Source organism: Mytilus edulis, chromosome 9, assembly GCF_963676685.1.
Source record: "Mytilus edulis chromosome 9, xbMytEdul2.2, whole genome shotgun sequence".
In the NCBI taxonomy this organism is placed as follows: domain Eukaryota; kingdom Metazoa; phylum Mollusca; class Bivalvia; order Mytilida; family Mytilidae; genus Mytilus; species Mytilus edulis.
Genome location: NC_092352.1, coordinates 24614 through 168792, shown reverse-complemented (window position 1 = coordinate 168792; position 144179 = coordinate 24614). Strand labels below are relative to the sequence as shown.

Here is a 144179-nt window from a genome sequence, read left to right as displayed (position 1 = left end):
TGCTTTGCAAATTTACGGGGTGTGCAAGCCAGCAACCCTCCCCCGTCTGAATCAACCCCTGCATATATTCAAGTATAGGACAATATAATAAATAAAAAATGAAATATAGGGGGAGTCCCTGGAGTTGCCCCACCCCCTCCTGTTTGAGAACTTGGAAACGGTCGAGATCCACACCCCTTTACCATATATATTCATGTTTGTGACAATATGAAAAATCAAATGAAATATAGGAAGAATCGCTGGGATCACCCCACTCCTCCTGTTTTTAGAATTTAAAAATGGTCAAGATCCCCACTCCTAAACCATATATATTCATGTATGGGACAATATAACAAATCAGATGAAATATAGGGGAGTCCCTTGGGTCACCCCACCCCCTCTTGTTTGAGAATTTGAAACCCGTTGAGATCGCCACCCCTTAACCATATATATTCATGTACGGGACAATATAACAATTCAAATGAAAGATATGGGGAGTCCCTGAGGTCACTGTTCACCCTCCTGTTTCAGGACTTGGAAATGGTGAAGATCCTTACCCCTAAACCATATATACTCATGTATGGGACAATATAACAAATCAAATGAAATATAGGGGAAGTCCCTGTGGTCACCCCAACCCTCCTGTTTGAGAACTTGGAAACGGTCGAGATCCCCACACCAAAACAATATATATTCATGTATGGGCCAATATAACTAATTAAATGAAATATAGGTGGAGTCCCTGGGGTCACCCTACCCCTCCTGTTTGAGAACTTGGAAACCAATGAGATCCCCACCCCTTTTAAACCATATATATTCATGTACGGGACAATATAACAATTCAAATAAAAGATAGGGGGAGTCCCTGAGGTCACTGTTCACCCTCCTGTTTGAGAACTTGGAAATGGTCAAGATCCTTACCCCTAAACCATATAAACTCATGTATGGGACAATATAACAAATAAAATGAAATGTAGGGGAAGTTCCTAGGGTCACCCTACCCCCAGTGGCGGATCCAGAAATTTGCATAAGTGGGGCCCACTGACCGACCTAAGTGGGGCCCGCTCCAGTAATTCCCTATATAAGCAACCAATTTTTTTCCCAAAAGGGGGGGGGGGCGGTCCCCTGCCCCCTAAATCCTCTGCCTACCCCTACCTGTTTGAGAACTTGAAAACCGTTGAGATCCCATCCCCTAAATTATATATATTCATATGTATGGGACAAAATAACAAATCATTTACATTTACTATGGGCAGGTCAGTCAGACCTCACCTTTGATCCCTGTTGTAGTGAACATTTGTCTGATTTGTGTCTCATAACTTTTGTACTATAGAACACAAACTTAGTTTTCTTTTCAGGTAAACCAGTCCATTCATACTATTACATGTTCATACGAAGTCCAATTGAACTTCTAGCAGTCAAATAAAACCAAGGTTAACTACCAAGTAGAACAACTGCAATCAATGGGAACTTGTACCACTGCAGACTCACCATAAAAAAATATACATTGATATATGCATTGCTTTTGAAACCTTGACAACATATAAATTATTTGCCTTAATAAATAAATCATTAGATAAACATGAATGTACTATATATGAATGTTTAATGTTGAGGCAACATTGTCACAGTTTTCATAATTACGGTTGCCTTGGTTTTTGGTTAACTGCCCTCAGCGCTTACAGCGCTTTGATTTTTAAAAGGGATCCTCTTTGTCCCTTCGCCATCCATTAGCGCCTGGACTAGGTAGCATAAGAGTCAATTCAATGCTCGTCCCCCTAAACACCTACCCTAGTATATTGCACGTTTCACATGCTGGAAAAGACTAGACCAAGTTGAGGAAATTGCCTCAATTAGCCTTCCCTTTGTGCAAATAGTTATTTTCTTGCTTCGTTAACCATGTTAGCCCCATCTGATAAGTTTGTGCGATCTTACAGTAAAACCCCGGTGATTAAGGTTGATCAAATATCATTCTTTATGTTAAAGTCGCATCTTCAAATGCAATCTTTTTTCCTTTCAAGCAAAGAGAGAACTATATCACAACCGGTAAAGGCATGGATCACAATAAATGTGTGTGATCACTCATTGCCTAGTACATTTGAAAGGCCGTTGATAGATATTAATTCAAAGTTTTTTGCCTTCCCAAACACAATCCATAGTTCGTCTACCCCTATGTCACGGAATAGCGAAACAGTAATTACAGCATCATCAGTTACGACTGTTCGAATCATGACTCGTTTAAGTTTGTGTTTCAATGCATCAGACACATGCACCATGATTCTTGTGTCAGCCTCTTAATGTGAACATGGTGCTAAACTTGAAATACATCACGTGGTGGATAACACTGAACATCCTGAGCATTTTTTGCTACAACTACCATACTCATCAAAGATTTCATCCACTCTTGTTACAGTTTCAATGCATTTTATTAAGGTAAGGACATAATACCCAATCAGCATACTCGTTAGGAAACATCTTGAAACTGTAACAGTAGTGAATGTAGTCTCGGATGCGTACATAGACAATACTGGTAGTTTGAAGGCTGCTACAAGAAGCAAGAGCTACATTTTGGGGTAAGGGAATACACAGACAAATCCAGGGTCAAAACAAATTCCTTAAAATTGGCAAAGTTTTTTAAGAGATGCCGACAATAAGAAAGAACTTTTTAGTTTTCATTCACAGCAGCTTGCTCAATAAAATTTTGAGGAAAAGGTAGTTGTAGCAACAAATGCTCAGGATGTTCAATGTCATCCACCACTTGATGGTGTTTCAAGTTTAGCACTTTGTTTACATGAAGAGACTTACACTAGAATACAGATGGATGTGTCTGATGTAGTGAAACACAGACTTAACTGAGTTATGACTCGAACAGTCGATACTGATGTCATTGCTCTTTCGCTATTCTGTGACATAGGGCAGACGAACTTTGGTTTGAATTTGGAAGTGGGAAAAACTTTAGATATATATCCTTTCAAATGCACTAGGCATTGAGGGATTACACGTTTGCTGGAAGAGGAACTGCGTTGGTGACATGGATGACGTTTGAAGAGGGAGGTCTATGCCAAATTTCATGCTTGAAGCAGGATGTGCACAATTTTTCACAAAGCCGCCGTACTAATAGTGTTCATAATTATGATAAAGATACTATCATGCTGTTTGTTTTTATTTTGTTACATAAAAAATACTAACAAAAACTAAGAAATTCTAAGTAAATTAAAAAAAAAGGAAAAATCAATATTACCTGCCAAGATAAAACACTTGACTATATCAAACAACAAAAGGAACAGAAAATTGTGCATTTAACTTAGTTTTATATTTAACTAGACCTCACACTTGTATAACAATTGTTTTGATTTTTTTATAAAATATTTTCTACATGTCAGTTATTAAACTCATCATAGATACCAGGATTGAAATTTCATATTTACACCATACACGCGTTTCATCTACAAAAGACTTTATCAGTGATGCTGGAATAAAGAAATGTTAAAAAGGCCAAATAAAGTACGAAGTTGAAGACCAAAAATTACTAATAGTTTTGCCAATAACAGCTAAGGTAATCTATTCCTGATGTAGAAAAGCCTCAGTATTTTAATACAGTTAATTTATAATTATGAACATATCAATGATAACTCAAGTCAACACAAAAGTGCGTACGCTGGGCTGATAGTACCCTCGGGGAAAATAAATCTCAACCAGCAGTGGCATCGACCCAGTGGTTGTAAATAAACTCATCAAAGATACCAGGATTAAAATTCCAGACTCGCATTTCGTCTACAAAAGACTAATCGATGACACTCGATTAAATTCAGTTTTTCGCACAATATCAACATGCATTTAGTTTCCATGTGACATATGTTCTAATTCATGTTTATTCCCAACATCAACATGCTTTTAGTTTCCCTGTTTTGACATCTAATCTTATTCAGGCATTATACCTTAAATCAAAATAATTTTGATTCCCATGTTTATTCAGTTTTTGGTATCCAGTTTACTCCCAATATCATCAAGCTTTCTGTTCCTTTGTTGTTACATGATAATATTTTTCTTATTTTGACAATACGAATATATTTACTTGGTCTAAGATGAGGTGATCAGCACACTTCATATTTTTTGGAGAGTAAAAATGAAAATTTGTTTGTAACTACTGTAGCTCCTGTCCAAAACATCGAATTAACACGGAAGTAATCTGGCATCCTAAAAATATTTCTATGATACATTTGTCTTTCTTGTGTTAGAAGAAATGATATGAAATAATTGTTTGATACATAATTTATTTGACATAAAAAATTATAACAGAAATACAGAATTTCAAAATTTAATTCTTAAAGGGAAAGTTTTATGAGTAACCCAAACCGGCATACTAGATTAACGTGATTATAAGTGGGATGTTATATGTGTAACCCAAATCGGCATATTAGATTAACGTGATTATGAGTGGGAAGTTTTATGAGTAACCCAAACCGGCACAATAGGTTAACGTGATTATAAGTGGGATGTTTTATGAGTAACCCAAACCGGCACAATAGGCTAATGTGATTATAAGTGGGAAGTTTTATGAGTAACCCGAACCGGCACAATAGGTTAACGTGATTATAAGTGGGAAGTTTTAAGAGTAACCCAAACCGGCATACTAGGTTAACGTGATTATAATTGGGAAGTGTTATGAGTAACCCAATCCGGCACAATAGGTTAACGTGATTATAAGTGGGATGTTTTATGAGTAACCCAAACCGGCATACTAGGTTAACGTGATTATAAGTGGGATGTTTTATGAGTAACCCAAACCGGAATAATAGGTTAACGTGATTATAAGTGGGAAGTTTTATGAGTAACCTAAACCGGCATACTAGATTAACGTGATTATAAGTGGGATGTTTTATGAGTAACCCAAACCGGCACAATAGGTTAACGTGATTATAAGTGGGATGTTTTATGAGTAACCTAAACCGGCACAATAGGTTAACGTGATTATCAGTTGGATGTTTTATGAGTAACCCAAACCGGCATAATAGGTTAACGTGATTATAATAGAGATGTTTTATGAGTAACCCGAACCGGCACAATAGGTTAACGTGATTATAAGTGGGAAGTTTTATGAGTATCCCAAACCGGCACAATAGGTTAACGTGATTATAAGTGGGATGTTTTATGCAAAAAGAAATGAGAGACTTGAAACAAAACAATAAAGGTAGGAAGCAGGGTGGTGCCCCGCAGCCCTTTCCATTTAGGTGCTATGCTTGTGATGAGGTAGGCCACAGAGCTTTTGACTGTCCTACTTATCCAAACTTTCAATATAATTATCAGCAACCTAGGTATCAGACCAAACCTAAAACAAGGTATACTAACCAAAACTACTGTGGATTCATTATTATTCGTTGGATACCAATTTTCGTGGGTTTCGTGGGTACAGGTGAACCACGAATTCAAATGTTCAACGAATATCCTATTTTCAATAGGCTTTATATATAGAGATCTACAAAACCACGAAATCAAATATCCACGAATATGCAAGTTTTCAGCAATCCACGAAAATTGATACCCACGAAAATAAATGAATCCACAGTATGAAAATTTAGATTCAACACTGGGAAAAGTGGGGGTTCATAAACTATTTCCTGATGCAGGTATGTTTCTGAAAGCAAAAGTAAACGGAATTATCACAGATTTGTTGATAGATACTGGAGCTACAGTTACAGTTATCTCCACTAAAATGTTTAAGAAAATGTCAAATATGCCTTATTTAATTCCAACCGAAAGGGATATACTTACAGCTAGTGGACAAAACTGAACTTGAAATTGAAACTGACACGTTCAAATGTATAAGCGCTGCCATAGTTGCTGACATTAATGTAGATTGTATACTAGGGTTAGATTTCTTGAGAACACACGAAACTAACATAAATATATACAAGGGGACTTTAACTATTAAGGGACATGAAGTTAGATTATATGTCCAAGGTCACATAGGCTGTGATAGGGTTGCAGTATCAGAAACTATCAACACACACCCTAGACGTGAGATTGTTGTAAATGGAGTTATATTCAATGAAGTTCCTGACTCATTTAAAACAAAACTTGTTCAACCTAGAGATCACTATAAGAGAACTGAACAAGCAATAGTAGGTAGGGCTCTTGTTGCAAAAGGTAAAAATCATTTACTTCTCTGTGTAGAAGGAAAGTCTGAGATCAGATGTGAAGACTGTGAAAAAGATTTTAAGAAGCAGGAGTATCTAAAAAGACACACGAAAAACATTCACAGAGTGGAGACTATTAAAAGGAGTAACAGAGTTGTTGAAAAGAAGGTTGGTGTTACAGAAAGAGGACAAGAGGATTTTGATCAGTCTGATCCTGAAAACCTGATAGAAGATATTTCGGATGACATTAGCAGTGTAGATAATCCGGATGATGCATATAGCGATGGGCAGGATTCTAAACTGAAAGCATGCTATAGTGAACAAGGCACAGACGGATCAGTCAATGATAAGGATGAAGAGAAGGAAGCGGTTTATCATTGTATGGTATATTCTGAAGAAGACACGTCACAAAAGAAAGAAGCTAAGAAGGTATATCAAACGCCGAAAGAAGAAAGCAGTGGCCCTACAGTAAGGAAAAGGTGTGCCCCATTACTAGTGTTGGCACCAACAAAGAGAAAGTGTCAGTCCTTCATACGAAGGGACAATATTGAGAAAGAAGTAAGTGAAGGAGTGGAACATCCGAAAAGACAGAAATTTGTAACAAAACAACAAGCCACACAAACCAACGTAACAAAAGAAAGGAAAATGGTGAAGTTTGTAACAAAGTATGTTGAGAACGGTCACCCGATAGAAAAGGTTGAGGAGCATTTGACAGTTTGGATGGTTAAATATTAATATCTGATTATTGATGCAGGAAGCATCATATATATTAAAACTGTATCATAAAACATGTTTTTGATTTCTGTTGTTTATAAATGTATATGTCCGTCCGTCGGATGGGGACGTTAAATCCGAGGTCCCGTGTTCAGGGAGTACCACGTCCTGTGCACGTTAAAGAACCATTTACAACAACTCTTTGAGGGGTCCGTAAGTGGCCTGTTGTGAGGTAAAATTGTTTGAAACCGGTTTTTGGCAACACAATTTTCAAGTGGTATTCAAAATAGAGTATTTGAAATGGTTATCTGGTCAAAATTTGATTTAAGTTCAGTATTCAGTTGCTTGTACAAATGTGAATAAAAGTATGCTATTTGGAAAATAGAAATTTAGCTAACAAAACGGAAAGAACATGCTAGTCGAAAGAGGCTGACAGGAACCCCGGAACTGTGAGTTGGCTAAGGTACCCCTAGGTCTGACGCTTGTCGATAGATTGTTGTAGGAAAGCCATTAGTTGGTTATCATGGTATAACCCTCGGTGTACAAATAGTTGCTGGGAGAGGTATTCTGCGGAATGAGTGGAAAAATTGAGGTCAAAAGTAGGACCTTGGTATGGTGTCAGCTAGTGTAAACGAGAACGGTTTTGATTGTGTTTTGATTTATTAAGTACAAATTTGTAAACTCATGCGAGGACGCATGAAATCGGAGGCGTGGGTAGTGTTACGAATTTACAGTTTAAGAAGGTTATAATATTTCTACAGTTGTATATTTTTCGAAACCTCTTTGAATTTCCCGTTTGATCTCTTAATCATTGAAAACGGCATTAAAAATCATCCCTTTATCCCTGGTTGCTATCAGACGCTTTACCTGTACAGTTGTTGCTAGGGTGCTCTCTTCGAGGTCCGCGTTAGAAGTATAAATAGTGGGTAGCTATTCAGTGTAAATTGTCATTCTTATCGGAGACGTTGATAGAAGAAGACTAGAAAGGTAGGACCGTTAATATTTAAAGACGAGAAGCAGGATTTGTCAAACAAAGTGGAGTGTTTGAAACCTGTTGAGAAAATATAAATAGTTTCGGTTCCGTAGAAGTTGTATAAACAGGGTTAGTGCTAAGGTGTTGCGTTCCACATCTCTCACTATTGCAGTGAGTGTTTGCTGTTAAACCTAACTTAGTGCTACCCTGCTCCAACAGTTTTATAAATATATTTTAGTAAAGATTCATACGTCGAAAGTTTACAACAGTTTGAATAGTTTCCATACATTCGTTTTATTCAGGTTTCAGCCCGTTTGATACATTTCGGTTTCAAACAGTTCCAAACATTTCGGTTTCAGACCAGTTCCAAACATTTAGGTATCAGACTAGTTCCAAACATTTAGGTTTCAAACTAGTTCCAAACATTTCGGTTTCAGACCAGTTCCAAACATTTAGGTCTCAGACTAGTTCCAAACATTTCGGTTTCAAACTAGTTCCAAATATTTAGGTTTCAGACCCGTTCCATACATTTATGTTTCAGACCAGTTGCATACATTTATGTTTCAAACCAGTTCCATACATTTAGGTTTCAGACTATAGTTTCAAACAGTTGCTTTTAAACAGTATTGGACTGAAAGGGTTTTAAACAGTTTTCAATTCAACAAGTTCGGGTTAGGTTGATAGGTGTTGAAATTCGTTTTATGTAGTATAGTATTTGTTTCATATTTGATAGTGATAGTGTAAACTTTTTGTTGACTTTAGAACTTTGAATTGCTTTTCAAATCCCAGAAAAACTGGTACGAACCCGAGGATAAAAATATCTAAACGTCCCCGCCCGGTAACACGTTACAATAGGTTAACGTGATTATAAGTGGGATGTTTTATGAGTAACCCAAACCGGCATAATAAGTTAACGTGATTATAATAGGGATGTTTTATGAGTAACCCGAACCCGCACAATAGGTTAACGTGATTATAAGTGGGAAGTTTTATGAGTAACCCAAACCGGCATACTTGGTTAACGTGATTATAAGTGGGATGTTTTATAAGTAACCCAAACCGGCACAATAGGTTAACGTGATTATAAGCGGGAAGTTTTATGAGTAACCCAAACCGGCACAATAGGTTAACGTGATTATAAGTGGGATGTTTTATGAGTAACCCAAACCGGCACAATAGGTTAACGTGATTATAAGTGGGAAGTTTTATGAGTAACCCAAACCGGCACAATAGGTTAACGTGATTATAAGTGGGATGTTTTATGAGTAACCCAAACCGGCACAATAGGTTAACGTGATTATAAGTGGGAAGTTTTATGAGTAACCCAAACCGACATACTTGGTTAACGTGATTATAAGTGGGATGTTTTATGAGTAACCCAAACCGGCATAATAGGTTAACGTGATAATAAGTGGGATGTTTTCTGTTTTATTTGGAGAAGAAATATTGAAAACTTGTTTGTTGTGACTGTAGCTCTTCCAGAGTATGCGAATACAATTGGAATGGAAATATCGAATGTATCAAAGAGACAACAACCTGACAAATAGAGCAGAAAACAGCCGAATGCCACCAATGGGTCTTAAGTTCAGCGAGAAAATCCCGCACCCGGAGGCGTGCTTCAGTTGACCCCGAAACACAAACATGTACTAGTTAAGGGGGTTCGCGGGTCTAAATCATTTATATAGGATTTCTCTATATTTTTCTATAAATGAACTTTATCTTATAGTTAATAGAAAAATAAAATAAAAAAGTGGGGTCACCGTTCATTTGCGCTCACACTCTGCCTTCGAAAGAAGCATACATTTTGGTAAAGGTGTTTTTTTTCTGTTGAAGTAATAGGAGAAATAAAGGTAATATTGAAATAAAATAAAGAAATTTATTACAGAAATCGCTAAAATTTTACAATAATTTAGTTTAAGTACAGCTTATATGGAAATTATATTAAAAAAGAAAGGTCACCGATGATTTGAAAAAGATATTTCAATTTTAGAGCCAAAAAAAATGGCGTTTTTCTACCAAAGGGAGATAATTTGGAACTTTTTCAATGATGTATACATGTTGAAAGTCCTCTGGGGCCAACACGAATTGATTGTTTTGAATGATTTTTGTACCATATGATAAAGTAACAACTACAAAAGGAAATAAATAAAATTTGTAATGAAAAACAAATGTTTTATTTTTTCCTGAAATTTTTATACCCTCGAGCCTCCTTAATTGATAATCATACTAAACTCCTGAAAAAATATAAAAGAAACTAAAATATAAAATCATACAACACTAACAAAGTCCAAAGGCTCCTGACTTGGGACAGACGCAAAAATGTGGCGAGGTTCAACATGTCTTTAAAATATCAACCTTCCCCTATACATACCCCAACCCAATGAATGTACACTGAAATGTGACTTTTTCGAAAGACCAGGTTAAATCTTTGAAAGTCACACAGTTTTGATTATTTAAAATGTTTCTACGTTGGTATACATCACATGGTTTCATTTCATATGTAGAAATAGACATTTTATCATTTTCTTTGAATATAACTTATATGTCACGTTAAATTATTAATTAATTTTATTACACATTAAAGTTTAAAACATTCTTATTCCAGTGATATCTACTTGTATACATATATCTTTATTAACAATACCTCCACTAATGTCACCTAAAGTTGATCCTTAATGTGATGTCACACAAAACAATTCTAAAATAAATTCTATATTGATTTCCTAAAATCTTAAAATCAATTGAGAGTTAGAAATGAAAAGGAAAATATTTATTAGCCGTACAATATCTGAATACAAAGTACATTCTGCACCTTTATTACTATAACACAATTTTGTGGACATAAATGTTATGAGTTTTTGTGGACATAAAGGTTATGATTTTTTGTGGACATAAAGGTTATGAGTTTTTGTGGACATAAAGGTTATGAGTTTTTGTGGACATAAAGGTTATGAGTTTTTGTGGACATCAAGTTTATGAATTTTTGTGGACATAAAGGTTATGAGTTTTTGTGGACATAAAAGGTTATAAGCTCGAATTTTTGTGGACATAAAGGATAGGAGTTTTTTTGGACATAAAGGTTATAAGTTTTTGTGGACATAAAGGATAGGAGTTTTTTTGGACATAAAGGTTATGAGTTTTTGTGGACATAAAGGATAGGAGTTTTTTTGGACATAAAGGTTATGAGTTTTTCACGTTTTACAATGATCATCTTAACAATCATACTCTAAACAAAATCGTCATATCACAACCTCTCCTACAACCATACTCTAGACACCAACAAAATCGTCATATCACAACCTCTCCTACAACCATACTCTAGACACCAACAACATCGTCATATCACAACCTCTCCTACACACTCTAAACACCAACAAAATCGTCATATCACAACCTCTCCTACAACCATACTCTAGACACCAACAAAATCGTCATATCACAACCTCTCCTACAACCATACTCTAGACACCAACAGCATTGTCATATCACAACCTCTCCTACATACTCTAGACACCAATACAATCATCATATCACAACCTTTCCTACACACTCTAGACACCAACAAAATCGTCATATCACAACCTCTCCTACAACCATACTTTAGACACCAACAAAATCGTCATATCACAACCTCTTCTACAACCATACTTTAGACACCAACAACATCGCGATCGTCATATCACAACCTCTCCTACACACTCTAGACACCAACAAAATCGTCATATCACAACCTTTCCTACATACTCTAGACACCAACAAAATCGTCATATCACAACCTCTCCTACAACCATTCTCTAGACACCAAAAAAATCGTCATATCACAACCTCTCCTACATACTCTAGACACCAACAAAATCGTCATATCACAACCTCTTCTACAACCATACTCAAGACACCAACAAAATCGTCATATCACAACCTCTCCTACAACCATACTCTAGACACCCACAACATCGTCATATCACAACCTCTCCTACATACTCTAGACACCAACAAAATCGTCATATCACAACCTCTCCTACAACCATACTCTAGACACCTACAACATCGTCATATCACAACCTCTCCTACATAATCTACACACCAACAAAGTCGTCATATCACAACCTCTCCTACAACCATACTCTAGACACCTACAACATCGTCATATCACAACCTCTCCTACATACTCTAGACACCAACAAAATCGTTATATCACAACCTCTCCTACACACTGTAGACACCAACAAAATCGTCATATCACAACCTCTCCTACAACCATTCTCTAGACACCAACAAAATCGTCATATCACAACCTCTCCTACATACTCTAGACACCAACAAAATCGTCATATCACAACCTCTTCTACAACCATACTCAAGACACCAACAAAATCGTCAAATCACAACCTCTCCTACATACTCTAGACACCAACAAATTGTCATATCACAACCTCTCGTACAACCATACTCTAGACACCAACAAAATCGTCATATCACAACCTCTCCTACAACCATACTCTAGACACCAATAAAATCGTCATATCACAACCTCTCCTACAACCATACTCTAGACACCTACAACATCGTCATATCACAACCTCTCCTACATACTCTAGACACCAACAAAATCGTCATATCACAACCTCTCCTACAACCATACTCTAGACACAAACAAAATCCTTATATCACAACCTCTCCTACACACTCTAGACACATAACAAAATCGTCATATCACAACCTCTCCTACAACCATACGCTAGACACCAACACAATCGTTATATCACAACCTCTCCTACACACTCTAGACACCAACAAAATCGTCATATCACAATCTCTCCTACACACTCTAGACACCAACAAAATCGTCATATCACAACCTCTCCTACAACCATACTCTAGACACCAACACAATCGTTATATCACAATCTCTCCTTCACACTCTAGACACCAACAAAATCGTCATATCACAACCTTTCCTACATACTCTAGACACCAACAAAATCGTCATATCACAACTTTTCCTACATACTCTAAACACCAACAAAATCATCATATCACAACCATTCCTACATACTCTAGACACCAACAAAATCGTCATATCACAACCTCTCCTACAACCACACTCTAGACACCAACAAAATCGTGATATCACAACCTCCCCTACATACTCGAGACACCAACAAAATCGTCATATCACAACCTTTCCTACATACTCTAGACACCAACAAAATCGTCATATCACAACCTTTCCTACATACTTTAGACACCAACAAAATCGTCATATCACAACCTTTCCTACAACCATACTCTAGACAACAACAAAATCGTCATATCACAACCTTTCCTACAACCATACTCTAGACACCAACAAAATCGTCATATCACAACCTCTCCTACATACTCTAGACACCAACAAAATCGTCATATCCCAACTTCTCCTACATACTCTAGACACCAACACAATCGTTATATCACAACCTCCCCTACACACTCTAGACACCAACAAAATCGTCATATCACAACCTTTCCTACAACCATACTCTAGACACCTACAACATCGTCATATCACAACCTCTCCTACACACTCTAGACACATAACAAAATCGTCATATCACAACCTCTCCTACAACCATACGCTAGACACCAACACAATCGTTATATCACAACCTCTCCTACACACTCTAGACACCAACAAAATCGTCATATCACAATCTCTCCTACACACTCTAGACACCAACAAAATCGTCATATCACAACCTCTCCTACAACCATACTCTAGACACCAACACAATCGTTATATCACAATCTCTCCTTCACACTCTAGACACCAACAAAATCGTCATATCACAACCTTTCCTACATACTCTAGACACCAACAAAATCGTCATATCACAACTTTTCCTACATACTCTAAACATCAACAAAATCATCATATCACAACCTTTCCTACATACTCTAGACACCAACAAAATCGTCATATCACAACCTCTCCTACAACCATACTCTAGACACCAACAAAATCGTCATATCAGAACCTCTCCTACAACCATACTCTAGACACCAATAAAATCGTCATATCACAACCTCTCCTACAACCATACTCTAGACACCAACAAAATCGTCATATCACAACCTCTCCTAAAACCATACTCTAGACACCAATAAAATCGTCATATCACAACCTCTCCTACAACCATACTCTAGACACCCACAACATCGTCATATCACAACCTCTCCTACATAATCTAGACACCAACAAAATCGTCATAATACAACCTCTCCTACAACCATACTCTAGACACCCACAACATCGTCATATCACAACCTCTCCTACATACTCTAGACACCAACAAAATCGTCATATCACAACCTATCCTACAACCATACTCTAGACACCTACAACATCGTCATATCACAACCTCTCCTACATACTCTAGACACCAACAAAATCGTCATATCACAACCTCTCCTACAACCATACTCTAGACACCTACAACATCGTCATATCACAACCTCTCCTACATACTCTAGACACCAACAAAATCGTTATATCACATCCTCTCCTACACACTGTAGACACCAACAAAATCGTCATATCACAACCTCTCCTACAACCATACTCTAGACCTCAACACAATCGTTATATCACAACCTCTTCTACACACTCTAGACACCAACAAAAGTGTCATATCACAACCTCTCCTACACACTCTAGACACCAACAAAATCGTCATATCACAACCTCTCCTACAACCACACTCTAGACACCAACAAAATCGTCATATCACAACCTCCCCTACATACTCGAGACACCAACAAAATCGTCATATCACAACCTTTCCTACATACTCTAGACACCAACAAAATCGTCATATCACAAACTTTCCTACATACTTTAGACACCAACAAAATCGTCATATCACAACCTTTCCTACAACCATACTCTAGACACCAACAAAATCGTCATATCACTACCTTTCCTACAACCATACTCTAGACACCAACAAAATCGTCATATCACAACCTCTCCTACATACTCTAGACACCAACAAAATCGTCATATCCCAACTTCTCCTACATACTCTAGACACCAACACAATCGTTATATCACAACCTCTCCTACACACTCTAGACACCAACAAAATCGTCATATCACAACCTTTCCTACAACCATACTCTAGACACCTACAACATCGTCATATCACAACCTCTCCTACATACTCTAGACACCAACAAAATCGCCATATCACAATCTTTCCTACATACTCTAGACACCAACACAATCGTTATATCACAACCTCTCCTACACACTCTAGATACCAACAAAATCGTCATATCACAACCTTTCCTACAACCATACTCTAGACACCAACAACATCGTCATATCACAACCTCTCCTACATACTCTAGACACCAACAAAATCGTCATATCACAACCTTTCCTTCATACTCTAGATACCAACAAAATCGTCATATCACAACCTCTCCTACAACCATACTCTAGACACCAATAAAATCGTCATATCAAAACCTCTCCTACAACCATACTCTAGACACCAACAGCATCGTCATATCACAACCTCTCCTACATACTCTAGACACCAACAAAATGGTCATATCACAACCTCTCCTAATGAAGATATATTTATTATCCAACTGTTCTCTGCCTGATTTGAAGATACAAAATTTCATTTTCCGGAGAAAGTAAATGGTCGGAAAACGGAAAAAAATTGAAGAAATTTCAGAAATGAAATATTATAAATGGATCAATACAATTGAAACTGACTGATCATACAACGAAACAAATAACGTGGCTGAATGCCCATGAACAAAAAACTCCGTTAGTAAATTATTGATTATTGAATATCCCTACAGACAAAACTGACAAGTTAGACACCATAGTCTGCGAGTAGTATATAGAGTGAATCTGATAATAAACATTTTATAATTATACAGTGAAACCAATAAAAAAGTATGTCATCAGCAATTCTTAACATAGATTAATTATCAAAGATCTAAATAGTAATACTCCAAATTATAAAAAAGTTTCATATACCATTTGTGAATCTTCTGGTAAAATGTATCATCATTGAACTTCACGATGGAATAGTCCATCAACGAATATCACAATAGAATGGATCATCAACAAATCTCACGATAAAATTTATCATCAATGTTCTCACGATAGAATTGATCATCAATGTACTCACGATAGAATGGATCATCAACGAATCTCACGATAGAATGGATCATCAACAAATCTCCGATATAATGGATCATCAATGTACTCACGATAGAATAGATCAACAACGAATCTCACGATGGAATGGATCATCAACGAATCTCCTGATAGAATGGATTTTCAACGAATCTCACGATAGAATGGACCAACAATGGACTCACGATAGAATGGATCAACAACAAATATCCCGATAGAATGGATCAACAACGAATCTCACGATAGAATGGGTCATCAATGTACACACGATATAATGGATCATCAAAGAATCTCACGATAGAATGGATCATCAACAAATCTCCGATATAATTGATCATCAGTGTACTCACGATAGAATGGATCAACAACGAATCTCACGATAGAATGGATCACCAACGAATCTCCTGATAGAATGGATTTTCAACGAATCTCCTGATAGAATGGATTTTCAACGAATCTCACGATAGAATGGACCAACAATGGACTCACGATAGAATGGATCAACAACAAATATCCCGATAGAATGGATCAACAACGAATCTCACGATAGAATGGATCATCAATGTACACACGATATAATGGATCATCAAAGAATCTCACGATAGAATGAATCATCAACAAATCTCCGATATAATTGATCATCAGTGTACTCACGATAGAATGGATCAACAACGAATCTCACGATAGAATGGATCACCAACGAATCTCCTGATAGAATGGATTTTCAACGAATCTCACGATAGAATGGACCAACAATGGACTCACGATAGAATGGATCAACAACAAATATCACGATAGAATGGATCAACAACGAATCTCACGATAGAATGGATCATCAATGTACTCACGATATAATGGATCATCAACGAATCTCACGATATAATGGATCATCAACAAATCTCCGATAGAATGGATCATCAATGTACTCACAATAGAATGGATCAACAACGAATCTCACGAGAGAATGGACCAACAACAAATCTCCCGATAGAATTGATCAACAACGAATCTCACGATAGAATGGATCAACAACGAATATAACGACAAAAAGGATCATCAACAAATCTCCCGATATAATGGATCAACAACGAGTTGCACGATAGAATGGATCAACAACGAATCTCACGATAGAATGGATCATAAACAAATCTCCCGATATATTGCATTATCAGCGAATCTCATAATATAATGGATTAAGAAACATCACGATAGAATGGATTATCAACGAATCTCACGATAGAATGGATCAGCAATGAATCTCATGATATAATGGATCGTCAACGAATCTCACGATAGAATGGATCATCAACGAATCTCATGATACAATGGATCATCAACGAATCTCACATGAGAAGATCTTCAACGAATCTCACAGATGAAGATCATCGACGAATCTCACGATAAAATGGATCATCAACGAATCTCACATTGAAAGATCATCAACGAATCTCATGATATAATGGATCATCAACGAGTCTCACATGAGAAGATCATCAACGAATCTCACATGAGAAGATCATCAACGAATCTCACACGAGGAGATCATCAACGAATCTCATGATATAATGGATCATCAACGAATCTCACGATAGAATAGATCATTAACGAATCTCACATGAGAAGATCATCAACGAATCTCATGTTTGAATAGATCATCAACGAATCTCATGATAGAATGTATCGTAAATGAACCTTACGATAATTCAATGAATCTCATGATAGAATTGATCATCAATGAACCTCTCAATGAAATAGTTCATAAATAATTTTCACGATATAATGTATCTTGATTGAACATGACTATAGTTCAATAAATATCATGATAGAATGTATAATAAATGCATCCCTTTATGTTATGAACTGTCAATGAAAGAAGGGCAAAAAATACCAGAGGAACATTCAAACTCATTAATCGATAATAAACTGATAATGCTGCGGCTAAAAAAGAAAAAGAAAAACAGACAAACAAAAGTACACACAACACAATATTTTGCCATTTGAATAGGGACTTTCCGTTTAGAAGTTTTTTTGGAGTTCAGCATTTTTGTGATTTGACTTTTTAGAAGCCTTGCTTATGTATCTTTTTCTAAAACGTTTATTGCATTTCAAGGTTTCTATCGATCAGTCAATTTGTTGATGTCAATATACACGATGTTACAGTGCGTTGAATAACAAATTGAATATATTGATATACTGATAATTTCTGTTTATCATCTTATATAAAATGATGAAGACACACGACAGTATTTAACCCGAAACAATTGACCCTTCCTGAGTTCAACACCTGTTCAGTCAAAAAAAATTACTTCACAAATATACTAAATGCAATCATTATCCGGATTATTTAATACACATAAATGAGTGAAACCATAATTTCCGTTTCGTATCTAATTTGGCCTTCCAAATGATTTAATTCAACGCTACTGACGAATTATGTGTAGACTAGACGAGCGTCTGGTAAACACAATTAATAGCCTAGCATCTTTAATGAAAGTTTGTGTCAAGAATCAGACCTTTTTATCTGCATTTTAGGGAATGGCGTGGAAAAAGATAGAAATATGTTTTCTTTGATAATCCTTAATAGCATATAGACACTTATTAAACGTCTTTATGGAACTATTCTATAAAAAACTAGTAAACCATGCAAAACAAAACATACTATTGGATGATGAGCGAAAGAAATGACATTTTATCAAAACTAAAATCTACGACATGACAATTGAAATATCGAAAAATTAAATTATGTAATTGCTGATCCCCATATCTCAAAGAGAAGACAGAAAAGATTAAAAAAAAGGTAACAAATGAGATAAAATATTAAAAATATACAACAAAAGCACATTTATTATATTCCCAGCAAATATCTAGGGCCTGGTTGTTCATCTCTTGGAAGCATTATAACATATGCAGCAGATATCTAGGGCCTGGTTGTTCATCTCTTGGAATATTGGATAAAAAGAAACCCTAAGTTATTTTTTGTTCTTTAACCTGTGGTTAATTCATCCCTTTGTTAAATACTTGGTTAAATAATTCCGATTGTTAATAATTAGATTGGAATATCACTTAACTTAACTAAGCTACATAAGTGTCCTTACAACCAACGGTATATTGCTGGGTCTTCCAAGTACTCCACAAAACCTCTTTATAAATTATGAACATCTATTTTATCAGCAATCAAAGACGGGCTTCAGAGTTATTGTGAAACTGCCTATTTTAGAGGTGGCGTGAATCAGATGTGGATACTTAAAAAAATGCCAAAGATCTTTTAGAGGACATACAATTTAACTCTCTTTCATCTTGCAATAGTATTAAAACATTTGACTTTTCTACACTTTACACAAGTATTCCACATTTCCAAACTAAAAGACAAATTGAAAGAGTTGGTATTGCTTTGTTTCATAAAAAAGAATGGCCAACGAAGATACAAGTATCTTGTCTTAGGGAGGGATAAATCCTACTTTGTAAAGGATCACTCTGATTCAAACAAATTCTCTGAAACTGACATTATCAAGAAGCTTGATTTCTTGATTGACAACATATTTGTTACTTTCGGAGGACGTATTTTTTTCCAACAAACTGTCGGCATTCCAATGGGAACCAATTGTGCCCCTCTTCTTGCCAACTTGTTACTTTATCATTATGAGACTTCATACAGGAACGTCTTAGAAAGAAAGATAAGAAGTTAGCAATATCCTTTAACTCTACTTTCCGCTATATAGATGATGTTCTTTCACTAAATAATTCCAAATTTGGTGACTATGTTGAACGCATCTATCCCATCGAACTAGATATAAAGGATAAACAGAAACAGTTAGGTCGGCCTCATACCTTGACTTACATCTAGAAATTGACAATGAGGGTCGGTTGAAAACAAAACTTTACGACAAAAGATATGATTTCAGCTTTCCAATTGTGAACTTTCCATTTCTAAGTAGCAACATTCCAGCAGCACCTGCATACGTGGTATATTTCTCCCAATTGATACGATATTCCCGTGCTTGCATTTCCTATCATTATTGTCTTGATAGAGGGGTGCTGCTCACAAGGAAGCTATTAACCAAGAGTTCCAAATGGTGAAGTTGAAATCATCCATTCGTAAATTTTACGGACGCTATCACGAGTTCGTTGACCGTTATGGAATAACCGTTTCACAAATGATATCGGGTATGTTCCTTACGTCGTAACTACAATCCCATTCCCTTTCATGAATGTGACCTACCGAATTAGACTATTTACCGGATTTGTTATAACATGAGCAACATGACGGGTGCCACATGTGGAGCAGGATCTGCTTATCCTTCCGGCGAACCTGAGATCACACCTAGTGTTTGGTGGGGTTCGTGTTGCTTATTCTTTAGTTTTCTTTGTTGTGTCATGTGTACTATTGTTTAAAATTGAGAATGGAAATGGGGAATGTGTCAAAGAGACAACAACCCGACCAAATAAAAAACAACAGCAGAGGGTCACCAACAGGTCTTCAATGTAGCGAGAAATTCCCGCACCCGGAGGCGTCCTTCAGCTGGCCCCTAAACAAATATATACTAGTCCAGTGATAATGAACGCCATACTAATTTCCAAATTGTACACAAGAAACTAGAATTAAAATAATACAAGACTAACAAAGGCCAGAGGCTCCTGACTTGGGACAGGCGCAAAAATGTGGCGTGGTTAAAGATGTTTGTGAGATCTCAACCCTCCCCCTATACCTCTAACCAATATAGAAAAGTAAACGCATAACAATACGCACATTAAAATTCAGTTCAAGAGAAGTCCGAGTCTGATGTCAGAAGATGTAACCAAAGAAAATAAACAAAATGACAATAATACATAAATAACAACAGACTACTAGCAGTTAACTGACATGCCAGCTCCAGACTTCAATTAAACTGACTGAAAGATTATGATTTCATCATATGAACATCAGGCACAATCCTTCCCGTTAGGGGTTTAGTATCATACCATCATAACATATATGAGAAGAACATAACCCGTGTCATGCCAACAACTGTTTTTAGAATAAATGTGTTTAGTTCCGATGCAAAGACCTTATCAGTGACTCAATATTAACGCCAAAATATGCAATCTTTAATGACTTGACAACAGTATCGTAATTATATCCCTTCTTAATAAGTCTATTCAAAGGTTTTGTAAGTTTCTGAGGTGAATACTGACACCTTTGTGCTTTATAAAGAATATTTCCATAAAAAATAGGATTGGAAATACCTGACATCGCAGAAACATACAAAGACGAAAATGCGCGATGAACCTTGATGACGGTGGTTTCCTCCTCGAAGATATCACCAGCCCAGTAGTCACCACTTCTGTTTTAACATGAACTATAATTGATGTGGTCATAATTATAAATTAGCTGTTAACAAAACTTTGTCAAATTATTAACTGAAGGAGTTTTCTTCCCAATGTATAGATTTCACCAGCTGTATTTGGCACAATCCTGTTGTAAATGTTGTAATGATTTGCAATGCTTTTCAACTGTTTGTCTTTTTCATTTTTAGCCATGGCGTTGTCAGTTTATTTTCGATTTATAAGTTTGACTGTCCTTCTGGTATCTTTCGTCCCGCTTTTTTAACGTTTGATAAAACATCTTCTTTTTCTATGACCATCAGTGATCAAAATTATAAATTTTACAAGAATCACATGATGATGTCGTAGCCATATTCACGTCCTCTTATTTTCGATTGTAACACCACAAAATGAGACTTCTCATCCAATCTATACCTCCCATAAAGAACACGTCGAATGACACATGCAGTGAAATATTTGACTACCCTCCAGAACCTGCGATAAATTTAGATTTTTCATTGAGTTCGTATTACTCATTTTGTTTACTTTTCTATGAAGTAATATAAAGATTATAGTTACTCCTTTTGTCGGTGTCGTTTTTCTTAGCCATGGCGTTCAGAGTTTCTCTTTGACTTAAGAGTTTTTAAAGATATTGTGTATCTTCTATCATTTTCCATTATTTACATAAAGCTTGAATGACGACAGGTATTACACGCTGCAGTGGGTAATATAAATGACAACAGACGATGATTACGAAGATTTTAACTATAAGATTCAAATTTTCATCGCAGAAACATACAAAGACGAAAATGCGTGATGAACCTTAATGATGGTGGTTTCCTCTTCGAATATATCACCAGCCCAGTAGTCACCATTTCTGTTTTAACATGAACTATAATTGATGTGGTCATAATTATAAATTAACTGTTAACAAAACTTTGTCAAATTATTAACTGAAGGAGTTTTCTTCCCAATGTATAGATTTCACCAGCTGTATTTGGCACAATCCTGTTGTAAATGTTGTAATGATTTGCAATGCTTTTCAACATTATACTAAATTCGGCTTTTTTCATCTTTTGGATTCCAGCGTCCTTGATGAGTTTTTTTTAACACAAAACGTTCGTTTGGCGTATATAATTTCAACCCTGGTATCTATGATGAGATTATTGATACTTTTTGAGCGTCAGACTATACGGACTTTATTAGCAGGAGTGGGCTTCTTACATAAAATATAATAAGAATATTCATTTCTGCAAGTAAACTATTTTTAATTAAACCACTGAATTGAGTATTTTGAACATTAATAGTTTTCTACCTCTTGTTGCTTGAGCTATATCACTGTGTCTAAACCACACCGGCAAAATTTGCTCGGACTCGATGGTATCTAACATCCGGCACAATGACGGAACACCAATAGAAAAAAGAAAGGAAGGTTTCTCCTTATTTTTTTATTTTTTTTATGATATCGAAGAATATATATACATATACAACTATTTTCTATTGTGAGATGCAATATTTTCTACAACCGTTCTATATTAACGGAGAAATAAGTCAAAATGCATGTCAAAATGACGAATTGAGTGAACCTTGCCTCGAAATTGTTTAATTTCTCGTTAAATTGTTCACATTGTACGGAAAGAAAGGTACGGGAAGATAGATATTGACACGGAGATTGCAAATTTAGTTATTATGAGCATCTCCATAATTGTATCTCTGTGTATGGAACGAAAGAAATGGTTCATGTCAAAATGGAAATGGCCGGATTCGTCAATGTATACAACCCGGTTTCGTCATAGATTTCAAAATGCATAACCCGGTTTGGTCAAATAAAAAAAAAATCATAATCGCATTACATTATAATTGATTTTTTAACTTCAGCGTTCAAAAGGAGTTTTGTGGGTCGTTGGAAAACAATTTCGTTCACCGGACAACGTCTTATTATTTATATGAGTCTCAGATTCAAATAAATAATAAGCAAACACTTGAATTCGTACTCTTATAGAACACAAATATTTTAATTTACTTTGCATTCCGAAATTTTTTAACAGCATATTGAGATTAAAGCTCTCTAAATATGCGTTTTCTATATGAGTTATGGGAAAATATGTTGAACATGTTTAAACTTGAAATTAAAGTTTACGGTCTTAAAAATCGAAACACACAATTGATATGTGATTTTCTCGCACAAAAGGATGGACACCTTTATAAGTAATCTAATCATTCTATGTATGTAATCTTTTCTACAATCGTTAAGGGATAATTTTAACTATGATACAAGTTTTGGCACACATCGCGCATTTACTATACAGGCTCTGTCATCGGACGAGTTAAGGTTTTTTCATCATTTTTTATTATTTGTACTTTTGTTGTACTGTTTGTGTCAGCGACAACATTTTGACTCAGTCCATTCCCGAATCACACGCTTGTAATTTCATGGTTGTCTTTGGTTGCTTTATACCATATGCGTTTTCAAAATAAAATAGGCAGGTAGTTTTCTTGTTTGAATTGTTTTACATTTATAATTTAGGGCCCTGTTATAGCTTGCTTTCATGCAGTTTGTGTGTTTTTCTCATTGTTTAAGGCATACGCTGACCTAAACTTGATTAATTCAACATAATTTTTGTGTCTAAAAGAAAGTTGTCTCATTGTCAATGTTTATGGGATAAGTGGTTACCGTCACTTCTTCTTAATAAGACCTAGATATAAATGAAGGTCATGTTTTGCAAACCAACTTTTATTCACATTGAAAATACAAAACTGTCAGATATTGTTTTCGAAAGTTATCTTGAAGTTTCAATTGAATTTGAACTGTACAAAAAATGAATTTGAACTGTAAAAATAATGTGAAAAACATGCCTATGAAAATAAATGTGCCTACAAGAAACGGGGAGAAAGTTACAAATCTCACTGCTATGTTATGGATGCTTAAGTGTGAAAACTCGCTTTAGTGCGCAAGTAACACAGTATATATAGTACCAGAAAATCTGGCAGGACTACATGCATGATTAATTTGTGCAGAACAGTATAGACTATAGTCGGTTTGGGACTGTTCGTCAATGATTGAATGCATAAATGTATTAATAATTGATAGTAAATATTGTAAACTAAGTGTATATAATATAGTATAGTAAATTAAAATTATGGCACAATCAAAACACATCCTTTTATTTTTCATCTTTACATACTACTATTATAAACAAAGAAAATATAATAATGTTACAAAATAATTAGATACCAGTGTTTGCTATTCAGTATTTATATTCCATTTAAAATTAGTTTGAAGTTAAGTGAAATAAGGGATACGTCTTTCATTAGGAAAATGTGTATTATCATAATTAACTATGTCCAAAAGTGCCCGTTTAAAATAGATTTTAACACGCCAAGTTTACTTTACAATAAATATATATTTAAATTCTCGAAAGACAATGTTCAGATCCGTGCCAAAGTTTCTTTTCATAAATTGTTTGTTAAAAAGAAAAAAAAAACCGGGTGATATATATAGACGAAACCGGGTGATTGTGTAGTAACAACATTGACGAAACCGGTTTATTTTAATTTGACACGACCCTTTTCTTTCGTTCCATACACAGAAATACAATTATTGAGATGCTCATAATAACTAAATTTGCAATCTCCGTGTCAATATCTATCTTCGCGTACCTTTCTTTCCGTAAATGTGAACAATTTAACGAGAAATTAAACAATTTCGAGGCAAGGTTCACTCAATTCGTCATTTTGACATGCATTTTGACTTATTTCTCCGTTAATATAGAACGGTTGTAGAAAATATTGCATCTCACAATAGAAAATAGTTGTATATGTATATATATTCTTCGATATCATAAAAAAAATAAAAAAATAAGGAGAAATCTACCTTTCTTTTGTCTATTGGTGTTCCGTCATTGTGCCGGATGTTAGATACCATCGAGTCCGAGCAAATTTTGCCGGTGTGGTTTAGACACAGTGTATATTAGGTAGTTTTTTGAGATTTATTGTGTTAAATGCTTTTCAACTGTTTGCATGATTTTCATACTATTTTGATTCGAGCCACGTATGAGAAAGAACGAATTGGTTGACTGAAACGACATGTCGAAGTTTTCTCGATTGCTGATCCTTTCTTAACAAAAACTGCTCCAACAGATCTAGAGTGATGAAAAGGAACGAATGAAATGGATAATACATAAGTGTACTATCACCATCACGAATTGGTTGATTGATACGACATGTTGGTGTCGAAACTCTCTATCGACATGGTGTCGCAGTCTCTTAGATCAGTTTACTATCACCATCACGAATTGGTTGATTGATACGACATACCGGTTTCGAAATTGTCTATCGACTTGGTGTCGCAGTCTCTGTGATCAGTTTACTATCACTATCACGATTTGGTTGATTGATACGACATGTCGATGTGAAACTCTCTATCGACTTGGTGTCGCAGTCTCTGTGATCAGTTTACTATCACTGTCACGAATTGATTGATTGATACGACATGTCGGTGTGAAACTCTCTCTCGACTTGGTGTCGCAGTCTCTGTGATCAGTTTACTATCCCTGTCACGATCCAGATGCATTTTATAGATTTATACATATATTTATTCAGACAGATATGTATATAAATAATAGATTTGTGAAATTGTCGTCTTTGCACAAGACGCCTTTTTATTATTTTTATAATGAATCTTCTTTATTGTAACAAATAGACTAGCACAACATGTATGAACAAAGGTATACAGAACAGTTTTTTTCACACAAAGGAAGTATTAAATAATTAAACAACAATTGAATATATATGATGGTGCAATAATAGGTTGAAAATAAATAAATATCTTATACTAGTAACATTGAAATCTTATTTGTTCTAGCAATATACATAAGTGGTGTTTCAAACAAAATTTAACATTGATTATTTATTCTATGATAGGGGCCCAGGGACTCCAGTATTTGTTATATTCCTCTGCAGAGAGGTTTTTAAATGAAATGTATGCTAAGTTCAAGTGTTCCTTTAGATAGTTTTTTAAAGCATTTAAATTTGGCAAAATTTCTTGTAGTTTTGTTCAGTAAATATAGTATTTTGAAAGTAGAATAATCTTCTTTTTAACAAAATTCAATTTAACATTTTCGTAAACACCAAATAAAATAATCATAATATTCAAAGGCAGTTCAATATTTGTCATTTTCAAACATCCTGATGTTTAGTGCATGCAAGAGACTAGCTACCATCGGACACCGATCGGAAATAAATGTTATTTGGTCTCTGGTCCTTTTTTACAAAATGTACAAAATGTACATATGTTGTTACTATTTATTTTCATCTTGTTAAGTAGTGAAGTAGTTCCCGAAATTCTATGGATAATTCTATATTGGAACCAGCAAATGTAATATATTTTTTCATTCAATACTTTGTACATTTCCTTTGAACCTTTTTTTTTTATTCAAAAAGGATACTTATGTTAAAAGGTAGTATCGCATGAATTTTTTTCTCCTATTCTTCAATATTGAACGTGTTTAACCACTCATTAAGAGAGTGTGCTATTCCATAATAATGTAAAATATTTGGCCTAAATTGATATAATTGTTGGAAATTTTGAAATGACATAACTTTGCCTTGGTCATCTGACAAATCTTGCACTGTCCAAATTCCAGCATTTGCCCAGTTTTTATAGTAGATTATTGAACCACCAATTTTAAAATTTTCTACCTCCCATAAAGAATACGATAGAATTTCATCAAATACATCTTGGTTTTTTAATTTGATTAAGGGTTTTCCAAGCATCAAAAACCTCTTGCCAACATTTATTTGATGACCTTTTAATAAGCCCAATATAACTTATTTCAATAAAATTGATTTGCTACACAATAGAGACTAATCTCACCCACTTTGAATTCGAATTATACAGACGTCTTACCCATGTAAGTTTTAGTCCCTATATAAATGCTTTTAAATTTAGCATTTTTAATATAAACCACCCGTATAATAATCTTGACATAAAAGATCTCGCTTGACCTTATATGGTTTATCATCCCAGATAAAAGCATACATTTTATTTGTTAAATTGCGTAACATATTCTAATCTGGACTAGGGATAGATACGAACAGATGATTTAATTTAGCTATGACCAAAGTTTTTAAAATAGTAATCTTTCCAAAGGGGTTGAAATACTGTTTTGACCATTTTTTCAAAGTGTTGTCTATATTATCTAAAACTGGCCTATAATTCAAATTAATCATTCTATCTAGGTCGACTGAAAACGTAATTCCAAGCAGCTTAAATGTACTGGAGCCCCATTCCAATCCCCACTTTACACAAATTTGATCCTGGCTGTGTTTTTTGCTACCTATCCAAATAACACTTTTTTTTCTATATCAATCTCATGTCCCGAGATTTCAGCATACAATTTTAGAACATGAAGAGATGCATCAAGCGATTCTGGCGAGCCATCTAATATCAATGATGTATCATCTGCATATTGAGAAAGTACAAATTCTGTATCATCTATAGTAAAACCCTTTATCTCCTTACTATTTCTTACCAAAATGCCAAATATGTCTGCACATAGCAAGAAAATATAAGGGGATAAAGATCTCCCTGTCTACAGCCTCTCTCTATAGTGAAGAATTCTGACAGACAACAGTTTTGTGTCACCGCAGTTGTTATATTATTAAAGAAGGTTTTAACCCAGGATATAACGGATTCGCCAAAATTAAAATATCTTAATGTATCATAAAGAAATGATCAAGATATGGAATCGAATGCCTTCTCAAAATCAATCAGCATGAGAATTCCTGGAATATTATTTTCTACAGTAAAATGTAGAATATCACATATTAATCGACAATTTTCGCCTATATATCTACCTGGAACAAAACCAGTTTGATCAGAGCTTATTAATTTTGACAAAACAGATTTTATTCTCTCTGCTATACAGCTTGGTGCCAATTTATATGTAAAATTTAGTAGAGTAATAGGTCTCCAATTTTAAAGAAATTGTTTTGGTTTACCATCTTTTGGAATACATGTAATCACTCCCTGCCTCTGGGTGACAGACATTTGGCCCTTCCCATATCCAAAATTTATAGATCTAAGGACAAATTTACCAATATCAATCCAAAAAAAATTGAAAATTCTGCAGTGCAACCATCTAATCCCGGACTCTTGTTGTTATTTTTCATCCTCTTTAATGCTGCAGTTAATTCAGAAAAAATAATATTACCCTCCAATAACTGCTTTTGATCCTCGCTAAGCTTCGGTATCTCTTTTTATGGTTTGTTTTATACATAGTTTTACCATACGCTTTTATGTATATATTTACGTTTGGCCTAAGTTCACCTGTGTTAAAAAGCACACTGATTAGGCATGGCCTTATAATATACCTGTTGGCTATTTTAAATAGTGGTCACTCGAGTTCTTCGGATAGGTATGGCTATTTTCAAATAGTGGTGAGACGAGTTCTTCGGACAGGTTTGGCTTTTTTTAAAGAGTGGTTAGACGAATTCTTTTGGCAAGTTTACATTCCTATTCAGATAGATTTATTTCTGCTTTGGATATGGTGTGGAAGGATGCCAAACTCGTCAGATCATTTTATATTTGATATTTAAGTTTAACCTACAGTGGTTCTACTGTACTTTTGTATATAGTGCATCTAGTGCTTTTTATCAAATTTCTGAAACTTTCTGACTTCTACAGACAAATTTCCATCATGTAAATTGTATAATTCAGAATGCTTTGTAAACAGATTTAAAGATATTGTCACGTACCGGGGGTACGCAACTGCGTTACTCTGGGTTTCGTACCAGAGTCGTTTCTCTGGATACAGTCAAGGCTCAAGAATTGGTAGCGTTATTTTATCAACTGAGTATTCGGATTTTCTTTATATTAATGCTGGGCTTCCAAATTAAGAAGTCTTTGGGTAATAGACGATAAATGCCAAGGATGATAGTAGATATCTTGATATACTTTTGCTTAGCCAATGCTTTCTAAAAGCAACGTACTATTAATATACTGAGCCAGTGCTTTACTTGTAGCCACTGCTTTATATCTACTTTATTTGGGCCAGTGCGTGTGTTGGACTGTTTGGTCACTTCTTTGCTCTTATTCAATGCTTCTCTCTGCAGCCACTGCTTCTTCAGCAGCTATACTTATTTAATCACTTGGCTCCTTACTCAGGACCACTGGAAATACTTTATTTTGTATACCGCCAATGCTTCTTTCTGAAGCCACTGCTTCTTCAGCAGCAATTACTGAATTAATCAATTGGCTCCTTATTCAGGACCACTGCTTATAATTCTTATTCAGAACTATAGATTAATCTCACCTTTCTTCTTCTCTTGTATCCAACTGCTCGGCTTGAATTCTAAACCCAGAACAATGTGAACTGTGAAAACCTTGGTATATATAGTAAATTGTAGACTCGTCCATACAATAGACTATTCCAAAAACGACTTTATCACTAAAATGTTTTACAACACCTAAGCATATATGATATAACAAAGCACCATTGTGACGGTTATATACTTTGTAACAACTGATCATGATCGTGGGAATTCCGGATTTACAGGTCAATTACTGACCCCAAAACAATTACTACTCACCCAGTAAAATGTAAACAAATCGAAAGTGAAAGTAAAACAATGTGTAAATAAATGAAGGGAATGAATGATATTTCTTTCTGTTGGACTTTACAATCGGATTATAAAATAAGCAAGAACCAGGTAAGTTTGCAAATTCATCACATTATGAAAACATTGTTTTATATTCAGATATTTGCGTTTTTACTAGTGAACAAGAACACGATTGTTAACTATGGGTACCAAATGAATGTACGTGATATTTATGTATACAAGGTTCCGAATTTCCTTATGTACGTGAAACTATCATGCACAATATGATATTTATTACAGTATGACACATTTTGCTACATATAAAATGTAATTGCGTATTTATCTTCGTAAATTAATAGAATACATATGTTCATTGTATGGACGTGAGATATAGAGTTCATTTTTATGTTACATAAACGTGCAAGTAAAATGCATATCTAAATTGATAATCGTACTAAATAATTTGTACATTAGTTTTAGCCTTCACCAGAGTAAAACAATGCTGCGGTGTTAAGGAGTGGTCATACAGTTTGAACACCATGAATATCGTACAACAACATATCTACGTACAGCTATAGTAAGACTGTCGTGCATGATACCCATAAATAAAGGCAACAGTAGTATACCGCTGCTCGAAACTCATAAATCGATTGAGAAAAAAACAAATCCGGGTTACAAACAAAACTGAGGGAAACGCATCAAATATGAAAGGAGAACAACAACACAACAGAAACACAACATTTAAATGTAACAAACACAGAAACGAACTCTAATATAGCAATGGCCATTTTCCTGACTTGGTACATAACTAGCATAATGGACAAGCATATAGGAAAGTATATAATAACTCGATGTTTTTTTTCTAATTGTTTTTGTTTGTTTATTCAATAATTTATCTATTCTAATAGTTGATTCTTTGGTCATTATTGTAAAAGAGCACTGAGAGACTTATCCGTTCGTCCGTCCGTGACAATCACCATCACGAATTGGTTGATTGAAAAGACATGTCGGTGTCGAAACTCTCTATCGACATGGTGTCGCAGTCTCTGTGATCAGTTTCGCCAAAACATCTTACGACTTTATTTGAGTGTAAGTCATGAACAATGAAACAAATTAAAGAAGGTTTATATTTCATTCACATTGTCAGAGCTGCATCAATGAGTGACATATATTGCCTTCACATCCTTGTGTATATGGTAAAACAATTTAAGAGATGAGTACAGTACAAATTGGATATTATACTTAGCCGTGAAGAAAATCAATTGAACAATATATAAATAATAAATAAGATAGGTAATCAGTTATTCTACCTGTTACGCCATGAATGATGTGTTTAGTTGACTACTGATATTAATGATTTACCAGACTGGCATTAATTGAAAGCAATAGCCCATACTCAAGATTATCTTTTCATATTAGCATTAGTTTTAAACGTGTAATTTAATTATGTTATTCATTTCCCTCTCAGTATATGTAAATAGCAATAGCTGTCAAAATCCTTCCCATCGATTTGAATCAAATTATTATACTTGATTTAAAACATACCAAAACGTATATCAAAATTACAATAAGTCTAAAATCAACAGTTACCAAAGTAATGTGCTTGATAATAAACATTAGCATTTCCTGGTATTTTAGTCTAGGCAGCATCTAATTAACTATCTAGATGACCTATGAATACCTCAGATGATCACATAACCCGATATAAGCATAAGCATAAATAAAAATAGATCGAAACTTCGTGTAATTGGATTTTTATAGGTCTGTTTGATTTCATGTTATGGGTTGTCATAAATGAGTCTTACGTAGACTATACACGCTTCTGACTTTTAAAATATTAACATGGTATTTTTGATGGGTTTTTGACCGAATTCTTTATATATGATATATTGTATATCTATGGAACGCCTCAGCTGCCTTATGATAACATTAATCATATCATTAAGGGTAAAGATATATCATGAAGAAAATGTTCTATATATACTATAACGGCATTTGACTATAATACTCTGTCAATTTGCAATATCACTGATATAAATATATATACTTTAACGGCATTTGACTATAATACTCTGTCAATTTGCTATATCACTAAAACATAAATCTATATACTATAACGGCATTTGACTATAATACTCTGTCAATTTTCTATATCACTAAGATATATTTATATACAGTACTATAACGGCATTTGACTATAATACTCTGTCAATTTTCTATATCACTAAGATATATTCATATACAGTACTATAACGTCATATGACAATAATAATCTGTCAATTTGCTATGCTACTAAGGAAAATTTATATACTATAACGGCATTTGACTATAAAACTCTGTCAATTTGCTATGCTACTAACTCTATCTTAGTTACAGAGTATTATAGTCAAATGCCGTTATAGTATAGAACATTTTCTTTATGATATATCTCTACCCTTAATGATATGGTTATTGTTAACATAAGGCAGCTTTGGCGTTCCATATATATCAATATAATAGATATATCAATAATCTACAAAAGCAATCTACATAGGAAAAATAGTACATGCAAGAGCTTTCTTAATGTCATATATAATTAATGTCTTCGTCAGTCAGTACACATGCAATTTGTATAGATTATTACATGGCATTTTTCATATCAAACCCTTTATCGGCCCAAGGTTGTGATATCAGCCCAAGAGCCACAGGCTCGAGGGCTGATATCATGAACGAGGGCCGATAAAGGGTCTGATATGAAAAATGACATGTAATTATCTTTTTATCATATACTTCAGCAGAAGATATACAGACAAAAACTATTAAAATTTAATTTTGTTTGTCTTTGCACTTTCAGAAAATATTTACAGACAACCAAAACAAATTCTTTACTTTTTTTTTAATTGTTTTATTAATATAGTAAGCATTTAATATGTTTTGACACAACACCTATCATGTTCTTCAATAATATTGCCACCTCAATTATGTCTTTCAAAACATGTTAAACTTAATTAATTTTTGCTCCTCAACTATTTTGGGAAAAGTCTTATCACTTGCCGTTTTCCGCGTTCTGTTGTCGTTTTCAATCAAATTTCCGGAAATGCACGAAGTTGCATGTGATAAACGTCACGGAAATTAACGGAAAGGCATGTGATAACATTCCGGAAGCAGTCAATAAAGGTACCTTTATCAGCCCGCTATGGAAATTCTTAAGAATCTGGTCAATAAAGCTAGTAATCCTTTCATAGCCTTGTGATATTTTCAAATGTTATTGAACTGTAAAATTTTAGTAATATTTTATACAAGTATATGATAAACATGCATATATCTTTTTTTATTGACATTAACATAGTATTTCTTTTTTTATTCTGCACTAACAAAAAGTAAAATCACAAAAATACTGAACTCAGAGGAAAATCTAATCGGAAAGTTCCTAATTGTGGTAAAATCAAATGACAAAACACATCAAAAACGAATGGACAGCAACTGTCATATTCCTGACTTGGTACAGGAATTTTCAAATGTAGAAAATGGTGGATTAGACCTGGTTTTATAGCGCTAAACCTCTCACTTTGTACGACAGTGTCAACAAATTTTATAATACATCAATTTTTACATGAACACTCCAAGAAGATTTTGCTATCAATAACTCACATTATTAACAGCTGTTCGCCATAGTTACTTGGTTTGTTGTCTGTCAACATTTTTATCAGTATACGATTCCCGATATAAACTTATTTTATCACTGATTTGTATCAACCTTTTATCAGCACACACATGTGTCTAAAATGTCTTTGTTTATTCAAATAGATAAACATAAAACTCACCTTTTAACGGGTCAAATAGTCTGTCATTTAGACAGTAGTATTGGCCATCGCATTTGTAATGTCATAGGCACATCTCAGACATTATCAATGTTTCCGTAAGAAAAGCTGTCACTTTTACATATATAAAAGTCCAATTAAAATATAACTTGATTTTGTCAAAGAATTATATGGGGTATTTGAAAAAAGTGAAAATTATTCAAATCCAGGCTGCTAACGTTCTACCAAATGAATCAGATGTATAAGTTCTGAGTTTGCCTATTTAACTATTATCCTGGATTACGTAATTATACCTTATAAAATTAAAACATATACATTTGCTTATAAATGTTTTAAACAGTACAAAACGAAAAATGTTACAACTTCAGTTATATTCTCTTTTATGTTTTTGTGTTCTGTTAAATTGTTCCTTTTAAAATTGTTACACGATGATGACCGCTGTACCCATATTTTGACTCTTTTATTTATTATGTCTGTTTAGTTCACACATCATTGTAAATATAACGGAATTTGATGAGACTGTCATCAAAGTGAGAGGGTTACCGCTATAAAACCAGATTTAATCCACCATTTTCTACATTTGAAAATGCCTGTACCAAGTTAGGAATATGGCAGTTCTTGTCCATTCGTTTTTGATGTGTTTTGTTATTTGATTTTGACATGTGATTATGAACTTTCCGCTTAGATTTTCCTCTAAGTTCAGTATTTTTGTGATTTTACTTTTTTCTTATACAAATATAAAGTAAATGTTAATTAAAAAAGTTTAGCATTAGGCAATCATTCTATACATTCTGATGTAAGAAAACAAAATAAGAAAAACCTGTAAAAATCAGCTTAAAATTGCATAACCTGTAAGAACAGTATATATGAAGCACAAAACACAACAATGTGATAGTATCAATCAAAGAGTATTTGTAGAGAGAACTTTATTAGAAATTTGTCAATTATCAAAATTTCTTTCAGTGTGACACTAATTTCTATCCTAAAGACATATTACATCATGAAGGAGTACTATTCCGACGTCTTTGTCATGAAGTATTTACGGTGCCATGTGTAAAACTTATCTGCGTATAATGTGTTTGTCTTGAAAAACATTTAAGGATTGTTAAACGTCCAGTTATTTTCTATCCAAAACACGAATCTAACAAATTTACAACAGGGAGAACAATTAAAGGAAATGAATTTAGTATATATGGATTGAAAATAACGCTATAATTTTTTATCCTCCTAAACGCTTTTCTGAATTTACCTTTATCAGAAAAGCCAAGAGTCAATAATTCAAACTTTACAAATGTATTTATATAACTTCAAGAGTACAAAAAACAAACCTAAACTTTATAAAAAGACCCCAATGTAATTTCACTTTTTATTTATTCACCAAAAACAATGAAAACTTGTCTATATTTGGAGAGATGAGCTAACAATAGGATTTGTTCTATTTCTAAACAAGACTGCAAAAAATGAAACAATTAACAAAACAAGATAATAAAATTACGTAAACATGCTCGTTTTTCTGGACAGGTCTTGCAAACTAGTCAAAACTTTAGATTACCATGTTGTACAGTTTATCTTCTGTTGAAACCGTTTGATAGGATATGCATACATAAATATGTGATATGGTCTTTCGAGTCAAATTTTGCAGGATTATGTAAAAAAACATAATTCCTGCAAACTCGTTATTTCTGTCATAGTTCGGCTTCTCCACAAGAAAATGAAACTTATGGCAGATTTTTGTGTGTGCTTATAGATAAAGGCAACAGTAGTAAAAGAAGGCAACAGTAGTATACCGCTGTTCAAACTCATAAATTCCTGGACAAAAAAACAAAATCGGAGTAACAAACCAAAACAGAGGGAAACGCATTAAATATAAGAGGAGAACAACGACACAACACTACAATGTAACACACAGAGAAACGGACCAAGCATCAGACAAAATCTCACGAGAATAACAAATATAACATCAAAACCAAATACGTGAATTTGGGATAGACAAGTACCGTGACACGTCTTATCGCAATGTGAATTAACACTAAAAACTAAGAGAAAACAAACGACGCAACGTTAAAATGTAACACACACAGAAAAGAACTATAATATAACAATATTCCTGACTTTGTACAGGACATTTTTAAAGGAAAAATGGTGGGTTGAACCTGGTTTTGTGTTTTTGTGGCATGCCAAACCTCCTTCTTTTATAGCCATGTGAAATATAACATTAAAATGACAACTCAACACCACAGGACTACAATATAAATAAATAAGAGAACACAATTGACAAAGAAACACACGAACAACAGCCAACAAAAGGCAACAAGTTCAAAATTTTAATACGCCAGAAGTGCATTTAGTAAACCACTGTTTCAAAGTCATAAATCGATAGAGAGAAAAGAAACCAGGGTTACAAACTTAAACTGAGGAAAATATAGAATCATTTTAAAACGTTTAAAACTCATCATGATCGTTCATATTAGTACTAACATATATCAGTTTTATAAACAAAAATATCTGTTTTAAAAGAAGAGATGTGTACATTGCTAGAAAATATGTGTTCGATCGATAATAAGAGAACAACATTTGTCTGATCAGCAGTCTTAAAGTCCTAAGATGGCTTTCAACAATCATGACCATTCATTTGTACGGAATTACCCAATACGTTGTAAAAACTAAGATGGCTTTGAACAATCATGACCATTCGTGTGTACGGAATTACCCAATAGGTTGTAAAACTGGAACAGGTGTACTTTATCACTAATTGTATGCATGAAATGTTGTACTCAGCTATATAATTATTCACCATTTATTTTGTAAACGTGTACTCCCCACATGTTTTTATTTTTAAAATATTTTTACTTGAACGTCACTAATGAGTCTTATGTAGACGAAAAGCTCTTCTGGCGTATCAAATTATAAGCCTGGTACCTTTGATAACATTTCAAAACATTAAATTTCCTAAAGTGGAATAAGTTTTAGACAAAAAAAAAATAAGAATGTCCTTTCCCGATCATGATAATCTTTTTTTTTTAACAATTGTACAAAGTTCTATTGCACAGATGTTGCAATTTATATAGAATACATAGACAATAGCCGCAATACCAAATATCAATGATCATCCAGGTGTTATTTTTTTAACAAGGAAGCTATTAAACCAAGAGTTCCAAATGGTGAAGTTGAAATAATCCATTCGTAAATTTTACGGACACCATCACGAGTTGGTTGACCGTTATGGAATAACCGTATCACAAATGATATCGTATATGTTCCTTACGTCGTAACTACAATTCTCTAACCTTTCATGAATGTGACCTACCGAATTATACTATTTACCGGATTTGTTATCACATAAGCAACACGACGGGTGCCACATGTGGAGCAGGATCTGCTTACACTTCCGGAGCACCTGAGATCACCCCTAGTTTTTGGTGGGATTCTTGTTATTTATTCTTTAGTTTTCTATGTTGTGTCATGTGTACTATTGTTTGTCTGTTTGTCTTTTTCATTTTTAGCCATGGCGTTGTCAGTTTATTTTAGATTTATGAGTTTGACTGTCCCTTTGGTATCTTTCGTCCCTCTTTTAAGGATTGTGGCTAAATGCAAAATAGAAACAGAAAGGCTTAATCTCCTTACCCTTCCGTAGATCCTGATATCACCCCCCCCCAGTTTTCGGTGGGGTTCGTGTTGTGTATTATGTTCTATTATTTGTCTGTTTCTTTTTCTTTTTTAGCCATGGCGTTGTCAGTTTATTTTCGATCCACGAGTCTGACTGTCCCTCTTGAACTTTTGACCCTCTTTTATCATTATCTCAGCTTTTGTTTTTTTATTAATATGGTTAAAACTGAAATTGAGTTTTTACATTTCCATATGATATTTACATTTATAAAAACTATGAGGTGTGGTATGACTGCAAAAGAGACAACTATCTACCAAAGTTCAATTAAATTGGTTTTAAGCAATTAAAGGCAACATTTCGTCCTCCAACAATATTGTTTTTATTATTGCATGATAGCATGTTATCGAAGATTTATTATTCTGTTGACCGAAGTTTTTCTTCTTCTTTAAAACGAATAACCAACTCTATATTTTGAATGGTCCTTTTATAATAAATAACATAAGGTTATATCATATGTCAATATGCAATTAGGAAAGCTAACGTTTTATTTGTTTGTTTTAACGTAGACTGGCGAAACCAATTTCATTTTATTGTATTTATAACACTGTCAAAGATTTGTGGAGAATTATTATTGCAATAGAAACCGAAATTCATCCCAAATTGCATTATAGGGATATATGAGAACTGTAGTTCATCAACCATTGTAATATATAAAAAATAAATAACGAAACGGGCTATTTACCGTCACTTTGTACAGACAAGTAAACACTGTAGTTAACAAGTATAACCTCTTCTGACTATAATTCACAGTCCATCAATGTAGTTAACAAGTATAACCTCTTCTGACTAACATTCACAGTCCATCAATGTAGTTAACAAGTATAACCTTTTCTGACTAACATTCACAGTCCATCAATCAATACATAACCTCTTCTGACTAACATTCACAGTCCATCAATCGATACATAACCTCTTCTGACTAACATTCACAGTCCATCAATCAATACATAACCCCTTCTGACCAACATTCACAGTCCATCAATCAATAGAATAAGTAGATAAAAATATTGATCACAGTTAACAAACAGCAAAAGATTACGCAAGCAAAAAATATCTACGAATAAAATGAAATGATATCTTAATAAAACCCAAACAACTACGAACAACCAATAGCCCTTTTCAGTGTTCACATTTTGTATTGATTATATGATCCAATTTAAAGAAATAAAATCCCTTTTATAATTTTGTTTCCTGAACTTCAACAAAATCCAATAAAATGAAAAAAATGAAATTATAAATGCAAAACATTATTTACATTAAAAGATATCACTAGTCAACACATCTTCAAACATTATCAATTTATTCATCATTATCAATACATTAAAATGTTTAAATCATTAGTCAATGGGGGTTCATTAGTTATTGCACAAACGACATAAAGTGTCAATTACAACAGATCAAGGACCAAGTAGCAATAACATCCATCTTCAAGTATGTTCAATGCATGTGTGATGCTTTATCATTATATTTCTTAACTTTTTAACTCATTATATTATTTCTAGGAGTAATACCACCATTGTTTCAAACTATAAGTCTTTATCAAATTAGCACTTTTAAAAATTGTCCATAACTTATCTTAGATGTTTTAACATTTTCAAATAAAGAAAGAGAATGTTTTAACTTGTTCAGTACTCCAGACTAAACTTCACGTGACGTTGTATTGCATATAAATGATAATCATCACTGGAAGTTAACAAATGAAATTTGCTCTTTTTTCCTGTTTTCAAAAGTGTTTTGAAACTCCCAAGATATATGTTGATGATTAAAAGTAAACCTTCTTCAATGAAATGCAGGGGTAACTTCCTAAAAAAAAAAAAAAAAAAAAAATGGTATGGATTCAATCGGAGATTTTGCCAGGCAATGGGCTGAGCGCGAGAAGGAAGACGTAGACACTCTTTCCGAATGGATTGGATTAAGGTAGTGAGGTCGTTGATACAAATCAGAATTAAGAAACTGGGTCTATCAATGCCCATGCTACGTCAATCTTTAAAGACCCAAATGTTGCAAAACACTTATCCTACCTTCATGACAAATATGTTGATGTACCCGCAGATAAAGCCCCAAACAACATCGTTTTTGCGTCGTCTGTTTTCTCTTATTTTTGAGTGTAAATTGACATTGCGATAAGACGTGTCACGGTACTTGTCTATCCCAAATTCATGTATTTCGTTTTGATGTTATATTTGTTATTCTCGTGGGATTTTGTCTGATGCTTGGTCCGTTTCTGTGTGTGTTAGTTACATTGTAGTGTTGTGTCGTTGTTCTCCTCTTATATTTATGCGTTTCCGTCAGTTTTAGTTTGTTAACCCGATTTTGTTTTTTGTCCATGGATTTATGAGTTTGAACAGCGGTATACTACTGTTGCCTTTATTTGTGTGTAAAACTCATTACATTAACTGCTTGATAAACGAATTAGGTATTGAAAATGCACTTGGAAACTCAACATATACCCTCACGACACTTACCAAAGAGGAAATCCTGGATAGTCATAGGTCTGTTCTATGTTCCTTTGGAATTTCAACCGAGATGAAGAACTGTATCTTCCATCACTGTTTTGGATTCCTAAAGTACATAAGTTTTCTTACAAAAAACGGTATATTGCTGGGTCCTCCACGAAGCCTCTTTCTAAATTATTAACATGTATTTTATCTGCAATCAAAGACGGGCTTCAAAGTTATTGTGAAACTGCCTAATCTAGAGATGCCGTGAATCAGATGTGGATACTTAAAAAATCCAAAGATCTTTTAGAGTACATACAATCTAACTCTCTTTCATCTTGTAATAGTATTAAACCATTTGACTTTTCTACACTTTACACACGTATTCCACATTACAAACTAAAAGACAAATTGAAAGAGTTAGTATTGCTTTGTTTCGTAAAAAAGAATGGCCAACATAGAAACAAGTATCTTGTCTTAGGGAGGGATAAATCCTACTTTGTAAAGGATCACTCTGATTCAAACAAAAATTTCTCTGAAACTGACATTATCAAGATGCTTGATTTCTTGATTGACAACATATTTGTTACGTTCAGTGGACGTGTTTTTCAACAGACAATTTTTATTAGTGATCACACTGATTCCAGGATGAGGAGGGGCGAATAATTTTGATTAACATAGAAATTTCAGAGAGTATATATACTCTAGTTAATATTTATGCACCAAATCTTCCTTAAAATAGGAATGTTTTTTTTTCAAAAAAGTAAATGACATGATACAGAAAAACAGTTTAGGTATGGTCATAGTTGGGGGAGTTATGAATGATACATTATCTAATATTGACAGCAAAAGGAACAACAGAAATAATAAAAGAAAACAAAAACCAGTCAACAGTTTAAAGGGTTAATCAAAACACATAAATTGATAGATATTTGGAGAGATATACATAGAAACAATATACAATTTACATGGAGACGGAAAAATAAGATAAATGAAGCTTCACGCATAGACTTCTTTCTTGTTTGTCCAGAAATAAGGTCACATATATATTCAACAGATATAATTCCTGCACTTATTTCACAAAAAGATCACCAAGCTATATCTTTAAAGGTAAAAGGGAGATCACAATCAAAAAGGTTATTTTAAAATTAATAATAGTATCTTAGATAATATAGAGTATAAAAATATAATAAAAGGTCTTATCATGAAATATAAAAATAAAACAAAACTTTATAGGCCATCAATCGGATCTGTTCAAAATTGAAGTTCGAGAACATACTGTTGCATACTGTAAAAGAAATGCAAATAAAAATAAAAGTTAAATACACATATTGGAAAATAAGATTAAAAAATTAAATGAAAATATAAACAGAAACTGTAAAGATGATGTCATTAAACAATTTCAAGAAGAATTAATTTATAATGAATGTAAACTAAGAAAAATTTATGAAATAAAAAGTAAAGGAGCTCAAATAAGGTCAAGGATTAAATAGGTAGCAGAAGGAGAGAAAACTACTTAATTTTTTTGGGGGATTAGAAAAAGCTAGACAGACTAGAAAGACTATAACTGCTTTAAAAGATAATAAAGGAGTTATACATACAGAATCTTCTAAAAGTCCAAATGTAAAACCTATAGATAAATATATTAATGATACAAATATTGATCATAAATTAAATAAACAAGAAAGTGATATAACGGAAAGTACTTTAACCATTAAAGAATGAACTAATTCATTATTCAAGATGAAAATTAATAAATCACTTGGAATTGATGGACTTAGTGTTGAGGTCTATAGGACTTTTTGGGATGATTTATAAGAATTTGCTGTATCTACATTTAATTATTCGTATAAAAAAAGGGATTTAACAAGTTCTTAAAAACTAGGAGTTATTTCTCTTATAAATAAAGAGAATGATCCACTTTGCTTAAATAATTATAGACCCATAACTTTATTAAATATTGATAAAAAATTAATTGCATATTCATTGACTCAACGCGTTAAAAATATACTACCAAATATTATACATAAAGATCAAAATGACTATGTTAAAAATAGATATATAGGTTTTAATATTAGACAAATCCAAGATGTAATTGATTATGCAGAAAGATTTAACATAGAGGGGGCGATACTTTTTTTTTAGATTTCTCTAAAGCATTCGACTCTTAAGAATGGGATTTTATGTTTTCAGCTTTACAAAAATTTTGATTTCAAAATTCTATGCTTAAATAGATTAAAACTTTATAACAGATATGAAAAGCTCAGTAATAAATAATGGATGGATATCTGAACCCATAAACATTCAACGCGGAATACGACAAGGATGTCCGTGCAGTGCATTAATTTTTGTTATTGCAGTAGAGATATAAGCCTGTAACATAAGGCAAAACCATAACATTAAAGGCTTTGAAATTAAGATAGATGGGAAAACACATTCATTACAAATCAGCCAACATGCAGACGATACAACACTTTTTCTAAAAACACAAAAAGACATTTCAAAAGTTTTAAATATGATTGAAATCTTTGGCACATTATCAGGGCTTAAATTAAACAGATCAAAAACAGAAGGCATATGGTTAGGAAAACTCAAATATTGTAAAGAAAAATATGAAAACATCAACTTTACAAACAAACCAGTAAAATGTTTAGGAGTTTTTTTTTTGGTTGTAATAAAAATGATTGTCAAAAGCTCAATGCTGAAAAACAATTAGAAAAATCTGAGAAGATAATTAAAAACTGGGAGAAAAGAAATCTAAAATTTTCGGGAAAAATAACAGTTATCAAATCACTGATTCTACCCAATATTACTTTTTTAGCATCTGTTTCCCACAAAGAAAAAGAATATATTGATAAATTTAAAAACTTGTATTTCAATTCTTATTGAAAAGCAAAACAGAAAAGGTTAAAAGTAATGTATTAAGCTATACATTGCTAGATGGTGGTTTAAAAATGATTGACATAGATACATAGAATCTTTAAGAATTGGATGGATAAAAAGATTAATATATGGAGATTTTGCCAACTGGAAAGTAATACCATTATTTTATTTTAATAAATTTGACAAGAACTTCCTTATCTTTCATATGAACATTGATGGTTTTAACTCAACTCCTGGTTTAAATAAGCTGTCAGAATTTTATTTGAATGTAGTAAAAAGCATGGGTAAAAAACAAAAAAATTGAGCAACCAGAAGACTTTAGAACTATTCGACAACAAGTAGTTTGGGGAAATCAATTTATCAAGATTAAAAAAAAGCCTTTTATTTCAAAACTGGATAAATTGTAAAAACATATATGTAAATGACATTATAGATGAAAATGGTAACATATTGGAGAAATATATTTTACAAAAACTCAATATTAAATGTAATTGGTTGTCAGAATTTTCTCAATTGAAGAAAGCTTTGCCAAACGAAGGCTAAACATTTTAAGACAAGAAAATTCAAAGAAAACTCAAGTAAAAACAGATTATATTACGTGACTTATTCCCGATTGTGACTGTTTTGCTGAGTGTGAATTCGCATTACTATAAGACGTGTTACGGTACTTGTCTATCCCAAATTCATGTATTTAGTTTAAATGTTTAATGTTATATTTGTAATTCTCATCGGATTTTGTCAAATGTGTTGACGTCTTTTCTATTATATTTATGCGTTATGGTAAAGAAAAATAATCACCGCATTCATTTATTAGATTTGATTTTGTTCAACGTAATCAGTACGATATTTTACGTTTGAAGTTAGATTCAAAACAAACCGGACATAGCTTTATAATATAGTTAATTGCTACCTAAGTTTGCTACTAATAAGTATTAAAATGTGCATTGTTATTAAATGCAATATCAGCACTTAGTTCAAATATAATCTTAAATCAATCCTAATTCTATCTTATTCATTCAAATGTGACGTCATTTTTCATTTTTTAATGATCTGTTTTACAAATTCAAATGACGTAATTTTTTACAATTTCAAATATGACGTCACTTGGCGTTGAGGGTTAAACTAATTCGGATGTGTCTACATTTTGTGTTGCAAATGTCTGGTTATGTAATGTATTTCAGTTTTTTCCTGTAATTAGTTAATACTTCAGTTTCATCATGTAAATCTTTTGTATAGTAATTTTATAAATTTACTGTTTGCAAAAGTATAAATTATTCTAAATAATAGGGATGCTCTGGTAACTAACAGAAAACCCGTTGCCGTTTTTGGCACAACTTTTTTTTATCTTTTGGTCCTCGATGCTGTTCGACTTCGTGCTTGTTTCGGCTTTCAAATTTTTGCATCTGGGCGTCACTATTAGATCTTGTGTGGACAAAATGCACTTCTGGCGTATTAAAATTTTGAACTTGTTGCCTTTTGTTGGCTGTTGTTCGTGTGTTTCTTTGTCAATTGTGTTCTCCAATTTATTTATATTGTAGTCCTGTGGTGTTGAGTTGTCATTTTAATGTTATATTTCACATGGCTATAAAAGGGGAGGTTTGGCATGCCACAAAACCAGGTTCAACCCACCATTTTTTCCTTTAAAAATGTCCTGTACCAAGTCAGGGATATGGCCATTGTTATATATTATAGTTCGTTTCTGTGTGTGTTACAATTTAACGTTGCGTCGTTTGTTTTCTCTTATTTTTGAGTGTAAATTGACATTGCGATAAGACGTGTCACGGTACTTGTCTATCCCAAATTCATGTATTTGGTTTTGATGTTATATTTGTTATTTTCGTGGGATTTTGTCTGATGCTTGGTCCGTTTCTGTGTGTGTTGTTACATTGTAGTGTTGTGTCGTTGTTCTCCTCTTATATTTATGCGTTTCCCTCAGTTTTAGTTTGTTAACCCGATTTTGTTTTTTGTCTATGGATTTATGAGTTTGAATTGCGGTATACTACTGTTGCCTTTATTCATTACGTCTTTACTACAATCCCATTCCCTTTCATGAATGTGACCTACAGAATTAGACTATTTACCAGATTTGTAAACACATAAGCAACACAACGGGTGCCACATGTGGAGCAGGATCTGCTTACCCTTCCGGCGAACCTGAGATCACTCCTAGTTTTTGTAGGGGTTCGTGTCGTGTATTCTTTTGTTTTCTATGTTCTGTCATGTATACAATTGTGTGTCTGTTTGTCTCATTCATTTTTAGCCATGGCGTTGTCAGTTTATTTTCGATTTATGAGTTTGATTGTCCCTTTCTGTATCTTTCGTCCCTCTTTTCCTACAAATTTAAAGAAATATTGTTTTCCACTCTTATTTATATATATATAAAACCTTATGAAAATTACTATGATGATATGGTGGTGTTACAATAAAGTAAACATTTTTGAACAAATTGAATGTGATTATTTTTCTTTGAATACTGGCTTTTTCAAGCATTGCTGTTTTATTTTTCAATCAGTGCAATAGTTTAAAAGAAATTCAGAATAATGTATGACGACATCTACAGCGATTTGAGCATAATTTCTTCTGAAAATCAAAAACAATCTGCATCACAATATATTGTGGACCAATAAATTCACCAAATATAATCCAATATTTATTTCATTTGCATAAAGATGAATCATAGATGATAACCACCCCTAATGTTACTGTCTGTCATCATTATAAGGTCCCTTTTGGTCCATTTGTAAGTATTCTTCCCAAAACAGTTTTAACATTTTATTCTTATAAATAATTTTATGGTAACTATCACACATTCGTGCGAAAATGTGCTAATAAATGAGTAATTAAAGTGTTCAAAGTGAATAAATTATCCATATAATGTTAACTGACTCCATAGAGGTTTTATTTGATCTTTACGTAAAATTATAACTTACGCTGCGATCCAGATAGGGACGTCAAATGCTTCCCTTTAAATAAATTATTTGTTGCTAATGCTTGAAAAATAATTTCATTTACATTGTACTTATAACTGCATATTAAATAAAGGATTACATAGGAAAGAGTTTTCTTTTATAGCAAAATATATGACAAAATGAGAGGAAAATGTCGGAAAAAAGCTCCCGAAAACACTGAAAATGGCATTCTGTGTCTACTAATCTTCATGATTGATAAAATCCTATTTTAAGAACATTTTCACTTAAATGAAGTTTTGAGACTCTTTTCGTTCAGAATATTTCATTTTTGCAATAAAACACTTAAATAGCATGAATTCCAACAAATGAGAGTACATACAATGTCAATTGTGCATGATCGTCTTCCAATAATAGGAGTAATACCACAATGTTTTCCCTTGTTATTCTGAGTAAAATTGGCACTTTTACCTTAGCCGTATTTGGCACAACTTTTTGGAGTTTTGGATCCTCAATGCTTTTCAACTTTGTACTTGTTTGGCTTTATAACTATTTTGATATGAGCGTCACTGATGAGTCTTATGTAGACGAAACGCTTATCTGGCGTACTAAATTATAATCCTGGTACCTTTGATAACTGTTGTACTGAATTAATCTTTGTTTAAAACAAAAATGAAATTCTTGGTGTATAATCCTGTTCACGGTTGACAACTAAACATAAGATAAACATTGCTCGCTATTTAGTGGAAAATGAATATTCTGTCCAATAAAATGCAGGAAATAATTGTCTAAAAAATATAATATAACATTAAGAACAAGTAGGTTAATTTTCTTGTTTGATAATCTGACACTTTAAGTCCCCCATTTTAAATTATGTTTTGAAGATATTCTTACGACAAACAACTCCCCACTAGTAACAGACACCTTGCAAGAAGAATGACATGAGTTATATCAGTAAAGCACCAACCTTTATAGTTGCTAATTTGCTCGGGACAATATTTCACCCAAACTTCATCGATAAACTTTTTGGTTGTTAATTATATCGGTATACTACTGTTGTCTTTATATACCAGAACAAGATTATTTTTGTAAGTCCATGTCGTAATTATTTTCTCTCTCTTTTAATTTCAAATTCTTGTCATTATTATTTTTTTCACTAATTTTTAATGGAAATCAGCTATCTTCTTCACTTCCCTTTGGAATGTTCTAAATACCCGAAAGTCGTCCGGGGCAGAGAGTCAACATACGGATTAGATAATCTAATCGCTTTAAACAAACAATTATCCATAACATTTTATTGACCTTCTTGGATACCATTGGCCACTTGTGAAGGAATTTGATATTGAATTATTACACTCAGTCTTACATTCTTATTTTGACAGGAGGTAATTAAGTCATAATCGGTAGTGACACTTTGATTATTTCAATAAGTGAATGCTACATAGGCATCTATATATTGATTACACGTCCATTTTCATTTCATTAAAACATTTGACAGTGTATTTATTTTCAATCCCTCTGTATCAAGAGTTGTTACTGACCGTATAATGATCTTACTGAATGAGTGAATCATAACGCAACAAGTAAAAGAAGGAGAGAGAGAGAGAGAGAGAGAGAGAGAGAGAGAGAGAGAGAGAGAGAGAGAGAGAGAGAGAGAGAGAGAGAGAGAGCAATTAGACTTCAGATTAAAATCCTGCCAGAAAGAAAGGAAATCAAGACACAAACAAACAAAATACTTGTTTTAAATGTAGTTAAATCAAGATTCAAATTTGCCATTAGGAATTTGAGAGAATTCAACAATAGTGCCCCTGAAAGTTTAGCAGAACACTTATCGTATTACTCTGAGAAAGGCCGATTACAATGGTGTTTCGAATTCGATAGGTTCAACCGTAGGTGTTACGCCGATAAAATCAGACCAGAAAATGTTGCACCAAACGGATGAAAGGATTGCAGCACATATACGGCTTTTGTCTCATTCTATCATTAAGACAGGATTATGTATTATACCAACGGTATGAAAGTATGTAATAATATTTTGCCTAATCACAGGAGTTCTGAAAGTATGTTATACTATTTTGCATAATTACAGGAGTTCTGAAAGTATCTGTATTTTTCCTTTTCTCGAAAAGAGTGAATTAAATTGGTTTTATAGCTAGCTTAACCTCTCATTTGTATGACAGTCGCATAGAACAACATAATGTTGACGATAATAAAATATTATTATTTTAGCAAAACAATACAAAAAGGTAAAAATAAATAAAAAAAAATAAATAAAACAGTCAACATTTGCATTTGTATATAATCAAACATGGACTAACAGTAAAGTTAAAAATGTACAAGAACAAAAAAGGGGCGGGACTAAAAAGCGTAGCTCAGATGATAAATAGCATCAAAACCCAGACTCTATTCTTCAAGACCATTAAGTATTATTTGTGATGTTGATACAAAATATTTCTATAGTCTTGGTATCTTCCAATGAACTTTTTTTTTAGAAACAAGACGACATAACCATGGCTCATCAATGTACTGCTTAGACACTGGTGAGGTTTAATAAAATATGAGGAGCCTAAAAGTCTGCCTGATAACAAGAGTTCTAAAAGTATGTAGTTATATCTTGCCTGATCGCAGAAGTTTTGAAAGTATATAAAAAGATTTTGCCTAATCACCGGAGTTTTAAACTATATTATTTTGTTCAATCAGAATAATTCTAAAAAGTAAAATCACAAAAATACTTAACTCCGAGAAAAATTCAAAACGGAAAGTCCCTAATCAAATGGCAAAAGAAATTGAAAAAAACACATCAAACCATTTGACAACAACTGTCATATTCCTGACTTGATACAAAAAAAGGCAACAGTAGTATACCGCTGTTCGAAACTCATAAATCAATAGAAAAAAAGAAATCCGGGTAACAAACTAAAACTGAGGGAAACGCATAAAATATAAGAGGAGAACAACGACAAAACAGAAACATAACACAAGCATTTTCAAATGTAGAAATGGCTGGATTGAACCTGGTTTTAAAGCGCCAACCTCTCATTTTTATGACAGTCGCATCATATTCCATTATATTTACAACGATGCATGAACAAAACAGACATCATAGGTAAAAATGTCAAAATAGGGGTACAGCATTCATCACCGTGTCACAATCTCAATTAGAACAAAAACAAACAAATATTTGACAAAGACCCAGAATGCAACTATCAAATTTAACAACCACATTCACATGCTTACTTTTATATATATTTTAAATAAACCAATAAAGGATTGAAATATTTTAGGTCCTGTGACTGAATGGCAAGGTTCACATCAACTCTAGTGTAGAGTCGATTGTTTGACGTCAGAATGTAAACGTCTTACAGGAAGAGATTATAAATAATGTGGTCGTTAAAAGTGTTCTTAAAATTATAATAGAACAATAACATAATGGCATCATTATAGAACAATAACATAATGGCGGGATTTTTAAAAGTACAAGCCACGTCTTAATGTATATGATAATATTATGCATAATGCCAGGAGTTATAAAAGTATATAATAATATTGTGCGTAATCAGAGGAGTTATAAAAATACATAATGATATCTGACCTAATCATAGGAGTTATAAAAGTATATAATAATATCTGACCTAATCACCGGAGTTATAGAAGTATATACAAATATTTTGCCTAATTACAGTAGTTTTAAAAGTAAAAAAACTTGTTATTGATTAACGTTAACTTGTAAATTAGAACGACTGCGATAAAGATTGTTGGTGTTACAGGTGAGGAGAGATAATTAATAGATATATCAATAATTTATGTTTAACGACTTGATCATATAGCTTGTTGAGTTTGATGATGAAAGCATGCATCATCTATTGTTATTAGTACTTTATCCACGTGTTTTATGAATAAATAATGTTTATAACAAACAAGTTAGTTGATGTTTTATGGCTGATTTAAATCTATATTACAGACCATGCAATTTTTCACAAGAAGATAGTGCTCAGATGTGTAACTAGCAATCCAATAACTTTCACCGTCTTCAAGCATATAATATTTGTTAAATTAAAGAAGTTTCTTAACCTAACATATATTTTCGAAGTGCTGAAAAAGATATGAACACCAGTTTAATTGAAATTCAGATCCTGTTTCCTTATTTGCTTACGTGTAAAGCGTAGACACAGTATTTATATTTGAATGAAATTGAATCATCATTGGCTATCTCTCTCTCTCTCGTATACATTTTAAGCCTAGTATCTATGTCGAGTTTATTCACAACCACTGTATGTGGTTTTCCTCCATGAGGTTATAAACAACCAAGTGCTGTGTTGACATAAATTAGCAATGATAAATCAACTGTTTAAAATGTCTTATTTTCGATAAATTTAGGATTTCCTTCCCCATGAATAGATTACCTTAGCTGTATTAAGTAAAACCTTGCGGAATTTTGCGTTCTAAAAGATCTTGAACTGCGTACCTTTTTGTAACTGGTGAGTTTCTAGTAGTCTCAAAGCTCGATCTTCGTACACAATATTAAGCCTGTTATCCATGATTAGTTTAATATAAAACCAGTTGTTGTCATGCTACAGGTTATGTTGATCTAGTATACTTTATGATAGAAACTTGAACCTTAGCTGGAAAAAAATATTTTAAATTTCAAATTATGAACACATTATCCTTCGATCAGTTTAATTTAGATCCAGTGCTGGCTTGTTAGTTTCATATTAAGTTCTCTGCTAAAGTATGTCCCTGTTATGTTGTCTAGTCTCTTCTGTTACCCATTCTAACATCTGTTTAGAAAAAAGTAAAATCAGGCTTCTTTTTAACTGAGTTCTAGCATGCATACTGCTACCATGTCTCTGTTTATTCCACATTTGCGAGAGTAAAGGGTGAGGGTTGAGACATCACGAAATATGTTTAACCTTGTTGTATTCTGTGCCTGTACAAAGTCAGAAACCTCTAGCCTTTATAAGTCTTTTGTATGATTTTTCAATTTTTGTTTATTTCTTTGTCTCTAAGTTGGTAAAGAGTCTATATTACTGAACTAGTATACATTGTTAGTTAGGGGTCAGCTGAAGGTTGCTTCCGTTTCTTATCGTTAGTCGATGTGCTGTCTCTTTGACAAAACAAAGACCTCCATTTCATTTATATGGAATTGTTTATTTCAACATCTGTTAAATGGTCAGAAGGTTAGAGTTATTATGTTCTATTTTTTGAAAGCAATTGTATATATTGAGTAATAAAAATATATGAAAAAGAACTACTTATAGACTGGACACTTTATCTAAAAAGTTCAAAGCTGTTCGACCATGCATTTAGAAGAGCAATATAAAATTTATGATGTGTAATAGATACAGGTTTTTTTCGGTCCTTAAAAGATGCCGTGTGAGCTTTTGATTTTGACATTTGAATGGAGGACTTTCCGTTTTGATTTTGCTTTGGAGTGCGGTATTTTTGTTATTTTTCTCCCACGGCGCTTCAAATTTTCGCAGTTTGTTCATTGTTCTGCTTTTCACCATTGTCATGGGTCAGAACACTCGGGAACATGTGTGAACCCACCACACTATTTACGTGACTGGTGTTCAAGGTTTCCGTTCGAGTCATCCTCTTTTCGTTTATTACTTAGAACATTTTCAGGCCATTGGTGTCGTCGTCTAAGCTGTAGCTAACCTTGTCAGAGGTCCTCTTTTTTTAATTTTGTTTTTAGCTTACTTTTCAATTTGAAATTGGCTCATTGTTGAAGGCCGTACAGTTTCATATATATGCGTACTTTATTGTCTCATTGGCATTCGCAACACATCATCTTGATTTACTAGATTTTTCTTTTGTTATTTTGAGTTGTCCTACGCCCAACAAAAAAGAAAAAGAAAAAACAACCTACTATTAAAAAGATCAGTTCAACACATGATCGTGTGATGGAGTTAGTTATCATTTGATAGCCCAACCTCTCTGTTTACAAATTGATAAATATGATTACAAACTATAAAAGCAAATGGTTATTTCAACACCACATTAAAATGTATTCCGTTAATCATAGAAAGCTATCTGAAAAATTGATATAAAACATATAATTCCTTAGTTTTTACACCAAACTGCTATAACTGGAATTTTTATTTGAAAAAGGATGCATAAGTATTCAGAGTTAATATTTTAGGTAAGCGTATGTCTATTAGAATAATTAAATCCTCATTACAAAATCATGGGATTTTTTCCAATAGTGTGATCAAACGAATAATAGGTCTAAATTAATATGATACCAGTATCAATATCAAAGGATACAATCCAGTGATGACTGTTAGAAAAGACGAACAACGAATAAGTGAGCGGATAATGACTGTTTCACTGAAAAGTGAAAAATTGCTGAATAAGGCATACTTCCGTTTGTGTTTTTACTGCTTAAAATGCTTGAATAATTGAAATAAAAAAGATTATTGTATCTATTGATTACTGTTATTTGATTTTTATCAGGCAACAACCAAACCTACTATCGTAATTAACATACATATAATTGTTCTTTTAAATCAATTGGAACAATTTTCAAAGAAAGTTATATAGCAAAATGGATCCAGTTCAGTGGTATGGGAAGATTCATTCTACATTATTTAGAAGAATATTAGAGATACAATACTTTATGGAATGACGGTACTGTTTGTTGAAAAGAAAACTTGGTAATGACATTTTATATTTTTCCCAAAGGATTTGGTTGAAAAATAATTTTAAACCCTGACTATTAATTTTCAAATGTAATCATTACCTGTGATTAACTAAAAATCATTATCCTTATTTAGAATATATTCTGAATATATAGGTAAAATATTTAATCGAAAAATTGCTAAGTTCTATCATAATAACTTGCTGTTTGAACTTACGCAACCCTGTTTTAAATTTAAACGTCTCGATGTAAGAATGTTATCTGACACCGAGAATGATACCCCAGAATGTCTTGTTAACTTGTTCTGATATCAAACATGCATACATGTCAAGTTTCTCCGAATGTTTCCTCATTTGAACTGATAACCTTTATGTTACTTTACTTTAACTGATTTAAGATATAATTTTAATTGGCTTGTCCTTATACATATGTATTTATAGATGTGAAGTATGTGGCTTGATCTTGAAAGCTACATATCTTTTTGTGTCTTGAACTTGACAGTTGTATGCCTTTAATGTAGCTTGTTATTAAAAGCTATATATCTTTATTTCATTCGATCCCTACGTCGATAGTTTAAAGCTAGTTACTAATTTTTCTATTTCTTAAACAGAGTTCTCGAAAATCATCAATACAATTACAATGAAGTAGAAAATAGAGGTGATTAAAAGACATCAATAAGTTGATCGTTTACCTGGTTTTTAATACAGTTACGGAATGGTAAATAAACCTACAACAAAGATCAATATAGATATGTAACTTTATCATCTTTTGTTTCATCAAGTCACATTGGACAATAAACACACTGGAACCGGGGAATTGTTTTCATTTCCAGTTATGTACACCTTTCAAATGATATTTACCCAATCAGGAATCAGTAATAATAATATGTATTGAAAGGATAACAGTTCAGTGAACGTTGACAAATGCGCCAATCCATGATTAGGTTCAAATGCAGCATGCAGTACAATTAAACACAATTGATTTTTTGAGACATGGTGAAGATTGTGTTGAATATTTTACAAGTTACGGAAGTGTAAGAGAATGAAGGATGTATTCTGTTAAGTTTGTCATCGGAATTCTCTTTCTTTTCTCATTGGCAGGTAAGATTGTTTTTAACAGCATACTTTTATGAATATTTTTTAATCTTGTATAAAGTAATAAGCATCGTTACCGTCTGTTTTGAATTACAACTAGTGTGTAATTCATTGATACAGTCCTTGTGTGTTAACTTTCTTGCTGAATAGAAAAAATGTCTAATCAAAGATTTTACGGCATGCAATAGATCTACCAAAGATAAAGATTCTTTTAAAATATTTAGTCCTTGTTGAGTAATGTTGGAGAGTTTGATTCGAATCAATTACTATATATCAATGTGAAGAGTAAATTGCTTGATTGACATAAAACAATACATTTACAGAGCAGTCATCAGAGAAAATGATAGTTATGAGTGACTTCATATAGAATATGCAATAGCTATGCATGACTTTAAAATTAGTACGCAATATTCAAAATTCAATGTTATGGTTATTTAGGTAAAAGAAGTGGATTTCGAATGTCTCTCATTCAATTGACAGTTTGTCTTTTTCATTCCCTACACTACGCTTTCACACATTCTTATGATTCAAAATGTTTCTATTTATGAATGTTCGTTTGAAATATCCGATTTCAACATACTTGCTGCAAGTTATGCTTTCTTCTGCCATGTAATGAAGAATTTAATTATGCTAGATTTACTAACTAGATAGCTATTTGGCCCCATATTTGTACGTTTCGGCAATACAGTTTATCTACTAACTGTTTGGCACCATATATGTACGTTTCGACAACACAGTTTATCTACTAACTAGATAGCTATTTGGCACCATACATGTACGTTTCTACAATACATTTTATCGACATATCGTAGGTAGTCCTTTTAGTCGCAGAATGCTCCTGTACCATTATGAGCCTGATTCAATGGCAAAACTCAGTAAATATCCGTCTCAATTACATTTAATTGAGATTTTCAATAACAGTAACCTTTAAATTGATGATTTACTTTCGTTAGATAATCAATAATTCTCTAGATAAACTTACGAAAAAAAACCTCACTATTATTAATTTTCCTTTCCCCCCCTGTTGTGGAATTTACTTTTTTTGACATTATTTATTTGTTGATCTTACAGTGTTTTTATATCTCAACTTGTTCATATTTATCAGTTATGTACTGATATTTTGGATTCAATTAATGGAATTATATCTTACTGATCCTTACTGGTATATAAGTCAATCATTTCGTCACCACATATTGAAAACTTTGCCATATTTTGAAGAATAAATAGATTTAGTTTTGATGTTTGGTTGCACCAGTTGAAAACTTACAGTTATAACGCATGAAAAATTACATCCTACATTTAACAGTGATGTTTTTTTATCGTACGTATGTGTTAAAATATCTCAATTGACACGTTGTTTGCATGCATGCTCACACTTTACTGACTTCGTAGAAGTGAGCGTCATACGCAGAAACAGCATCAACAGAGTTATAAGAGAAGGAACGATTAAGAATGAAACTCAAAAAATTTAAGGACACCATTACAAATTGGTTGATCTATACAATGTGTCTGTGTCTTAACTAACTTACGACATTATACCACGTGATGTGTCATAATTTCGGTTGGATATTTTGGTATATCTTATACTAACTTTTGGAGACGACGTGGTTTGGTATATACATATCCCGCTTTCGGGCATTTAGTTGTTACTTTCTTTCACGTGTGCTTCCGATGGGACATTTTGTGCTGAGTTGTTGTCTGGTATTTTCGTAAGTGGCTTGAATTCTATATTTTCGGTACATTTCAGATATGACTTATTATGAAGTGTAAATAGGGTTACTTGTAATTAATCTATAGAGTTTTTGTTTGATGTCGATTTTTTTTGCATGTGTTAACCGTATGATCTAAAATGATCTTGCTTTATATTATAGTTATTTTATTACTATTATCTATACGTATGTAAAAAATAAGACGAAAAATAGCTACTTCTTTCAGATGAATTTACGTTATGCGCAGGATTAAGAAAAATATTCTCAGATTTGATTTAGAAGAAAAACCAACAATGTCTAAACTTTACTCAATTACAAACATGAATTCCTTTTAATATTCTCTTCATGGTTAGAAAATACATAGAATAATACCATTAAATACAAAATAAATCCAAAATTTTGTATCTATAAATAAAAAAAAAACTATTCTGTTTTTAGACATTAACCTGTGCTAAAATAACCACCAAAAAATACATTTTTTATGACGTTGATCCATTCACGTGACGGACGTGCAGTTAACATGTTTTGTGTGGCGTCGTGGTGTGCTGTCGTGAGGGATTTGTCCGTTTTTATTTTGTGGTTAACATGTTGTACTGTATTATTATATTATCTATGTATGTATTTCTAAGTGCTAAGTATTCTTGCGTTTTACTGTATTCCTTTCACGTAGAGGTTTTTTGCAGTATTTCTAACAATGCCATACATAATACTTGCAGTACTTTGTTCATTTATGTATCATTGTAGTTTTGCTAAGTGTTTTCTGTTCTATTCTAACATCGAATTCGGACTTTTAATTTTTGTTGTTGTTCCTATGTTTTTAAGTGATGCAGTCAGGCTATGAAAGATAGAACTTCCAAGATTTCTGTTATAGATTTTAAGGGAGCAAGATCTGCTTACCCTTCCGGAGCACCTGAGATCACCCCTAGTTTTTTGGTGGGGTTCGTGTTGTTTATTCTTTAGTTTTCTATGTTGTGTCGTGTGTGCTCTTGTTTGTTTGTCCTTTTCATTTTTAGCCATGGCGTTGTCAGTTTGTTTTAGATTTATGAGTTTGACTGTCCTTTTGGTATCTTTCGTCCCTCTTTTACACCAAGTGATATTAGGATTGAACAAATGAAAGACCGTAGATGAGAGCACGAAATTGTGATACATGTACTTGTAACACGAAAACGAATATCAATACATAAAGGTCAATGTTTCTTTTCCGAATATGTTAAAGCTGTCTTCTTTTTTGATAAATGTCTCTGTATTGAAGCGATAAATTAACAAAATTTCAAATTACTTGTTTTTGATATCAAAATGAGGACAATGACGATTTTTTTTACACCTATGATAGATTGAACTTTAAAAAATAAATTTCCAAATCGGTAACAAAAAACAAATATAATTTTGAAGTAAATTATAGTTTGCATTTTTATGTAAGAAAATAATGACCTCACACAGGTAATTATTTTATGCCTTGGAACATATTTCATTGAAACATGGTAACGTCCTGGTTGATCCCTCGAAAGAATGACCTCATCATATTCGATCTTTATACAAGAGATATATTTACTTCAGTGATAAGGCCCTAAAGTTATGTTGTAAGTTAATAAATTACATAACTTATAAGTATAACTACGTAGTATCTGAGTGTTCCACGTAGTGACTATAGCTAGATGTACAAAATCAAAATAATCAGAAGAATATTCCCTTAAGAGACATCATACCACACATTCCTCAAATGAAATGTGACTGGGCGCCTACTAATTTTTTTATATTATCACTGGTTATGAACTTAGAATTACTTAAATATAGTTAATACATTAAAACGAGAGGGTATAATTAATAAATTCTGTTCCACTTATTTTTATTGATAAAGTTACTTGTTATCATGTTTAAAGGAATAACGTGTAAAGAAAATTTCACATAAAAACTACTACACAAGAAATAATGTTGAAAATTGCTCACCAAAAACCTTTTAATTACTTAGGAAAGAAAATTTTGAAGAAATACTTTGAATATGAATACCCAATAATGATAATTTCGTTTGACTTTTTTTCAAAAGAAAATTGCTGTAAAATAGTTTAGAATTGATAAAAAGTAGCGGTAAAACTCAAGTGAAAGTAAAATTTTATGCTTTATGAATTTAAAAGTCTTGTTAGTCAAACTCTTGCCTCGGAAAACCTTTACCTGACATATCATTTATTTTTTAGTCAACACTTGAAGATATCATAGACCATTTTGGGTATGAAGAATGAGAAAGTATAATGGGTTCTTATCATTGGATACAGACATTAAATCTAACAATGGAAGCATATAATGTATAAATACAATCTGAACAGACCAATTCGTTCTTACAATCAATGCATACACAATGCTAAATCAAATAAATCTGGTTAGTGAAGAGCAGAAAATTATAACCCAAGGACCCAACTGTCATTGTAATCAAACAACTATTTATTAGCAGAAGGTTCCCAGATGAAAGTTTAATTAAAACAAATTGTTTTATACTAGCTTTAAATATCCTATCAAATGTAATACATAACAAAGGTGCAACAACAATCTAATAATAGTTATGGCAAATTAGATATACAAATGAAATTTATATATTCCGAGTGAATTTCATAGTGAACCATAACACCAAACTTCCATTTGTAAAAAATTGCAGTGCTTTACCACATCATGGCACATGACTCGTTATTTTGTACATCCTACATTTATGTACTAGTATTTTTTTTTATATGTTTTTTCTGGTTTCGGTTGGATAATGTGTTATGTCTAATCGTTTAAAGTCCAAATAATTATAAAATAGCCTTGCTATCGTTTACATAAATTGTTTTTGGACTGGCAATGCGAAAATACATGTATATATGAAGTTCGAGATTTCAGGTGCCTCGCTGTTTGTCATATTCTTTGGTGGCTGTCGTTGATGGAAGATGTTTGTTATTGTTCTGCGGTTAGCATAGTGTGTCGACTATTATATAATTTGTGTGTGCGTTTCTCTGTTTCTCTGTGACTAGTGTTATTGTGTGTGTTTATGCTGTATTTCTGTCACGAAGGTTTGTCATTTTAGCGAAAGTTCATTGTCATATGAGCAGGAGGATTGGCTAGCCATTGATGATTAGAGTTTTAAACGACCTATACAGCTCTTGCACTGTCGGCTCGTGCACGGAGCTGATTGTTGAACGAGGTTGTTTTTCTGTTGCATTTTGGTTTACGTAAATTGCCTTTTTTTGACATTTTTTCTTTGCATATATCCCCCCCCCCTCAACGGCTGTTTTCAAGACCAGGGTGATCAGCTGGGCACCCCAATAGTCACAATGATGTGTTGTTATTAGATGCATCTATGACCTCGTAGAAGATGACTGTAATTTTGTTTAAAACTTCTATACAGCTAGTCCTCGGACGTCTGGACAGCACATCACAAACACATATCTACAATAGGTTTAAGAGTGTCACTAACGAGGGTTTACTGTAAGGGAGCCTCAGAAAATAGTTTGTCGTTGAAGCATTTGTGCAGCATAACATGTTGTAGCTAATGTAGCTAACGATTAACCAAGAGCTGATCCAGCAAGTCCTAAGCTGTGAGAACTTGGACGTGGACGTGACTAAAAATGATGATCTAGGCATTAAACCATGTTCAACCTACCATTTTCTTTATAAACTCAAACCAAGTCAGGAATATGGCAGCTGCTTTCAAATAGTTCGTTTTTATGTATGCTGGCGTTTTTTTTTGTTGCACCTCATTGTTTCTGTTACTCTGTCGTTTTCCTCTTATAGTTGATGTGTTTCCCTCGGTTGTAGTTTGTAACCTTTTCTCTGAAACGATTTATTACTTTTAAACACTGGATTACTATTGTTGCCTTTATTTTTCAATAAGCAATCAATCCAATGTGCATTTCTAATAACCATTGCCACGGTGCTTAAGGATCATGCAATATCTAAAGTATTGTAAAGTCTTGTATTTATTAGAATACAGAACAACGTCACGACAGGATTGTAGCAAATGCCTTTTTGGACTGATTATTTTAGCTTTCACTAATATGGAATGTATTGACTCCATATATATCGTGATATGTCACTAGCAAACTGTGTAGCTTATAATAATTCTTTATATTATATTCAACTAGTGTTATATATGTTTAATATTTTTTGGCGGTCGAATTTGTTTGGAATGATTTTATTTAACCGTTATTTTTGCTTTCACCAATATGGAATTTATTGACTCCACATACATCGTAATCTGTCACTAGCAAACTGTGTAACTGATGTTAATTCTTCATACTATGCAACTAGTGTTATGGTTGTGTATTGATCTAGTTATTGTATGTTGAAGGCATGTAAAATGTAAACTTGTCACTGTTTATAGCATTAATAGTGAATATTTAAACTAAAGAAGTTTACGTTGTGTAGCACTTAAATTTTAGTCTACAGCTATCATACAATACAATACAATAAAAACACTATGCCATACTGCACTTCACTATACAACTCTTCACTTCAGTCATTCCATTATAAGCTCTATACCAATCCAAACTAGTCATTGCGAAAAAAATACAACACACTAGAAACAACAGACTACACTATATGACCATACACAACACTTCACTTCAACTCCCCCTTTATGTCCTCCAGTTCAATTCAAACTAATCATGGCAAATACAATACAATACACATAATACAATACAATACAATTCAATACAAACCAATACAAACAATAAATAAAAAAAACAATACAACACAACACAATTATATACGATTCAAAACAATACAATACAACGCAAAACAATACAATACTGTACAATATAAAACAATGCAAAACAATACAATACAATACAATACAATACAATACAATACAATACAATACAATACAATACAATACAATACAATACAATACAATACAATACAATACAATACAATACAATACCAAAAGTACACTAAGCTACACTACATACACTTCACTTAAATCAACTACAGTTAAATTCACTTTAGTATAATACAGTTAATCATTTCAAATACAATACAATATAAAACGATTTCATCCAATCCAATCAAGTCCGATAAAACACAATGCAACTACATTCCAATACAATACAATAAAATATAAAACAAACCAATCCAATACAATACAATACAATTCAAAACAACACAACACAATACAATACAATACAATACAATATAAAAAGATTTCATCCAATCCATCAAGTCCGATACAACACAATGCAACAATATTCCAATACAATACAATAAAATATAAAACAAACCAATCCAATACAATACAATACAATTCAAAACAACACAACACAATACAATACAATACAATACAATATAAAAAGATTTCATCCAATCCAATCAAGTCCGATACAACACAATGCAACTACATTTCAATACAATTCAATAAAATATAAAACAAACCAATCCAATCCAATACAATACAATTCAAAACAACACAATACAACACAATACAATACAATATAATATACCATACAATACAATAGAATTTAATACAATACATTATTTTTCTATATAATACAGTATAATACAATGCTATACAATGCAATACATTGCATTACCAAAAACACACAAAACTACATTTCTTAACACTTCACTCCAGTCCACATCACTTAAATGCACTATAGACTAATACAGCTAGTCATTTCAATTACAATACAATACATTTTCCACTTATTTCCATCCCATGGGTATGATAATTGGTCATTAATACAGTTCTGAAGAATATATATAAAAAACGGCTTTTCTAGCATTTGAATGAGTTTTCACATTCTTATAGTCCGTATCGTTGCCTATAATTGATAACATCCATTTGATTCAATTTTTAGTGGATACTTGTCTCATAAACAATAGTATCACATCTACCTATTATTATAGAGCTTATCTAATACAGGATTCTTTTCTCTAAACTCTTTTGTAATTCAAAAGGTGTCTTAGGTGTCAGACAGGTTCATATTAAAGTTGGTGTCACTATTTATATGTTGTAATATATTTTCTTTAAGTATATACGATTATGGTCCAAAGACAGTGGAAATATCTAGTTTTGTCAACCGTAAAAGATTATTTCTCTGATGACGCAGTGTGAACTGTGATATATTTTCTTTAAATAAACAATTATGGCCCAAAGACAGTATAAATATCCAATTTTGTCAACCGTAAAGGGTTATATCTCTGAGGACGCAGTGTGAACTGTGATATATTTTTTTTAAGTATATACGATTATGGCCCGAAGACAGTGTAAATATCCAGTTTTGTCAACCGTAAAGGGTTATATCTCTGAGGACGCACAGTGAATTGTGGTGCATTTTCTTTACGTATATACGATTATGGCCCGAAGACAGTGGAAATATCCAGTTTTGTCAACCGTAAAGGGTTATTTCTCTGAGGACGCAGTGTGAACTGTAATACATTTTCTTTAAGTATATACGATTATGGCCCGAAGACAGTGTAAATATCCTTCTAACGAGATTGCTGCAATTTAGTAAATAAAATATACGTCAGTGACGTCTTTTTGATTGGAGATAACTAGTCTCTCAAATGGTTATCGAACAAAGAATAAAAAGACAATTCCTATCTCGTTCAATTTTTTACAATTAATTAAATTTAAATAAAAATAAACCCAATTAGATAATATTTTACCTGTTTTAGTCTTCTCAAAATCGTATTTATTCTCTTTATTATTTTTGTGGTTATTTTAAGTCATTGTTTAATAAAGGTGTCAAGCAATAGGTGTTTTAATTTTAATCCTGTATTAATTCCTCGTACAATCTTATTTGGTCTCAATTAGCTGTTTTTGCCCTTGGCTTTGACTCGAGCTTGTATAACATACCGCGACCCAATACAACTAGACAAATTGCAGGACTAATTTGAAAATGCGCATTTCAAAATACTATTTTTAAGGTAAGATAACATTTGATCATAAAACATAACAAAGTATTGTCTTACCAATTTAGAACATATTTACACATTCGAGTAACATAAAAAAAAGTAAAATTACAAAAATTATTGAACTCCGAGGAAAATTCAAAACGGAAAGTTCCTAGTAATCAAATGGCAAAATCAAAAGATAATACACATCAAACTAATGGATAAAACCTGTCACATGCCCGACCTGGTACAGATATTTTCTTATTAGAAAATTGTAGATTGAACCTGGTTTCATAACTAGCCACACCTTTTATGACGGAACTTCATCAATACATTTTATAAATTTAGAATCTTTAATAAACTTTAATATCCCCCCCCTAAAACTATAGTATTTATAGTATTGTCTGAATTAAATTATTCACCTCCCCCATCCCATTAAAAACATAAGAATTAAAAAAGAAAAGCTGCAAGAGTAGAAAACGATTTAACAGTTATTTATCTATCTGTCTTTCTAGTTGAATTATGTTATAACGATCAATCAATTATAATAAATTTCATTCTGTTATAACAATTAATCATTTATAATAATTGTAATATTGTTATTCAATTATAACTCTTTTCAATAATCAATCTGTTGTAACAACTTTAAACCTTCTATGACTTACTGTTATTCCTATATCATCTGTAATTACAGATTTCCTTGATAGTTAAGCATTCTCCAGGCATATAACTGATTACAAAAAGTTACGCAACTACGATGTTTTTTTTAAATTAAATAAAAAGTCAAAGATTTTCTTTTGCAGTTGACATATATGGCTACATATAATTGGACGGTTTGATTTTGATAACGCGGTATCTATATGATCACTTCGGGTTTTAAGAGTATGCAGATTTCTGAGTTCAAGACATATCATTATTCGGATAGTGTGTATTTTCATTAGTTATCAAAGGTACCAGGATTATAATTTAATACGCCAGACGTGTTATTTGATAAATGTTTAAACACTATTTGAAATACCTACGGCCATCATGTAATTTGATCCTAAATACGGAAAAAAGAGGCCAAACAAATACTTATGTTTAGGTATAAACACTTCTACATAGTTCCCCTTCTCATAAAAAAATATATTATATTATAACTTTATTCAAATAGAAAAGGTTTTCGATTGTTAATAAAAATTGGGAAAGTATTTCATGCAAAATGTGTGCTTAGGTTTAAAAAACGTTTGTTCTTTTTATCAGTATGAATATAACGAATTATTATTCTACCATATCATATCATCTTCTGTTTTACAAATTGCTGTGTTGTGAATTTTTAATCTGTTATTTCAATTGTTTAATACTAGAACATATTAATGGACAAATACTATTGTCAATAATTTGTCCCAGCAAACTATCAAATAGCTTGTCAAAACAAATTAATGATTTCAGCAATATAAAGAACTACTTTTTGATATTTAAACAATATGATTTTTTAAGATTCGGTAGAGGTGCAAAGTATAATATGATAAACATTAAAAAATGTCTTGATACAATTTATATTATAACAATTATAATATAAGCAACACGACGGGTGCCAAATATGGATCAGGATCTGCTTACCCTTCAAGAGCACCTGAGATCGCCCCTGGTTTTTGGTGGGGTTCGTGTTGCTTATTCTTTTGTTTTCTATGTTGTGTCATGTGTACTATTGTTTGTCTGTTTGTCTTTTTCAATTTTAGCCATGGCGTTGTCAGTTTATTTTCGATTCATGAGTTTGACTGTCCCTCTGGTATCTTTCGTCCCTCTTTTTTTTAAACTTAATTTGATGTCCTTATTGTTATTGAAATACACATGCTAATCTACTGTTCTAACTCGTCAATATTTTCCAGGAATAGAGATTAATTTTCTATTACTTGTCGTTGTTTTTTATCCGTTTGATATTTCCATGGCCACATACATAAAAAATATTTTACTAGACGTAGCGCGATACTGAGTGAAGATGAAAACTAACTATAACGGCTGTACTGAATTTAAAAACAAAAATCGTAGCAAAATTCAGACATATCACTATAAACAATAAGCTGTTATTTGCGAGTCGTAATTCCTTCGTATAATATATAGTGCCGAATTTGTGAGTCATAATTCCACCGTATAATACATAGTGTCGTATTAACGAGTTGGAATTTCATCGTATAATATAAAGTGTCGTATTTGCAAGTCTTAATTTCACCGTATAATATAAAGTGTTGTATATGCGAGTCGTAATTCAATCGTATACTACATAGGGCTGTATATGTGATTTATAATTCCATCGTATAATACAAAGTGTCGTATTTGCGAGTCGTAATTCCATCGTATAATACAAAGTATCGTATTTGCAAATCGTAATTGTATCGTATAATACATGGTATCGTCGATGCGAGTCGTAATTTTATCGGATAATACATAGTGTCGTATTTGAGAGACGTAATTCTATCGTATATTACATAGTATCGTTTTTGCGAGTCGTAAATTCATCGTACAATACATGGTATCGTAGTTGCGAGTCATAATTTCATCGTATAAAACAAAGTGTCGTATTTGCGAGTCGTAATTCCATCGTATGATATAAATAGTTATCAAAGGTACCAGGATTATAATTTAATACGCCAGACGCGCGTTTCGTCTACATAGGACTCATCAGTGACGCTCAGATCAAAATAGTTATAAAGCCAAACAAATACAAAGTTGAAGAGCATTGAGGACCCAAAATTCCAAAAAGTTGTGCCAAATACGGCTAAGGTAATCTATTCCTTAGATAAGAAAATCCTTAGTTTTTCGAAAAATTCAAAGTTTTGTAATCAGGAAATTTATAAAAATGACCATGTAATTGATATGCATGTCAACACCGCAGTGCTGACTTCTGGGCTGGTGATACCCTCGGGGGACGAAACGTGTCGCATTTGCAAGTCATTATTCTACTGTATAATATAAAAATCGTATTGGTGAGTCAATTGTATAATACATTATGTTTTCTTTGCGAGACGTAATTCCATCGTATAATATAAAGTGTCGCTTTTGTGTGTCGTAATTCAATCGTATAATACATAGTGTCGTATTTACGAGTCGTAATTCCATCGTATAATACATAGTATCGTCGATGCGAGTCGTAATTCTATCGTATAATACATAGTATCGTAATTGCGAGTCATAATTAAAACCGGGAGTTCTCTCTAAGGATTAAAGTTAAAAATATTAATAACTTTATAATTACAATCAAAGGCAAGCACTATGAAAACAATGAAAAGAAAAGAAAGCAAACTATTTTTAGTATTAAATCTAACCTAATTAATGTATCTGCAGTTGGTTAGAATAGTCATTTACAATTTTACAAGTTAAACGTGGAATTGAGATAACTTTTCAATTTCATAATAAATAGACTCATCATAGATACCAGGACTAAATTTTGTATATACGCCAGACGTGCGTTTCGTCTACAAAAGACTCATCAGTGACACTCGAATCCAAAAAAGTGAATATTATTTGAATACGAACACGATAAACTTTCGATATTATGCTATCATAGTAATGAATAACAGCGTAGTGTCATGTGTCCTTTCTGTCTTGATACACTGTTCTATAAGGAATAAATGTATACAGAATACCAACTTTATTCATTTTTTTATTCATATTGATTTTTTAACAGTTTTTGAAATCTAATTTCTTTCATTTTCCATTCTTTGTAGAAATTCCACATATATATAGTAACCTAGAACATAAGCCGATCGTGTATTGTTCATTACTTTGCTGTATAAAGGTACAGCGGTCGATATATAAATAAACCTGATAAATTTTACCTATTAGGATTGAAGTTTCAACACATTATAGACATAAAAAGGAAATATTTTCCTGATTTTGACCAATTTGTTTTTAATCTCAATATGAATTAAATATCAATCAAACAAATATCATTACTAAATCAATATAATTTGTTTTATATATTATAAGCTTTATGAAGAACAGAAAAGAATATATAAATAAAACATCCTAAGTTCGTGTTCAGGTAAAAATAAAACATGGTCGCAGTATTGATACAAAGAAACAAAAGATTCCCAATATGGATTCAAAAACAAAGCAACTACTTAAATAGTCGTAAACACAATTAGCATTACAAAATCATTGATTTCAGTCATATTGTCACTTATAAAACATTTGATACCACATACAATAAATAAAATTTAAAACTTATTATTCAAGAAAAGATAAAAGACCAACGTACGTAATAAAATGTAAAATGGATCCATAACTTACCGATAAAAGGTCATGTGGAGTATACCGATGTACTTTATTAAAGTTTTTGGTGAAATGTAGAATACAACAAATCGGTATTGATGAAAAAAAATCTCATCTATACCTAAAGAAGTACCAACTGTATGTGATAAAATGTGAATTGCAACTTATCTGTACTGATAAAAAGACATGATGAGTATACCGACCTATTTTACTCATGCATGTGATTAATTTTAAAATGAAACCATTCAGTACTATTAACAAGAAATGTAGGACAAACCGAACTCCGTAATAACTGTATGGGAAATAATGTATAAAGCAACAATTCCGTACAGATAAAAAGACGCTGAAGAAAGTTTACATTCTTAATAAATGCATGAGATTAAAGTAAAATGTATCCATTCTATATGATTAAAAAAACATGTGGAGTAAACCGACCTACTTAAAAATGTATGTGATAAAATGTAAAAATGCAACCATTCTGTAATGATCAAACGATTGATGGAGTATACTAGATTAATGTATGTCACAAAATGTGAAATGTAAACCAATCTGTACTGATAAAATCACACAGAGTAAAACGAGCTACTAGATTAATGTATGTCACAAAATGTGAAATGTAAACCAATATGTACTGATAAACTCACATGGAGTAAACCGAACTACTAGATTTTTTGTAATTATTTTATTTTTGATGATGAAACATGTGAAATTACATACTACAGTATTCGATACACATTTTAAAAATAAAGTAATACTTGATAAATCAATTAAGTCATATGGATATAATAAGATATATATATATAAATATTACAAAAAGATTTTGTTAAATAATCAAATAAATCAAATAAAAGCTGCTTCTAACATATGCCATTTCTGATCCATTTTTACTTTTTGTACAGGGGTTAAGAAACATACAGAGTATTTTTCTATTTTAATCCAATATTTTAAATATTCTACCCCACCATATTTTGTGGGGGATATGTTCTTACATCTACATTTGTATATATAGTATTTGAATAACAACAAAATATTGTTAACTGTTTTACTGTTAACAAAATCCTCAGACACACCTAACATGACTTCTTTTGCACTGAAAGGCAGGAGAATGCCATAATTTTTAATCCAATCTATAACGGATAGCCAGAAGTTTTGTGATACATTACATTCCCAAAAAAATGTGAAAAATATTTTCTTTAAATTCTGAACAAAAAGTACAAAGTTCAGTTTCTTTTAATTTACATTTCAATAAAAATGAATTACATGGTAGAATCCTATGAACAATCTTAAATTGAAAGTTTTGCAAAAAAGAGTTTCTGGTTATAATGAAGGGCACGGAATAAATAGCATTCCAATCCTCAATCTGCATATTTAAATCTCTTTCCCATTTTTCACGGGAAGATGAAGATAATACTTTATTATCCTCCAAAAATAATGTATAGAAAAATTTACAAGATTTTGGTTCCTTTTTAACTTTATCTATTAATTTATTTTCAATAATTTCCAGTTTTGAACTACCTTCTATTATACTTTTCCATCTCTTTGGAATCGCACTTAAAATACTATAAAATTCTACAAAATTAGTATTGATATCATACTTTTTTTTAAATTCATCATATGAGAATAATGTATTATTATCTGACATCAGATCATTAATGAAGAATATACTATTTTCAACATATTTGAACCTCAAAATCATCTTGCCATCCATTTTGATGTTCGGATTCAGCCATATGGACTGGGTCAAAATTTCAGTATTGTTTTCAGCTTGAAGCTTATTTTTCAACTTGGAAAAATTTACCAGGATATCATGCCAAAATGGATTAACTTTTTCCGCTAAATAAAGTAAACCTTCTTGACTTAAGTGTAAAATCTTGTCCCCCCCCCCCAAATTTTTGTATATAACTAAGTAGCAAGACTTTCCAAGGAGAGTAATTTTTGGGGATCTAATAATTTATACAGCCAAGACATTTTTACACTATAGCAAAAATAATAAATATTAGGCATCTTAAGACCACCATCACAGTGTTCGGACATTATCACTGCCCTTTTCACTTTATCAGGTTTTCCTTTCCATAAGAAGTTAAAAAATATATTCTGAATCTCCTTCAAAACCCCTTCTGGGGGGTTAGGAAGGACAGTCAGAACTTGAACCAAAATGGGAAGTGCTAAAGTCTTAATAACCGAACTACTAGATTAATGTATTTCACCAAATGTGAAATGTAAACCAATCTGTACTGATAAACTCACATGGAGTAAACCGAACTACTAGATTAATGAATGTCACAAAATGTGAAATGTAAACCAAGTTGTATTGATAAACTCACATGGAGTAAACCGAACTACTACATTAATGTATGTCACAAAATGTTAAATGTAATACAATCTGTACTGATAAACTCACATGGAGTAAACCGAACTACTAGATTAATGTATGTCACAAAATGTGAAATGTAAACCAATATGTACTTTTGAACTTTTATTTGTCTTTTTCTTTTTTACCAGTATAGTTTAGATCTATTAGTTTGAATGTCACTCTGGTATCTTTCGCACATCTTTTAATGAGATGTGAGGATTTTTTACGATATAATGAATTGAATAAAATCCGAACCCAATTTTTTTTTATATTATATTCAATATTATCAGATGCCGAGTTGACTTTAAATACTAGTAAGTGGCGATTTAACCAGATGCCGATTTGTACCAGATGTGGAATAAATCAGTTCCCTATTTGACTTTTTCTATAGGAACATATTTGACCAGGTTCCGATTTGAAACAGTTGTCGATTTAATGAGTTCCTTATTTGACGTTTTCTATAGGGACCAATTGACCAGGTTCCGATTTGACTTTTATCCATCTGTATTAATATTTAGGAAAAGATCAAGGTATGAAGCAGTCATTCAGAGTAATTTCTAGGATACAAAAAGGACACTCACATAGCTAAGTTTACCTTTAGAGTCAAGGTAACATGTGATCATGGAGACAATCGACACACCGTGTTATGGTAATTCATTGATTAGACCGTTGGTTTCCCGTTTGAATGGTTTTACACTAGTAATTTTGGGGCCCTTTATAGCTTGTTGTTCGGTGTGAGCCAAGGCTCCGTGTTGAAGGCCGTACATTGACCTATAATGGTTTACTTTTTTAAAATTGTCATTTGGATGGAGGGTTGTCTCATTGGCACTCACACCACATCTTTCTATTCTAAAACAAGACTTTACGATAAAAGAGATGATTTCAGCTTTCCAATTAATTGTGATCTTTCCATTTCTTAGTAGCAACATTCCAGCAGCACCTGCATACGGGATATATATCTCACAATAGATAGGATATTCCCGTGCTTGCATTTCCTATCGCGATTTTCTTGATAGAGGGTTGCTGCTCAAAAGGAATCTATCAGACCGAGAGTTCCAAATGGTGAAGTTGAAATCATCCCTTCGTAAACTTTACGGACGCCATCACGAGTTGGTTGACCGTTATGGAATAACCGTTTCACAAATGATATCGGATATGTTTCTTACGTCGTAACTACAATCCACTTTCCTTTCATGAATGTGACCTACCGAATTATACTATTTATCGGAATTGTTATAACATAAGCAACACGACGGGTGCAACATGTGGAGCAGGATCTGCTTAATCTTCTGGAGCACCTGAGATAACCCGTAGATTTTAGTGGGGTTCGTGTTGCTTATTCTTTAGTTTTCTATGTTGTGTCATGTGTTCTATTGTTTGTCTTTCTCGTCCCTCTTTGTCATACAAAATACCATGTCAATGTCAAATTTGAGACAATCGACACACCGTGTTATGATAATTCTACCTCATACAAAATATCATGTCAATGTCAAAAGTTAAGACAATCGACACCCCATGTTATGATAATTCATCATCATACAACATACCATGTCAATGTCAAAAGCTGAGACAATCGACATACCGTGTTATGATAATTCATCCACATACATACTACCATGTCAACGTCAAAAGCTGAGACAATCGACATCCCGTGTTATAATAATTCATCCTCATACGAAATACCATATCAATGTCAAAAGCTGAGACAATCGACACCCCATGTTATGATAATTCATCCTCATACAAAATACCATATCAATGTCAAAAGTTGAGACAATTGACACCCCGTTTTATGATAATTCATCCTCATACGACATACCATGTCAATGTCAAAAGCTGAGACAATCGACAGACCGTGTTATGATTATTCATTCTCATACAAAATACCATGTCAATGTCAAAAGCTGAGACAATCGACACCCCATGTTATGATGATTCATCCTCATACGAAATATCATGTCAATGTCAAAAGCTGTAGTTTTGATGCAAAACAGGAACCACTTTCCGTCGTATTATTTTGGTCCTGTCACACCACTTGTACTCATCATCTTTGTACTTGTTCGGCTTTATAACTATTTTGATCTGAGCGTCACAGACGAGTCTTATGTAGACGAAACGCGATTCTAGCGTATTAAATTATAATCCTGGTACCTTTGATAACTTTTGACAAATCCTACGATATGCGTTGTTTGTTGTTTAGTTCTACTCCGTTACAATACTTAATAGATACAATTGAAAATGGATAGTCAATGCTGTTCATAATTTAAGGATTGACTTGTCTCATTAATTGACTAGAACAGCTTTATTTGTTGTTCAAGTTTCGAATTGCCAAAATGCTAGACCGGTCCTGTTCTGTCCTATATGCAAGCATTACAATAATTAAAAACCTCACTGACTTGATCATGCTTATCATATTGATTTATGATTTAACAAATGACTTGTCCTACTATCTTCATTGTCTGAATACACACTGAATGATTTAATTGCACTTATTTCTTTTTTCAAAAGTATCAGAAATATTTATAAACCGAGAATATGTATTGTAATTGTTCAATCAAAACTATTGTTTAAAAGACAAGAAACTTGCTGTATATTGTTACTCATCGTTAGTATATACCCTCTGTATATTGTTACTCATCGTTAGTATATACCCGCTGATAAACTTGCTGTATATTGTTACTCATCGTTAGTATATACCCTCTGTATATTGTTACTCATCATTAGTATATACCCGCTGATAAACTTGCTGTATATTGTTACTCATCGTTAGTATATACCCTCTGTATATTGTTACTCATCGTTAGTATATACCCTCTGATAAACTTGCTGTATATTGTTACTCATCGTTAGTATATACCCGCTGATAGTTTTGTTTAAAAGACAAGAAACTTGCTGTATATTGTTACTCATCGTTAGTATATACCCTCTGATAAACTTGCTGTATATTGTTACTCATCGTTAGTATATACCCTCTGATAAACTTGCTGTATATTGTTACTCATCGTTAGTATATACCCTCTGATAAACTTGCTGTATATTGTTACTCATCGTTAGTATATACCCTCTGTATATTGTTACTCATCATTAGTATATACCCGCTGTATATTGTTACTCATCGTTAGTATGTACCCGCTGATAAACTTGCTGTATATTGTTACTCATCGTTAGTATATACCCTCTGTATATTGTTACTCATCATTAGTATATACCCGCTGATAAACTTGCTGTATATTGTTACTCATCGTTAGTATATACCCTCTGATAAACTTGCTGTATATTGTTACTCATCGTTAGTATATACCCGCTGTATATTGTTACTCATCATTAGTATATACCCGCTGATAAACTTGCTGTATAATGTTACTCATCTATAGTATATACCCTCTGATAAACTTGCTGTATATTGTTACTCATCGTTAGTATATACCCTCTGATAAACTTGCTGTATATTGTTACTCATTGTTAGTATATACCCTCTGTATATTGTTACTCATCATTAGTATATACCCGCTGATAAACTTGCTGTATATTGTTACTCATCGTTAGTATATACCCTCTGTATATTGTTACTCATTATTAGTATATACCCTCTGTATATTGTTACTCATCGTTAGTATATACCCGCTGTATATTGTTACTCATCATTAGTATATACCCTCTGATAAACTTGCTGTATATTGTTACTCATCGTTAGTATATACCCGCTGATAAACTTGCTGTATATTGTTACTCATCGTTAGTATATACCCGCTGATAAACTTGCTGTATATTGTTACTCATCGTTAGTATGTACCCGCTGATAAACTTGCTGTATATTGTTACTCATCGTTAGTATATACCCTCTGATAAACTTGCTGTATATTGTTACTCATCGTTAGTATGTACCCGCTGATAAACTTGCTGTATATTGTTACTCATCGTTAATATATACCCGCTGATAAACTTGCTGTATATTGTTACTCATCGTTAGTATATACCCGCTGATAAACTTGCTGTATATTGTTACTCATCGTTAGTATATACCCGCTGATAAACTTGCTGTATATTGTTACTCATCGTTAGTATATACCCTCTGTATATTGTTACTCATCATTAGTATATACCCGCTGATAAACTTGCTGTATATTGTTACTCATCGTTAGTATGTACCCGCTGATAAACTTGCTGTATATTGTTACTCATCGTTAGTATGTACCCGCTGATAAACTTGCTGTATATTGTTACTCATCGTTAGTATATACCCTCTGTATATTGTTACTCATCATTAGTATATACCCGCTGATAAACTTGCTGTATATTGTTACTCATCGTTAGTATATACCCTCTGATAAACTTGCTGTATATTGTTACTCATCGTTAGTATATACCCTCTGATAAACTTGCTGTATATTGTTACTCATCGTTAGTATATACCCGCTGATAAACTTGCTGTATATTGGTACTCATCGTTAGTATATACCCTCTGATAAACTTGCTGTATATTGTTACTCATCGTTAGTATATACCCGCTGATAAACTTGCTGTATATTGTTACTCATCGTTAGTATATACCCGCTGATAGTTTTGTTTAAAAGACAAGAAACTTGCTGTATATTGTTACTCATCGTTAGTATATACCCTCTGATAATTTTGATATATTACAAGAAAGAAGCAATAATGCTAGTTTCGTTCACTTTGATCTTTCGATGTCATCTGGTTGAAATTATAAGAAAGGAAGGTTCCATTGTTTGTCTTGATAACCTTATATGACAGAATAAGAAAGGAAGGTTTAATTGTTTCCCTTAATAACCTTATATGACAGTATAAGAAAGGAAGGTTTCATTGTTTCTCTTAATTACCTTATATGACAGTATAAGAAAGGAAGGTTTCATTGTTTCTCTTGATAACCTTAGAAAGGAAGGTTTCAGTGTTTCTCTTGATAACCTTATATGACAGAATTAGAAAGGGAGGTTACATTGTTTCTCTTGATAACCTTATATTGCTGAATGACAGAATAAGAAAGGAAGGTTTCATTGTTTCTCTTGATAACCTTATATGAAAGAATAAGAAAGGAAGGTTTCATTGTTTCTCTTGATAACCTTATATGACAGAATAAGAAAGGGAGGTTTCATTGTTTCTCTTGATAACCTTATATTGCTGAATGACAGAATAAGAAAGGAAGGTTTCATTGTTTCTCTTGATAACCTTATATGAAAGAATAAGAAAGGAAGGTTTCATTGTTTCTCTTGATTACCTTATATGACAGAATAAGAAGGAAAGGTTTCATTCTTTCTATTGATAACCTTAGAAAGGAAGGTTTCATTGTTTCTTATGATAATCTTATATGACAGAATAAGAAAGGAAGGTTTTATTGTTTGTCTTGATAACCTTATATGACAGAATAAGAAAAGAAGGTTTCATTGTTTCTCTTGATAATCTTATATGACAGAATAAGAAAGGAAGGTTTTATTGTTTGTCTTGATAACCTTAGAAAGGAAGGTTTCATTGTTTCTCTTGATAACCTTATATGACAGAATAAGAAAGGAAGGTTTCATTGTTTCTCTTGATAACCTTATATGAAAGAATAAGAAAGGAAGGTTTCATTGTTTCTCTTGATAACCTTATATGACAGAATAAGAAAGGGAGGTTTCATTGTTTCTCTTGATAACCTTATATTGCTGAATGACAGAATAAGAAAGGAAGGTTTCATTGTTTCTCTTGATAACCTTATATAAAAGAATAAGAAAGGAAGGTTTCATTGTTTCTCTTGATTACCTTATATGACAGAATAAGAAAGGAAGGTTTCATTGTTTCTCTTGATAACCTTATATGAAAGAATAAGAAAGGAAGGTTTCATTGTTTCTCTTGATAACCTTATATGAAAGAATAAGAAAGGAAGGTTTCATTGTTTGTCTTGATAACCTTATATGACAGAATAAGAAAAGAAGGTTTCATTGTTTCTCTTGATAATCTTATATGACAGAATAAGAAAGGAAGGTTTTATTGTTTGTCTTGATAACCTTAGAAAGGAAGGTTTCATTGTTTCTCTTGATAACCTTAGAAAGGAAGGTTTCATTGTTTCTTTTGATAATCTTATATGACAGAATAAGAAAGGAAGGTTTTATTGTTTGTCTTGATAACCTTATATGACAGAATAAGAAAAGAAGGTTTCATTGTTTCTCTTGATAATCTTATATGACAGAATAAGAAAGGAAGATTTCATTGTTTCTCTTGATAACCTTAGAAAGGAAGATTTCATTGTTTCCCTTGATAACCTTAGAAAGGAAGGTTTCATTGTTTCCCTTAATAACCTTAGAAAGGAAGGTTTCATTGTTTCCCTTAATAACCTTAGAAAGGAAGGTTTCATTGTTTCTCTTGATAACCTTAGAAAGGAAGGTTTCATTGTTTCTCTTGATCACCTTAGAAAGGAAGGTTTCATTGTTTCTCTTGATAACATAAGAAAGGGAGGTTTCATTGTTTGTCTTGATAACCTTAGAAAGGAAGGTTTCATTGTTTCTCTTGATAACCTTAGAAAGGAAGATTTCATTGTTTCTCTTGATAACCTTAGAAAGGAAGGTTTCATTGTTTCCCTTGATAACCTTATATGACAGAATAAGAAAGGAAGGTTTCATTGTTTCCCTTGATAACCTTAGAAAGGAAGATTTCATTGTTTGTCTTGATAACCTTAGAAAGGAAGATTTCATTGTTTCCCTTGATAACCTTATATGACAGAATTAGAAAGGAAGGTTTCATTGTTTCCCTTGATAACCTTAGAAAGGAAGATTTCATTGTTTGTCTTGATAACCTTAGAAAGGAAGGTTACATTGTTTCCCTTGATAACCTTAGAAAGGAAGATTTCATTGTTTCCCTTGATAACCTTAGAAAGGAAGGTTTGATTGTTTCTCTTGATAACCTTAGAAAGGAAGGTTTCATTGTTTCCCTTGATAACCTTAGAAAGGAAGGTTACATTGTTTCCCTTGATAACCTTAGAAAGGAAGATTTCATTGTTTCCCTTGATAACCTTAGAAAGGAAGGTTTCATTGTTTGTCTTGATAACCTTAGAAAGGAAGATTTCATTGTTTCCCTTGATAACCTTAGAAAGGAAGATTTCATTGTTTCCCTTGATAACCTTAGAAAGGAAGGTTTCATTGTTTCCCTTGATAACCTTAGAAAGGAAGGTTTCATTGTTTCTTTTGATAACCTTAGAAAGGAAGGTTTCATTGTTTCCCTTGATAACCTTAGAAAGGAAGATTTCATTGTTTGTCTTGATAACCTTAGAAAGGAAGGTTACATTGTTTCCCTTGATAACCTTAGAAAGGAAGATTTCATTGTTTCCCTTGATAACCTTAGAAAGGAAGGTTTCATTGTTTGTCTTGATAACCTTAGAAAGGAAGATTTGATTGTTTCCCTTGATAACCTTAGAAAGGAAGATTTCATTGTTTCCCTTGATAACCTTAGAAAGGAAGGTTTCATTGTTTCCCTTAATAACCTTAGAAAGGAAGGTTTCATTGTTTCCCTTAATAACCTTAGAAAGGAAGATTTCATTGTTTCCCTTGATAACCTTAGAAAGGAAGATTTCATTGTTTGTCTTGATAACCTTAGAAAGGAAGATTTCATTGTTTCTCTTGATAACCTTAGAAAGGAAGGTTTCATTGTTTCCCTTGATAACCTTAGAAAGGAAGATTTCATTGTTTCCTTGATAACCTTAGACAGGAAGATTTCATTGTTTCCCTTGATAACCTTAGAAAGGAAGGTTTCATTGTGTCCCTTGATAACCTTAGAAAGGAAGGTTATATTGTTTCCCTTGATAACCTTATATGACAGAATAAGAAAGGAAGGTTTCATTGTTTCCCTTGATAACCTTAGAAAGGAAGATTTCATTGTTTCCCTTAATAACCTTAGAAAGGAAGGTTTCATTGTTTCTCTTGATAACCTTAGAAAGGAAGGTTTCATTGTTTCTCTTGATAACCTTAGAAAGGAAGGTTTCATTGTTTCTCTTGATAACCTTATATGACAGAATAAGAAAGGAAGGTTTCATTGTTTCTCTTGATAACCTTAGAAAGGAAGGTTTCATTGTTTCTTTTGATAATCTTATATGACAGAATAAGAAAGGAAGGTTTTATTGTTTGTCTTGATAACCTTATATGACAGAATAAGCAAAGAAGGTTTCATTGTTTCTCTTGATAATCTTATATGACAGAATAAGAAAGGAAGATTTCATTGTTTCTCTTGATAACCTTAGAAAGGAAGATTTCATTGTTTCTCTTGATAACCTTAGAAAGGAATATTTCATTGTTTCTTTTGATAACCTTAGAAAGGAAGGTTTCATTGTTTCTCTTGATAACCTAGGAAAGGGAGGTTTCATTGTTTCTCTTGATAACCTTAGAAAGGAAGGTTTCATTGTTTCCCTTGATAACCTTAGAAAGGAAGGTTTCATTGTTTCCCTTGATAACCTTAGAAAGGAAGATTTCATTGTTTCTCTTGATAACCTTAGAAAGGAAGGTTTCATTGTTTCCCTTGATAACCTTAGAAAGGAAGGTTTCATTGTTTCTCTTGATAACCTTATATGACAGAATTAGAAAGGAAGATTTCATTGTTTCCCTTAATAACCTTAGAAAGGAAGGTTTCATTGTTTCTCTTGATAACCTTATATGCCAGAATAAGAAAAGCAGGTTTCATTGTTTCTCTTGATAACCTTAGAAAGGAAGGTTTCATTGTTTCCCTTGATAACCTTAGAAAGGAAGGTTTCATTGTTTCTCTTGATAACCTTAAATGACAGAATAAGAAAGGCAGGTTTCATTGTTTCTCTTGATAACCTTAGAAAGGAAGGTTTCATTGTTTCCCTTGATAACCTTAGAAAGGAAGGTTTCATTGTTTCCCTTAATAACCTTAGAAAGTAAGATTTCATTGTTTCCCTTGATAACCTTAGAAAGGAAGGTTTCATTGTTTCCCTTAATAACCTTAGAAAGGAAGGTTTCATTGTTTCCCTTGATAACCTTAGAAAGGAAGGTTTCATTGTTTGTCTTGATAACCTTATCACTGAAGCCAAGGTGTTTCTTATGAGAGTTACAAACCCGTTTATTAACATTTAATAAAGGAAAATGTTATTACATTACTTGTATATTCTCAAAACACATCCAACTCTTTGCATTTCTTTCCCAAAACCAATTTTCTCCCTTGAAATCAGTTTCTATATTTAATTAAAAAAAATACCGTTGTCCAAGTTGTTAAGTTAGCACTATCCTTTAACTCTACTTTTCGCTATATAGATGATCTTCTTTCACTAAATAATTCAAAATTTGGTGACTATGTGGAACGCATCTATCCAATCGAGCTAGAGATAAAGGATACTACAGATACAGTTACCTCGGCCTCATATCTTGACTTACATCTAGAAATTGACAATGAGGGTCGGTTGAAAACAAAACTTTACGACAAAAGAGATGATTTTGATAACCTTATATGACAGAATTAGAAAGGAAGGTTTCATTGTTTCTCTTGATAACCTTAAAAAGGAAGGTTTCATTGTTTCACTTGATAACCTTATATGACAGAATAAGAAAGGGAGGTTTCATTGTTTGTCTTGATAACCTTATATGACAGAATAAGAAAGGAAGGTTTCATAGTTTCTCTTGATAACCTTATATGACAGAATAAGAAAGGCAGGTGTCATTGTTTCTCTTGATAACCTTAGAAAGGAAGGTTTCATTGTTTGTCTTGATAACCTTATATGACAGAATAAGAAAGGGAGGTTTCATTGTTTCTCTTGATAACCTTATATGAAAGAATAAGAAAGGAACGTTTCATTGTTTCTCTTGATAACGTTATATGACAGAATAAGAAAGGAAGGTTTCATTGTTTCTCTTGATAACCTTATATGACAGAATAAGAAAGGAAGGTTTCATTGTTTCTCTTGATAACCTTATATGACAGAATAAGAAAGGAAGGTTTCATTGTTTCTCTTGATAACCTTAGGAAACAAGGTTAAATTGTTTCTCTTGATAACCTTATGTTGCTGGATGACAGAATAAGAAAGGACGGTTTCATTGTTTGTCTTGATAACCTTATATTGCTGGATAAAATAATAAGAAAGGAAGATTTCATTGTTTCTCTTGATAACCTTATATGCCAGAATACGAAAAGAATGTTTCATTGTTTCTCTTGATAACCTTAGAAAGGAAGCTTTCATTGTTTGTCTTGATAAACTTATATTGCTGGATGAAAGAATAAGAAAGGAAGGTTTCATTGTTTCTCTTGATAACCTTATATGACAGAATAAAAAAGGAAGGTTTCATTGTTTCTCTTGATAACCTTAGGAAAGAAGGTTAAATTGTTTCTCTTGATAACCTTATGTTGCTGGACGAAAGAATAAGAAAGGAAGGTTTCATTGTTTCTCTTGATAACCTTTGAAAGTTAGGTTTCATTGTTTCTCTTGATAACCTTAGAAAGTAAGGTTTCATTGTTTCTCTTGATAACCTTATATTGCTGGATGAAATAATAAGAACGGAAGGTTTCATTGTTTCTCTTGATAACCTTATATTATTGGATAAAATAATAAGAAAGGAAGGTTTCATTGTTTCCCTTAATAACCTTAGAAAGGAAGGTTTCATTGTTTCTCTTAATTACCTTATATGACAGAATTAGAAAGGGAGGTTTCATTCTTTCTCTTGATAACCTTATATGACAGAATAAGAAAGGGAGGTTTCATTGTTTCTTTTGATAACCTTAGAAAGGAAGGTTTCATTGTTTCTCTTAATAACCTTAGAAAGGAAGGTTTCATTGTTTCTCTTAATTACCTTATATGACAGAATTAGAAAGGGAGGTTTCATTCTTTCTCTTGATTACCTTATATGACAGAATAAGAAAGGAAGATTTCATTGTTTCTCTTGATAACCTTATATGAAAGAATAAGAAAGGAAGGTTTCATTGTTTCTCTTGATAACCTTAGAAAGGAAGATTTCATTGTTTCTCTTGATAACCTTATATGACAAAATAAGAAAGGAAGATTTCATTGTTTCTCTTGATAACCTTATATGACAGAATAAGAAAGGGAGGTTTCATTGTTTCTCTTGATAACCTTAGAAAGAAAGGTTTCATTGTTTCCTTTGATAACCTTAGAAAGAAAGGTTTCATTGTTTCTCTTGATAACCTAAGAAAGGGAGGTTTCATTGTTTCTCTTGATAACCTAAGAAAGGGAGGTTTCATTGTTTCTCTTTATAACCTTAGAAAGGAAGGTTTCATTGTTTCTCTTGATAACCTTATATGACAGAATAAGAAAGGAAGTTTTCATTGTTTCTCTTGATAGCCTTAGAAAGGAAGGTTTCATTGTTTTTCTTGATAACCTTATATGACAGAATAAGAAAGGAAGGTTTCATTGTTTCCCTTAATAACCTTAGAAAGGAAGGTTTCATTGTTTCTTTTGATAACCGTAGAAAGGAAGATTTCATTGTTTCTCTCGAAAACCTGAGAAAGGAAGGTTTCATTGTTTCTCTTGATAACCTTTATGACAAAATTAGAAAGGAAGGTTTCATTGTTTCCCTTGATAACCTTATATGACAGAATTAGAAAGGAAGGTTTCATTGTTTCCCTTGATAACCTTAGAAAGGAAGGTTTCATTGTTTCTCTTGATAACCTTAGAAAGGAAGGTTTCATTGTTTCCCTTGATAACCTTAGAAAGGAAGGTTTCATTGTTTCCCTTGATAACCTTAGAAAGGAAGGTTTCATTGTTTCTCTTGATAACCTTATATGACAGAATAAGAAAGGAAGGTTTCATTGTTTCTCTTGATAACCTTAGAAAGGAAGGTTTCATTGTTTCTCTTGATAACCTTAGAAAGGAAGATTTCATTGTTTCTCTTGATAACCTTAGAAAGGAAGATTTCATTGTTTCTCTTAATATCCTTAGAAAGGAAGGTTTCATTGTTTCTCTTGATAACCTTATATGACAGAATTAGAAAGGAAGATTTCATTGTTTCCCTTAATAACCTTAGAAAGGAAGGTTTCATTGTTTCTCTTGATAACCTTAGAAAGGAAGATTTCATTGTTTCTCTTGATAACCTTAGAAAGGAAGGTTTGATTGTTTCTCTTGATAACCTTATATGACAGAATAAGAAAGGAAGATTTCATTGTTTCCCTTAATAACCTTAGAAAGGAAGGTTTCATTGTTTCTCTTGATAACCTTAGAAAGGAAGATTTCATTGTTTCTCTTGATAACCTTAGAAAGGAAGGTTTCATTGTTTCTCTTGATAACCTTATATGACAGAATTAGAAAGGAAGGTTTCATTGTTTCTCTTAATAACCTTAGAAAGGAAGGTTTCATTGTTTCTCTTGATAACATTAGAAAGAAAGATTTCATTGTTTCTCTTGATAACCTTAGAAAGGAAGGTTTCATTGTTTCTCTTGATAACCTTATATGACAGAATTAGAAAGGAAGGTTTCATTGTTTCCCTTGATAACCTTATATGACAGAATTAGAAAGGAAGGTTTCATTGTTTCCCTTGATAACCTTAGAAAGGAAGGTTTCATTGTTTCTTTTGATAACCTTAGAAAGGAAGGTTTCATTGTTTCCCTTGATAACCTTAGAAAGGAAGGTTTCATTGTTTCCCTTGATAACCTTAGAAAGGAAGGTTTCATTGTTTCTCTTGATAACCTTAGAAAGTAAGGTTTCATTGTTTCTCTTGATAACCTTATATTGCTGGATGAAAGAATAAGAACGGAAGGTTTCATTGTTTCTCTTGATAACATTAGAAAGTAAGGTTTCATTGTTTCTCTTGATAACCTTATATTGCTGGTTGAAAGAATAAGAACGGAAGGTTTCATTGTTTCTCTTGATAACCTTAGAAAGTAAGGTTTCATTGTTTCTCTTGATAACCTTATATTGCTGGATGAAAGAATAAGAACGGAAGTTTTCATTGTTTCTCTTGATAGCCTTAGAAAGGAAGGTTTCATTGTTTTTCTTAATAACCTTATATGACAGAAGAAGAAAGGAAGGTTTCATTGTTTCCCTTAATAACCTTAGAAAGGAAGGTTTCATTGTTTCCCTTAATAACCTTAGAAAGGAAGGTTTCATTGTTTCTCTTAATTATCTTATATGACAGAATTAGAAAGGGAGGTTTCATTCTTTCTCTTGATAACCTTATATGACAGAATTAGAAAGGGAGGTTTCATTGTTTCTCTTGATAACCTTAGAAAGGAAGGTTTCATTGTTTCCCTTGATAACCTTAGAAAGGAAGGTTTCATTGTTTCTCTTGATAAACGTAGAAAGGAAGGTTTCATTGTTTCTCTTGATAACCTTAGAAAGGAAGGTTTCATTGTTTCTCTTGATAACCTAAGAAAGGAAGGTTTCATTGTTTCTCTTGATAACCTTAGAAAGGAAGATTTCATTGTTTCTCTTGATGAACTTAGAAAGGAAGGTTTCATTGTTTCTCTTGATTACCTTAGAAAGGAATGTTTCATTGTTTCTCTTGATAACCTAGGAAAGGAAGGTTTCATTTATTCTCTTGATAACCTTATATTCCTGGTTGAAAGAATAAGAAAGGGAGGTTTCATTGTTTCTCTTGATAACCTTAGAAAGAAAGGTTTCATTGTTTCTCTTGATAACTTTAGAAAGGAAGGTTTCATTGTTTCTCTTGGTAACCTTAGAAAGGAAGATTTCATTGTTTGTCTTGATAACCTTAGAAAGGAAGGTTTCATTGTTTCCCTTGATAACCTTAGAAAGGAAGATTTCATTGTTTCTCTTGATAACCTTAGAAAGGAAGGTTTCATTGTTTCCCTTAATAACCTTAGAAAGGAAGGTTTCATTGTTTCCCTTAATAACCTTAGAAAGGAAGGTTTCATTGTTTCCCTTGATAACCTTATATGACAGAATAAGAAAGGAAGGTTTCATTGTTTTTTTTGATAAGCTTATATGAAAGAATAAGAAAGGAAGGTTTCTTTGTTTCTCTTGATAACCTTAGAAAGGAAGGTTTCATTGTTTCTCTTGATAACCTTAGAAAGGAAGGTTTCATTGTTTCCCTTGATAACCTTAGAAAGGAAGGTTTCATTGTTTCTCTTGATAACCTTAGAAAGGAAGGTTTCATTGTTTCTCTTGATAACCTTAGAAAGGAAGGTTTCATTGTTTCTCTTGATAACCTTAGAAAGGAAGGTTTCATTGTTTCCCTTGATAACCTTAGAAAGGAAGGTTTCATTGTTTCCCTTAATAACCTTAGAATGGAAGGTTTCATTGTTTCCCTTAATAACCTTAGAAAGGAAGGTTTCATTGTTTCCCTTGATAACCTTATATGACAGAATAAGAAAGGAAGGTTTCATTGTTTCTCTTGATAACCTTAGAAAGGAAGATTTCATTGTTTCCCTTGATAACCTTAGAAAGGAAGGTTTGATTGTTTCTCTTGATAACCTTATATGACAGAATAAGAAAGGAAGATTTCATTGTTTCCCTTAATAACCTTAGAAAGGAAGGTTTCATTGTTTCTCTTTATAACCTAGGAAAGGAAGATTTCATTGTTTCTCTTGATAACCTTAGAAAGGAAGGTTTCATTGTTTCTCTTGATAACCTTAGAAAGGAAGGTTCATTGTTTCTCTTGATAACCTTAGAAAGGAAGGTTTCATTGTTTCTCTTGATAACCTTAGAAAGGAAGGTTTCATTGTTTCCCTTGATAACCTTAGAAAGGAAGGTTTCATTGTTTGTCTTGATAACCTTAGAAAGGAAGATGTCATTGTTTCCCTTAATAACCTTAGAAAGGAAGGGTTCATTGTTTCCCTTGATAACCTTATATGACAGAATAAGAAAGGAAGGTTTCATTGTTTCTTTTGATAAGCTTATATGAAAGAATAAGAAAGGAAGGTTTCTTTGTTTCTCTTGATAACCTTAGAAAGGAAGGTTTCATTGTTTCCCTTGATAACCTTAGAAAGGACGATTTCATTGTTTCCCTTAATAACCTTAGAAAGGAAGGTTTCATTGTTTCCCTTGATAACCTTATATGACAGAATAAGAAAGGAAGGTTTCATTGTTTCTCTTGATAACCTTAGAAAGGAAGATTTCATTGTTTCCCTTAATAACCTTAGAAAGGAAGGTTTCATTGTTTCCCTTGATAACCTTATATGACAGAATAAGAAAGGAAGGTTTCATTGTTTCTTTTGATAAGCTTATATGACAGAATAAGAAAGGAAGGTTTCATTGTTTCTTTTGATAAGCTTATATGAAAGAATAAGAAAGGAAGGTTTCATTGTTTCTCTTGATAACCTTAGAAAGGAAGATTTCATTGTTTCCCTTAATAACCTTAGAAAGGAAGGTTTCATTGTTTCCCTTGATAACCTTAGAAAGGAAGGTTTCATTTATTCTCTTGATAACCTTATATGACAGAATAAGAAAGGAAGGTTTCATTGTTTCTCTTGATAACCTAAGAAAGGAAGGTTTCATTGTTTCTCTTGATAACCTTAGAAAGGAAGGTTTCATTGTTTCCCTTAATAACCTTAGAAAGGAAGATTTCATTGTTTCCCTTGATAACCTTAGTAAGGAAGGTTTCATTGTTTCTCTTGATAACCTTAGAAAGGAAGGTTTCATTGTTTCTCTTGATAACCTTAGAAAGGAAGGTTTCATTGTTTCCCTTGATAACCTTAGAAAGGAAGGTTTCATTGTTTCCCTTAATAACCTTAGAAAGGAAGGTTTCATTGTTTCCCTTAATTACCTTAGAAAGGAAGGTTTCATTGTTTCCCTTGATAACCTTATATGACAGAATAAGAAAGGAAGGTTTCATTGTTTCTCTTGATAACCTTAGAAAGGAAGATTTCATTGTTTCTCTTGATAACCTTAGAAAGGAAGGTTTCATTGTTTTTCTTGATAACCTTAGAAAGGAAGGTTTCATTGTTTCTCTTGATAACCTTAGAAAGGAAGGTTCATTGTTTCTCTTGATAACCTTAGAAAGGAAGGTTTCATTGTTTCTCTTGATAACCTTAGAAAGGAAGGTTTCATTGTTTCCCTTGATAACCTTAGAAAGGAAGGTTTCATTGTTTGTCTTGATAACCTTAGAAAGGAAGATTTCATTGTTTCCCTTAATAACCTTAGAAAGGAAGGTTTCATTGTTTCCCTTGATAACCTTATATGACAGAATAAGAAAGGAAGGTTTCATTGTTTCTTTTGATAAGCTTATATGAAAGAATAAGAAAGGAAGGTTTCTTTGTTTCTCTTGATAACCTTAGAAAGGAAGGTTTCATTGTTTCTCTTGATAACCTAAGAAAGGAAGGTTTCATTGTTTCTCTTGATAACCTTAGAAAGGAAGATTTCATTGTTTCTCTTGATAACCTTAGAAAGGAAGGTTTCATTGTTTCTGTTAATAACCTTAGAAAGGAAGATTTCATTGTTTCTCTTGATAACCTTAGAAAGGAAGGTTTCATTGTTTCCCTTGATAACCTTAGAAAGGAAGGTTTCATTGTTTGTCTTGATAACCTTAGAAAGGAAGATGTCATTGTTTCCCTTAATAACCTTAGAAAGGAAGGTTTCATTGTTTCCCTTGATAACCTTATATGACAGAATAAGAAAGGAAGGTTTCATTGTTTCTTTTGATAAGCTTATATGAAAGAATAAGAAAGGAAGGTTTCTTTGTTTCTCTTGATAACCTTAGAAAGGAAGGTTTCATTGTTTCCCTTGATAACCTTATATGACAGAATAAGAAAGGAAGGTTTCATTGTTTCTTTTGATAAGCTTATATGAAAGAATAAGAAAGGAAGGTTTCTTTGTTTCTCTTGATAACCTTAGAAAGGAAGGTTTCATTGTTTCTCTTGATAACCTAAGAAAGGAAGGTTTCATTGTTTCTCTTGATAACCTTAGAAAGGAAGATTTCATTGTTTCTCTTGATAACCTTAGAAAGGAAGGTTTCATTGTTTCTGTTAATAACCTTAGAAAGGAAGATTTCATTGTTTCTCTTGATAACCTTAGAAAGGAAGGTTTCATTGTTTCCCTTGATAACCTTAGAAAGGAAGATTTCATTGTATCCCTTAATAACCTTAGAAAGGAAGATTTCATTGTTTCTCTTGATAACCTTAGAAAGGAATGTTTCATTGTATCTCTTGATAACCTTAGAAAGGAAGGTTTCATTGTTTCCCTTGATAACCTTAGAAAGGAAGGTTTCATTGTTTCCCTTGATAACCTTATATGACAGAATAAGAAAGGAAGGTTTCATTGTTTCTCTTGATAACCTTAGAAAGGAAGATTTCATTGTTTCCCTTGATAACCTTAGAAAGGAAGGTTTCATTGTTTCCCTTGATAACCTTAGAAAGGAAGGTTTCATTGTTTCCCTTGATAACCTTATATGACAGAATAAGAAAGGAAGGTTTCATTGTTTCTCTTGATAACCTTAGAAAGGAAGATTTCATTGTTTCCCTTGATAACCTTAGAAAGGAAGGTTTCATTGTTTCCCTTGATAACCTTATATTACAGAATAAGAAAGGAAGGTTTCATTGTTTCTTTTGATAAGCTTATATGAAAGAATAAGAAAGGAAGGTTTCTTTGTTTCTCTTGATAACCTTAGAAAGGAAGGTTTCATTGTTTCTCTTGATAACCTTAGAAAGGAAGGTTTCATTGTTTCTCTTAATACCCTAAGAAAGGAAGATTTCATTGTTTCTCTTGATAACCTTATATGACAGAATAAGAAAGGAAGGTTTCATTGTTTCTTTTGATAAGCTTATATGAAAGAATACGAAAGGAAGGTTTCTTTGTTTCTCTTGATAACCTTAGAAAGGAAGGTTTCATTGTTTCTCTTGATAACCTTAGAAAGGAAGGTTTCATTGTTTCTCTTAATAACCTAAGAAAGGAAGATTTCATTGTTTCTCTTGATAACCTTATATGACAGAATAAGAAAGGAAGGTTTCATTGTTTCTTTTGATAAGCTTATATGAAAGAATAAGAAAGGAAGGTTTCTTTGTTTCTCTTGATAACCTTAGAAAGGAAGGTTTCATTGTTTCTCTTAATAACCTAAGAAAGGAAGATTTCATTGTTTCTCTTGATAACCTTATATGACAGAATAAGAAAGGAAGGTTGCATTGTTTCTTTTGATAAGCTTATATGAAAGAATAAGAAAGGAAAGTTTCTTTGTTTCTCTTGATAACCTTAGAAAGGAAGGTTTCATTGTTTCTCTTAATAACCTAAGAAAGGAAGATTTCATTGTTTCTCTTGATAACCTTATATGACAGAATAAGAAAGGAAGGTTTCATTGTTTCTTTTGATAAGCTTATATGAAAGAATAAGAAAGGAAGGTTTCTTTGTTTCTCTTAATAACCTTAGAAAGGAAGGTTCATTGTTTCTCTTGACAACCTTATATGACAGAATTAGAAAGGAAGGTTCATTGTTTCTCTTGATAACCTTATATGACAGAATTAGAAAGGAAGGTTTCATTGTTTCCCTTAATAACGTTAGAAAGGAAGGTTTCATTGTTTCTCTCGATAATCTTATATGACAGAATAAGAAAGGAAGGTTTCATTGTTTCTCTTGATAACCTTATATGACAGAATAAGAAAGGAAGTTTTCATTGTTTTTCTTGATAACCTTATATGACAGAATAAGAAAGGAAGATTTCATTGTTTCTCTTGATAACCTTAGAAAGGAAGGTTTCATTGTTTCTCTTGATAACCTTTTATGACAGAATAAGAAAGGAAGGTTTCATTGTTTCTATTGATAACCTTATATGACAGAATAAGAAAGGAAGATTTCATTGTTTGTCTTGATAACCTTAGAAAGGAAGGTTTCATTGTTTCTCTTGATAACCTTTTATGACAGAATAAGAAAGGAAGGTTTCATTGTTTCTATTGATAACCTTATATGACAGAATAAGAAAGGAAGATTTCATTGTTTCTCTCGATAACCTTATATGACAGAATAAGAAAGGAAGGTTTCATTGTTTCTCTTGATAACCTTAAATTGCTGGATGAAATAAGAAGAAAGGAAGATTTCATTGTTTCTCTTGATAACCTTATATGACAGAATAAGAAAGGAAGGTTTCATTGTTTCTCTTGATAACCTTAAATTGCTGGATGAAATAAGAAGAAAGGAAGATTTCATTGTTTCTCTTGATAACCTTATATGACAGAATAAGAAAGGAAGGTTTCATTGTTTCTCTTGATAACCTTAGAAAGGAATGTTTCATTGTTTCTCTTGATAACCTAGGAAAGGAAGGTTTCATTTATTCTCTTGATAACCTTATATTGCTGGATGGAAGAATAAGAAAGGAAGATTTCATTGTTTCTCTTGATAACCTTAGAAAGGAAGGTTTCATTGTTTCTCTTGATAACCTTAGAAAGGAAGGTTTCATTGTTTCTCTTGATAACCTTAAAAAGGAATGTTTCATTGTTTCTCTTGATAACCTAGGAAAGGAAGGTTTCATTGTTTCCCTTGATAACCTTAGAAAGGAAGATTTCATTGTTTCTCTTGATAACCTTAGAAAGGAAGGTTTCATTGTTTCTCTTGATAACCTAAGAAAGGGAGGTTTCATTGTTTCCCTTGATAACCTTAGAAAGGAAGATTTCATTGTTTCTCTTGATAACCTTAGAAAGGAAGGTTTCATTGTTTCTCTTGATAACCTTAGAAAGGAAGGTTTCATTGTTTCTCTTGATAACCTAGGAAAGGAAGGTTTCATTTATTCTCTTGATAACCTTAGAAAGGAAGATTTCATTGTTTCCCTTGATAACCTTATATTGCTGGATGGACGAATAAGAAGGGAAGATTTCATTGTTTCTCTTGATAACCTTAGAAAGGAAGGTTTCATTGTTTCTCTTGATAACCTTAGAAAGGAAGATTTCATTGTTTCCCTTGATAACCTTATATTGCTGGATGGAAGAATAAGAAAGGAAGATTTCATTGTTTCCCTTGATAACCTTAGAAAGGAAGGTTTCATTGTTTCTTTTGATAACCTTAGAAAGGAAGATTTCATTGTTTCCCTTGATAACCTTAGAAAAGAAGGTTTCATTGTTTGTCTTGATAACCTTAGAAAGGAAGGTTTCATTGTTTCTCTTGATAACCTTAGAAAGGAAGATTTCATTGTTTCTCTTGATAACCTTAGAAAGGAAGGTTTCATTGTATCTCTTGATAACCCTAGAAAGGAAGATTTCATTGTTTCTCTTGATAACCTTAGAAAGGAAGATTTAATTGTTTCTCTAGATAACCTAGGAAAGGAAGGTTTCATTGTTTCTCTTGATAACCTTAGAAAGGAAGGTTTCATTGTTTCTCTTGATAACCTTAGAAAGGAAGATTTCATTGTTTCTCTTGATAACCTTAGAAAGGAAGATTTCATTGTTTCTCTTGATAAACTTAGAAAGGAAGATTTCATTGTTTCCCTTGATAACCTTAGAAAGGAAGGTTTCATTGTTTCTTTTGATAACCTTAGAAAGGAATGTTTCATTGTTTCCCTTGATAACCTTAGAAAGGAATGTTTCATTGTTTCCCTTGATAACCTTAGAAAGGAAGATTTCATTGTTTCTCTTGATAACCTTAGAAAGGAAGGTTTCATTGTTTCTCTTGATAACCTTTTATGACAGAATAAGAAAGGAAGGTTTCATTGTTTCTATTGATAACCTTATATGACAGAATAAGAAAGGAAGATTTCATTGTTTGTCTTGATAACCTTAGAAAGGAAGGTTTCATTGTTTCTCTTGATAACCTTTTATGACAGAATAAGAAAGGAAGGTTTCATTGTTTCTATTGATAACCTTATATGACAGAATAAGAAAGGAAGATTTCATTGTTTCTCTCGATAACCTTATATGACAGAATAAGAAAGGAAGGTTTCATTGTTTCTCTTGATAACCTTAAATTGCTGGATGAAATAAGAAGAAAGGAAGATTTCATTGTTTCTCTTGATAACCTTATATGACAGAATAAGAAAGGAAGGTTTCATTGTTTCTCTTGATAACCTTAAATTGCTGGATGAAATAAGAAGAAAGGAAGATTTCATTGTTTCTCTTGATAACCTTATATGACAGAATAAGAAAGGAAGGTTTCATTGTTTCTCTTGATAACCTTAGAAAGGAATGTTTCATTGTTTCTCTTGATAACCTAGGAAAGGAAGGTTTCATTTATTCTCTTGATAACCTTATATTGCTGGATGGAAGAATAAGAAAGGAAGATTTCATTGTTTCTCTTGATAACCTTAGAAAGGAAGGTTTCATTGTTTCTCTTGATAACCTTAGAAAGGAAGGTTTCATTGTTTCTCTTGATAACCTTAAAAAGGAATGTTTCATTGTTTCTCTTGATAACCTAGGAAAGGAAGGTTTCATTGTTTCCCTTGATAACCTTAGAAAGGAAGATTTCATTGTTTCTCTTGATAACCTTAGAAAGGAAGGTTTCATTGTTTCTCTTGATAACCTAAGAAAGGGAGGTTTCATTGTTTCCCTTGATAACCTTAGAAAGGAAGATTTCATTGTTTCTCTTGATAACCTTAGAAAGGAAGGTTTCATTGTTTCTCTTGATAACCTTAGAAAGGAAGGTTTCATTGTTTCTCTTGATAACCTAGGAAAGGAAGGTTTCATTTATTCTCTTGATAACCTTAGAAAGGAAGATTTCATTGTTTCCCTTGATAACCTTATATTGCTGGATGGACGAATAAGAAGGGAAGATTTCATTGTTTCTCTTGATAACCTTAGAAAGGAAGGTTTCATTGTTTCTCTTGATAACCTTAGAAAGGAAGATTTCATTGTTTCCCTTGATAACCTTATATTGCTGGATGGAAGAATAAGAAAGGAAGATTTCATTGTTTCCCTTGATAACCTTAGAAAGGAAGGTTTCATTGTTTCTTTTGATAACCTTAGAAAGGAAGATTTCATTGTTTCCCTTGATAACCTTAGAAAAGAAGGTTTCATTGTTTGTCTTGATAACCTTAGAAAGGAAGGTTTCATTGTTTCTCTTGATAACCTTAGAAAGGAAGATTTCATTGTTTCTCTTGATAACCTTAGAAAGGAAGGTTTCATTGTATCTCTTGATAACCCTAGAAAGGAAGATTTCATTGTTTCTCTTGATAACCTTAGAAAGGAAGATTTAATTGTTTCTCTAGATAACCTAGGAAAGGAAGGTTTCATTGTTTCTCTTGATAACCTTAGAAAGGAAGGTTTCATTGTTTCTCTTGATAACCTTAGAAAGGAAGATTTCATTGTTTCTCTTGATAACCTTAGAAAGGAAGATTTCATTGTTTCTCTTGATAAACTTAGAAAGGAAGATTTCATTGTTTCCCTTGATAACCTTAGAAAGGAAGGTTTCATTGTTTCTTTTGATAACCTTAGAAAGGAATGTTTCATTGTTTCCCTTGATAACCTTAGAAAGGAATGTTTCATTGTTTCCCTTGATAACCTTAGAAAGGAAGATTTCATTGTTTCTCTTGATAACCTTAGAAAGGAAGGTTTCATTGTTTCTCTTGATAACCCTAGAAAGGAAGATTTCATTGTTTCTCTTGATAACCTTAGAAAGGAAGATTTCATTGTTTCTCTTGATAACCTTAGAAAGAAAGGTTTCGTTGTTTGTCTTGATAACCTAGGAAAGGAAGGTTTTATTTATTCTCTTGATAACCTTATATTCCTGGTTGAAAGAATAAGAAAGGGAGGTTTCATTGTTTCTCTTGATAACCTTAGAAAGGAAGGTTTCATTGTTTGTCTTGATAACCTTAGAAAGGAAGGTTTCATTGTTTCTTTGATATATTGAACGACATAATGACGTAGTGAACGTTTCCGCAGTTCTGTTTGTTTTATTCTTTTGTCCTTGTGTTGAAAGAGATAATTTGTTACACACAACTCTATAGGGAATAAAAGAATCAGTGACAATCATTGGACTCAGTGATTGAAACGTTATTAAATTCTGTTGATAGAGTACTACAAACGATGTTGATGTCCCTATGAGATTATTATGTTTTAAAGATAAATTTGGAAAATCTTTGAAAGTGAAACATATTATTAATGTACAAGTTTCAGTGTAATTGATTTTTGTACAAATTGATTTTCTGTCGCGTTACCCTAAATATATCATACATAAGCGTGCTAACGACGTGACTAAATTTTCACAAAAGCTGTTTTGGGAATCATTAATTAAATCATAAGTATATAAATATATAAAGTAATTATATGTATAGGCATTTATGATAAATTTAGAAAGAGTTCTAGCAATTGTCATTTGCTGCGCAATTATCTTTCTTATTACGATCAAATTAATTGTACAACAAAACTTGGAGCTATATAATGTTATCTTATACAATGAATACCATGATAATTAATATGACAGAATATTGCATGGTATAAGTTGTTCATCAATGTTATCTTATACAATGAATACCATGATAATGAATATGATAGAATATTGCATGGTATAACTTGTTCATCAATGTTATCTTATACAATGAATACCATGATAATGAATATGACAGAATATTGCATGGTATATATAAAATTTAGAATGGAAATGGGGTATGTGCCAAAGAGACAACAACCCGACCATAGAAAAAAACAACATCAAAGGTTACCAACAGGTCTTCAATGTAGCGAGAAATTCCCGCACCCGGAGGCGTCCTTCAGCTGTCCCCTAAACAAATATATACTAGTTCAGTGATAATGAACGCCATACTAATTTCCAAATTGTACACAAGAAACTAAAATTATAATAATACAAGACTAACAAAGGCCAGAGGCTCCTGACTTGGGAAAATGCGGCGGGGTTAAACATGTTTGTGAGATCTCAACCTTCCCCTATACCTCTAGCCAATGTAGAAAAGTAAACGCATAATAATACGCACATTAAAATTCAGTTCAAGAGAAGTCCGAGTCTGATGTCAGAAGATGTAACCAAAGAAAATAATGAATACCATGATAACTAATATGACAGAATATTGCATGGTATAAGTTGTTCATCATTATAGTTCATAAAAATCTAGTTAAGTGCAGTTAAAGAGAATCTAGAATTCTAAATTAATTCTATAAGTTTGAAAATTAAAAATATCTGCCAAACTTATTGATATTTTATTGAACTCCTGTTCGATATATTTTATTTGTCAAAAATAGCGGCAAAATGCAAACTTTTACCCTAGTTAATCATTGGAATTATCTGGGTCTCAAGCTATAGGAAAAGAAATCTAGAATCTTCTGAAGATTTTGTAATGACCATATATTAAGTTATTGAAATCTTCTATGAACATTAAATTGGTTGATAAAGGGCAAAATATTGTATCCTGTATCGTATGAAAAAAATCGAAGAAGTCCAAAAAAATGACTAAAGATTCTCAAACTCTACTATTTTATTTAGTTTGACTGCTACGAACCTGCATATCAAATATTCACATTGACGTATAGTACTGAAAAAATATATAAAGAAAAAAATAACGATATTTGAAAGGACTGAGCGATACTCAAGCCTATGCATCTGTATAACTTTACTTGAATTATTTGTTTTGGTTACAAGAGGAAGAGAAATATACCAAAAGAGACATTCAAACTCGTCTGTCGAATGAACTTACAACGCAATGACACAGAAAAGAAAAAGACCATAAGACAAACAACGGTATACAAATTATAACATACAAAAATAAAACCTGACAAACAGAAACCTCAACGAAAACCGATCTGAGGTGCTCTGGAACGGTAAGCAGATCCTGCTCCACAACGAAAACCGGGGTGATCTGAGGTGCTCTGGAACGGTAATCACATCCTGCTCCACAACGAAAACCGGGGGGATCTGAGGTGCTCTGGAACGGTAATCACATCCTCCTCCATATGTGGCATTCGTCATGTATAAGTACAAATCCGGTAATATGTATAACTCGATAGGTCATATATTATTTTCGATTTATGAGTTTGACTGTCCCTCTGGTATCTTTCGTCCCTCTTTTATATTAAGGTATATTTTATTTGGTTACTAATTCAGAGAGGACATATTAGATACACATGCATTACTTTTCATACGCCTTTAATACATATACAATCATCAAATGCAAACGTTCTACTGTCAGCACCCAATACAATGGCATGGTTTACCTTCAATGTCTCTTTCATACACATGTATTACTTCAACACAAAATACATGCATATCTACTTTTAACTGTCTTAAAGCGTTAGAATTTCGAAGCTCAAGGTAAATCGGGAATTTTAAATAATTTTTTAAAGGTAAATTGCGGCATGTCATCGGTAAATTTCTTTTTAAGAAATTATCCATGTTGATTGAGAAATATAATTTATTTGTAAGACTTTCTATTCAAATAAAACAAAATTGATGAATGTTTCTTATGGTTTCTTTTTTCTATAACATACATCATTCAAACTTTTAAATCTTTATCGTCTAAAGAGGAGATAACAATGAAAGATGAAATTCATTCAAGTATTTTTATATACCTAGTTAAACCTATACGGTGATCCCATTTTTATTTTCATTTCCTAAACGAATACTAAATTATTTATTTCATTTTAGAAATCAAACCCTCCAGATATCTTTTATTCCTTTTCTATGTATATTCTTTACAACATCTGACAATTCTTCGCGACATATGGATACAGAAAAAGGTGGCCGATACTTTTGATTACATTACAATAAGATTGAATTAGGGAAAATATTTTATATTCCGTCATAGACTTACATCTACATTAAATTGCATGTTATGCATTTTGTTTTGTAATACTATCTACATATGTATCATTTCTTAAGCACTAGTATAGTGTACTTTCTACACATGTAAATAATTTCTATAGATGTATTACTCTTTACAAACCTTTAGTATAATTTCTGCAGATGTATTACTCTTTACACACAATTAATATATTTTCTGCAGATGTTTTTACTGTCGTCAAGTATTTAACCGTTTTAACCTATTTTATATTGGTTTTAAATGCATTCTCATCATTTGATCAACTAGCACACAGTGAGACAAAATTAACCCTGTCTATCCTCTTGTTATTGAAAATTCAAGGTTCACTGTCATTGTTGTATTCTACATCAAAATTGATATTGAAAACCTTTTAGTGCTTTGATAACAAGTTGAAATACTGAAAGATTAATCTATGAGAGTTTATTGGAAACGTACAGTTTTATACTGTTACATTCAATGTTTGTTTTCGTTTGGAGATTTAAATTCCTGTCGTTGATGTACACTGAAACTTTCAGTTTTTAAGCTTATATTACTTTAATATTTCTTGCATTTAACAGGAGCATTACTTTAAAATGAAGATTTAATTGTGCTGTAAGAGCAGACATTTAACTTCGAGATGAAAACCGGTTAAAGACTCTGTCAAGTATGATCAATAACAAGTCGAGAAACTTATTCACCATTTTAGCGAAAGTAATTGAGGTATATGAATCAGATGAATTTTGCATTTTCGTTCCTCGCATTTCAATGAGCCGCCTTCATTATTTTGTAACATCAAAATCTTATGAAAAATGATATTGTCCAATTATAGAAGTAAATGATTCGAAAAGATCTAGAGAAAACAAGACAATTTAGAAGTAATAAATCGCTAATGGTATACGAAAGCCATATCGGCGTCATAATCGAGCTTCCCTAAAAAGCAATTTGAAGTGGTATAGTAAGAGTAATTGGCAGATTGTAAAGAAATAAATAGATTATAAGAACGTGGATACAGATCGGATCAGATTAACATTGGACAATAAAACACCATTTACCAAACTAAGAATCGATTCGCCGAAGTTTTATTGCATTCTGTCCGAATCGGTAAACGAAAGGCTATCAAATGTTTGCTGTACCAGGAAAATACATTTTATTACGTCGAAAGTTGTAAAGTTTGTAATTTGTTGAATATTTTACAAGGTTTCCATACATTTTGTTTTCTGTCTGAATAGACATTATCTTGGACGTTTGGATTCAGATATATAACTACGAAAAATGTATATTTAATTTATTATTCAAGTTTGTACTGATCATTGTAATCTTTTATAATACATTTACTTTGATTAACATCTCATAACTTTATATAATATATTGAATACAATATTTTGACAAATAATGAACAACTTATACAAGAATAGAGATACAAGGAAAATACAGAATTAATGAGTACCTTCTGAAGACAACATTAGTAAACACACTATTTCTCTTTAAATATAAAGAAACAAGACCAGGAATGCACTATCACAAAACAAAGACACTTCAAGGGAAATATACCAATCTTTACCATTAAGAAACAGCAATAGTGCAAAACAAACCATCAGCTCAATATTTCACAGTAAGTTGATCTCCTTCCCTTTTCATGAATGTAACATAACGACTAAAACTATTTACCGGGTTTGTAATAACATGAGCCGCACGACCGGTGCCACATTTGGAGCAGGATATGCTTACCCTTCCGCAGCACCTGAGATCATCCACAGTTTTTGGTGGGGTTCGTGTTGCTCAGTCTTTGGTTTTCTGTGTTATTTCTTTTTGCTGTTGTTTGTCTGTTTGTCTGTTTGTCTTTTTCATTTTTAGCCATGGCGTTGTCAGTTTGTTTTCGATTTGTGAGTTTTTACTGTTCCTCTGGTATATTTCTCCCTCTTTTAGAATCCCCATCTGGGATATAATGATCCTATTCTTATCATTACAAGATACCATCAGAGAAACATAGATATTACTCACTAAAATAAAAAAAAAGTCACTACATACATGGGGTTGTAGAACGAGATGGGACAATTAAACACACCAAGGCTGTTTCAACCTGCCAAAAAGAAGAAGAGTGTCCAGTGTAACAATGGAATATCCAAATCTTGGAACGGATAATATTGCGATGAATACTTGATTGTATTTAAAATAATTACCTTTGGGTCAAATTGATCAGTTCATTTAGAATATTTTTTATTTTTAATGGAAAAATATCATGTCAATACCGGTATTTGTTTACTCCTGTGTATGTAACTAAAACGCAATTGGACCTTCAAATATACAGAGCAGACCTAAGCTGAGCTTTGGTTGCGGCATGATTATTTACCAAATGACCCTGTTGAGCGTACGGCCTTAAATGTAGTTGAATGTATAATATCATTCTCTAAACAATTTCCATGTAGTATTTACGTCATACCACCACCTTATTATTTGCTCCTTTGTAAGCCAGTACGAACACAAAACACTTTTCGAGTAATTGAGTTTTGATTTTAATGTAAGAACTGGGCGTGTTATTTACTATATAATTTATTCCATTATTATTCTTTCGAAATGCTAATATCAACAATATTTACGCATTTATTTTAAAAGGAATCAAGCGACTGTTTGTCAGAATTCTAATAAATCATAACGAAAACAAATCTATTTAAGACGGTCCCCTTTTTTTTTTTAGAAATGTTATAACCTCTCTGTCTTGAACGATTTAAAACAAAATGAACAGATTTATATCTGGTTTTCTATTAGAGATTTATTGATTTAAAGATAAAATTAAGGGCATTTATAGCAGATTGTATGTCCCTTCTATGCAAATTCTTAACAACATATCTTAAATTTGAAGTATATTTCTCGATTTTCATACAACAAACCCAACATGCCAAAGTTGAAGGCTTAGTTTACTAAAGTCTGTGACATAAATAAAGGCAACAGTAGTATACCGGTGTTCAAAAGTCATAAATTTATGAGAAGAAAACAATCCGGGTTACAAACCAAAACCAAGGGAAACACATCAACAATAAGAGGAAAACAAAGGAGAGGAACAGCAGGAATACCGAAGTGCAACAAAATCAAACCCACATAACTTATTCACTGTACATTTACCGTATCTTCGAAAAGTTCTACCTAATTTAGTTTTTTTTCTACTTTGGGATTCAAGTCAATACTATTCATGTTATTTCTCAATAAAAAGTTTAACAATTCTGTCAAGATCGACATGTTTGAAAACCGAAATGTATGTCAAACTACAGATTTGTCTGGGTTTGTCCGACAAAATATAAGAAATTAAGAAAAAGTTTGATTCTCTTCATACGAAACCATTACAGCTACGCCAGATAACACTACATACCTTACACCCGACATTAGGGAATATATAATAATAAAACAGCATTTGTAATTATGACATATACATCAGATGACAATTTCACATAAAACACTTCATGAAAGGATGATTCTATTGCATTTGTAGATCGCATTGATGATAATTTAACACAACATATACAAAAAACAAGTCATGCAAGAATTAGTAATTTACAAAATTGTTATATTTTGTAGATTTGACAGCTGCATTAGATAACAATACATTCGCCTCGACAGAAAAACAGTTGATTAAAGCACTGCTGGACCGGTATGCCCAGTTTGGTAGAATAGGACGACCGGTAATGAAGACTGACGAGAGTATAGATGTAGAGTTTGGTATGTCACTTATACAGATACTCGATGTGGATGAAAAAAATCAAGTACTAGAAACAAATGTTTGGTTGACTTTCGTAAGTATATAGTAAACGTTTCAGTTTAGTTTAAGAAGAGATGAGAAATTGCATTAAGGTGAAAAAAATAGCAATCTAGGAATCTACTAAAAAGACAGACAACATGGAGAAGGATTAACACTGAACCCAATGAATATTACAATGATGACAGTACCATCCTCTGTCATCAGTACCCCTTCTCCCATCTCCCCAAAATAAAATGGAATACTTAATAAGCGTGAGGTTTGGCATGACATTAAACCAGGTTCAACCCACCATTTTTGTTTAAATGTCATGTACCTAGTCAGTTTCTATGTGTGTTGGCGTTTGTTTTTGTTGCACTACGGTGTTTCTGCAGTTCCTTTGTTTTCCTCTTATAGTTTATGTGTTTCCATTGGTTTGGTTTGTACCCCTGTTTTGTTCATTCTCAATCGATTGATGACTTTTGATCACTGATATACTATTGTTGCCTTTATTTCAAAGAAAATAATGATTTTGATTTAAGCCTAGAAAAACACGCCACTACATAAACTGATGTTCCAAAAATTTCCATATTAAACGAAATGCATTATTGTTATCACCTTGTAAACAGAGTAGAAATCAAAGGTAGGCACATATTGCTCAGTCTTAACTTAATGTCTTTTTTTACTCATTACTATTGTAGAAATGCATTTTACGATTTTGGTCGATACCTCTGCTCGTAGACTGTATATCACCAAGGGAATCATGAGCCCTGTAGTCAATACTTGAGTACTGACATAATGTATAACACACCTTTCTAAAATTGGTCGTATATACATTTTGAAATTATAAAGAAACTTCGGCCTGAACTCCCTCAAGCAAAGTCTGCTTTTAGATTGATTTGGCTATTTTAAAGTCCTTTTAGTCATATAGTTCCTCAAGTGGTTTGGTTCCTTGAACTTTTTAATTTCCAACTATTTGATGTTGAGCGGTCCTAAGGATAGTTAATTCAGAAAGGCGCTTCAGACGTATGCCATTAATTTCGTCTTGTTTTCATTTTCCGAAAGACTTCATACATGTAGGTGTTTTGCATGACTTGTACCAATCGCGCTGTTGATTATTAGAACAAGTCAGCGGTATTCACTGTGGTATACAAAATGCTTTGTCAAGGGATAGAACACTAAAACTGCATAAGAAACGATAAAAGACAATATATAAAACATTTAACTGAAACTCAAGTATGATGAAGACTAACAAAGAATACATTGAAGCAACAGTAGTGAACTGATGTTGGAATTTCATGTCCTACTATTTGTGATGATTCTTTATTTTTCATGTACTAAATTATTATTTTTTTTTATTATTATCTTCATGAAATGTTTTTTTAAGCGTATACCAAGGAATACTAAAACAAATATGTACCGTAAAATAATATTGCAAACTGTATTAATACTCAATCATGAACACTCATGTATGAAAAATACTTCCAAAGGAAATAATATAGTTTTCTTGTTATCAAAACATTTAACTGTAATATTGAAACAAAAATGCTTTTCTTACTGTAGTATTGTCTTTCCAATAATGTTTCATATTAATTTGCGAAACATTGGACATATATTTCCTGTGCTGCTTTCATGTTATAAAATTGATTTAAGGATACGACATTAAAATCTGTGAATATGCAGCTTGATGTTTCTAATTAGATATATCGAGCCATTCAGTCAAGTTCGGTTGAAAGGGTCACGCCCTGTGAATATGAAAGAACCTTTGCAACAACTTTTTGAAGCATCTGTATGTAGTCTGTTGCAATGCGAACTATATTAGCCCAATTTCCACTCAACTTATCAACACTAGATTAATTTTCAGCAATTATTTATTTTTTTACTGTTTTCAACAATATTACAGTTCCATGTATGAATTTTGAGATTTAAACAATATACTTGCTTATTTCTAATTAGATCCTAGTCTTATAGATGCCTAGAGGTACAACCCTAACCCTGTAGCTAGTTATTTTATAAAATAAGGAAATATTCAAACGTATTATTCAGAAATATTTTCGTCTACCTTATATATGCGATTTAAGACAATTTTAACAATTTGACCATATCATTGGCTTTTATCATTTTGATAACATTCTGACATTTGAAGTCACAGAATACCACAAAAATGTTTAATTTGCGTATTATGAATGAAATACCAATTTAAACTCGACTGGGAAAATGCAGTTGTCATAAAAGCATTTTTGTAACCATATATTTTTAGAATAAGTTGTTTTACATAGTTGTACATTAAAGAGACTGATGATAACCATTAATTGTATACTGAATTTATTTTGTGTTGGTAAACGACATCAGTATTAAATGGATTTCTCGATTGCACTTATAATTCATGGATTTTTATCGATTGCAAACAGCATTTTGTCAGTTTTAAGCCTTATTTTAGATAGAATCAAATGTTTCAAGCCGTTGAAGCAAGAAAACGCATCACACCATTACTAAAATTGTGCAAATATCAATTACAACGTAAAGGATCTTATAAATCTTATCAACGAGCGTATAACATTAAACATCTGACATTGATGAGCGGATTCTGTTTGAAATTGAAGCTTTTCAGTTACACGTCGTAAGGTTAAATGTATGTTAAACAAAAACATGTCATCGTAATGCCCGCGTCACACTGTCCCGATTTTTATATACGATGGACACCCGAATGCGAAAATTGTAGGTTCGTACGAAGTTGGTCCCGATCTCGTTAAAATACCAAAAAGTGACCGAAGCAAGTACGATAAATAACGATGTCTATACGATGGTGCCGAAATTATATACGATAGCAAGAGATGAAATTACGAAGGTTAACCGAAGACGGGTATTTAAGCTTCATATCTCAGCCGAAGCATACACGATGGATCACGAAGGCTACACGATGAATTACGAAGGCTACACGATGGATTACGATGATGGCGCGATGGCCATACGATGTCCAAAAGACGTCATGTACAGCTTACGATGCGGGAAATCGATCTTTTTGTCTAATTCTTATAAAACTTAGTTTATTATCACCTCGCCTACTACATGTAAGTTGCGTGTAGAAAAAATTGTTATGGACACTCTAGAACCAAAATGCTCAAAACTTGGTATGGTGTTACTCGTTTAGAATATCTTAAGCGCTATTGACTTTAAATTTCAAAGGTCAAGGTCACAGTGGCAGTTGTAATACAAGGCGATATCACCCTTGTGGACACTCTAAAACCAATATGCTTCGAAAGATTTTAACCACATTTGGTATATTGTTCCTCCTTGTAATGATCTGACATTTTTTACGTTCAAGGCCAAAGGGCAAGGTCATGCAGATGGACTTGTTTTTTTCTCATTGAAATAGCATAATACACAGGAAATTGGTTGCTCATTTTTTTACCTGCTGGTTCTAAAGACAATATTAAAGGTATTTCCAGTTACTGAATGTTTTGGTTGATTTCTAAAAAAATAGTTTATGTATCAAATATGCATATTCAATTTACCATTTTCTGCATGTGTCATATACAAATATAGTGTCCATATTTGTCCCCAATATGTTACATACGAGGGGATGCCACGCTCGGTATTGCCTTGTTTGAACTGTAAAATGTGTGCACTGGTCTGAATAATCACCCATAATTATGCCAATGTTTAATGATCTATCTTAAAGGTAAGGTAATAGGTTCGTTGATCCCTTTTATTCAAAAAGAGCTCTTTCCAGGAGAATATCATAATAATATAGACAAAGGGAAGGATGTGGGGAAAGCAACAAATGCGGCAAAATATGACATATAGAAAACAAATTGGTTATGGAGTAAACATTCGTGTGACAACAACTCAAACGATACATAAAAAATCAGAATAATGAAAAAATTTTGAATCCCTATATACGTGTACCTGCAGTGTTGGTGTACGAGGCGCGTTTATGATTTTCATTATGTTACTTGATATGAAAAATTGACAAAAAATAATATTTTACTTGTAAAAGTAAATCCTGAGCCTGTAACAGCTGCTCTTATTGTTCCATTTGAATTAATAGACACAACGCTGTCTTCTTTCTTGTTCTCAAAGAATCATATGATATGAGCTCAATGTTTTGTGAACGTCTTTCTTAACTGTCGTATTAGACTGACCAGTGCATATCGCGCATGGCACTTTAAATGTATTTTAGCGCGAAAATTAACTTACATTTAGCTGGATTTATTGCCGTCGTAGTTCCATCTTGTCGCCTTCGTACTTTTATTAGATGGCAACACGACGGGATCACGAGGTCTTTACGAAGTCGTGTTGCCATCGTAAGACTTTCGGGTAGCTTCGTGATTCATTCGTGTAGACATCGTAATGTCAAAACTGCCCGATGGAAACGATGGAAACACGAATGCAATACGATGTTCAAAGATGCATTCCCGGTGACATTAAGATGGTGAGGATGGTGATACGAACTCAATACGAACCCTCAACATCGGACGCACCGTCGGGGATTTTTTAACATGTTAAAAAATTTAGAACCGTTCCCGAAGTTGTCCCCGAAGGCTAGAAAAAGTGGCCGATGGTTCTACGATGGTTAAAGATGGCACTACGAATAGCCCGATCTGGATACGATCAGTCCCGATTTTGAAAATTTCCATAATCGTGTTGCCATCGGCGTAAAAATCGGGACAGTGTGACGCGGGCATAAAGCATACACGTGTCGAAAAAGAGACAGAATCAGTTCCGATCAAATTCGAACACAAATAACTAGTTTACACAGTGTGAAATTAACCAGACATACAATCTTAGCTAAACATTTTAGCCTGAATTATATATTCATAAACACAAGATATCATCAAACATATTACAAGGCAGTCGAAGTACAAACCCATTTTGTTTTATCAAAAGAGTGTTATTAAAATGTTTGCGTTTGTATCACTTTTATTCTTGTCAAACATCTTTCATCAAACAAATGAATAAGCATGTTTTTGCCCGCGTCACACTGTCCCGATTTTTACGCCGATGGCAACACTATTATGGAAAATTTCAAAATCGGGACTGATCGTATCCAGATCGGGCTATTCGTAGTGCCATCTTTAACCATCGTAGAACCATCGGCCACTTGTTCTAGCCTTCGGGGACAACTTCGGGAAGGGTTTTAAATTTTTTAACATGTTAAAAAATTCCCGAAGGTGCGTCCGATGTTGAGGGTTCGTATTGAGTTCGTATCACCATCCTAACCATCGTAATGTCACCGGGAATGCATCTTTGAACATCGTATATCATTCGTGTTTCCATCGTTTCCATCGGGCAGTTTTGACATTTCGATGTCTACTAGAATGAATCACGAAGCTACCCGAAGGTCTTACGATGGCAACACGACTTCGTGAAGACCTCGTAATCCCGTCGTGTTGCCATCGAATAAAAGTACGAAGGCGACAAGATGGAACTACGACGGCAATAAATCCAGCTAAATGTAAGTTAATTTTCGCGCTAAAATACATTTAAAGTGCCATGCGCGATATGCACTGGTCAGTCTTATCCGACAGTTAAGAAAGACGTTCACAAAACATGGAGCTCATATCATATGCTTCTATGAGAACAAGAAAGGCGACAGCGTTGTTTCTATTAATTCAAATGGAACAAGAAGAGCAGCTATTACAGGCTCAGGATTTACTTTTACAAGTAAAATATTATTTTTTTGTCAATTTTTCATATCAAGTAACATAATAAAAATCATAAACGCGCCTCGTACACCAACACTGCAGGTACACGTATATAGGGAAACCAACTTTTTCTTCATTATTCTGTCGGATTTTTTTATGTGTCGTCTGAGTTGTTGTCACACGAATGTTTACTCCATAACCATTTTGTTTTCTTTATGTCATATTTTGCCGCATTTCTTGCTTTCCCCACATCCTTCCTTTTGTCTATATTATTATGATATTCTCCTGGAAAGAGTTCTTTTTGAATAAAAGGGATCAACCTTTACCTTACCTTTAAGATAGATCAGTAAACATTGGCATAATTATGGGTGATTATTCAGACTAGTGCACACATTTTACAGTTCAAACGAGGCAATGCCGAGCGTGGCATCCCCTCGTATGTAACATATTGGGGACAAATATGGACACTATATTTGTATATGACACATGCAGAAAATGGTAAATTGAATATTTGATACATAAACTATTTTTTTAGAAATCAACCAAAACATTCAGTAACTGGATGCCTTCGGCATATAATTTAAAAGCATCGTAAGCTGTACACGACGTCTTTTAGACATCGTAAGGCCATCGCGCCATCATCGAAATCCATCGTGTAGCCTTCGTAATCCATCGTGTAGCCTTCGTGATCCAACGTGTAGGCTTCGGCTGAGATATGAAACTTAGATACCCGTCTTCGGTTAACCTTCGTATGTCCATCTTTTGCTATCGTATATAATTTCGGCCGTTATTCATCGTTCTTGCTTCGGTCACTTTTTGGTATTTTAACGAGATCGGGACCAACTTCGTACGAACTTACAATTTTCGCATTCGGGTATCCATCGTATATAAAAATCGGGACAGTGTGACGCGGGCATAATGGAATGTATATGTTGATAGGATTTTCAAAATGTTCTGTGTTTAACTATTTACATAAATTGTTTGAAATGTGATACTAAGCCCGTTAAGGGAAAGGTGTTATTGTCAGCTCTATAATTTGGTCTCCTGATGTGAAACTTCTGAATGAATTTATGAAGTTATGTCTTCCTTCTTTGGTAAATATTTCGTATGTTAGTTATCATTCCATTTTCTGAAGAAAGCAAGTCTTTAATGAAACTCCATGCATATGATAATAACCTGATATTTGGACAAAATAATTCAGGAAAAAACTTACTTAAAAATTAAAAGAACACATCATAAATGTTATTCGTCCGAAGAGATTTTTAGGATTTAATTTTTATTGTTCTGTTTACTTAATCATTAAGACACCTGCTATTGCTGATGTTATAGAATAAAAATATAGTTTTTAATGTCTGTTCTCTTAAATATTCCTCTCAAATTCTTTATCTAGTTGGACGTATCAGTACTACATTAAATGGCAAACGATTTGTAACTTTTTTAAAAGAGAGGCAACAAATACTTAGGGACATGCAAACACATAAGTCGAAAATAAACTGACAACGCAACGACATATTAAATCTTAGGGACATGCAAACACATAAGTCGAAAATAAACTGACAACGCAACGACATATTAAATCTTAGGGACATGCAAACACATAAGTCGAAAATAAACTGACAACGCAACGACATATTAAATCTTAGGGACATGCAAACACACAAGTCGAAAAATAAACTGACAACGCAACGACATATTAAATCTTAGGGACATGCAAACACATAAGTCGAAAATAAACTGACAACGCAACGACATATTAAATCTTAGGGACATACAAACACATCAGTCGAAAATAAACTGACAACGCAACGACATATTAAATCTTAGGGACATGCAAACACATAAGTCGAAAATAAACTGACAACGCAACGACATATTAAATCTTAGGGACATACAAACACATCAGTCGAAAATAAACTGACAACGCAACAACATATTAAATCTTAGGGACATGCAAACACATAAGTCGAAAATAAACTGACAACGCAACAACATATTAAATCTTAGGGACATGCAAACACATAAGTCGAAAATAAACTGACAACGCAACGACATATTAAATCTTAGGGACATGCAAACACATAAGTCGAAAATAAACTGACAACGCAACGACATATTAAATCTTAGGGACATGCAAACACATAAGTCGAAAAATAAACTGACAACGCAACGACATATTAAATCTTAGGGACATGCAAACACATAAGTCGAAAATAAACTGACAACGCAACGACATATTAAATCTTAGGGACATGCAAACACCCAAGTCGAAAAATAAACTGACAACGCAACGACATATTAAATCTTAGGGACATGCAAACACATAAGTCGAAAATAAACTGACAACGCAACGACATATTAAATCTTAGGGACATGCAAACACATAAGTCGAAAATAAACTGACAACGCAACGACATATTAAATCTTAGGGACATACAAACACATCAGTCGAAAATAAACTGACAACGCAACGACATATTAAATCTTAGGGACATGCAAACACATAAGTCGAAAATAAACTGACAACGCAACGACATATTAAATCTTAGGGACATGCAAACACATAAGTCGAAAATAAACTGACAACGCAACGACATATTAAATCTTAGGGACATGCAAACACATAAGTCGAAAATAAACTGACAACGCAACGACATATTAAATCTTAGGGACATGCAAACACATAAGTCGAAAATAAACTGACAACGCAACGACATATTAAATCTTAGGGACATGCAAACACATAAGTCGAAAATAAACTGACAACGCAACGACATATTAAATCTTAGGGACATGCAAACACATAAGTCGAAAATAAACTGACAACGCAACGACATATTAAATCTTAGGGACATACAAACACATCAGTCGAAAATAAACTGACAACGCAACAACATATTAAATCTTAGGGACATGCAAACACATAAGTCGAAAATAAACTGACAACGCAACAACATATTAAATCTTAGGGACATGCAAACACATAAGTCGAAAATAAACTGACAACGCAACGACATATTAAATCTTAGGGACATGCAAACACATAAGTCGAAAATAAACTGACAACGCAACGACATATTAAATCTTAGGGACATGCAAACACATAAGTCGAAAAATAAACTGACAACGCAACGACATATTAAATCTTAGGGACATGCAAACACATAAGTCGAAAATAAACTGACAACGCAACGACATATTAAATCTTAGGGACATGCAAACACATAAGTCGAAAATAAACTGACAACGCAACGACATATTAAATCTTAGGGACATGCAAACACATAAGTCGAAAATAAACTGACAACGCAACGACATATTAAATCTTAGGGACATGCAAACACATAAGTCGAAAATAAACTGACAACGCAACGACATATTAAATCTTAGGGACATGCAAACACATAAGTCGAAAATAAACTGACAACGCAACGACATATTAAATCTTAGGGACATGCAAACACATAAGTCGAAAATAAACTGACAACGCAACGACATATTAAATCTTAGGGACATACAAACACATCAGTCGAAAATAAACTGACAACGCAACAACATATTAAATCTTAGGGACATGCAAACACATAAGTCGAAAATAAACTGACAACGCAACAACATATTAAATCTTAGGGACATGCAAACACATAAGTCGAAAATAAACTGACAACGCAACGACATATTAAATCTTAGGGACATGCAAACACATAAGTCGAAAATAAACTGACAACGCAACGACATATTAAATCTTAGGGACATGCAAACACATAAGTCGAAAAATAAACTGACAACGCAACGACATATTAAATCTTAGGGACATGCAAACACATAAGTCGAAAATAAACTGACAACGCAACGACATATTAAATCTTAGGGACATGCAAACACCCAAGTCGAAAAATAAACTGACAACGCAACGACATATTAAATCTTAGGGACATGCAAACACATAAGTCGAAAATAAACTGACAACGCAACGACATATTAAATCTTAGGGACATGCAAACACATAAGTCGAAAATAAACTGACAACGCAACGACATATTAAATCTTAGGGACATACAAACACATCAGTCGAAAATAAACTGACAACGCAACGACATATTAAATCTTAGGGACATGCAAACACATAAGTCGAAAATAAACTGACAACGCAACGACATATTAAATCTTAGGGACATGCAAACACATAAGTCGAAAATAAACTGACAACGCAACGACATATTAAATCTTAGGGACATGCAAACACATAAGTCGAAAATAAACTGACAACGCAACGACATATTAAATCTTAGGGACATGCAAACACATAAGTCGAAAATAAACTGACAACGCAACGACATATTAAATCTTAGGGACATGCAAACACATAAGTCGAAAATAAACTGACAACGCAACGACATATTAAATCTTAGGGACATGCAAACACATAAGTCGAAAATAAACTGACAACGCAACGACATATTAAATCTTAGGGACATGCAAACACATAAGTCGAAAATAAACTGACAACGCAACAACATATTAAATCTTAGGGACATGCAAACACATAAGTCGAAAATAAACTGACAACGCAACGACATATTAAATCTTAGGGACATGCAAACACATAAGTCGAAAATAAACTGACAACGCAACGACATATTAAATCTTAGGGACATGCAAACACATAAGTCGAAAATAAACTGACAACGCAACGACATATTAAATCTTAGGGACATGCAAACACATAAGTCGAAAATAAACTGACAACGCAACGACATATTAAATCTTAGGGACATGCAAACACATAAGTCGAAAATAAACTGACAACGCAACGACATATTAAATCTTAGGGACATGCAAACACATAAGTCGAAAATAAACTGACAACGCAACAACATATTAAATCTTAGGGACATGCAAACACATAAGTCGAAAATAAACTGACAACGCAACGACATATTAAATCTTAGGGACATGCAAACACATAAGTCGAAAATAAACTGACAACGCAACGACATATTAAATCTTAGGGACATGCAAACACATAAGTCGAAAATAAACTGACAACGCAACGACATATTAAATCTTAGGGACATGCAAACACATAAGTCGAAAAATAAACTGACAACGCAACGACATATTAAATCTTAGGGACATGCAAACACATAAGTCGAAAATAAACTGACAACGCAACGACATATTAAATCTTAGGGACATGCAAACACCCAAGTCGAAAAATAAACTGACAACGCAACGACATATTAAATCTTAGGGACATGCAAACACATAAGTCGAAAATAAACTGACAACGCAACGACATATTAAATCTTAGGGACATGCAAACACATAAGTCGAAAATAAACTGACAACGCAACGACATATTAAATCTTAGGGACATACAAACACATCAGTCGAAAATAAACTGACAACGCAACGACATATTAAATCTTAGGGACATGCAAACACATAAGTCGAAAATAAACTGACAACGCAACGACATATTAAATCTTAGGGACATGCAAACACATAAGTCGAAAATAAACTGACAACGCAACGACATATTAAATCTTAGGGACATGCAAACACATAAGTCGAAAATAAACTGACAACGCAACGACATATTAAATCTTAGGGACATGCAAACACATAAGTCGAAAATAAACTGACAACGCAACGACATATTAAATCTTAGGGACATGCAAACACATAAGTCGAAAATAAACTGACAACGCAACAACATATTAAATCTTAGGGACATGCAAACACATAAGTCGAAAATAAACTGACAACGCAACGACATATTAAATCTTAGGGACATGCAAACACATAAGTCGAAAATAAACTGACAACGCAACGACATATTAAATCTTAGGGACATGCAAACACATAAGTCGAAAATAAACTGACAACGCAACGACATATTAAATCTTAGGGACATGCAAACACATAAGTCGAAAATAAACTGACAACGCAACGACATATTAAATCTTAGGGACATGCAAACACATAAGTCGAAAATAAACTGACAACGCAACGACATATTAAATCTTAGGGACATGCAAACACATAAGTCGAAAATAAACTGACAACGCAACGACATATTAAATCTTAGGGACATGCAAACACATAAGTCGAAAATAAACTGACAACGCAACGACATATTAAATCTTAGGGACATGCAAACACATAAGTCGAAAATAAACTGACAACGCAACGACATATTAAATCTTAGGGACATGCAAACACATAAGTCGAAAATAAACTGACAACGCAACAACATATTAAATCTTAGGGACATGCAAACACATAAGTCGAAAATAAACTGACAACGCAACGACATATTAAATCTTAGGGACATGCAAACACATAAGTCGAAAATAAACTGACAACGCAACGACATATTAAATCTTAGGGACATGCAAACACATAAGTCGAAAATAAACTGACAACGCAACGACATATTAAATCTTAGGGACATGCAAACACATAAGTCGAAAAATAAACTGACAACGCAACGACATATTAAATCTTAGGGACATGCAAACACATAAGTCGAAAATAAACTGACAACGCAACGACATATTAAATCTTAGGGACATGCAAACACCCAAGTCGAAAAATAAACTGACAACGCAACGACATATTAAATCTTAGGGACATGCAAACACATAAGTCGAAAATAAACTGACAACGCAACGACATATTAAATCTTAGGGACATGCAAACACATAAGTCGAAAATAAACTGACAACGCAACGACATATTAAATCTTAGGGACATACAAACACATCAGTCGAAAATAAACTGACAACGCAACGACATATTAAATCTTAGGGACATGCAAACACATAAGTCGAAAATAAACTGACAACGCAACGACATATTAAATCTTAGGGACATGCAAACACATAAGTCGAAAATAAACTGACAACGCAACGACATATTAAATCTTAGGGACATGCAAACACATAAGTCGAAAATAAACTGACAACGCAACGACATATTAAATCTTAGGGACATGCAAACACATAAGTCGAAAATAAACTGACAACGCAACGACATATTAAATCTTAGGGACATGCAAACACATAAGTCGAAAATAAACTGACAACGCAACAACATATTAAATCTTAGGGACATGCAAACACATAAGTCGAAAATAAACTGACAACGCAACGACATATTAAATCTTAGGGACATGCAAACACATAAGTCGAAAATAAACTGACAACGCAACGACATATTAAATCTTAGGGACATGCAAACACATAAGTCGAAAATAAACTGACAACGCAACGACATATTAAATCTTAGGGACATGCAAACACATAAGTCGAAAATAAACTGACAACGCAACGACATATTAAATCTTAGGGACATGCAAACACATAAGTCGAAAATAAACTGACAACGCAACGACATATTAAATCTTAGGGACATGCAAACACATAAGTCGAAAATAAACTGACAACGCAACGACATATTTAATAGACACGAAAAAGACCAACAGACAAACAACAGTTTACAAAAACATTATATAGACTACAAACTGAGTAACACGAAACCTACTAACATTATATAGACTACAACCTGAGTAACACGAAACCTACTAACATTATATAGACTACAAACTGAGTAACACGAAACCTACTAACATTATATAGACTACAAACTGAGTAACACGAAACCTACTAACATTATATAGACTACAAACTGAGTAACACGAAACCTACTAACATTATATAGACTACAACCTGAGTAACACGAAACCTACTAACATTATATAGACTACAAACTGAGTAACACGAAACCTACTAACATTATATAGACTACAAACTGAGTAACACGAAACCTACTAACATTATATAGACTACAAACTGAGTAACACGAAACCTACTAACATTATATAGACTACAACCTGAGTAACACGAAACCTACTAACATTATATAGACTACAAACTGAGTAACACGAAACCTACTAACATTATATAGACTACAACCTGAGTAACACGAAACCTACTAACATTATATAGACTACAAACTGAGTAACACGAAACCTACTAACATTATATAGACTACAAACTGAGTAACACGAAACCTACTAACATTATATAGACTACAACCTGAGTAACACGAAACCTACTAACATTATATAGACTACAAACTGAGTAACACGAAACCTACTAACATTATATAGACTACAAACTGAGTAACACGAAACCTACTAACATTATATAGACTACAAACTGAGTAACACGAAACCTACTAACATTATATAGACTACAAACTGAGTAACACGAAACCTACTAACATTATATAGACTACAAACTGAGTAACACGAAACCTACTAACATTATATAGACTACAAACTGAGTAACACGAAACCTACTAACATTATATAGACTACAAACTGAGTAACACGAAACCTACTAACATTATATAGACTACAAACTGAGTAACACGAAACCTACTAACATTATATAGACTACAAACTGAGTAACACGAAACCTACTAACATTATATAGACTACAAACTGAGTAACACGAAACCTACTAACATTATATAGACTACAAACTGAGTAACACGAAACCTACTAACATTATATAGACTACAACCTGAGTAACACGAAACCTACTAACATTATATAGACTACAAACTGAGTAACACGAAACCTACTAACATTATATAGACTACAAACTGAGTAACACGAAACCTACTAACATTATATAGACTACAAACTGAGTAACACGAAACCTACTAACATTATATAGACTACAACCTGAGTAACACGAAACCTACTAACATTATATAGACTACAAACTGAGTAACACGAAACCTACTAACATTATATAGACTACAAACTGAGTAACACGAAACCTACTAACATTATATAGACTACAAACTGAGTAACACGAAACCTACTAACATTATATAGACTACAACCTGAGTAACACGAAACCTACTAACATTATATAGACTACAAACTGAGTAACACGAAACCTACTAACATTATATAGACTACAACCTGAGTAACACGAAACCTACTAACATTATATAGACTACAAACTGAGTAACACGAAACCTACTAACATTATATAGACTACAAACTGAGTAACACGAAACCTACTAACATTATATAGACTACAAACTGAGTAACACGAAACCTACTAACATTATATAGACTACAAACTGAGTAACACGAAACCTACCAATTTTCTATAAAACAAACATTAATGTTAAAGACTGTCACGACATATGGCTCACAAGAGTGTTTAGTAAATTTCAAATATAATCGCTGAGGTATATACCAGCCAGGTAGTCTTGTAGTTGTAACATACACTTCTTAATAAAATTGAGAATGAACTTGGGCAATGTATCAAAGAGACAACAACCCGACCATAGAACAAACAACAGCAGAAGGTCACCAATAGGTCTATATTTATTTAAACATGTTTATTTGAATATAACTTGATCCATTCATTCTAAATTTGGTGTTCAATAAAAAGGCGGGAATTTTCAATTTGTGAATTAAGATGCTCAGTAATAAATATATTTGTGACTCTCGTTTAATTTATACTGAATGATTACTTATCATATACTTAAACTAAAAATTAATTATTTTTACCGTATGATAAAAACATTAAATTAAAGTATTTTCCATATTTTTCGAATTGGTGTTTAGCGGGCTGATATGAAAAGTTTATCACATGCTTCGATTGTTATCACATGCCTTTCCGTAACGTTATCACATGGCATTCCGGTGATACTCGGCAAATTCCGGAAAATATACCTCAATGCTACGTTTTCAGTGGAAAAATATTACAAAGTAGTGTACAAAACAATTATTTGAATACTGGAAAGTATATTGTGTAGAATAATTAAATTAAATTAAAAAAAATAAAAAAAAAATTAAATAAATGCATTTTTTTAGATTTTCTGAAACATAATTTAGAAAGTTACTTTAAAAAAAGTTGACTTTTCCAAACAATGTTCATTATGTATATTGTTGAATTATTTTTTTGTCGATTCGTCCATATTAAATTGTGTTTTATTTCTTTGTTGAGGCATATGATAGATTTCATATTGAATGTATCAGATTTTGGGTCCGACGTCCGTGAACTATTTACTCTTTCAACTTCTTTTCGGGAATCACGTAAAAGGATCAATATATGAATTTATCATATATTTAGTACAAAATACAGCTATTTTGTATATCTAATAAAGGTTGTTTTTCCAGTCTGTATCACCTACCCTGTATCGCATACCCCGTATCGCATACCCCGTATCGCATGGTAAAACCCGTATCGCTACCCTTTTTTTTTTTTTTTTTTTTTTACATAAAGTTTTTTGTTTTTTTTTTGCTTAAGAAAAAATTTCCTCAAAATAGGTCATTTTGTTTTAATGACGTCATTGTTTGGTATGTAACGTCACGAACGTCAAGTTTCATATTGTATGTGACGTCACGAACATCAAGTTTGCATATTTTTTGGCACACTAAATGCAACTATAAAAAATACAAAACACTCAAATAAATACAATAATAAACAAAATATTTTTAAAACAGCAGCAGGCAAATGGTAAGGTAACCCAGGTGCTTTGTATAAGCAGTTTTTTTTAAGGCTTTGAACCAAGACAAAAGCAGAACTGAAGGTAACCCAGTGCTAATCTATCGGGATCAGAAAACAGTTCATATAATATAATACTCTTCTGTTGAAATATATGATAAAGCGTATAATACATGGCAAAATCCGTATCACATGCCGTATCACCCTCGACCAATATCATCCCTCGGGCCTAAAGGCCCTTGGGCTGATATTGATGTCTCGGGATGATACGACATATGATACGGATTTTACCATGTAATATTCTCTATCTATTATTTTTCTCTACTGTTGAAGCATATGATAAAAAGATCATAACATGTCATTTTTCATATCGTATGTATTATCAGCCCTCGGTCAATATCAGCCCTCGAGCCATGCGGCTCTTGAGCTAATATTGAACCTAGGGCTGATAATACATGCGATATGAAAAATGCCATGTAATAATCTGATAGTATTTTATATTTTCTGTGTCTTACTCTTTTCGATTTTTTAAGAGTATATTCTCGCATGCGTATAACATGATAACGAAAGCACGTTACTTGTTTGACTCGTGAAAATATGTTTCAACTTTTTAAAGCTTCATCTGTGTGATCGAAATTGATTCTGATGAAAACTTTAATAAAATGTGATGCAAGTACAAGGGACCTGATCTAGACGATATGATATAATTGGCACTAATGACATGAAATATGGAAGTAAACTATTTCAAATAAATAATTCAACATTTTATATTAATTACATCATAGATGTAATATTACATCTAGTATGATTACATCTTTAAGAATTACGAATGTATTTAATGTTTTATCGACACGTGCCACGTTCAGTATTGATTGCCATCTGTGTAATCGATTGAAATTCATGATCATTCAACCATGGACCGTTTATTACGCACGTGTGTACAAACAGTTTGAGCATAAATATGTTATTTCATTATAAGATATATAAGATATAAGATATAAGATTCAGGCGCGGATCCAGAGGGGGGGTTCCGGGGGTTGGAACCCCCCCTTTTTTTTTGGCCGATCAATGCATTTGAATGGGAGCATATAGCTGGAACCCCCCCTTTACTCTGGGTTGGGAACCCCCCCTTTTTAAAATGGCTGGATCCGCCCCTGAGATTTTATTGATATAAAAATCCAAAATCTGGATTGTCATAAACACATACACAAAGAACAAACAAACAGTAATCATTACAATCAATTATATGTACATAAAATGGTAATATATATTTTCTTTCTTATCTATCTATTTGACTGAGGAGGTACAGTTTTACATCATAGTTATACAATTTATATAATAAATAACGTAAAATAGCTTAAGTTAGTGAACGTCTGAACTTGTACATCTCACTAATACCTTTTATGTAACATTTACTGACATCATTATCGTTACTTCGAAAAATGAGGTGAAATTTTTCTATGTCTGAAAGATTATTGAAAGATGGTAAAATATCTGAAATATTCTGAAAAAATTTAATTCTCAACTCATTGAGTTTGGTACATTTTATGGTGAAGTGTAATTCATCCTCAACTTCAAATTTACATAGAGGGCATATTCTGTTTTCTAAATCAATCTTTCTGTGTCTGCCCTTTTCAATCATAAGGATACTATTACTTATTCTAATTCTCACAAAGTTTGAAATATCAGCTCTGTCTATATCTAATTTTAAAAAGTCCTCCATCTCAAATTTCTTTTTCAAATCTTTGTAAGTTCTTAATTTATTTCCTCTTTTATCAATAATATTTTTTGAAATAGAATGGTTCCAAAATTTTATGAAATCATTTTTCAATTTTTTATATATAGAAACAGTCAAACGATTTTTACTAAATGAATTTTGATTTTTCCAGACATGGTCAAATCCAACTTTTTCAAATAACAATTTCATTTTAATTCTATACCAGTCTGACTTATTATTAAGGTTTGATGAATAAATTTTATTTATTAAGCTATCCGGATTTGAATTGACTATATGATGCCAGTAACCTACACAAAGTTTAGTAGCATCAACAGAGCATGGGATCATACCCAATTCTCCCAAAACTGCTAAATTTGAAGCAGTTTTGTTAACTCCTAAGACATATTTAGCAAATTTAATTTGTACTTTAACAGGTTGATATAAAAAATATCTAGACTCCATGGAAACATTATTTTTCAACAAAGTATCTAAACATAAAACTTCACTACAATAAAGAAGTATAGGTTTAACACATGAATCAAATAATTTAAGATTTGGTAATATATTTAATTTGTCTGAATGCAAAGTTTTATAAATGCAAAATGATGCTTTCCTTGCTTTTTTACATAAGTATTCATTTGCCTTGGTAAAGCTACCTGAAGGTTTAAATAATACTCCAAGATATTTGTATTCTGGTGTAATTTCTAATACATAATCTTTGTACTTAAAATTGTGTTTTTTATTTACTCTCCCAGATTTATTGAAAATAATAACCTTTGATTTGTCTATATTTACTGATAAATTCCATGTATCACAATAATTTGATAACTTACTTAAACAATTTTGCAAACCATTTGCAGATTCTGATATCAAAACAATATCATCTGCATACATAAGACAAGATAAATTTACATTATTTATTACAGTAGGGTCACATGTGTTGTCAAATATATTAACCATGTCATTTACATATAAGGAAAAAAGAGTTGGACTTAAAATACAGCCTTGTTTTACTCCCACTTTTGATGAAAATGACGTTGTTTCGCCTTCTGTAAACTTAATTGAGTATTTAACTTCAACATACATATTTTTCAAAATATTGAAAAAACAGCCTGATAAATTATAACAGGACAATTTATACAATAATGCTTCTCTATTAACTGTATCAAAAGCCTTCTTAAAATCAATAAAACAGACATACAATGATTTAGATAGCTTGAAGGCCTTATCAATAAGACATTTTAAGGTTAAAATATGATCACTAGTTCTACAGTGTTTTTTAAATCCAATTTGTTCACTACAAACAATATTATTTTCCTCAAGAAAATCATCCAACCTGTTTGACAATATTTTAGTAAAAAAAATTCAAACAACTAGATAATGCAACTCCTCTATAATTAGAGGGGTCATTGAAACAACCACCTTTAAAGATTGGTTTTATAAAATTTTCTCTCCATAAATCAGGGTAGGTTTCACATTTTAATATAGCATTGAAAAAACAGACAAACACCTTAGGATTAACATTACATGTAATTTTTAACATTTCATTCAATATACCATCAGGCCCACTTGCCTTTCCAAACTTCAGCTTCTTTGCTGCCTTCTGTACCTCCTCAGTTGTAACCTCAGAATTTAAAATTTCAATGTTTTGATTTTTGTAAGAAGATTTGTGAGTATCTTCATTTTCATAACTATTTATATGATCTATATTCATTAATTTATTAAAATAATTCAACCATTCCTTTGGGGATATATTACAACTGGGATCATTACTTGCTTTTTCTTTTAATTGATTTACTGACTTCCAAAATTGTGATGGATTCTTGTCTTCAGATTCTAAAATATTTCTTAATAATTTATTTTTAAAAAGTCTATGTTTTTTCTGGTTAATTTGTTAAATTCCTTTTTATTTAAAGCAACTTTTTGTCTCAAATTTTTGTCCCAAGAATTATTACTTAAATTCCTTGCCAATTGTTTCACATGTCTGTACTTAACTTCACATTCATCATCATACCACAATTTTTTATTTTTTCTCCTTTTCTGAAAATCTGATTTATTTGACATATTTTTTATATATTTTTTACTTTTTGTTGTAGCACTTATCAAAAAAGAAGAAAATTCTGAAACTTTTTCATTAATTTTATACCAGAACCTTGCTTATCAAGTGAATTATTAATATTTTCTAGGTCTTTACATAATTTTTCAAAATCAAAATCTAATAAGGTTGACTTAAAAGTAATTTCCTTCCTATCATTCCATCTAATGTTTCTCATACTTTTCTTTAAACAGTCTTGTAAATTTCTATCAGTAACTTGAGATAAAATTTTTACATGTATAGGACAGTGATCAGATAGTATAGGATTGAACTCATCTACCTTAAAACTCACAATGTTTTGTAAAAAATTTGAGTTACAAATGCAATAATCATCAATTGAGGCTCCAATATAATTATGATATGTTGTTTTCCCTATTGAATCACCAATGGTTCTACCATTTAAAATTCTAAGTTGTGCATCAATGCATAAATCAACAATATTCTTTCCATATTCATTTGTGTTTTGATGTATTTCAGTATTACAAAACTTTTGTATATTATCTGCCACATAATTAAGTGGTAAAAAATTGTCAAGAACATGATCTGAGTCATTTACTATAAAATCTTGTTCCCCTTTGTTAATGTGAGCATTTAAATCCCCCATTTACCATAATATCTCCAAACAGACTAAATTTTGAAATATCCCTCTCTAATTTTTCAAAAATTTCATTTTAAATCTGAATCCTATTTTGTTACTCTGGCCCAAGGTGACACTAGTCTTGCTACCACAAGGAACGTCATATTTTTTTTTTACATTAACATGTTTTGTTCATGCATGTTCCTTTGCATATGCATTTTTTTTGTAAAGTTCCTAAATATTCTATAACAATTGTCCTCCCACATTATGTTTACTTCCGATAACTTCAATTTCAATAAGCATACTGGGCTGCAATTAATGAATTACTGACATGCTAAATATAGCAGATTAACAGATTTTAATAAGCGTGATTTTTTTTAATAGTTAAAATATTAAGTTTTCATTTCAATTACTATTGAACTTTTTCTATTAATTTGAGATATAAGTTATGTTGATCTGTTATATACATTTGTGTCTAATAAACTTGACCAACTTCTTAATATTAGTCAGGCCGTACACGTACGGTCCGACCGTATACGTATTTTGAAAAAGTACGCATACGGTTTAGACCATACGCGTACGGTCCAAATACTCACACGGTCTGGAACATATACACATGGTGGTCAGCGTACATCTTCAATGTTTTTTCACAGACTTTTCCCACCGTGTACTATTGGATGATATTTTTGTGACTTTTATCCTACTAGTAACAAACATGTGCGGCTTTTCCATCAGTATACTTGTAAATGGTGTATAATAGACCTTTGGCCTATTTTCCCCCGTTTAATAGAGTAGAAATGTATTATATGGTTGACAAACATCGGGTAGCTATAATTTATGAATGCTATAGAATAAGATTAAAGATAAAAAATGCAAAATTGAAACGTTTTATTAGAGCGGCCCGAGGAAATTAAATATTAATTTATCTTAACGCAATTGCGATGCTCCGCTTTATTCTAAAATTATGAACTTTTCCCAGCCTTTATCATAAATGACCTTTCTTGTCAATGTGTGTCAAATATTGAGGATCGGTACGTCTAAAAAAAACCCACAGGACTTCCTGAGTGCAATGAGGACATAAAAAGTACACCCAAGACATGTTATAGGTATGCATTTGATAGAAAATTAATTTTTGATCTTATACTTTTTGTTTTGATAAAATCAATTCAATATTTGAGAAGCTATTTACAAAAACGTTAAATAAACTTTTCGTTTTGTTTTAACTTTATAATGAAAATTGTCCTCAATTTCACCTAATTTTACATAAAGTATAATAAATAAAATGTTCTCTCTGATTATTTTGCCATCTACCAATTTCAATAGACATTTTTTATGCCCCACCTACGATAGTAGAGGGGCATTATGTTTTCTGGTCTGTGCGTCCTTCCGTCTGTGCGTCTGTTCGTCCGTCCGTCCCATTTCAGGTTAAAGTTTTTGGTCAAGGTAGTTTTTGAAGAAGCTAAAGTCCAATCAACTTGAAACTTAGTACACATGTTCCTTATGATATGATCTTTCTAATTTTAAAACAAAATTTTTCTTTTGACCCCATTTTCATGGTCCACTAAACATAGAAATTAAAAGTGTGAGTTTCAGGTTAAAGTTTTTGGTCAAGGTAGTTTTCAATGAAGTTAAAGTCCAATCAACTTGAAACTTAGTACACATGTTCCCTTTTGGTTGATTTTTTTACTTTTAAGGCCAAATTAGACTTTTTACCCAATTTCACGGTCCATTGAACATGGAAAATGATAATGCGAGTGGGGCATCCGTGTACTTTGGACACATTCTTGTTTATTGTGTTCTAAGTTCTAAATCTACAAAAGAATTACTATTTTTGTAACATTGAATACCAAAGAAAGCTTCGCAAGTTAGACTGGTTTTTTTGCATAATTGTTTTTTATTCCCCCTTTTTTGAAACTCCTGATATAATTGAGCATTATAAAACAGCTTACACAAAAAGTCATGCAAATTTTGTTAAAAAAAAATATATTGCGCCATTAAAACTCATTCTTGTCCCGTATGACATTTCCTGAACGAGTGAACATCTGAAATAATTATGTTATTAAGCTTATATCTTTATTGCGATAGCCTATGAATGAAAAAAGGGTATAATTTTAAATTTCATGAAGTAAAATTTAGACCACCAGAGACATTTAATATACTAGTCAACAAAAGAAACGACACAAGGCAAAACATTAACCATATATAATGAATTGAGATACAAAAGCTTTGCTCGTTATGGAAAGCCGCAAGGTGACCTATAGTGGCTAATTTCTGTGTTACTTCGTCTCTTTGGCAATCATACCACATCTTCTTTTTTATATTTGCGTTCATCATGTGAACTTTGGTGGATAGTAATAGTTTGAAGTTGTCTGTCAATCGAACCACATCTACTTCTTTTTACTCTGTCCAAAACTGGGAATTATAGCTGAAAAAGGCATTGATTAAAAAAACAACAGCATAAAGCATTGCAGTGGCTGTTTTAGCTTGTTAACTAATTTTCATTTTGGGAGGAATGGGGTGGCTTAACTATTTCAGCAAGGTTAACAGTCGAGCGGGACAAGTCAAGAGTGGACAATATTTCTGTACTCAAGTCTACCCTTTGGGTTCGAAAAAGGGAATAAGAGTAAATATTGATGAGACAACAACCCAACAACACAGACGATTTAGACATTAAAAGTCAACATTCATTTTTTTTTTATTATAGAGAGATCCCTATACACCTTATCAAAAAACCGTCCCATGTATAAATAAAGTAAGGAGCTAATTTAATATTACCTATCATTAAAAATATCAAAACAGGCACATATATATTTTGTGTGAATGAAAAGTTTAACAATACCATTTTTATAATCTCAATTCGTGGAAATCAAACCAGGTACATGGAAAATACTATTTATAAACGATAGAGTAGATGATGAACGTTGATGATGCCTTATGTCCAGAGACAAATTCAAGTTCCAGACAAGAACATGTAAATGTTATATGAATATGACCAGCTGTTGCAAGGCTAAATTTACGTTTTTATCCAATATATCCTCATTTTTCATAAGCATTCCAAGTTCCATGTCCATTCTCTCAGTCGACCTTTTATATTTGCTATGAAAGGCCTACCTATTGTAATTATAATTATTGTGTTTTCGTTATGAACATATATGAAATATTTGCCACAGGACGTAAAACAAACAACATGTATCAAACAAACTCATTAATAATATCATGTAAACCATATACGAAGGCAAGATTTACACAATCCTATAAAGTAATATTTCCATGTATCCGTTTCGATAATTATGGTAACTTCAACGACCTTTTTCAGGGTTGCGTTCAATATCGTAGCGGCAACGTAGTGCTACGTAGATTTATGACTATTGAACGAGTAGCTAGCTTAGCTGCAATGTATATCTATGTAGCAGCTAGGGTAGCTACACGTTCAATAGTCATAAATCTACATAGCCTTATATAGCGTTCAATATCGTAGCTGCTACGTAGTGCTACGTAGATTTTGACTATTGAACGTGTAGCTATAGACTAGCTACTACACAGATATTGATAGCAGCTACGTAGCTACTACGACGTAGCTGCTACGATATTAACTCAACACAGATAAGATATTGAACGCAAACCAGGGTCGTGTTCAATATCGTAGCGGCTCCGTAGCTGCTATCAATATATATGTAGCAGCTAGGCTAAATACAAGGGTTGAGTTCAATATCGTAGCAGCTATACGTAGCGATCAATATCTATGTAGCAACTAGTCTATAGCTACACGTTCAATAGTCAAAATCTACGTAGCACTACGTAGCAGCTACGACATTGAAAGCGGCCGTGCTATATAAGGCTATGTAGATTTATGACTATTGAACGTGTAGCTATCCTAGCTGCTACATAGATATACATTGCAGCTAAGCTAGCTTTTCGTTCAATAGTCAAAATCTACGTAGTACTACGTAGCAGTAACGATATTGAAAGCAACCCTTGTATCTCTTTGAAAACCACTACATCGAATAATAGTAAGATCAACTTTAAAAAAAAAAAAATTTTCTTTCGTTTTTAGATCTTCTGTTCACGATCTATCATATGAGAATATTATGCCAATTTGTTATGGAACTAAGACATGTAAGGATAGATTTTCAAGGGATGGTTTCTTAGTTAAGACGTGTCAAGGAAGGGATGTGATACTAAACTAATAGTGGTTTTTTTCATGTTATACATTCAATTTGTTTTTTAATTTAAGAAAAAATTTCAATCTTGTAAAAATATCTAACATATACCAGTTTTGAGCGAGCCACTAAAACCTACATTACTTGATTCTAAATAAATAACCATTAGTCCTTTCAACTGAATATCTTAGGGACCCTGTGTATATATGTTTGATTAGAAGTTGTGTTACAATCTGTTTAATTTTCTTTTATTGTTGGCGAGATTAACTTTAAAACTGTTTTGGTATGGTCTATTTCAAGGTCGTCAATAAGATGCATGAAATATTTGCCACTGAAGTAAATATCAATCAAAAATATCCATACATGATTGAAACGGAAATCACCGAAAAAAGCCATTGGATATATTGCATTAACGAAAATTTTATATGTCATTGAACTGTCATTCATTTTATTTAGTAGAGAATGAACAAATAATAATTTGATATGTGGAAATCATGTTGGAATCGCTATGATACATATGAGACGGCTATCCAATAATACAAGCTAAACAGTTTTTATTGTAACATGTTTAACCCCGCCGCATTTTTGCACCTGTCCCAAGTCAGGAACCTCTGGCGTTTGTTAGTCTTGTATATTTTTTTGATTTAATCTCATTTATATGTTTTGGAGTTTAGTATGAACCCAATTTTCTCTGAACTAGCACACAATTTTATTTAGGGGCCAGCTGCTACCACCTTTGGGTGCGGGATTTTCTCGTTGAACACCCATTAGTGGCTTTCGGATGTTGTCTGCTCTTTGGTCGGGTTGTTGTTTCTTTGACATGTTCCCTGTTTTCATTCTCAATTTTATTAGAATGTTGAGCTCTACCTAATGTTCATTCACGTAAAAACAGTCAAATGACTTCTTCCATGAGTTATCGATCTTATATGACGAATTTTCTCACTTGCATGTTCGCCTGTTGTATTAAAATATATGGTAAATATATCTAACTTTTAAAAGCAAAAATTACAAGCAAGACAAGATCTATTGAAATTCATAGTTCTTTATTTCCCCCTTAAATTCCGTCTTTATAAAAGTTTCTTTCCGTTTCCGTTTCCGTTTCGTTTCCCGTTTCCGCCGTTTAGCAACACCCGTTCCTGAGGTAGAAAAGCCTTATTATTTCAAAAATTCAAGGTTTTGTAAACAGTTAATTCATAATTATGACCATATCAATGTTTATTCATGTCAATACAGAAGTGTTGACTACTGAGCAGGTGATACCCTCGGGAACTCCACCAGCAGTGGCATCTACTCAGTTAGTATGTGAATTGTACTTATAATCGACAAATATGCTAAATTACAGCCACAACTTTAAGCCTAGTGAGCTCTTTTACCGAGTTTCATAAATACTTTTAAATTTTTTAAATTTTGATACAATTTTATTTACACTATTAAACTTTATATTTTTTATATAACCAATTTTGTGTAATGAAACATTTATGGTTTTGATTTCAGAGTTGGACAGATGCACTTCTTGTGTGGAATGCATCAGAGCATGATGACATAAATATTATTCGGGTTCCTTCAGATTTGATTTGGATTCCAGATATAGTTTTGTATAATTTGTAAGTTTCTATGTAAAAACATTTTGTATAAATTTAACTTATTGAATTAGTATAGAACGAGTCATATATTTAGCTGTATTGTCAACGGTAGACCGAAATAGGCAGATTGAAAGGCTATATTGTTCAGTTATTTTCAAAAGATCTAAAAATAGAAATATAAAACTGCAATACTTTATTTCCGTTGTTCATTACTCTACAAAATTATTTTCATGTACCTGTGTACATAACATGTATATTATTTGGCGGCATTATGTTTAATTTTTACATCGTTATATCATGCAAATAATGGCATTTTGACAACGATATGGTTGACTTTCTGAAATTGTTTATTATCTCTTCCCTTATTTTATTGATATTGTATTTACGTTGTGTTATAGATCAAATTTATTCGTTCAGTGTATATTCACTTTGTTTGTTTTCATATGTATTTTGATTGATTTAAGCCATTTCAATTTCTATTTTATAGTGTGGCTTTCTATGTTGTGATGTTACACTATGTTTCAGGTAAGGGTGAAGGTTGGTATCTATTTAAACGTTCACACTCGCTGCATTTGTTTGTACCTGTCCCGAGTCAGAAACGTGATGTTCATAGTGGTTGTTGATTATTGATGAGGTTGTTTTATACTGGTACCTTTTGGGATCCTTTATAGTCGCTGTTTGGTGTGAGCCAAGGCTCCGTGTTGAATACCACACTTTGAACTTCAATGGTTTACTTTTACAAATTATGATGTAGATGGACGGTTGTCTCATTGGCACTCATACCACACATTCTTATATCTCTTTACAATATAATATACTAGAACACACCCGCGAAATCGCGGGCATATACAGCTTGTGAACTGCTAGTAGGGTGATTTTTTGTAAAATATATTATGTATAGAGAATTTCATAAAAGGTATCAAAAGCCCTCTCCCTTTTTCCAAAGTCCGATATTTGTTTCCTTTCTGTTAAATTCAATCATTTCGTGTTTCGTGCCTCAAACCACAATTATTCTTCTCCTTTGCTACAATAAAATTGAGAATGGAAATGGGGAATGTGTCAAAGAGACGACAACCCGACCATAGAAATTTGTAAAAGTCAAATTAAATTAAAAATTTGCACCGCTTCAAACATGAAATAAATGTAACTGCTTATATATAGACCATTATTAGTCTAATAAAATATGCTTCTAGGACAACCCATAAGTGCTTTTTCTTTTGAGAGCCTTATTAACATGCCAATGGTAGGATATGAATCTTATATAAATGACTAAGACCCAATAAGGCCGATTTAAGGGTGGTCGGAGGGGTCCTGATCCAGAAATCCCGTGCTTAAAAACATGAAATCCCGAGATGCAGAATTTAAAAAAAAATCATATCCCTAAATCGAAAAATATATTTCCGGATCCCGTAAGGAACAATTCCCAAATCCCGGGCTTGAAAACACACGACCCCGACGTCCAGAAAAAGGTCCTGCCTCCCTTTAATCTCTACCCTACTTTCATTTTTGCCAAATCACTACTTTCACTTCCAACAATATTTTTTTATGACCCATTTATGGGCATTATGTTTTCTAGTCTGTGCGTCCGTTCGTTCGTCCGTTCGTCCGTCCGTCTATCCCGCTTCAGGTTAAAGTTTTTGGTCGAGGAGGTTTTTGATGAAGTTGAAGTCCAATCAACTCGAAACTTAGTAAATATAGTTCCGATGTGGCATCCGTGTACTATGGACACATTCTTGTTTCCACATGTTTTACTTATTTTAATATATATTCAACTGGTATGACCCCTTAAATAGTAATATATTTCAAAGAAAACTGCAGACAGAATACAAAGAGTCTCTATATATTAAAGTATTATAATCGTAGTTTACATGTAGATAAACGCGAAAAATAATTGTCCTCTCTAAGGAGGTATAATAGTTGTGGTTCTGGCGATCTAAACACCATGATATGGAGAACGCTCTGATTGGCTTATTTATTTTTTCATTTTTGTTATCTATCATACGATTGGTTGTACTTTTCAACCGGAAGTTATCTATGACTAAAAGTCAGTCTGATGACGGAATCAATATTCGTACTCCTTTTTTTTCGTTTTTTTCCAAAAATAACACAATCTGAATAATCATAAGAATGAATGACAAATGCGACTATGCATGTTACATATAGAACACATAGGCATAATGATTAATTTATCGTGGAAGGAAGAGAAGCGACACACAAAATGAGGTCTTCTCGATTGTAAGTATAGATAATGGTTATAGCCTTTGGATGTGTTTGATTAGGGAAATATCGACATAAAGAGGAATATCGGCCTCAGACTTCGTTGTGCAACGGCGATAATTATATCATATTAAATAATTCATATGAAGACAAATTTCGCCATACTATGTGAACTTCCAGTAAATATGTTAGACTCAGATCGGCGTCCGGTCTCTTATAGACGTCCGTTCTTCAAATCAACGTCCAAATCTGACGCCACATTTTCTAATCAGTGTCTGATACTTTAACCCTCTAATTGATGTCCAATGTGACGTTATGAATCACAAAAACGACGTCTTATTGATGAAAGTCTTCTTGCATCGCGATGCCAATAAGTTTCTTCAAATCATTTATTTTTAATATCTCATCTTTGCTAATCATGGGTTACAATCGATTCACCTTGAGAGGACTCTTGGCTAGCGAAGATATCTGTATCGTTTTGTTTTGTTTGATGTGAAGAAAGTAACTTTTCGTAACTAAAACTTTTATTGTATTTCGGTATCAAAATAAATGGATAAATTTAAAATCAGAAAATGACAATAAGGCTATCACCGACATCTTTATTACTCTAACGTGTACATGTATATTAATATGTTGGTTAAAGACGTTTATATTCTCGACCTTTGTTGTCGTTTTCTCTCTTGTTGATATACACAAATGAATGTGGTTATTCATTGTACGGCGATGAAAAGATAATCGAATGACATCTAGTACATGTATAAAGACTCAACCAGTTGAAAGAATAAAAACGTTCTGTCAATTATTGAAAGCATTATTTATTTGATTATGACGTCAGATGTTAACGTAGATTTGAGGAAGGACGACGATTAGAGACAGGACGTCCGAGTCTTACAAATATATATAAATAGATTATATGCATCGATTACTCGATTTGCAAATATTTGTCATTGATCTATAAAGACATTATGAGTTTAAAATAACTTCAGCTAAACTTGACCATTAGAGTTCAAGCTTTTCTAAACTTTAAGAGTTTTCCTATCTGTGGATTATCCATGACGTGCAATATCATCAGTGTGACTCAAAAATTAATAATAGTACTACCTATCAATTTTCTTATCTGCATGTTCTGACAAATAATAGGAAAATTTTGTTTGAATATATATTTTTAAAGTTGGGCTTTGGGGCTACATTCTACAGGTCGTCAGTCTATCACTTCAATAGTTACGACAACACTCACTTGATGATTATTACTTTAATTGATGATCGCTAAATTTCCGATTGCACTTTTTAAATAATCACCCAATAACCCCGAGGGCCATTAAACTAATTCTACAAATTGCCATTTATCATATGTAATGTATTGGAATGTATTATCTTTACTAATTACACATCTGAACTGTCTTATACAACATTAAAAAATGAACAGTTAGGTATAACAAAACGACGTTTGTTGCCATTGATGAACAAAATCTTATTTGTAATGTTTGGGAACCATTTTACAAAATTATATTCTAAGCAATACAAACTTACAGCTATTATCTTAGAAATTGACAGTCTAAGAATGTTCAAACCAGTTTGCATTGGAAAGATGAAAAGGAAAATCTATCCTTTTCAAAACTTTATCATAAATCAGTTCACTCGGAAATATTAAAGACCAGTTTGTGCGTACCATTTCTTTTACCCATATGAAGCCTATTGCAACTAAAAATTTCAATTACAAACCGGTGTTGGAGGATCAAGGACAACTTTCCCGATTAAAGTTCCAAAAACAAATTGCGAAATCAAAAGCAAAGGCACAGAAAAATCAATTGAAAACAAGACATATTCCTTACTTGATACAGTCATTGAACGCGTTGATATTTGATAGAAATAGTTATCAAAAGTACCAGGATTATAATTAAGTATGCCAGACGCGCGTTTTGTCTACATAAGACCCATCAGATCGAAATATTTATAAAGCCAAACAAGTACAAAGTTGAAAAGCATTGAAGATCCAAAATTCCAAAAAGTTGTACCAAAATATGGCTAATGATATCTATACCTGGAATAAGAAAATCCTGAGATTTAAAAAAAAATTCAAAGTTTTATAAACAGGAAATTTATAAAAATGACCACATGATTAATATTCATGTCAACACCGAAATGTTGACTACTGGGATGGTGATACCGTCGGGTACGAAACGTCCACCAGCAGTGTCATCGACCCAGTGGTTTAATAGTTATCAAAAGTACCAGGATTACAATTAAGTACGCCAGACGCGCGTTTCGTCTACATAAGACTCATCAGTGACGCTCAAATCGAAATATTTATTAAGCCAAACAAGTACAAAGTTGAAGAGCATTAAGGATCCAAAATTCCAAAAATTTGTACCAAATATGGCTAAGGATAACTTTGCCTGGAATAAGAAAATAGAAAGACATGGATAATCAAAGGGTCGTTCTATATTCCTTTGCAATTTCAATATGAACAGAGACGAATAACTGCATCTGTCCTACTTCATTGGTTACCTTCCGAACGATGCTATACTGCTGGGTCTTCCAAGTGATCAACAAAACCCCTTGCTCAATTATAAAGATCAATCGTATAAGCAAACCAATCATGGCCTCAAAGTTAATGTGAATCTACCTATTGTAAGAGGGGCGTGAATTAGATGGGGGTACTAAAAATACCATAGATCTGTAAGATAACACTAAATCTTAGACTCTTTTATTTTACAATAGTATCAAACATTTCGTTTCATAAAAAGAAAAACCAATGTTTTTCAAGTATCTGGCATAAGGGGAGGATAAGTTGTACTTTATGATTCGTTACCTTTTGAGGACGTGTTATTAAAAGGCATTCGGAATTCCCAATAGAACGCACTGTGTTCCTTTTCATGTCGACCGGTTTCTATTAATGAGCCTGACTTCCAGCAGCATATGGAATATATCTTTACCAATTATAACGAAATAATGCTGCTTGTATTTTGTATAACGATACACTTGATCGAGAGTTGCTCCTCACATGCAAACTATTTATGCAATAGTACCATTGGAGAATTTGAAACAATCTCATCGTAAATTATACAGATGTCATCACGAGTTGGATGACAATAATGGAATATGAGGGAGTTTCCGTTTAGAATTTTCCTCGGAGTTCAGTATTTTTGTAATTTTACTTTTTATCACAGACGACAATGGATAGGTTTCAGTTGTCATGGCTACAATATCGCCCCTACCACATTAGACTTATCATCTGGTTTGTAATCATTTGAGCAACACAACGGGTGCCACATATAGAGCCGCATTTGTTACCCTTCTAGAGTACCTGAGACCTCTCCAATTGTTGCTCATTCTTTTGTTTTCTATGTTATGATTTCGTACTGTATGTTTGATTTACTTAATTAGCTATGGTGTTTTCGACTTTTAGACCTATGCATTTAAAAAGTTTATTTTGTGACTTTCTTTTTGATATGAAACTTGGTTTGACATGTTTAATAACTTGAAATAAAAAGTTTGACGACACATACATTTGATGTAAATAGACGTATATTACATACAGTAAGGCAACAACTGAAACGTATCTTGATTCATTGATAGGTAAACTTTATGTGAAGATTAAAATGTTCGCCTTCTTATTTGCATCTCTGTTTAAGCAATAATACAAATGTTTCATTTTGTTCGTATGTTTCAAATTTATGAAATGATAATTTTTTATAACACCAAATGGCGGAACTCACTGTAGCAAAAGGCACACAACATAAACGTTATTCCAGAGGCAAAATAATTTACTTTGAAAACCCAAATTAGATACAACGACCTTCATAAATGATTTAATGTTTGTTCAAACTTGAGCCAACACTGGCAACTGGTCAAGCTTTATTTTCCTTTCTATATTTGCAGTGCAGATCCTCGGCTAGAAGAAAAAAGAGATGTATTGGTACTTGTTGAACCAAACGGACATATATTTTGGATGCCGCAAGCTATTTTAAGGAGTTCCTGTAGTTTTGATACAACGTACTTTCCATTCGATGAACAGTACTGTCATTTAAAATTTGGATCATGGACTTACGATGGCACCAAATTAGATTTGTTTTTCTTTCAGAATTTAACTCAGTTTTCCTTGTCGGATTATATAGCTTCAACCGAATGGACTATAATAGAAAACGTTGCTAAGAAATTTGAGAAATTTTACGACTGTTGTCCTAATACTCCATTTCCAGATTTAAAATTCTACTTACGAATGAAACGAAATGTTGCTTTTTACAGCTTTATACTGATACTTCCATGTTCACTGCTGTCTCTTTTGACATTAGTCATATTCTGGGTACCACCAGAGTCTCCTGCAAAACTTGTCCTTGGTATGTATCTAATAATACCTGCTCTTAATTGGTACTTACTTCATGATAACACACGACAAACAGTTGTATACATAACTTGACGGTATAATGAATATCATTGAAATGTTTATTAATAGAACCCAAAATTTTCTAACTGCATTTTAAAGTTTTTTTAAAACCTAATAGTGTTTATTTCATAAACAGTATCAGTTTTTTTTGTGCATATTTACTTGCATAAAAGTTAAAAAAAAAATGTAATTTTTATGTTTTTATTTAAATTTTTATCATAATTAAAAATATCCTACCACTATGCTATAGATTGAGCCAATTTATAGACAATTGTGAGCAAAGTATAACATACGCTATTCATGTAACTTTCTTAAACAACACATGTTTTACTGATGACCCTGTCTTAATGTAACTTGGAGTACAACTAATTGTTTGAAGATTTACTTTTAAATATAGACATGCGTATACCAATGTCGTGTGCTTTAAGTAAATGCATGTTTTTTTCATTTGGAAATAATTTTTTTACATATCATTTGTTTTACAATTAAATATTAAGCTTTCATATGATCTGTTCATATGTACATGGCGTTTTATATATATATTTTAACTTCAAGAAATTTAAATAAACAACCTGATATTTTTCTTCACACGTGTAAGATTTTTATGAATTGCAATGATCATGACTAATCGTGTGTTTGCAATACTTAATACTTAATTGAAGCGACCAATTTAGTCTTTTATGTGCCTAAAGCGGGATTTTTATTTGAAAACGTACCTTACAGGATACGCATTATAAACATCATTTATTCTTTTACTATTATGTAGACAATGCTACCTTACATAGTAACGCTAGTAAATTGCTTGACTTTTTAAGGTTTCAAATTTGGAAAACACGTCTTATATAATCTACTCACAATACGTACCACAATTGTTATACATAATATACAGTGCTATATATGATATCAGTTTATATAATTTTACTGAACGATTCAAATTAGATATTTCATAAGTTAGTAGCAGTTTACTGATTTGTTAAAGTGACTTAATATTTTTGTTTTTCAGGAATGAATATATTTGTTGCTTTTTTTGTTTTACTATTGTTATTAGCAGAATCTACACCAAAAGCAGCAGATTCGGTGCCATTAATAGGTAAGTCAGTTACACATCAATAATAGGTAAGTCAGTTACACATCATTAATAGGTAAGTCAGTTACACATCATTAATAGGTAAGTCAGTTACACATCATTAATAGGTAAGTCAGTTACACATCATTAATAGATAAGTCAGTTACACACCATTTGACTAATTAGAATATGATTCACATCTGCAGGCACACAGGCATACATTCTTTGTTGGGAACGAATCACCTATATGATAATATATAAATTACTTATGGGTGAAAGGGTGATAGAGCAGATTGTTACCCCGACAAAATACTGTGAACTGAGTAAAAGCCAAGATTGACAATGCCTTAAGGAGGGATAACAATCTGATATATCATTCTCTCAGATTTTTGTTATACTTAATATTACATTATTACTGTCTATTAAATTTCAAATTGAAAGTAATAAACTAAGTCGTCTTGCGCATACCAACCATCTATATTTGATAAAGCGCAAACCTTATCAAGCTTCTCCATGATGGGTAAAAGTAGTTGTCAAATAATTTAGTAAATTTTCTCCCTCGTCCTGACCAATCAAAATCTTGCTTGTTAATATGAAGTTTAACAATGAGTAATATTTTACAAAAAATAAGTCATTTGCAAAGTCACATATTCAAGTAATCGTCCATCACGTAAAAAAGATACAAAAAACCCCATTTTTTATCTGGATTCTCCTCCAAATGTGTAAAGGGATACATTGTGTTGTTAAATGTCAACGCGAATTATGTGAACTTCATTCGATTATGCAATAGTATGAAATTTGGAACATCGTAAAACAAATCGGTAAATACCAAAAGATGTTCACCGAACAATAACGTGACACAGTTGAAAATCAAAAAAAAAAAACTGTATTCAGAAAAAAAAATTAGATATATAAAATAAGTTCATATGGGATATAATTTACAATATCTACGAAAACAAATAAATGCAAAAACATTTGTTTAATGAAATCTTATCTACAAATTTTTATAGAGTAAACACATATACAATATTTGTAATATAAGTTCAATATACAATATTTGTAATATAAGTTCAATATACAATATTTGTAATATAAGTTCAATATACAATATTTGTAATATAAGTTCAATATACCATATGAATCCTTGACGAACTTAAATAAATAAAGCCAGCACTTTCATTTATTCCGAATCGTTTAGAGCATTTGTAAGATTTTTTGTTTTTAATATTTATTTTTACTTTTACATTTAGCCATAAACAGAAGTATATATATGTTTTTTCTATGGTCGGGTTGTTGTCTCTTTGACATATTCCCCATTTCCATTCCCAATTTTAAATATAAAGGCAACAGTGTTTACAATATTTCATCCTTGTTGTCGCTTTCACTACTAATGAGATTTTTTAAATTGTCTATAGTAGTAATGGTCTTAGAAGAGTTATTTCCTTTGTGATTAATATCTTTAAGGAAACTAGAGTCTTTGATTTATCAGTGACAGATTTTATGTATTGAATGATATAGCTTTAATCTTTGTCAATCAAAGCAGAGCTAAATATTATTAAAAGTGCCCGTCTATATCCCTAGACGACAATTCTTTGTTTTACGCTAACATATTTGATTAAGATATTATCTCCAAAGTCTATTTCGGCAAGATATTAAACTATCATTTCCACCGGTTGCTTTTTAATTCCGCTTATGTGAAATGTGTCTGATCAAATAAAGCAATCTGATAAATGGAATAGAGTGAAAGGAACTCCATGTAATGGAGGTGGATGACACGGTCTTATATTATTACCTTACTCTGATAGATGGAATATAGTTAAAGCAACTCCATGTAATGGGGAAGTGGATGACACGATCTAATATAATTACCTTACATGTATTCTAGAAAAATAGATGATTATAAAAGTTGTTTCTCCTACATTGTATATAGTTTCTGTTGATTGTCCTTGTCCTGTTTAGAAGATAAGAGATACTAAATATAAGTGCTTTATACATATACCAAAATCAAATTATACAGCATGACATGACAGATATATTTATAAACGACAAATATTAGAACAAAAAATAATTGTTATATTTAAAATACAGCGAAACATTAATACTGATGAATAAATATCTCTATTGGTAATCAAAAGCCCAGTATTGTTACTCATACTATCATCTTCTTTCATATCAGAGCGTCGTAAATTTTGTTTATATCATCTTAATTAATATATTTATATATATATGCAATAGGTCTTAACAATTTATTTTAAATGAGTTTGTGCAACAAAATATTTGTATTTATTAATACTTCACGTTAAAATGATAGATTTTGATAAGCTAATACGAGGGTGACAATTTACGCTATCACGTAATCAATGACAAAGCTTAAGTACTACGTTTAAGCGCAGAACTTTCTGGTCGAATGTCAAAATAAAAAACAAAACATCTTTCTTTATTTCTGTTGATATTTCAATTATATTTAACTGTGTTATGTACGCGATAACAAAGGAACATGCTTTGAATTTAAAATTCAACTGTAAAAGACAATAACGAAAGGACATTCAGTATAATAAATTAAATGTCACATAACAGAGAGGGTGATAGATCAGGTATTGGTACCCCTCGAAAAAGCATTGTCAACCTTGACTTCGCCTCGGTTGACAATGTTGTCTTGGGGTAATAATCTGCTTTATCACCCGCTCAGCTATTTGCTATTTATATAATATATTTGCATATACATAACAGCAACAAAAGTAAGACATTTTTTGGTTCAAAATATAAAAAGATTGTCCGTAAAAATCAATAAGGTTTACTGGTATCACATATACATAGTTTCAACCAGTTGTGAATTTCGAAATTATCAAGAAGCTAAGTATCAACCCCAGGCAAAATTGACCTTAGATAAATCAAACTATTCCTTTAATTTCCATTTTGGTCACATTACTGTTCATGTTTCCATTATTTTATACAATATTCGCTTTGTCAAAAGCTCCTACAGATCGCCATTTCACACGAAAGAAGCGTATACTGTGTATTATTTTACTGTACAATTGCATTTTTAGAAAGATTCAACGTCCTTTCATAAACTCTTCCATATGCGTAGGATGGATGAGTTGTTGTGAAAAGGGTATTCATTCATTTATAAGTAAACAATTCCAGATCGTTTCTTATATATTGTATATGTAGGACTCTAAAGTCCGATGGGGACGCTAGAGTACAATGGTCAGGCTAAATTGCGATGGTATGCGCTAAAGTGCGATGCCTCCATACGCTAAAGTCCGATGGTCCCCGAAAGTATAGACGTCAAACACATAGTTGGATTATGACGTTAACCGTCGTTTATATGAAAAAAGTTAAATCACAAAACTACTGAACTCAGAGGAAACATCTAATAGGAAAGTCCATAACCACATGGCAAAATCAAATGACAAAACACATCAAAAACGAATGGACAAGAACTCTCATATTCCTGACTTGGTACAGGTATTTTCAAATGTAGAAAATGGTGGATTAAACCTGGTTTTATAGCGCTTAACCTCTCCTTTTGATGACAGTCTCGTCAAATTCCGTTATACTTACAATGACAACATTCTGTTATATTGACAATGACAATATATACAACATGCCGGAAGGCAAATAACAAATATTTGACTATTATATAAAAACTATTCAACCAAATGTCAAAGACTTGATTAATTTAAACCTAATCGTACTGTGTCGGCTAAAACAAAAGTGTTCTATTTAGGTAGCTGGAAGAAGAACTTGTATTCAGCAGTCGATCGTTTTACTATAGGCACCAGCTGTTATAAATACAAGTAGTAATCGCATAGATAATTCATACTAGAACACACCCGTGATATCGCGGGTCCATGACTGAATTAAAGTATATAACTATGTGTATGCCTTATTTTAGTATTGGTATTGTCATCTGATAGAGTCGTCTGCTTTCAAAATCTTACTGTTTGAACCCGTCGACCTGGAACCTATCAATTATTGGTAATATTAATAATTTGGAAAACAAAAGGGCCTGGAATGGAGTATTTTTTACTCAACAGTATACAGCAAAATTATAAATCCACCGTTTGGAGGTGCGCCTGGTCCATGACTGAATTAAAGTATATAACTATGCGTATGCCTTATTTTAGTATTGGTATTGTCATCTGATAAAGTCATGCCGATTATAAAATGCACAATTTTCATCATTTTCTTTCAAAATCTTATTGTTTGAACCCGTCGACCTGGAACCTATCAATCATTGGTAATATTAATAATTTGGAAAACAAAAGGGCCTGGAATGGAGTATTTTTTACTCAACCGTATACAGCAAAATTCTAAATACACCGTTTGGTGGTGCGCCTGTCAGATGCGGAACGTACAGATAAGGTAATAGGTAACAGGTGAATATACTATTGGTATCGGTGTCGGACTCGATCCGGAACTTCTTAATTATTGGCAATATTAATTACGTGGAAAACAAATAGGCCTGGAGTGGTGTAATTTTTATAATCAACACCATTGTACTATATTAATTATATATAAAAGTGAATTCTTTGATTCATCGTTTTTACGTGATGACGGTTGACAAATTGGACCTCGTAATTTTAGTATTATAGATAGTTTTTTCACTGACCGCACTCTTCTTAACTTAATTTGGGAAAAATTGATTGACCAATTAGGATATGTATAAATTCGATGTCAATTAAACAAAACTTGCAGCAACCCCCCCCCCCATCCCCCCCCCCCCCCCCCCCCACCGTAACTATTTGAGTTAAGTTATTAATCTTTCATTGATTTTTTTTTATACATGTCGTTCCTTAAGAATACTGTTTAATTATAATGTCTAACATATAGGGTATATCTTAGCTTATAATACTAGATTTTGCAAAAGTACTAAAAATTTACATGGTATGTTCTCGAACGATTTTTAAAGCCTTCAAACCTTACCCTATTGGTTCATCGCACTTTAGCGTGACATACCATCGTACTCTAGAAAACAAACAACCATCGCACTATAGCGTGAGACACCATCGTACTTTAGCGTAGACCCTCGCACTTTAATATGACCATCGCACTTTCGAGTACTATCGCACTTTAGAGTCTTACATTATATTATATTTTTTTGAGTCCTTAGACACCTACTTTTGCTTGAGTATGGAACTGTGTCTACTATGTTATCAATCGTTTCACACAGTATTACATAATGTATATAGTATATTTTAAGGCACTTTTGCTTGAGTATGATACTTATTACTGTGTCTACTGTGTTATACCAATCGTTTCACACAGTATTATATAATGTATATATTACATTTTTAGGCACTTACTTTTGCTTGAGTATGATACTTATTACTGTGTCTACTGTGTTATATCAATCGTTTCACACAGTATTATATAATGTATATTTTATATTTTTAGGTACCTACTTTTGCTTGAGTATGATACTAATTACTGTGTCTACTGTGTTATACCAATCGTTTCACACAGTATTATATAATGTATATTTTATATTTTTAGGTACCTACTTTTGCTTGAGTATGATACTAATTACTGTGTCTACTGTGTTATATCAATCGTTTCACACAGTATTATATAATGTATATTTTATATTTTTAGGTACCTACTTTTGCTTGAGTATGATACTAATTACTGTGTCTACTGTGTTATCAACTATTGTGGCGAATATGTTTTTTCGAGGAGTTCGGATCAATCGTGCACCATTATGGCTAAGAAAGGTAATATATTTGATTAGTTTTTTTGAAAACAAAACTATTCCAGAAATATTTGGAAAAAAGACGACAAAAACTAGTTTAATAGGTTACCCTTAGTTTTTGGTAGGGTTCGTGTTGTTTATTCTTTAGTTTTCTATGTTGTGCCATGTGTACTATTGTTTGTCTGTTTGTCTTTTTCATTTTTAGCCATGGCGTTGTCATTTTGTTTTAGATTTATGAGTTTGACTGTCCCTTTGGTATCTTTCGTCCCTCTTTTAATACACCCTAGGTATTTACCACTAGTTAAACAGGTTAATACACCCTAGGTATTTACCACTTTATAGTTACAAAGTAAGAACAATACACTTATTTTCGCTGTTAATTTTTATGCCATCTATTTAGATATCTATATTCTTGGTCTTCAAATTTAAGACAACTAGAATTATAGAACTTTGTTTAGTTCTAAACGTCTAAGTTAAATCCTAATATACGAAACTGTTCAATGATTCTGATATTATATACTAATAAAATTGATAGGAAGGATAATGATGAATATAATAGTAATAATAGTAATGTTAATAATGTTTACCATCAAATTAAACTATAATAATATTTATATTTGATTGATTATTGATTGATTAACGTTCTGGGCCAATATGACATACGTGTTGGTGGCTACTGGAAACTATATGATGAAAATATGCTCGCAGCAACTGATCAAGATAAAATTCTAAATCTACAATTGAAATATTACAAAAAACTTTATGAGTCAACTAATCCTTGTGATAATGAAGTTAAAACATATATTAATGAAACAAAATTAACAAAATATTTTTTTTTTAAATTAACACTTAAAGATTCAGATAGTAATCAATGTGAAGGGGAAGTAACAGAAATTAAATGCACTGATGCAATTTTTAAAATGAAGCTTGATAAATCCCCAGTTCTTGAATTTTATATATATATTTTTTTCCTAGTTCTTGAAATATTTTATATCACTGTAATTTGTGAAGTTTTAAGCAAATATTTTTTTGAATTTTTAAGCAAATATTTTTTTTATCAATTTTTAAGCAAATATTTTTAACTTATTTTTATTTGTACGGGTTCAATGTCTCCTTTATTTTACCATGCCTATTTATTTAAATTTGATTGTTGATCAGTAAACTTAATAGTATAGTTATTTATGCCATTTATTTTAAATATGTTTGTTTTAGGATCTCATAACATGGGCTTTCATATTTTATTATTAATACTTATATATATCTGTATGAATATGTGGTAAAGCGCTTAGGGTAATTTTTGATATTATATAATGCGCTGTTATAAATTCTGTATAATAATAATAATAATAGGCAATTTTGGACGAGTTTAAAAACTATTTTGGTCAAAGTATTTAATTATAATTATGAAAAAAAAGAAATTACAAACTCACAAAAGAAAGGTGAAATTTCACTAATTTTTAAAAAGAATGATCATCTTTCATTAGATAATTATCGTTCCATAACTTTATTGAATATTGACACTAAACTATTAGCTTATGTGTCAGCTCAGAGACTTAAAAAAGTACTACCACCTATTATTAGTCTAGATCAAACAGGATATGTTAAAAATAGATATATTGGTTTCAACATCAGACAAATTCAAGATATAATAGATTATTCTGAGAAATTTAATATAGAGGTCAATCCTTTTCTTAGATTTTAGTAAAGCTTTTGACTAACTAGAACGGACTTTCATGACAGAAACACTGAAACGGTTTGGATTTAAAAGTAGCTTTATCAGATGAGTGGAAACTATGTATTACGACATTAAGGGATGTATCTTAAATAATGGGTGGGTCTCAGGTCCGTTTAAAATATATCGAGGAATACGACAAGGGTGTACGATTTCAGTAGAATTAATGGCAATAAGACTTAAAAGTAATAAAGATTTTAACGGTATAAAAACAACATTAGATCGAAAATCTTGTAATTTAAAATTTGTCAACTAGCTGACGATACAACACTTTTTCTTTAGTCAAGGAAAGAAATAAGTTTAGCTCTCAGTATAATTGAAACATTTGGAAGTTTTTCAGGGCTTAAGCTTAATAGAGATAAAACGGAAGGGTATGGTTAGGAAGACTAAACAGTTCAAAAGATAAATATAAAAATATAAATTGGACCGACAAACCAATCAAAAGCCTAGAAATATATTTTGGGTATGACAAAAAAGAGTGTCAAACATTTAAAATTGAAAAAGTGTTGGACAAATTAACGAAACTTGTAGAAAGATGGGCAAAAAGAAAGTTAACACTACTTGTAAAAATATTAGTAGTAAAAGCTCTTCTGTTACCAAGTATAAAATACATTGCTACTAACATTATAATTACTAAAGAAAATCTACAATATATAAATAAAATATTATATAAATTCATTTGGAATGGAGGAAAAGATAAAATAAAAAGGTCATTAATAACTAAAAACTTCGAAGAATTGCTAGATAAAAACATGTGGAACAGTACACCAACTTTCTATCAAGAGATCATAAAAACAGGGATAAATGTAAATAATTGTAAAAACATCATGATCAAATCGATAATTATTTAGAAATCAGAAAACAAGTTATATGGGGAAATAAATTCATAAAACTTCAAGGAAAATGTTTGTTCTTTGATAATTGGATTGATAGTAACATACTATATATAAATGACACAATAGATAAAAGAGGAAATATATCAGAAGAAATGATTACTTCAAAATTAAGATATAAAAGGAATTGGATTTCTGAATACTCAAAACTAAAAAAATCTATACCAAAGCAATGGGCAGACAAATTAAAATCAGAAGAATCATTCAAAACAAAAGTCCATATCAACCGAACAAAAACTAAACTTAGAGATTGTAATGATGTTCAAACTATTAATGCTAAAAACATATACAAATTAGTATAAAGTGTGTCAAAAACAGAAATACCAGTAGGAGTTTTGAAATGGGAAAGAGTCTTAAGCAAACGGAGACTAATAAACGAATTTAAAGACTCTATTAAATTTAATTTTGAATATCTTAAAGATAATAAAATAAAAATGTTTAGGTGGAAATTAATGCACTATATTTTGACAAATGAGGTGCTGCTTTTTCAGTGGAAAATTTCACAAAACGATTTGTGTTCATATTGCAATGAAATAGACAATTACAATCATTTTAATCATTACATGTTCATATCATAAAACATTCTGGAAATCAATGAAAGTTTTACTTAAAAAAGTCTTCATAGGCAAACATGCAATAAGTCTTCATTCATTGGTTATAGGATACAAAATTCATGACGATGCATACTATGCGCTAAATCATCTGCTTAGCTTAATGTTCTTTTCAGTCTATAAAACACATTATGTTTCTAATAAAAAATACAAAGCAGACAGACAAATTAAGAATTTCTGAATATGAGGTAGAAAATACTGTATAATTATATAGTATGACCAATATAGAGATCAGCAGTTTATTAACAAAGGTATTGAATATTACGAAGAATAATAATGAAGTCATTTTATAGTTAACTTATGCTACATGTATAGTAAAAAAAACCAGATGCTATCTAGATTATGTGCGATTGTATGTGATATTTTTCCTTTTATAATAAAGGAAAAATATCACATACAATCGCAAGTAATTATTTGTAAGTGCTATGAGTATGTGTGAAAGTTATGGAAAGAAATTAGTTTGTAAAATCTATCATGTGACACTGAACAAGTATGACTGTATGTGCAGAAGTTTGTTTGTACAATAATTATCACTATGAATGTTAATGTGGGTAATCCAGATATATTAGTATATGTAGGTGTGTGTGTATGTGTGTGTGTCTTTGTCAATATATAGATACTTCGACACTTGTACGCTACATTTGTGTACATTGTTAAAACCTTGGCAGGTAAAGGTCACGACACGGTACTTATCTGGGTCAAATCAATAACAAATTTAATAAAGATTGAAAAACATATTTACACTTTAACTTACCTTTTCGCAATAGTATTCCAAGCTTTCAAAACCACATCGAAATTATTAATCCAAATTCTCGAAACACTTCAGAAAATATTGTCCAAACACGAGGAACAGAAAAGTCGTGCTTGACCGCAATTAGTTTCTGATTAGATAATAAAAGAACCCCAAAAGTCATTCCGGATGAAGGATCAATTTCCTTTAAAAAACTTATTGTGTAGATATTTTTTATGAATATATCTGAAAATACTTTTTGTGAAGTAGCAAAGACTATTTGTAACAACTATAATAATAGTTTAATGTGTTAATTAAACCATGTAATTTATTAGTAAATTTTTTTTTAAATATCCTCATCCTCATATTAACTTTATATAACTCAGATGTTTTTCCATTTTAGTTGATGATCGATGTCGTAGCAAGGCTTTTCTGTATTCGCGACAAATTGGTCGAGAATGAGGAACGTAATGATGAAACCGTTCGGAACCTATGGAGTATGAAAATGTCTTCTGACAAAAATAATTGTAATGCTGCTGAAGAAAAAGGTGCCAGAGTACGATTATTAGCAGAGAAAAAGGAAGAATTTTATCGCTCTGATATATATGAAAATGGACAACCGAATGGAGACATTGATTTTTCAATTCCAATGCGTTCAGGATTGGCAGAGGACATACGGGTTATACGAGAAATCTTAGAGAAATACCAAGATCAGAAGAAAAGAAATGAAATAAGAGAAAAACACATCCGAGAATGGAAAGTTATCTGCTGTATAACTGATCGGTTGTTTTTCCTTTTATATTTACTCATTAATATTGTAGGTGTTGTAATTATTTTTTTCCTAGAATGAACCCTTGTATACAATCTATGACGAACCATTGTATACAATCTATGATGAACCATTGTATACAATCTATGACGAACCATTGTATACAATCTATGACGAACCATTGTATACAATCTATGATGAACCATTGTATACAATCTATGATTAACCATTGTATACAATCTATGCAGGATGATACAACGATGACAACAACGAGATTACACAGACAATGCCAGTCGATGTTATTAACACTTTTAAGTTCATGTCTATCTTTGATTTAAATTTATGTTATCAATTAAAAAACTATTTATATTTCGTAGTTTTAATATAGGACTGAAATCAGATGTTTATGTTTCAAAGCTTTGAAATACGTTATTATTATTAGCCCGAATCTAAGTTATTATTAGACCGAATCTAAATTATTATTAGACCGAATCTAAGTTATTATTAGACCGAATCTAGTTATTATTAGACCGAATCTAAGTCTTTGATTAAGAAATAATTCTTTCATGCCATGCTCTATGCTCATTTTAACATGGGTAGGCATTATATTTGTTAATATCTTAATACCGAGCGTTAGCGAGGTATTAAATGTTTACAAATATAATGCCTACCCATGTTAAAATGAGCATAGAGCATGGCATGATAGAATTATTTCGATTCTAATAGGAATATTTTGAACTTTTGTACTTCGAAGCGGACCTATAGACAGTATAGTAGACGCTCGAAATGTCACCATTTGATTTGATGAACAAAAACGTTATAGAAAAATCAACAGTTTATCAATAAAAAAGAAACAGAAACATTTAAACTTACGTTTAGAATGTTTTTATTTGATTTCCTAGCGAGCAACACCAACAAAAATGTCCATTTTGATCTCCGACGTTGTTCAAAATTCATCTGACGTTGCAATTTCAATTGTGACGTCAATCACGTGCAGACCATGTTCTATTCGAATTAGAACATGGCTTTGTACCCAAAACTAAAGAAGAACGTCATATAAGAATACACTATTTGAAATAATCAAAAAGAGAATGTTTCTTTTTGCTTCATTTTCACCTAAAACATAGGATGTCAAACACTTGCATTCGTCGATTTTCTGTTTTGTTAACCATTGCTGTGTTTATGGTTTTTATTTTTATCCATGTATCTGTCAATCAATGTAGGTCCGATTGTTTATCTTAATTATTGGTCTCTTAAGTCAATTCATTACTTGATGAATTTTTAGTTTTTCATATTTCTGTACATTAGTATTTAATTGTGTGTATGATTATAATGAAGAAAAAAATGATTAATTATACAAAATATGAAAGAATCTAAGACAAAATATCTTAAGTAAGAAAAAGGAATGTATGGTGCCATGTTATACACTTAACACGTTTCATTCCAAAATAAAAAAAAAAGTGAAGTCTTGAATTATAATTAATTATTCACATATAAATTTATTTGAATTTATCTGTACTGTATTTTTTATTATATGGATTGTAGGATCGTTTTAAACTTTTAAAATAAATATGAAATAACTTTATATACTTTGGTTCAATTACTTTTCATTACATATCAATACAGATGCAATCAAAAACTTATTAAAAGTATTAGTATGGGTGTCATTCGGTTCATTGAGAGAAATTATCGTGAAAGAATACCTAACGGTAGTCAAGTATTGTGATTGGATGGTGAAAAATATGGTACCGGATCGTAAAAATAATCAGATATAAATTCTACCCAAAAAATTGCTGAATTTTCAAAACGCGGTACAAATTCGAAAAAAAACCCACCCAAATAAGTCTATCAAAATGATTCAACATTCTCAACAAGACTGTGCAATAAGATAAAGAAAATATACAGTACTTTATGAGAAAACATAAAAGGCGCAATACATGTCCATGGGATTCATTAAAAACCACGCTTTTT

At 32.4% G+C, this 144179-nt stretch overlaps 1 protein-coding gene across 1 annotated transcript; it reads left to right on the top strand.

Annotated features, from left to right (window-relative positions):
* Window positions 1-52999: 52999 nt before the first annotated feature.
* On the top strand, window positions 53000-143793 carry LOC139487411 (neuronal acetylcholine receptor subunit alpha-2-like). The gene is made up of 7 exons (XM_071272164.1): window positions 53000-53339; window positions 97628-97842; window positions 124020-124129; window positions 130208-130665; window positions 131716-131802; window positions 137377-137495; window positions 141843-143793. The coding sequence occupies exons 1-7, from the start codon at window positions 53288-53290 to the stop codon at window positions 142287-142289; spliced, it is 1488 nt and encodes a 495-aa protein (XP_071128265.1). The 5' UTR covers window positions 53000-53287; the 3' UTR covers window positions 142290-143793.
* The last annotated feature ends 386 nt before the right edge of the window (window positions 143794-144179 follow it).

Coding starts and splice junctions, on each gene's coding strand:
- LOC139487411 (XM_071272164.1), top strand. CDS start 53,288: ATGTATTCTGTTAAGTTTGTCATCGGAATTCTCTTTCTTTTCTCATTG. Junction 124,130..130,207: donor GATATAGTTTTGTATAATTT/GTAAGTTTCTAT, acceptor CTATATTTGCAG/TGCAGATCCTCGGCTAGAAG. Junction 131,803..137,376: donor AGATTCGGTGCCATTAATAG/GTAAGTCAGTTA, acceptor TTATATTTTTAG/GTACCTACTTTTGCTTGAGT.